Genomic DNA, 121,896 nt, shown 5'->3' with positions numbered 1-121,896 from the left:
GAAGATATAAATTGTGAAATTGAGCATTTCTTTGTTCAGTTTTCTCCAGTTAGCTCACAAGCTAACAGTTAGCCTTTTAGCTTAGCGTCTTCTTTTTTAGCTTAGCGTCTTCTTCATCACGTTTCTATTCACTTTCACCACCTGGTGATATGGCGATTTGATTGTATTCAATAGAACATTTACATTGCAGCATATTTAATAATATAAATAATAATAAAAAAAATCATCTTTGTGGTTAGGTTTAGGGGTAGTGATATGAAAAGATATAGGTGTAGGGTTGCTACAGGACTCCAAATAAACAACAAAAAAAGTGTGGGAATGTGCCTTCCAACTGTTGCAAGCTTTTCACAAGTGATTTGTAGTGGGCATGTCTTGTAGTAGTCTTGCAGGACGCAGACAGACCCTTCTCGAGATAAGCGCAGAGCATGCAGTTACACTCTCTAGTTACCTTTATAAATTAGTGTGAGGTGGGGAAATTTATCTAGTGAAAATGTTGTTTGTCTATTGAGCTTGGAATACTACTAGCCAATAGCAGGTGAGCCAACGTTTCAAACAAATAAAACAATATAGAATGTTATGACATGGAAACAGGAACCATACTCAACATTCAAAAACACATTAATGTTCAAAATTATTTTGTGAAATGTGTTTTTGAATAAGTGTGTTGCAGAAAGCATTAAATACACATAAAAAAATAGACCAAAATACATGTATTATTTATTTTTATTAATATTATTTTTTACTCCATGTTGGAAGACAAGGAAAATAAATACACCTTTTTGTTTCTTTCATTGAAAAACTATTTACACAGTAGAAAGCACAAGTATCATATAGAAGTGTGTACATGTGAGCATGAATATGTGTGCATACATATGTTTGTGTGTGTAAGAGACAAGTTGGACAGAAACTTTTTGGACATATCATTTCTCATGTTTTTTCAAATTCAAAATATTAATTGTTGTCTATATAATACCATTTTGCCCATTCCAAAAAGCAAATACTATGTATCCATGGTAAAACGAATCCTGGAATCGGCCCATTGATTGCGATATACTTATGTAGATGGTTTGAGGGAACTTTTGAGTGCTCCTTTTGTAAGTTAATGAGGAGCAGTCAAATGTATCACTGTGTGTATTATGTGTGTTAATCTTTTTTTTACATGTGTGTGTTTGACATGATGTCCAAACCAGACGTGATGCAATGCAATTGAAAAGCAATTTGTCTGAGCGCAAAACTCAACTGCTGCACAACGTGGCACAATTGCAGCCAATCAGAACATATTTGATGTCTAATATACTGTTATGAGAAGCTGGATTTTGGACAAATGGGAGTTCACAGTTGGCGGGGCTACCCAGCCCAATACCGTAGCAATAGAAACCAAGCAATCAACAAATTTCCTGTCATTTGTCGCTTTTCATGCTCATAGATGGTTAGGGCCAAAACTCTGATTAACATGGAAGAAAAACCTTTAATTTGTTGTCAATTTAATGCATCATGTCTGGTTAGGACATTGTGTGAGAGGCAGAGAATGAATGTATGTATGTGTGAGTGTGAGAGTTTGTGTGTGTATGACGGGTCTCTAGTGGCAGCCGCATGCTCTGACTACCATGTTGCGATATTTTTTCAGGATAACATTGGAACTGTCATCAAAATACAGGACAGAGATAGCGTGGAGTTGTGTAGGAGCACAGCATGGTTTTGGAACCGTCTCTGGGTTGATGAAGTGAACCTGAGGAAAATTTAAATGTAATAGTTTTTTCTTTACATGTATACACATGCAAAACAACACATACAAGACAAGTCATCATAAAAGTGCTTTCCTTTGTGTCATAATCCTATATATATTGTTATTATTTAAAAATGATAAAATGGCCTGGGTAGTTCAGCAAGTATTGACGCTGACTATTACCCCTGGAGTCACGAGTTTGAATCTAGGGCATGCTGAGTGACTCCAGGCAGGTCTCCTAAGCAACCAAATTGCCCCGGTTGCTAGGGAGTGTAGAGTCACATGGGGTAACCTCCTCGTGGTCGCTATAATGTGGTTCGCTCTTGGTGGGGCACGTGGTGAATTGTGAGTGGAGGCCGTGGAGAATAGCGGGAAGCCTCCACATGCGCTATGTCTCCACGGTAACGCGCTCAACAAGCCACGTGATAAGATGCATGGATGGATGGTCTCAGACACAGAGGCAACTGAGATTCATCCTCCACCACCCGGATTGAGGCGAGTCACTACGCCACCACGAGGACCTAGATCATATTGGGAATTGGGCATTCCAAATTGGGGAGAAAATATATTTTTTTAATACAAAATGATATATAGAAAGATATATCAAGAAAATATATGAATATATACATTTTAAATGATAATTTTCTAATTTACATTTATTTTGAATATATTAGTTGGGTTTCCTGATATTATGAAAATATGCAATTTTTAAAAGTAAATAAAAAAATACAGCACAAAATCAATTTAATAGTTGCAAGCCCATATCTAAAATGTATTTATGTATTTTGATAATGGAAATGTATTTATTTATTAATTTACATACAATGCATTTTGTAATATAAGAAATATTAAGACTATTCAATTTTAAATGTTCTCAACTCACCCACAATTGGCAGGTGTCAAAAATTATTTTATAATTTTTTTGCTTAGACATACAGTACACACATCAAGTATACATTCCAAAAGTGCTGACCGGCTTACCAGTGTCTGTACAATGGCATGGTTTGTTGCATTCATATAGGAATTAAGAGGAAAGGCACATTCTCCCATACAGTAATATGCAGCATAACCTTCAGGAGCTATAATCCAATCCTGAAAGATGGACGAAGCAAAAATCTGTTAGCTTGTCAAAACAGCCCAGCTGGAAATCAACATTAATTTTCAGTCATAAACCCTTAGCTAGATCTTTCCCAACCAGATGGTCTTCATTTTCATGATGCATTCTGCATGTCTGACCCATCTCACATATCACTCAGACTGTAAACAAAAAGATCACAATAAACCTCAATCCTATTCTGCACTCGTGTTAAAGTATGTGTAAAATGTTATGGTTCAGAAGGGAATTTGGGGAGAATATAAACCAGGGTCTCTGAGTCCTCGCCAGCTGTTCTGAGTGAGTGTTTATGTGCTGTGATCCAGTAGGAGAGACAGATATGCTGCAGGTGGCAAGACTATCCATGTGTAAACAGAAACTAGGCTCTCCTATCTCTGACTGACTGCTGTGGCTTGCACTCTGAGGTAATGCAGCCTAATGGACTGAACAACTAATTTGGATGAAGCTTGAGCTAGAAAGATTCATAAGATAGTTTTAGCCATAAACATGGTGAGAGATAGAGCGGAATGCTCTGAAAGAAGGATAAAGAGAGGAAGGAAAGAATGAGAGGGAACAGAGTTGAATAAGGTTTGAAGAAGAAAAGGAGAAGAAAATAACCCTGCAAGACAAACCATGTAATATCAGCTTAGAGTGGTAAAGCTGGTTTTTTAAACATGGTATTAGGTTTGTTTCGGGTCCAAGATGGTCTACAAGTTCTAACCAGTTTTACCAGGATGGTCTGGCATTTGAAACTATTTTCACCAACCTTCTGGGGGAAAAACAAACAAAAACAAAAAAACAAAGATGGTTGGCTAGTTATAGCTGGTTTAAGATTGTTCACGAGCCTGGCCAAGCTGGTGCTCAACTGGTTTTGGTGGGAAGGCTAACTAGTCCTCCTTTCTGACCAGCTTAAAGGTCAAACCCCTCTAAAACCAGTCAACTAATCATGCTGGGTGACCAGCATAAACCAGCCAATCAAATTATATGGTTTTAGTTGCTTCTGTAAGCAGGGCAGCTGGTAGTCCATCTGATCAACCATCAAGAGCAGCTAATGGCCACAAGGAGCTCTATGGTGGATCTTCTTCTACAGTCAATTTTCTCTTTCAATTCAACTACTGCCATGGTGGGGCAACAGTTTGAAGAGAATCTTGCTGAGCAAGTTACAGATTGTTAAACTGTTTACATGTGTATAGTAAGCTGCCTGAATAATAGCACGGTCTAATGGAACAGACGTTTGATGGTAACTCTATCTCCCCCTTGAATACTGAGGTTTGTTACATAGTAAAAGAGTGTTCAAAGTGACTGCGCTGTTGGTTTCTAATAGGCGTACCAATTTAAGCACATTATCCAACTGCCTCATGTGGTGGATTACTGTCTGCACTCCCAATGGTAGTGGTGCCATCGTAATGCTATAAAGTGGTCTGCTCAAATGTATCATATCGCCAACGGTCACTGTCGCTCGTGCAAACGAAAATTACCAAATCATAGAAAAATAAAGACTTCAGGCCACTTTATTTCTGCAGATGCAAGATCGTTAGAATGTACAATGAGATTGCACACTTACAATGCCTTAGCCATGCAGTCACGTCTTGTGTAGAGTATGCAGAGTAGGCCTGAAGGGGATAGTACATGAAGGAAAATGGGGAAACGACAGAAGAAGCAGACAAGTAAGGATGAGAAAGAATAGGTCTAAAGATGGAGATAAAGGTCAAGAGAAAAATGTCACACCTGCCATCCAAGGTCCCGAAAACTAACATACAACTCGTGTTTCTTACAGGCCTGCTTCTGATCAGCACTGTTGTTCTCTGTAAGGAGAGAAAGAAAGAGAATTGTTAATTAGCTAAAGAACTTATAATAAGTTATATCCTCTCAAATAATTATAACTACAGTTACAACACTTTATAAGATTTCCCCTATTCATAGTTATACTTTAATAATGCATTATAACAGAAGCAACATCCAATTTTAATGCAGCAGAAGTTAATATAGTTAATCAGAAGTTCACATACACTTTAGCTAAATACATTTCAACTTCACAATTCCTGACATTTAATCATAGAAACTTTCCCTGTATTAGGTCTGTTAGGATCACTACTTTAAGAATGTGAAATGTCAGAATATTTATTTCACCATATATTTATTTCATCTCATTCCAAATGGGTCAGAAGTGCACATACACTTTGTTAGTATTTGGTAGAATTGTCTTTAAATTGTTTAACTTGGGCTAAATGCTTTGGGTAGCCTTCCACAAGTTTCTTTTGTCCATTCCTCAAGACAAAACTGGTGTAACTGAGTCAGGTATGTAGGCCTCCTTGGTCGCACAACCTTTTTCAGTTCTGCCCACAAATTTTCTATCGGACTGAGGTCAGGGCTTTGTGATGGCCTCTCCAATACCTTGACTTTGTTGTCCTTTTGCCACAACTTTGGAGGTACGCTTGTGGTCATTGTCCATTTGGAAGACCCATTTGTGACCGAGCTTTAACTTCCTGGCTGAAGTCTAGAGATGTTGCTTCATATCCACATAATTGTCCTACTTCATGATGCCATCTATTTTGTAAAGTGCACCAGTCCCTCCTGAAGCAAAGCACCCCATGCTTCACGTTTGGGATGATGATCTTTGGCTTGCAAGCCTCACCCTTTTTCCTCAAAAACATAACGATGGTCATTATGGCCAAACAGTTCATTTTTTTGTTTCATCAGACTAGAGGACATTTCACCAAAAAGTAAGATCTTTGTCCCCATGTGCACTTGCAAATTGTAGTCTGGCTTTTTTATGGTGGTTTTGGAGCAGAGGCTTCTTCCTTCCTGAGCAGCCTTTCAGTTTATGTCGATATAGGGCTTGTTTTACTGTGGATATAGATACTTGCCAACCTGTTTCCTCGAGCATCTTCACTATATACATACTTGTCTACCTGTTTCCTCCAGCATCTTCAAAAGGTACTTTGCTGTTGTTCTGGAATTGATTTGCACTTTTCGCACTACATTCATCTCTAGGAGACAGAATGTATCTCCTTCCTGAGCTGTATGATGGCTGCATGGTCCCATGGTGATTATACTTGCATGCTATTTTTTGTATAGATGAACGTGGTACCTTCAGGCATTTGGAAATTGCTCCCAAGGATGAACCAGACTTGTGGTGGTCCACACATTTTTTTCTGGGGTCTTGGCTGATTTATTTGGATTTTCCCATTATGTCAAGCAAAGAGGCACTTAGTTTGAAATTAGGCCTTATAATACATCCACAGGTACACAGCTAATTGGCTAATTGCCTAAAGGCTGGACATAATTTTCTGGAATTTTCCAAGCTGCTGAAAGGCACAGTTAACTTAGTGTATGTAAAATTCTGACCCACTGGAATTGTGATATAGTCAATTAAAAGTGAAACAATCTTTGGAAAAGGTCATGAGGCATCAGTGTATTATTCCCTGTTAATTCAGAATCTGGGGACAGAGCTTCATCTTCTTGTTTGTATGTTTTTTGATTGGAATCAATACAAAAATGTTAATAACATAAAAAAGTTAAATAATCTGTCTGTAAACAATTGTTGGAAAAATTACTCTGGTCATGCACAAAGTAGATGTCCAAAACGACTTGGCAAAACTGTAGTTTGCAAATATGAAATCTGTGGATAGTTAAAAAAAATGTGTTTTAATGACTTCAACCTAAATGTATGTGAACTTCTGTCTTCAACCGTATAAGTGCTGTATAGTGTAAACAGTCAAAGGTTGTATGTCGGATCATATTATAAGTGCTCTTTGCCTGCTTTAAAGTTACAAAAGCAATACCTTCTTATAAACAGCCATAACATAAACTTGTCACATGCAATTCATCCGAAGTCAAACTTATATAATGGAAGTTATTTATAAAATAAGTTATTTATTAAAACAAGATGCACACACAATACATTTTATTGAATTGTGTCCATTATAGAATCAGTTTGAAAAGCTTGGCTATATGTGTGATCAAAATATATTTTTTATATATTATTTTAACCTTGTAACTTTACAAGTTATTTTTGTAAATAACGTCCTACGTGTATTTTTTGCAATATCTCAAAATGTACATTTAATGTGTGTTATTTAGTATTTTGTGCATGTGTAATGTATGTAACATCCAGCATGGTGTGAAATGTATTATAATCTTATGGATGTTTACAAGAATACATTGCTTTTGTCACTTTACTTAAAGCATACCTATTATATACTGTATATTACAAATATGTATAATACATTATATCTTCTGCAGATGATATTGAATGTTGCTTGTGTTGTAATGCATTATACTCTAAGGTATAACTATGAATAGGCAAGTATTATAATGTATTATAATTGTGGTTAACAATTATTTATGAGAAGTATATAACATATGTATAAGGTGTTTTATGAGATATTACTAATGCATTATAATGCCTTTAAAATGCATTATAAATATGGGCTTCATGTAAACTTTTACCGGGTAAGCCAAAATGTTTTAAATAAGTAACAGACCCAACAATAATTGGTACTTATTTTAGACTAATCAAAATGTTGTAGTTCAATCTGAGATATGTTCTGAGAGAGACATGGACGAATATAAGAAACAGGTCACTAAAGCTTCATACCAATGCAATTAATTGAATCAGCTTTATAAAATATCCATTTAATACTGTAATGACTTTACTGTGCAAATAAACCTGTAGAAAATTAGACAGAAATAGTAAAACACAAGAACATTTAATCTCATAAATGCTCCTTTGCCTTAACGTCAGAGTAACCCTTTAAGACATATTGAAAGCATCACTAATCAAAAATGTAAAGCTAGTAATTAATCAACACCATGGTTTAAATTAAAGTGTCTATTACCATTTGTTGCCATCACTGTATCATAGTGCCACCACTCTATTTAAATGCACAATTTTTTTTCTTTTTTATCCATTTCCTTTTTGTTATTCCTTCCCTTGAATTTATCTTTCTACTTCGGCCTTTAATTTTTCTGTATTCAATACATTTAAAACACGTGCACACACACCTGCAATGTTGTCTACGTGCAGGGCCTCCTGGCCCTTGGCGGTTTTCGAGCGGTTTGGATTGCGCTGCTTGCTGCCACCCTGTGCAGAGCGGATGCTGCGAATGTGAACCTCCGTAGCTTTGAAGAAGGCCACCATGAAGGGTTGTTTGCTCTGGGGGCCGCTTTGACCCACCAGCCCAGCCACCCATGGATTTGCATTCTGGCCTGCAGGAGGAGACAGAGAGACGAAGATTTCAGTAAGTTAACTGAGACACTGAGCATAAACTGCATGTGACAAACACAACAGACATTGTGCATTTATATTACATAAATGTATTTATGTGAAATACATTTACAAGAAGTGTCCAGAATTGATATCGTAAGATTAATTGATTTCTATTCTCTCTTAAAACTGAGAGAAAGTTAATGCATTTTGTTAATGCACAATGCTTGAAAGCTATATGGGTACCTTGATCAAAACTTTTTTATTCTGTGGATCAGACATTCTTTTTTGTGTGTTTCACAGAATCAGTTATTTTGACTTTCACACACACACACACACACACACACACACACACACACACACACACACACACACACACACACACACACACACACACACACACACACTTGTTTTTATATAATTCTGGGGACTCTCTATATACTTCCATGAATTTCATGGATACAGATCTAACGATAATTTATATCCCCTAAACCTAACCCTCACAGAAAACATTTAGCATTTTTACATTTTCAAAAAAATCATAATTTAGTGTGTTTAATAAGCCATTTCCCTCGTGGAGACCGCTGGCTGGGCCCCACAAGGTAGGTGATCTCAGGTTTTGCTATCCTTGTGGGGACGTTTGGTCCCCACAATGTAGTATAAACATGTACACACACACACAAAAAAAAACTAATTTAACAAGACAGTTTAAAAATTCAAATTTTATTTTCTCAGAGACTTATGGCCTAATACATTTTGTAATATACAGTGTAGATTATCCAGAGGTAAATGCACAAAACATTTGATACACTTTTGTTCATGACATTTCAGTGCAAAAACCATTGTAGCTAGCATATTGCGTTGCAGAGATCTTGCAAATCAGCGGTGCTAATTAATTATCAGTGCATTCCTAACTCTATGTGTCTATAAGGGTAAAATTAAATCTCTTAAAAATTAAGAGAATGTGTGTGTCCTCCCAGAATATACAATATCTGATGTTAATATTTTCAAATCTCTCTCACTTTCAAGAGCACTTTTTAGTTCCCTGCTTACTCAGAACATTCCTTCTCTTGCCTATTTTTCTTTCTCTGCACAATCCTTGTTCCTTTCACCTACTCACTTGAACAACTTTAATGTGTGTGTTCTTAAAAGAGGTAGGAATGCTATCTCTGTCTCCACAGTGAGGTGAAGCTGGGTTGCTGGTTGCCTACGGCGACAGGGCAAGCGTCCCGCAAGTGTGTCTCGACAAGCTTGCAGATCTCCACGAGCCCCATAATACACTGCATCTGTTTTCATCCTAACATTTAAAGACTGTAACATCCTGTACACACACACCTACTTACACTGCTCCAATGCAAAACACACTGCTGCAGCTGCTGGCAATAAACAAGTATGTGAGTGAAAGACATTGCACATTAAATTCTGCATGTTTTAGTATGGGTCATGATGGTCGACTAGTTGTTGTACAACAACCAACTAGGTAAAATGTTTTTATATTTTCTCTTTTTTAAAAACAAACAATTGTTTTGATAGTGTATTAATAAGTGTGCTGATAGAATGTTGTATAACTTAAGCTGTTAAAACTGTTTGCACAACAAACCATCTTGGAGACGTTGCTTCTTTTATGCGTGTCTCGTACCATGAGCGTTGCGTTTTTAAAATAGCCGTACTTTTAAGATTGTCTCTCGAAAGTCCCGTGTTCTGTTCCATTTCGTTGCATTCTGTCTGATTTTGAATGTTAGAACACGTCGTACTTCATACGAAATCGAAGAAAAAACGCATGTGACAATTTAGAACCAAATCTGTCATTTTTTCATTCATTTTGGTGGTTTGTAACAGCTCAACTGGGTGAACTTTTAGGAAAACTTCTTACCGGCTAAACACATTCTTACTGCCATTGGTCCATGTCATTGGTAGGTGTGATCTGAAGCTCCACCTACCTTGATGCTGACAACTAATTCTATTTACGTTGGTTAGTCAGTTAAGACCAGTCAACATTATCACAACGGCATGCAGAGTTAGCAAATTCTCTCTCCAGTGCCCATTTACTCATGGAGTGAAAGACATTCACACATCTGCCCAAAGTAAGATATGCCTATATCATCATGCTTTTGTCTTTAATCAGCAAATTTTTAATATGCTCTTCTTTGTAATAGTATCAGTATCATTATAAATTACAATAACATAGCGCATATTATGGCCACGTATAGCATGTAAGTACATTAACATCATGAATTCTGAATTCTAACAACACAAATTAAAAAAATTCTACTACAAATATATTACTATAAATCATCATTGAGTAGTTAAAACAGATTCTTTAACTGACCTCATGTGAATTCTACTACTAGATTGTGGCATAAAATCATTGATAACACATTTCAATGTCACATTAGTTTAGGTTTTACATGGAGCATCCTCATATTTAACCCACTATGGGACTAATTATGAAATCACAGCTGGAGAAAAAAATAAATAATTATGTTTTAAGTCTAAAATCATTTTCCAAAATGTGTTTTCTGCATATGACTTTTGATCCATTTTTTTGGGGAGCGGTCATTTATTGACTTTTTCCCATTAGAGTAAATGTTTTTTGACAAATTGACTGAAACGTGACACATTCAAATGCATTTTCTGTGTCTGAATTTAAATGGAAAATATGTCATGGCATTTCAAAACCTTTATGGACATTCCTTCTAAGAACTTTATTGCCATTCTATTTAAATCTTGAAGAACTTCACTGTTGCTCTTGATTTGTTCCCATCTTTTTATTGGCAATGTGTCAGCTATCTTGTCAATATGTGTGTTGGTCTGCCAGCACAACCGTGTTGTAGAAACCCCATAGATAAACATTTGGAAAACAGTCCCAATTAACTGTTCCATTTCTTTCTCTGTACAGTTTGGAGTTTAGTTCAGGGCTGTTTCTAGGTAAAGGTGAACTAGGTGGTCACCTAAGGTGTTCAAAACAAGTTTGTATACAGTCCCATGACAACACACACAGATATTTTATGTTGTTTGTATATATTTTAAATAGTATATACTGTATATATATATATATATATAATTTTTTCATTTAATTTGAGATTACCATGGCACCTTGACAGCATGTGCCCTATGCTACTGTCTCATTCACTTTCTTGTTGCCAAATGTTGAGTATTTGGCAAATAACTTTTAATTGTATTGTCTAAAGAGCATGTCATGTGAATGAACTAAACAAAAAAAAAAATTCTTAGCATAATTTATAAATGAATGACTATGTTCCATAGAGGGATACTTCTAAACTTCTAAACACCTCCCAAAGCAGTGTGGCTAGTGTCTGAATGTTCTCAAAAGATTTACCATTGCTTGTCTGTTTAGAGCTTCGCTTTACCCCTGAACAAATAAGAACTTCAAGCCATTATGTATACACCCCCTTACGAAACCCTACTGATTGGGGTAAGGTGAACCCAAAACCAGCCTTGTAGACCAATAATTTGGCAATGTCACTGCCTACGTCACACACGGAAGTGGTGGCAAAAAGGCTGGTGTGAACAGTAAACCAAACCTGTTGTTATCTGACCTAACAGTTCTCAAAAAGTGAACTGTTACCTTTAAATTGTCTGGTTATGCTAAATTCAATGTTGTGTTGCACTGTTTGCTGTCAAATTTGCAATGGCAAAAACTGAAGCCACTACTGGAAAACTGTTTATGGCAGACCTGTGGCAACAATGAAGAGTTTGCCGGAAAATTTGCCAGAACTCTCAATTTTTGTAAGGGTAGCTGTGCTACTAGCAATAATGTACAAAAACCTTCAGAAGCTAGATTTGAACCTGAAGGCAAATTTTATTCTGTATTATCTTTTAGTGATATTTGGAGATGCTAGATAGTGCTAGCTGGCTAATCTGTCAAATCGAACACAACAGTTTGCTAGCTTTCTGCCACCATTTACTGTGCATGCACTGCATTGTTTGAAAACAATGGGATTGGTCAATTACACAAGATTTCCCCAACAATTTAAGTATTCGTTCAGGAATGCCAGTTCACCGACTTGTCGATTTAAGTTCTACAGATATTCTTTAGGCTATGAATATCCAGACCAAGAGTAATCTTAGACTAAACTACATAGTTAATGGTGAATTATGTTGAATCTCTAGACTAAGCATAAATTCGTGTGACGTAGACATTAATTCCACATACCCAGTTTAAGAAAAATCGGTTCCTGCATTATCTTGTATTATAGTCTTTGATTCTCATTACATAAGTCATTACCTCCATTAGTGGTTGGCTAGGTTCATGTGTATACATATGACTGGTTCTTCCCCTTCCCAAATATATACATGTTTTTCTTTTAATGGCCTTTAAATGCTAGGAAATAAATTGCCCTTCAAAGAGACAGTAAACATTTACTGAATTTGAACTGCACTGAAATGAAGGACCCAAAACAAAGGAAATGGAAACATTTGTGTAGTCCTTCTGTGATGCAATACTATGTGGGCAAATTCCATTTGAAAGTGCGCCTCACTATGCCCTATTCACTCTGAAGGGCAGAGATTTTTAAATGAATACTCTGAAGGAAGCAGGGTCTCATTTGTGCTTGTTTAGAACTTCCTAAAAATACTGTACATCACTACAACCTTATTTTAATCAGAATGTAACCTGGATTGTGACATTTGGTAAAAACAATCAAACATACATGAAAATATGGAAATATGTAGTTAATATGTTTGCTGTCAGTCTTAGAGTGCATAAGAGCAAATTACCATTTTAAAATTCCAAGTAAGATCAGGATGCACTACCCAGGATCACAAGATTATAAGCAGAAAAATGACATTGCTTAAGTGACATTATGTATATGTACCCTTTGTTAGTGACCTTGGGGAAGGGTGCTAAGTGAAGGGATTCAGTTGCTCACTTTCGTATGGAACGACCCTATAAGTTCCTTTGCCGCAGTGCCATTCAACGGCACAAAATGGTATTTGGAATTCAATCAGCATGTGTTTCTGTATTTTCTGAGATGTGTCATCTGCTGTGTGTGTGTGTGTGTGTGTGTGTGTTTGTGTCCACTTACCGTCCAAACTTTCCAGAGCTAGCTGGAGGCCCAGATTCCTTCCTGGGTTCAAAACCCAGTGGTTACTTGTGGCTGTGATGTCAAACACCAGCCAACCCTCTTCTGCTGCCCAGATCACACGCGAGTCCAACAGGAACAGGTCTGAATCCCTGATGGAGAGTGAAGAATGGAGAGAGAGGATATTACCCTGCTGCATAGATCAGAATGGTAGAACACCAGTATATGTTGTGGTGATTGGAATGCTCTTGTGCTGGTGTTCCCACCAGGCTTCTTCACTAGCATAACCAACAAGACTACCTTGGTCAACTACCCTTTCCAAAAAGACCATATTGCTTAACAGGCTTCTTCAGTTTAGTTGTTGAAAGGCATGGTCATGACACAAACCCAGCTCTAAACTGCAAAATCCATCCATAAACCATCTTGGACCCATCAGAATTGTAATTCTGGTCTCATCTAATCATTTCAGCATGGAATAACATTGATTGGAATCTGTAAATGAGCCAAGACTTCAAATGTGTGAGTGTATCATTCCATGTGTAGACCTGTCCTGAACAATTTGCCAAACCACTGCTACCCCTGACATCAAGTCCCTCAGGGCATATTCACCTCTTCCTCCACAGAAAGTTCAAGGGCTGATGATAATCATAGGATGTTATCTTGCTCATGTCATTTATATCTCTAGGATCTGATTGATAAACTTTGTATTTTCCAACCAAACACTTTAATAAATATCTCTGGTACACTTTTGGAGTATCTGAGGTTAAGCCTTTGAAAGGTAGCTAACTGGTCCACTACTGTATGTATGCTAGCCAACACAACTACATGCTGCATATGTCTTGTGACTACATCAATAGACTCTGACAGATACCTAAATCGACATGAATATCCAACCAAGGAGATGAAGTTCATACAACCCAAGAGTTACATATACCTGAGAGAAAAACAAAAGTGCAATCTATAGAGGCCAGCTATGTAAGGATTTAATTACCTGAAAGCAAATAATGGTGTAGATATTACCAAAAACAAACTCATTATAATCACTCATCTTTGCAATTGTGTCAGTGTCATTATAAATGTCAATAACAAAGTGTAATCAGTTCATATTGTGACTGATATACCGTATAGCATGTTAGTGCATTAGCGTCATGAATTTAGAATGTAAACAAGACAAATTAAATATTTTTTACTTCATATATATATATGACTTTAAATCATCATCAAGTGGTTAAAACACCTCATGTGAACTTTACTAATAGAATAAGGCATGACGTAATTGATAACACATTTTTATATCATTAGTTATGGTTTTATATGTAGTCTTGTGTGTCCTAATATTTCAATGCTTCTCTAAACACCTCCCACAAATGTATGGTGGGTGTCTGAATGTTAGCCAACAGTATACCGGTGCTCGGCTGTTTAGAACTTAATTTTACCCCTGAACAAAGAACGAAGAAGACCTTCAAGAGACTCTGACAGATCTCATTGACGTGCATATCCAATCAGGGAGTTGAAGTTCATACAACCCAAGAGTTACAAAGACCATAGAGCAAAAGCAAGACCAAATGGAGTCTACCAAAACAAAAGTGCAATCAATGGAGGCAACTCTGTCTTTTGAAGAATGGCATGCCAAGAGATACTGAAAGAGGAGTTAATTTAGAATGAATCATTCACACTGACAGAATTGTTTATTTGCACAGTGTGTCTCTGTTGTTTTAGCACCCTATTCACTAAAGGAAGTATTGCCAGCAAATCAGACAATAGTGCAAAACACGGTTACAAACTTTTCACAGATCACAATTTACACAGAGCAATACCCCAGTTTGCAGGTTTTTCTGAGTGCTTAATTATGGAGGATGCAGCAGATTATTATGTTTTGGGATATTTTGCAAGGACTGTACTGTATTGCTCCACCACTCCGATTCAGACACCTGAGTCAACTTGCAAGGTCCAACTGAAAGTATGCTTGTACGTCATGTGCCCAGTAATAGAACACAACACTGGCCACCCACTTTCTCGGCTGTCTTGGTTCCGGAAGTATTTTTTTTCCTTTTATTTCTATTATAAAGATTTTATAAAATCCTTTATCCACTTAACTTTCTATTAATGTGCTTTGATACAGCACTTTGAGAACATCCAACTTCTTTTGCAATTACCTTTTGAGGCTTTCCCTCCTTGTGGAGGGTGTCAATGATGGTTTTCTGCACAACTGTCAGGTCAGCAGTCTTCCCCATGATTGTGAATTCAACTGAACCAGACTGAGAGACCATTTAAAGGCTCAGAAACCCTTTGCAGGTGTTTAGCTGATTAGAGTGTGACACTTTGAGCCTACAATACTGAACCTTGTCACAATATTCTAATTTTCTGAGATTCTGAATTTGGGGTTTTCATAAGCTGTAAGCCATAATCATCAAAATTATATCAAATAAAGGCTTGAAATATCTTACGTTGCTTGTAATGAGTCTATATAATATATTAGTTTCACCTTTTAAGTTGAATTACTGAAATTAATGAACTTTTGCACGATATTCTAATTTTTCGAGTTTCACCTGTAGTTAAAGGCCGTCTCTCTGAAGACCGCCCTCTTGACCATGCTCACTTCCATCAAGAGAGTCGGGGACCTGCAAGCGCTCTGTGTCAGCGAAGAGTGCCTAGATTTCGGTCCGGATAACTCTCACATGATCCTGAGACCCTGACCCCCAATGTGCCCAAGGTTACTGACAGCCGGCTGGGTGTATTGCTTGAGCATAGTGCCTTTCCCCTTCAAGGTAGGTGAAGCCGAGCGCTCTTTCTCCCATGGGTCGGACCTACCACAGAACCTTTCCCATATGATGTATCTGCCACTTTCATACCCTCCCCCCAAGAAGGGCAGGGCGTGGCCTCCGCGGGGTCTTTTCCCCCTCAAAGAACAGGAAATTAAAAGAAAGCCTTCTCTGGTGCATTTTATGAGCATTAAGGGACCCAGCCGAATTTAATTTTTAAGTGGAGAGAAAAACTTAGAGAATAGGGTTATGGGGAAGCACCCGATGTTTTGGGGCGTCTAGGGAGGCTCCGTGCAGCACAAATGCATCTGTTCTTATGCTCGTAGTATGTTGCCCAAACCTGCATAGGCAGTTCGCGTGACCATTCAGCCTTTGTGGCGTTTCCTATAGGGACCCCTAGTGTCACTATTCGACACAACATTGAAGTGAGTGACAGAAGGGGAACGTCTCAGTTACCGACATAACCTCTGTTCCCTGATGGAGGAAACGAGACGTTGTATCCCTCTTGCAACAGGCTGAACTGTACCGCTGTAATGTCCGTGACCTTGTCTAGGCTCCTCAGTGCAAAACCTCACTGAATCTGCATCCCGATCTCCCTTTTATACCCGTATGTCTGGGGGAGTGGCATACAAATTCAACTCGCCAATTCTCCAACTTCTCATTGGCCTTTTCTCAAAGATCTAATGGTGGATCGGGCTCCAAGAGTGACCCCTAGTGTCACTATTCGACACAACGTCTCGTTCCCTCCATCAGGGAACGGAGGTTACGTCAGTAACCGAGACATTTTCTGATGTCAAACAAACAATATACAAACTAGTTAATCCTCTTTAGGCTTCTCCCATTCCACCCATCAATCATTCACTCTGTTGGTAAAGTGGAAGGTCTAGGATTTTAGAACCTTCAATTCTTCCATGGAGAACTCAGAATCCCATGCTGCATTGCATATAAACAATTTAGTGGCGCACATAGGCGGCAAGCGCATTTGCAATCACATCTTATCTATCACAATCAGTCAATATAAACATCTAAAAACCACATTTAAATGTTTGATAATATATAATCTGACCTTCAGTGCACCAGCTGTGATATAATCTGTCCTACAGTACATCTGCTGTGAAGTGTAAGGTTAAGATTTTTTTATTATTATTACAGCACGCATTAAAGAGCTTATGCTGGGGGTCCGTCAGTACAGGAGAAACTCACGTGCAAAAAAGTTAAAGTTGTTGATCATAAGTTTACAAACAATGTATTTTCATTTTAATGCAAAAAATCAGACATTTACAAATATATAAGTAGTTTGAGAGTTTAATTAAATCGTGTTGTTTGCAATATGGAAGTGGGAGGACGCTGAAGAGCTTTTTGGTGCGCTTTGTTGACCCCAAATTCTGTAATTGCTGGATCTTTCTCTTCAGAACCACGGGTTGAGTTTTTCTTCACGAGAAATTCCAATATTAAACACGATTTCTAAAAAATAACTCTTCAACAGAAGCATATACAGTAGCATTGATTAACAACCCCAGAACTCATTGTAGGTCAGTCTTAATGGTTTATAAGATATCTTTAAAAATTACTTATTTTTTTTACAATATATGCTAGTGTAGCCTAATCCTAAAAGATGGGAAAATTAAGTTTTAGCAGATACAAAATTTACAGTCATTCTCTTCCAGTAAAATTGACCAAAAATGTTGGTGACTCATCTTGCACTTAGGTGCAAATTTATGTCCATAAATGCTCTGTAGAATTAAAAATCCCTCACCATAATACCAACTACCTCTTACTAGCAATAGCAAGTAGCAAATCGTGGTTCCCAGCTATATACACTGCAAAGAAATTGGAGAGAAAACACACCTAGACAGAAAGATGGAGAAGGTGACAGATAAAGTTAAGGAAAGAGAGAGTGAAATAAACTGAGAAATGGGAGAGAGAAAAAAGCGCTTTCTCCAGATGGTAAGGCCCTGTGGAGCAGTTTATTTCCTTAATTGACAATAATGACTTTATAAACGGCTGTTGATCTCACAGAGCTTCTGCCCTGCACTAAATCAAACAGGGGAATTTAGAGCAATGCAGAGAGAGAGTGTAAGAAATAAATGAAAGGGAATGAAAGACAGTATACAACAAAAGACTGGAAAGAAAAGCTGTATGGAGAAAAAGAGAGCAGTGTGACTGGAACTATATTAGCATAACTTTCATAGGTGCATTTACTAAACTTTGGCACTTCTTTTACACTAGCCACCTGCAATCCAGTTTAACCAGGATCTATTTGCACTGGTAATTAAGTCATGGAGCCTTTTCACATGTCGTGTTTGTGCCGTTACCTTAATTGCATAATTCTTTAGTGAATCAGGTGCTAAAACAACACAGTCTTTCACTATCTTAGAGTACAATTAATTCCTGCACAAAAAAAAGTTCAGGCGTTGAGTGTCTTATCCAAACACCTGTTCAGCTCAAGTCTAATCCAATCTCATTTATTCCTTTATTTCTCTTTTCTCTGTCTAATGGGAGCACAATGGGGTGTGTTGTTCCCCATAGACCTGTTGAGTCAACAGAGGCCTCAGGAGGGGTCACACAGCACATAGGAGGAGCTAGACGCGCTTGAACTCAATTCACAGCGTGGGTCACACAGATATTCTAGAAGGTTCTGAACATGTGGTGAAGGGAAGCCCTGTGGGTGCACAACTGATTCTTTGAGTGGGGAACCGCAGAGTCGGAATAGGAAACATGGTGGTGCAGCAGTGAAGTTTGCATTGGGATGGTTATATAGAGTGAGCACTGTGTGTGCGGCAGAGGGAAACAGAGGGAAAGGAAACACAAATCAAAAGTGTCCAGTGTTTCTGTACCAGAGGGGTTAAGAGTATTACAACCCCTAAGAGGAAAGGATTTTCCTTGAAAAGCAAGGAACAGGCAAGAAAATCCTGTTTCCTCCAAGGCCCACCACAAATTACAAGGTTATCTATGGAATAGGGAATATGCAGACTTTTCCCACATTTTCTGTGTTGATTTTGAGGCAAAATCTGTGGAATTTTGTTACATAGTTTTTTGTTACTAATCTCACATTAAAATCAGAAAGTGTGTGTCGAATTTTCTCTATCAAAGATCGGTCTGTACTGACCGAAATTCTAAGCAATGTCCCCAGTGGCCAAAACGGTAATTGTTGATGGGCACACGTAATTAACGTATGATCATGTTGTAAAATCAGGGTTCCCACACTTTGACAAATTAATTTCCAGAGCTTTGTCCATGAACTTTACCTTCTGATTTAATGGACAAGAATTTAAAAAAGTATTACATTTCAGACAAATACACCAATGGATCATTCAGACTGTTGTGAAACAGTTCAATCGATTCATTAATATTAACCGACTCAAATGACGCAAACAAATCAATTGTTGGTGTTGGCGCTATGGTTCTGTTCTGTGCAAACTCTCCGCCAATCCATGCAGCCATGCATGGAAAGAGCGTGGAGAGCAGTGAATCAAAATATATTTGGCTGGCATCAAAATTCAAGAGTGTTTACAAACAATTCTGATACTGTGTTGAGTTGCCACTTGATGTCCAATATAAAATCTGAAGAATCATAAATAAAAACCAGCTGAGAACCACTGTTTTAGATATCAACAACAGTTAGTAAAATTAGCCAAAACATTGAATAAGTGAACACATACGGAAAAGGGATTATGTAGATCTACATGTACATATATTCTTCTGCAAATCATTCTGCTGTTGCTGGTTTTGTGTTGGCTTGTGCATCATAAATACATAAAACAAATGAATATGAATGTTACGTCTATAACAATTCACTAATAAACTGAAATGAGTGCTGGTGTACCTGTCTGAATGTTCTTCCAACACCTGGTAGATACTGACGCGGAAGGTCTCGTTGTCAAAGCGTTCCGGAACAAAGTCCTTGTAGATCCGGAACTCTGCAGCCGTCACTGCCTCTCCCTCTGGAATCCTGGACAGGTCAAATCGGAATTCTCTGTGGTGGCGCCGCACAGGCAAAAACTCCTTATCATGTTCGACTGTGGATGAAAAACAATGACATATGCAAGCATCAGTTTTATATCAGAGATTCAAAACAGTAACAAAATGTTTCCATGGCGTGAAAGGTTAGCTTGACTTTGAAACTGTAAATCCAAATGTAACCATTTGCACTATTGCTGCCTGCAGGCAGGTCAAGCTGTTACTTCTGGTTTTTCATGCATGAACACAGAACACATTTCTAGACAGATGTTTGAAATCTCAAGAGCCACTGATTGAGACATAGTCCTGCAGACAGCTTTATGTGTCTCTTTTTCAGGCTATTTTCTCGCTCTTGTTTTCTTTCGCACTATTTCAATCTTTGCCTCTGTCATCTGGACACTGTGAGACAGAAGGCATATCTTGGGACTTGTGGAAAGATTCTAACATTGGACATGAAGTATTTAGCCAAGAAAGTTTAATTAAAGTCACCAAAAATGAAAACGCTGTCATAATTTACTCACTCATTTCGTTCCAAACCTGTATGATTTTCTTTGTCCATGGAACTCAAAAGGGGACATTCTGAGAAATGTTCATGCTGTTTTTTTTTTTCAAACTGTGAAATCATATATTGACCAGGAATTTTCACGCTTCAAAAAGTTGAAGAAAGCTCCATAAAAGCAGTCCATATGTCTTGTACATTATATTCCATGTCTTCTGAAGTTCACACAATAGTTTTGTGTAATGAACTAACTGACTAAATCTTCCCCACTGCCATTAATCTTACAGTTAAAATTATATATTTTGTTTAAACATTGGCCCCTAACAATTAGGGAATTAAGAAAAATATTTGTTGTACATAATTAAGGCTCTTCTAGCCACAATGTGATTATGTTTTTTAATATTATTGCCTAATTTTAATAGCTGGCCTTATTAGGCAAGGCAAGGCAAGGCAAGTTTATTTATATAGCACATTTCATACACAATGGTAATTCAAAGTGTTTTACATAGAAGAGATTAAACCCCTAGTCCCATGTGAGTGCCTAAGATTTTTGGCTTGATGTACCAGCAACATGATTCAGTCAATGAACTAGGCTACAATTGTAATACATTTTGGTGTACTATTTTGGATTCATGCTCCAAGTGCGAAGGGCCGTCTTCAGGTTCAAACCTTTTTTTAAATAAACCAAGCACAATGCAACTGCCTGTCAGCTAAAGCAAGTCAGGAACACTGTGTATTTGGTTGCATTTTATTTCTTGAATTCAATGTAATGGCGAGCTGGCCTCGGTAAGTGAAGAACTGAGAAGAACTGCCGCGGCTTGTGCCCCGACAATAAATGTAATACTTGCCGAATAAACACTAGAAAGCGCAAGCTGTAAAAAAAAAAATACAAAATGAAAGAGAATAAAATAAATAATAATACATGAACATTGAGGGCTGAGCCTGAAAAATCCTGAAAAAATCCTAAAGCTCCTAAGATTTTGTATCTTCACTGCTCAAAATCATGATGATGTCCTGCTAGGCTTATTCACATCCAATAAACATATATGTTTCACTTATGATTCCCCTGCAATTATTGGCTTGTTTTAATTATCATTAATAATAACAACAACAAAAAGAATGACCAGATAACAAAGTATATTTAGTTTTATACCATGGTCTGGGTGAATACTCGATTCTGATTGGCTGCAGGGTGTCCGTTAAAAAGTGATAGAGGACACATAGTAAAGTAGTTCTGGTGAAACTGCCTGTTTACCATTCGAAATTAATAAATAAATGCGCTGCCTACAACAGCTGTGAGTAACCATAGCAACAGGCAGTCAAAGTATCCGTTAACAATTTGCTCTATCAAAACAAACATCTAACGTTAGTTAGATATTACATAGCCTACTAATACAGCAATGAGCGACTTCGTTATTTCTTTTAACATTTATGGAGAATATGACAACTTTGACGACTGGGATGCTGCTGAAGAAAGAAAAAATTTAAATAAAACGGAGAAACGACACAAAGAGATAACACCGGGAGAATTGAATCAAATAGAAGATGAAAAAGATGAGATCAATGCGAAAAAAAATACGAAATGGGCAGTAAATACACTCAGAGACTTTATTGTTCAAAAAGAAATGGACTCCAGCTTTGAAAATTACACCGCTGCTGCTCTGAATGAGACCCTGCGGGAGTTTTACGCAGCTGTCCAGACAACCAAGGCAGGAGGAGAGTACAGCGTTTCAAGCCTAAGGAGCCTGAGAGCCGGTATCAACCGCCATATAAGGGAATTCAATATTATAACTGACACCAGATTCATGACCTGTACTAATGCTGTGTTTAAAGCAATAATTAAGCATTACAGAAAAAGCGGTAAAGATACCAGCGTTCACCATCCACGTATTTCTGAGTCTGATCTTGAAATCATAAAGAATTCACCTGTACTGTCTCCCGATACGCCCCTTGGCCTGGTCAGAAAAGTCTGGTTTGACATCCAGCTGTGTTTAGCTCGGCGTGGCAGGGAGGGCAACCGGGAGCTCTCCATGCAGTCTTTTAAAGTCCAGAGAGACGAGGATGGGGTTGAGTTTGTCACCCTGGCTTACAATCCGCACACCAAAAACCACAACGATCCGAATGACCCAGATAAGGAAAACTTCCGATGTTTTATGTTTGCCAGACCCGGGGATCCGCTGTGTCCGGTAAAAAGTTTCACGTCCTATGTGTCCAAATGTCCATCTGACGCAAAAGCTTTCTACCACCATCCGAAGCGCAACGTGACATCCGCTTCCGAAGTGTGGTACAGCCGGGAGCCGATGGGTATCCACTACCTCTGGAACATGATGAAAAAGATCAGCGAAGATGTATTTATAATTTATGTCAATATAAATGTATTATTAGGCCTAGTAGACCTGCTTTTATTATAATTATAACTATTATTATCATCATCGTATTATCATAGGTGGTGGGTCTTTCGAAGGTCTACACTAACCACAGCCTCCGAAGCACCGCTGTAGGTCGACTCTCCGATGCTGGACTGGAGAGCCGTCAAATAATGTCGGTGACAGGCCATCGATGCGAGAGCAGTCTGCGGGCTTACTGGGCTCCGTCAGTCCGTGAGAGACGAAGCTGGAGCGACGTACTGTCTGCATCAAGTGCCCATCATGGGCAGTACCCAGCTTTTGTGGATCCTCCTTCAAAGGCCCCTATGTCTGACTGGCCGACTTTTTCAAATTGCACTATAAATGGAAACGTTGAAATTAATTGTAAATAAAAAAGCTAGCATGTTGGCAAATGACCCTCTCTTTGATCTGATTAATGTATTGCCCTCTATAAGCGCAAATCGCGGGAGCGCAGAACTAATTGTTTTTTTTGTTTGATTGTTGTTTGATTAATTGTTTTATGTGTAATAAAAAAATAACTATGCCTACCTTTGTGTTTCATGAAAAAAAAAATGCATTTTTGAACCTGAAGGGTTCTACAAGCTGAGCGGACTATAAATATCTCCGGTTGCTAAATAAACCGTCAGGCAAGTTATTATTTGTAAAAACTAGATTTAGCCTAATTAAAATATAAACTAATGTTTTAAAAATGTTTTATTTGGCAAGTGACCATGGTATAAGCGGGTTAATGCCCTCCGAGGTGTCCATTGTCAGGTTTTAATGGCCTTCGGCGTAGGCAACCGTCCTCCGCTGCGCGTCGGCCGGTTCACACCTCGCCATCGTCCATTAAAACCTGACAATGGACACCTCGTCGGGCATTAACCCTTACATAGTTAGGTCTGTGCACAGCATCCCAATTCATAATCGTGCTAATATTCCTTTTGACATAAAAAATAACTGCCCGCCCACTGTACGCGGGGACAAAAGCGAGTTTGTGCTTCAATGGTTGTTGTATCCAGGTGTCCATTGCTTGATGAGATTGCAATAAACATGCAGCAGTCAGAAGTTTTTCTAAGAAATATTAATGTTCTTCATTAAAATGATTAGAATCTATTTACAAAAACAATCTGCCAACTTGTCTTGAACTCTGGTGAACTCTTATTCTATGGATGGGATTGAGGAAGAACAGATGACCATGATATTAACCAATCAATGGAAATATGGGTGTCAGGCCCACCCACATGTGCAAAAAATGTGGTTTATATGCATGAATTAAACTTGTTTTTGGCTATTTCTTTTTAAATAGGAAAACAAGTGGATACAATGTAAATTGTTGTGATGTAATAAAGAGAGATAACAGGAAATATGATAAATGAGCAGTTTATTGGTTATTTAGTTTTGAAGACAATTATCCGAAGGTACACAGACTCTGGATCAAGCTTTCAAGCCTCCAAAAGTATGCAAAAGCACCATGAAAGTTTCATAAAAGTGGTCTATACAAACTGTACAATTAACAAAAATTGATAAGCCCTGTCGAGGACTGAGCTCTCTCTCTCTCTCTCTCTCTCTCTCTCTCTCTCTCTCTCTCTCTCTCTCTCTCTCTCCCCCTCACTTTGTTTTGGCCCTTGTTCTGTGTTTTATCACAGTGAGAGTATGAGAGTGCTACACAGACACCCAGACAATAGAGGCCTTGTTGACTCTTCAGTCAGTACATCAGAGCCAGAGAAAGCAGCTGTAATCCTTGTACCAGTGAATCGTTTGAAGAGAAAGAACTGTGTAAATAGTTCTATCGCTCTCTTAGAGCACTTTTTGTTCCAGTGGTTCTCAACTGGTTTTGAATGTTTCAATTTCAGAATGCAGATTTTGCAATGGACATCAAGTAATGACCCAACACAGTAACAAAATTGTTTAGTGTTATTTAATGCTATTTAAGAAGGAAAGAAATTAAAATCAAACCATTTCAAATCAAATGTATTAATACCACGAATGGCATAGGCCCAAAAAAATTATGAATAGGATGAGTAGGATTTCACAAAATATTTAACAACAAATAAAATATGTGACATGATGTAGAGAGTATTCTGTGTGAAACTTGACATGGCATGTGTGAAAAACTCAAGCCAGAGTTCCACGTCATGGTCAATGAACTTGTGCCACCTTCTGCCCCGGATCCTCAGTGTGCTTCATGACATGTAATAGCCATGCCTCTGTCTGCTGCATGCCATGTCACAGCCACGCCTGAGCCTGCTCCATGCCATGTGACAGCCACTCATGAGCCTGCTCCATGCCATGTCACAGCTGTGCCTGAGTCTGCTCCATGCAATGTCACAGCCACAACTCAGTCTACTCCATACCAAGTCATAGCCACACCTGAGACTGCTCCATGCCATGTCACAGCCAAGCCTCACGTCATCGAAAAAATTTAAAAAAAGACTGTTGATGCTCGTAAGGAGTGGTGTACTGGTAAGGAATCAAAGAAAACTTGTATGCGGATGAGAAACAGCAACATTTTAAAAAGTCAGTGAAACATTAGGGAATCTCTTGGGAATTACAAGCAAGATAATGAAAAACTGGCCATGAATGTTTGAAAAAGCTGCAGGATTAAATGAGATTTGGGGAATTTGTTAAAGTAACGACTTCTAGATGTCACAGGAAATAAATGAGAGACACTCGATCAGCTATTTTTCCACGCTGTCTTTATGGTGACATCCGGTAGCCATGGTAACCTTATCTACATCATTCACTAATCAATGTTGGTTAGTTTTACAGATCAATGTCATTTCCACAAGCCCTTAAGCTCCTGGTATCCATGAACACTGGTTTTAGTTCACAAAATTTTTCCTCTGTATAAAGTTCCTTGACATCACGGTCATGTCTCAGGCTCATCTCTGGTCAACGAGCCAACGCCCAAGCTTGCCATGGTCAACGAGCCAACGTCCACGTCTGCTACGGCCAACGAACCAGCATTGCAAGCCTTGTCTGTTCCAGAGCCATCTCTCACTGGGCTATTTAAGTTGGAATTGGTTCCCGCCCTTATGCCCACCCTGAGTTCTCCTGATCAGCTGGTTCCCCCAAGCCACCGGCTCGGTCATTACCCTCTGAGATATCCCAGACATGGAGATCTTTTGAACCTCTGACTCTGCCTACACCTTCCGAGCCCTGGACTCCGCCTTGGCCTGTCGATCCCTCGACATCACCTTGACTCTATGTTCCCTCGGCTCCACCGTGGTCCTTCAGCCTGTCGCCTTTACCGGGGTCCCTCGTCCCTCCAGGTCTTCCTTGGTCTATCGTTCACCTGGCTCCGCCTTTGCTCTCCAATCCTCTGGCTACGCCTCATCTCTCTGATTCTTCAGCTCCACCAGATACCTCCATCCCTACGGCTCCGCCTTGGTCTTCAGCCCCATTGGCTCTGCCTCAGTCTTCCGATCCTCCAGCTCAGCCTTGCTCCTCTGATCCTCTGGCACCACCTTAGTCCTCCCTGCCTCCGGCTCCACCCTGGCCCTTTGAGTCATTGATTACTCTCCGGGTATTCAGTTCTCCATGGTTTCTTATGGCTCCACCCCCCATGGGCTCCACCCTGATCTCATGTTCCATGCCCTGTCTCACCAGGCCATGCCCCACACCTTGTTTCACCATAATTCCATGTCCTGCCACGTAACCACATCAAACCCCCCCAGCTCCCTCTTGAACTCTGTGTTTTTGTTTTGGGCCATGTTTGTTCCTGTTTCCTTGTCATATGATCTTGTCATGTGTTTCCCACGTTCTTGTGTCTTTTCCCCATTGGTTCATTGGGTTGTTAGTAGTCTTATTATCTTGTTTAGAGTTCTAAGTGTTCATTGGTTTTAATTGTCATGTGCTCTCCCTAGTCCAAGTATTTAACCCTCATGTTTGCCATTGTCCATTGTTGAGTATTGTTTGTGTAATGTTGGTTCCATCATCAAGTCAAGTCAAGTTTTGTTTCACTGTCAAGCCAAGTCACGTTAAGTCAATTTAGTCATGTCTAGTTCATGTTTATGTTTTGTTCACATTTAAAGATAGTGTTCGTGGATATCACTTTTGTAAATAAACTGCACTTGGGCACTTCATCATCATCTCTTTGTTTACCTTGTTGCAAGCCACCATTACAATTCTGTGAGGTTGGAACTTTCTAATGATTCAGAGCACTGATCAGTTTCTTCACCTTAAATAGTTGCATACAGACAAGTACTCATATTGGTGAATGTTCAATCTCCAGAATATTTTGCATTCGGAAATTAATATTTTCAGGACGATCCCAGACTGATGGCAACCCTACATGTCACACAACCTGTTCAGGTTGTCATCTACCTATTTTGATTAGCTTCTACCAAATGACAGAGGAATTTGCACCAGAATGCTGTACAGTAAACTGAGCATGTAGCCTTTGAACTCAACTACAATAGATGTGTTTTTGTCCTAATGTAATTACATGACAAGTAAGAGACAGCAAAGTGCTAAAGGAGACATCCAATCTAACGGTCATTATACAAAAATATTTGACAGCAGAATTCTACAATTGACCAATCAGAACCAAGTATTCAAGAAAGCCATGTAATACACCTGCTCATTTATATCCTAATGATATAGCACAATTATATGTTAGTTTATATATGTTTTATTTATTTGCATTTAGTAAAGTTTTGATCATTGCTGTCTATGACCCTACAGTATCATAAAAAGACCTGAAACCTATTTTTGAGAACTACTAGTGGGTGTGTTTCCTGCTCACCTTTAATTGTCGTCTGCTGCCTTCTGTCTTTCCATCCCTTCACTTTCCCTTTTCTCCTCCTCTACCTCCCTTAAGATCCTTTCATCATCTTGTCTTCCTTCTCTACCCACCCTTTGCCCTCTCTCTCTGTCCACCACTACCTTTCTTCATCCTCCTTTCATACTGTACATCTTTTAGAATGGCAGCGAACAGCACAAAGACCCTACTGTACAGTAGGGTGAAATAGACAGTTAGAGCTAGAGAGAGAGAGAGAGAGAGAGAGGGAGAAGGAGAGAGTGCATGGATCCAGTTACCCTGCAGTGACGATTAGCAGGGGCATTCCGTGTCTCATTGTCTTGTTCTTCTCAGAGGACTGGAATTGTTTACACACCGCTCTCTTTCAGAGCTGCCCTTCCATTGAACCCCCTGGGTGCCCCCTCACAGGGCAGACGTAACACTAGGGCCACCTGCGCCTGCTTGGCACAGAGTGACAGCTCTAACAGAGACACCCAGACATACAGTACTAACATCAACTACCTTCACAGTACAGCTTTTGTAAGAAGGATGGTTCTTTTTTATTATATAATAGCTGGTTTCAAAGCCTGATGAAAGCAAACTTTGTCGTAAATTCCACATAGGGTGTACAGAACCGAACTGACATGATTTATAGTGTGTGTGAGAGATGTCTTCTCCTGGTGTAAATCACACAGAGTTAGGCCTATGTCTCTTTGCTCATTTATACAGTATATTCCAATCTGTCTCTTTTAACTATAGTTGGTCTCCCCAGCTCTGCAGTTTCTGTGTAACTCTTGCATTACAGTCCAAAGAGAACTGAATCATATATGTTTATTATAACTAGATGAGGATTTGAAAATATAGTTTATAGGTCTGGGCAGATTTCCATCCACAGATGTGAATCCTTGCAATTGTCAGTTCAGTTATTATTAATAATCTGTATTAGTAACATTAAGTAAAAATGCCTACTTAAGTCTCAAGACCTTCATTTGCAAAAATCTTTTAAATAATTCAAAAATAACACAGAAATATCAGTAGTTTTATAAATGTTTTATTCGGCTACTGCCATTAATGTCTCAACACATACTGTAGCAAGTAATTCGTAATTCTCTGCAAACTTCAGTCAAGTTAGTGGGACCAACACATTCAGTTCTTTTTGAGTCGGACGGTCCTACATGCTGCGTATTTTAGCTGTGTGTCTTGCATCATCAACATGGAACTAAAGTTTGATTCAGTTCGATTTTGTGAACCAGCTCGGCTGATACTATTGCTGAGAATCACTACTAGAAAGAAAACGATGAGTCTCCTCATACAAAGCTGTAAAGGGATCAATGGAAAAGAGGAGGCGAGAACCAGCTTGACAATATAAATAATAGTTTTAATGATAAACTTAAAAGATAAACACACACATGACGGACATGTCCGTAAACTATCTCTCTCTCCTGCACGATCCTCTGCAGTCGACCTTTATCTCTGTCGGAGGCTTAATTAGCCTAATACGGGACCGGGTGTGTAGGATCACGACCCGGCCCCGCCCTCCGCCCTGCCACAAAAGCTTTCGTAGGTCTTTAGAAAATATGGAATATACCACGTGTCATATGGACTATATTATTCATATTTGTTGGACACAAGCATCTTGAACATTATGCCTAATTGTGTTCCAGGGAAGAAACAAAATCACAGACGTTTGAAACGACATGATGAGGGTTAGTGAATGATTACAGAATTGAGGGTGTGCTATCCCGGTGTGTACTTCATTTATACCTATCCCTGGAACAAATGGGTATACTGTCATAGGATAATATTTGTAACTATTAGTACTTTAATAGTTACTACAAAAGCATTTCTTTATTACTTGTTGATCATCACAATTTCGAAAGTAACGCTAGCTCCCTATGTCGTGAATCAGTATATCGTGAACATGAATTCGAGAACTAGCAAGGGTGTTGATCCACTGAACATTGGGACACTTATAACTCAATTACCTGCAACACGATAACGAGCTCACACATTCAGGAGCAGCTGTTATTAATCAGCACCATCGCTGTATAAATGACACTATCATTAACTTACTTTGAAGATATTCAAACGTACAGTGTAATAATGAAAGATAAATTACATTAAATAAAGAAATACAAATATAAAGTTGTATTTAAAAAAATACTTTTAACAACTGTAATATTTTAAAGATTGTGTCCATTTCGTACATCTCAACATCTCTTTTAAAGAGAAAATAAGGCCTTGACATCACATATTTACACTTGTGCTGGTCTTCTAAAGACATGACGGCTTGGACTTCAGAAGACATGACAAAGTTTCTGGTAAGGGAACATAGAGAGAACCAATGCTTCCTGGTTTTTATAGTGCATTGTGGGATTTTTAGGGTGTGAATGTTTCAGTGCCCAGGAACAATTTTGAGACTGAGCCCTTTAAATGGCCAACTCCCTGATTGAGACGTGCCCAGTGATATAAACATGGAGATGTGTGCAACATTGAAAGCCTTACGTCTAGTGCATTGTCATAGAGTAACACCGTTTCGCCACCAACAGTTTCGTCAACATGCTGACTGCTAAACCACAGCTCCAACAGGTGCATGTAGATTTACGCATATTTTCTAACCAATAAAAGAGCTCCCATAGGGTAATAATTTAAGTGTTCAAAAGAAACTTTAATTACATGGTAAAAGTTTTTCCCCCTCTTCCACTATGATTTCTTGCTTTTTTCTTTCCCTTTCTGAAGTCCTGACTTCATCTTGGAACTTTCTTTTAAATCTCCATTAAAAGTGAGACTACTACTCTTTCACAGTCTATCTCTCTCTCACAAGTTCTGTATCCCTCTTCTTGTTTCTATCTCTCAGTTTCTCTATTAGGGAAGATCAAACAGCCCAGTCTAAGTGCTTTTCCATTTCTGTACACATTTTAGAGGATGACGTGCACTAAGCTGTCATTGCCTCACCCTTACACCATTAAAACATACTACTAGGAATGTACTTAAAAGACTCCACAAGGCAATCACACATACTCATGGTCACTAAAGTACACCAGAGCAGAGACATCCGTAGGGACACGCATGCATGTGTACACAAAATACGACTGTAAAATTATTTGGACATTGAAGCAATAAGAATTATGTCATCAGAAAAGGTCTGGCATATTTGTTTTGCAAATACCACTTGGTTTGATATTTTTTATTTAATGCAATGACATTCAGACACTTTAAAGCGTGACCTGCAAGTGAACAAATACTTTTTGAGGTCACTGTGTTCATATATTTATATAGAAGAACCTGATATGAAAGAACCCATGAGAACTGGGATCTACTGTAGGTGAGAGGCAATTTGGCTGCATCTATAAAATTACACAATGTTCTGAATACTTTAAACAAATTATTCAAATGGCCACCTGTTCATCAATAGCACCAGTAGAGCGAGACCAGAGTGTTTGTATCTTTGTGTGTGTGTCATAGTTGAACCATTTAACAAGACTCTCTCAAAAAAAGTTCCTCGGATCTTTTGGCCTCATTGTCTAAGCACAAGTGAGGCCTCACAATAAAATAGGTCACAAACAAACACACATATCTACACAACACTATACATGACTACAAATACATTCAAGTGGCTACAGATCATTATGGCAAATCTACTTTAAGAAACATCTGCAAACGTGGACATGAATAATCACAGCTGTTGTTCTGTTTCACTTTGTAAGCAATAAATAACATCTCCAGGCTCATAGCAGCCTTATGATGACACAAGTAAGTGTGTGTCAGCCATCCATAAACCACTAGAAAGTCAAAATCTACAGTTTATTCCAAGCCTGTGGCCCAGCGCAGGTGTGCTCCAACTGGGGATCTACACAAGGCTGGCCGCCCCCTTCCTCCCAAAGCTCGGGCCATGGCAGGCTCTTCTCTCTGTCAGACCTTCCACATTAAAGAGGACATTATCAACTGTGCAGTGCAGCTGTGAAGCAGTATATTTCCATCCTTCTCTTCTTTCACAAATGTCCTTTGTCTCTACTTATAGTATTGCATTACTTTTTAAAGACCGCATGCAATGTTTAGATGAACATAATTGTATTTCCTGTGTGGACGTATTTCCATTTGAAACAGGTAGTTGGGCAGGACATATTGAAGGGCGTGTCCCTTTTTTAAAAATTGCCAATAGCCTAGTTTACTTTCAACATGATCACAAAGGAAGTCGGTATGTTGTTTCCAAAAGTTCAAGTAACCTAGCATCGGCCACTTTATGCCTACTCAATGACAATCACCATCTCATATCACACATTTGTGCATCCGGAAGCGTGTTGCGTCAGCAGCGTGGGAGAACCTAGTTTGGATCCTGTGTTGAAACTAGGAAGTAATCGCGTTCACATAATCATTGATGAGTGCATCTCAGAAGTTACATTTTTCACTCTAACATTAAATGTTTACTCCATTGATTGTTAGGTTTAGGTTTGGGGGTAAAGTTTATAAAGTATGTATTCCACTTAACCGTCTTACAGCCTGTATAGATTTGCTTCAAAACTCGCTTTTGGCACCCCTCTTTGGACATGTTACCAGGAAAATGGAGCTCACATGTCCACATGCACCCAACAACACGTATAGCTTTGGCCACTGCAGGTAGTGTTTCACATTTTGGTAAGCACAGACTGATTTTAGCTAAAGAAAAGTTAACCAACTGTTTCAGATCAGTCTGTTTACATCACAGCACGTTGGTTTTATGTGATAAAACCAATGCGCTTATGTGATAGTATAATTATTGAAGCATGTTATTGGATGAAAATTTGCATACACCACTGTGCAGGAGATGTCTTTAGTTCCCTATCTGTCACTCACTGGGAAAATGAAGTGACACTAGGAGCACTCTTGGGAGCCTGAGACATCTCTGATCTTTGATAAAAAGGTCAATGGGAATTGGCGAGTGGTATTTGCATGCCACTCCCCCGAGCATACGGATATAAAGGAGGGGTGTGCATACCTCTCACTCAGGTTTTTTGCTGATGAGCTGAGAGTAAGGTCCTGGCTGTTTCAGTGGGTAGTCCAGCATTGTGGCAGGAGTGATCCCCAATGATTTTTATTTGTTCAAAAGTGAATGTTTATTTTTCTGGGTGCTGACATGTTTGAAATTGGAGAAATTGTGGAGTTGAGAATGTCCACATGAGGGCCCAAGTAAAAAATTCTGAAATTCCCAGTTGAATTAAACCACCATAAGTGTGATCCACATTACTGCAGCCTGACTGCCCTCTTAAACAGGTAGAGACAACCTGTGTGACATATAAAGCAATTAAGCACAGTTTAGTGACAGGTATTTCTGACATCACTGATAGAACAGTGTAACAAAAAGTATATATATATATGGCACAGTACCAAAGGCACAAAACATTTTGGAAAATGTGTGTATACTTTGAAATCAGAATTTCTGTCTGTCCAAAAATAATTATAACTACTGATTAGACAGAAAACAAATCAGAATCAAAGCAATCAGCATCCACTCTGCCGTAACACTCAAATCTCGCGCACATTAAACATCCAAAAATTGCCACCACAAGAAGCGTTACAACAGCTTTGATGTCAGTGATGTTCAATGTCCTTTGCTCTCGAGCATCTTGTTATTGATTGCAAAATTAGTAACGTTTTGATGCATATTTCAGAATGAGATGTGAATGTCTTTAAGTAGAGGAAGATTTTCAACATTTAAAATATTTAGTTTGTCTGTTCCTCTCATGGACTTTGAAACATGCGTTTGAAATACTTTTATGGTGCTTTTTTTTGTCATGAATATCTTGTTTGATTGTTGCCTCAAACAAAACTCTGAAAATCCTTAAAAGATTAGACTCAACTCATTAGAGATTGAGATTTTACAAGTGCTGACCAGTTATGTAAGCAATAAGCATTAGACAATCAGTAATCGTGGACTTGGACTAATGGCCTCAAAGCTAATAGACTGAAAAACTTCTATATAGCAAAAACACCAAAAAGGTTGGTAACATCTCGTCTAGGCAAACTTTCAGGAAAATGTCTTACCGACAACTAAATACACTGCTATTTGTCTATGTCATCGTTAAGTGTGACCTGGAGCTCCACCTACTCTGAGGCCAGCAGCTAATTCCCATTCATGGCATTCAGTCAGTTAAGATCAGTCAACATGAACACATAAGTGTACAGTTATTAGTGATTTGGTGTAAATTTACCTACATCTATACAATTGTTCGCAAAGAGAAATTTTCCCAAGAACAAGACGTGCATTTTTTATTAGTCTACAAAAGGATCATTACACAATTTGAGAGTTTATGGCAAATTTTCCGCAAACCTGCTGCAAAATCACAACTGATTATTTTCACTTGCAAATTAGCTTTGCTAATTAACTTGTTGCTAAAGGTTTGCTGCAGATTCATCATTACCGGTGAAGAGCTGGACACTTCTGGAAAACATTTGCGGTGATTAACAAGCTAAGATTAGGGATTATTAAGTCTTGTGTGAAAATTAACTCTCAGTTTTTGTAAGGAGAATAAAGTGTATTCAAATACTCTTTAAGCAGGGCTGCAGTTTCTCTGTGAGTGTGCTGGGGCTTTCATGTGCTTTTTTGTGGGTTGGGTTAACTGGGTTTAGAACAGGTTAATAATAGTGGGTAAGAATAATCTTCCAAGTATAAGAAACTGGTTTGCTAAAGCTGTTTCTTGATGGTGACCAGAACAAAACCCATTGGAACAGTCACATCACTGTCTGTCTGCAGCCTCTCAAAAAGCACAAAGTCACTGTGCCTTTTACCATCCCTTGGTTTCAATCTTCTTCTCTTTCTCTATCTCTCTTCCTCTACATATATATGGCAGTAATTAGCAGTGGGTTTGGGTGCTGTTAAATCCAAGCGGGCACATTTATGACTTCCTCTGGGAGGAAACGAGTGGCCAACGGCGTGGTCGCCCTACCTGTTTAAAATAAGCATTACTAAGAGAAAGAGAGAGAAAGCGTTTATATAGGCAGCTAGGGAAACTCAACACACAACGGATCTTAACAGCTGCCCGTTTCCACCTCTTCACCCTGTATGCACTGTTCACTACTTTTCCTATGCATCCCAATACACACAAACACACACACACACACACACAGAGAGAGAGAGAGCCTCAGCGCTGTGTTTGTGTGAGAGGTAATGATCATAACCCCAGGCTGCTGAATCTGCTGCACACCTGGAGCTCTGTAGATTAAAAGCCTATGCTCCATACTTATAACATTTATGCGTTTCACACACTGTAAAAGTCCTGACATGTTCTGTAAAAGCAATACTTGTCTATATGGTGTTACTATTCTGTCATTGTAAATAATCTATCTATCTATCTATCTATCTATCTATCTATCTATCTATCTATCTATCTATCTATCTATCTATCTATCTATCTATCTATCTATCTATCTATCTATCTATCTATCTATCTGTCTGTCTGTCTGTCTGTCTGTCTAGCTAGCTGTGAAATTGTGTGCTTTAAAGATGGCCTTGTGCTATCTTTCTTTAAATAAATGCCACTTGGTTTGATATGTTTTTATCTTTTGCAGTGGCATCATACACTTTGAAATGTGGCTTAAGTATCGAAATACTTTTTGGAAATACAAAACGGTTCCTTATTAGATTTTCTTGTTTTGCAAATGTAATTTTCCTACAATGTGCTGTATTTAATTACTATATAAATTACGCTCTCCTTCCTCCACTGAACCACATCTATGCAACAAGACCAAAACCCACCAATTCATCATACACCATGTGTGTGTGTGTGTGAGTGTGTGTGTGTGTGTACAAACCCATTATGAGATGAATGTGACCTCTAATTGGAAACACACCACCGACTCATAGGCAAATGAAAACACACATTATTTATCCTGCATGTCTCATGTCTTTCTAAATCTTTTTGTCTTTTGCTTATGCACACACGTCCATTCACCTCATTGTTATTATTAAATTACTGTCGCTACATAATTTTTGCTCAACAAACTATAAGGCACATTTCCTGTCTATGTTTTTTCTTTTGTAATAAGCTATCCTAAAGGGCACATGCCCAATCCAGTAAATTTGCCAGCAGATCTCAGTCGCTCACATGTGTTGGCCACAGGAAAGAAGCACTGTAAATCTTGAGCATCTCACCAACTTTAACAATGTGCCACATCGATGCAGACCACAACTGCTGTGATTGGTCCGCTTCATAATGAGAGACTGTCAAAATGAAGAAATGTATCATAATCTATATTGTTAAAAGTTTGTAATTTTTCTTAACAATGGTACCAAACACTTGATCCTCTGTGTTTTAATGTTATTATTTATTAATAAATTGTTTTATGTAGTTATAAGCCTTAAAATTTGAGTATGCCAATGAAACAGGAAATCTTTAAAAAAAACAAAATCAGAGCTTAAAGGGTTAAGTTCAATTCAAGTTAAGCTCAATGAATAGCATTGTTTGGCATATTGATTACCACATTAAATAATTTAGACATCCCCCATTTATAAAAAAAAAAAACAAAAAAGGAATAAAAAATTATAGTTACATAAAGCAATAGTGCTTATGATTTAAAATACACACTGTTTTAAAAGTATAGCTACAAGACGTAAACATTATATGTGTTAATATTATTTTAGTGTGATTAAATAGCTTGCTAACCTTATAAAGATATATTCAAATATTGCAACTTTGTTGTAATGATGACGTGAAACCATAATCTGGTAAATGCCAGAATGCTGGTAAAGCCTTGATTTTATCACACTAAAATCATATAAATAACATGTATAATTTTTACATCTTGTGGGCTATACTTTTGAAACAGTTTGTATTTGAATGTATATGGTCTGGCCTCATTCACTTCCTGAACCAATAAAACTGACAAAATGCAGATATATACTTACAATGCAAGGTATATGTAACGTATAGTACTTATATGTAACAAATAAGATGTTAATGCAACAGCTATTAAGCCCTCTCTGACACACAGTATTTACATCAGCTTCAAAATCATGTTGACCTTTTCTTTCATTGCCCATATACTAAACTATGGGTGAGCTATTTCACATAATGCCCCTGCAGTTTTCTCATAACAAGGCATTGTGGGATATGAAGAGGCCGGAGCTTGGGCTTGTCAGTGTGACACATCTCAGTGGTTTGACACCTCTGAGGCAGGATGAGAGGAGAGGCCGCGGTGACACAACACATTAGTTCACATGTCTTTCAGCTGCCTTCACACCCCACCTGCTCAACCTGTGTTCTTCCTCTGCACAGCAGGACACCCAAAAAACTCTTTCTTTCTCAGCTTCCCTCCATCCTCTTATCTTCACACCCCTGTCCATCACAGTGTTTTACACTATCCACCTCTCACCCGTGCTCGTGGGTTACACCCCATGCTCCGGTTTTCCCTCTTCAGCTTTGTGTTCTTCTAATCATTGGAAACGTTATTGTTCATATACCTCTTCTTATCAATCAGAGCTTGAAAATGCCAAACACGCACTGGAAACGTGAAAGTGTTCCAAGAAGAAAGCTTGCTCAGAAGTTGTGCTTTCATTACTCAAGAAAAATTATGGATAAGATGGAGAGACTTTTACACCATGTTACAGTTTTTATTGGGGTTTGCTTTGATTACCTGGTTTTACTAGAGTGAGGGCAACCTCTGAGAAGCACACATCTGTGGGGAGAGCAACAAAATGGACAGATAGTGTTTTAAGCACACGGACAAGGTTGTTTGTAGTCTCTGATGCACCTTCTGCATCCCGACCGAGCTACCTATTTTTGATAGAATTCAGGAGAATGCAATATGTCTGCAGAAATATCGCTAATGTTGCCATGACCACACCAACACTCACACACAATTGGCAGACCTGAGTTTACGAATTTACACATGCACAACGTATATTTGTAAGTTATCATAATACACAGAAAATAAACAACGATTTGTGTGGCAACATGCAGTATTCACAGAAACCTCCTCACATTCACACACGCACATTACAGTCTGTTTTAATTGTACTGTTGCAATGTTGTTTATTTAGTTTAATTTGATCCAGAAACTCTAAGTGATTTAATTAAAGAATCCTGTTTAGCTCGAAGCCTGCCTGTGGTTTAAGCATTTCCTAAATAAAGCAATGTAACATTTGCCACATTCATTTTTTAGACTAATTTGACACACGTTTCAGGTCCTCGTAAACAACAGATGCTTGCAGTTATTGCTCAGCTTTAATAAGCTTTTCTTTGCTCATATGGGTCAATGAAATAACTTGGTTTTTTTCCAGATCTATACATTTTTCAAAAATGCATAAAAGAAAACGTATTCACACAAAACAACTTGAATCTATGATGAACACCTCTTCTTATTTCAATTTCTGAGTTCAAAGTCATTTTTATATTTTTTTCTGAAAGTCAAAAATGTAATGTGGTGTAACTGTACAGAGAGAATAAAAAAAATGCAAAGTCTCATTAAAAGCTTAAAATTCTTGAAAACAAAAAGAAAGAAATGTTGGTATGAGTAGTGCAGGATTAGCTAATCTGAATAATATATAGTTTCTTTTTTTAGTTCTTTAATGTGAAACAATTGTTTCATGTGGTGTGACCAACATGTAGAAAAAAGAAAAAAAAAAAATATATATATATATATATATATAAAACAGTGTGGCTCTTTAGAGTTTAGACTCTCAAGAACGAGTGTTGAGTTTAAATATAAAATATCTGATATTTGGGCATTTTTATGAAAAGGCACATTTTGTTCCAATCATGTGTTGTAACCCTGAAAAAAACTTGACTCCAAAATTCATGAAAAAAAACAAAAAACAAAAAACTTTAAAGTCATTAAAAAAATGGTAGAAAATTCTACACATATATTTAAAAAAAAAATTTGAAACAAATTGTACACAAGATTACATTTCTGTAAACTAAAAATGTTTTAAACTAGATTTATAAAAGATTTCACATTTTTACTCAGACAACCTCATTTGCCAATGACCCATGTACAAGTGCTGTTAATCATTAAGGTGTTCTGTGTACAAAAGAGTCCCTGTTTAAACCAAGGTGCGGATTACACTTTGACTTTCGGTGAGTCTCCTTTTTTCCCCCTTTGGGAAGGTTGAGAACTGCCAGACATGGTCCCAATGAAACTGATTTTGGAAATGAAGGCAGCAAAATATATTTATAAATATATTCAAATCATTATAAATTATAATACATTTTACAATGTCTCTATCTGTGCAGGAATTTCCCAAGACATTAAAGTCAGTAATCAAAAGTAAGAGATTGTAATATGAACTCAAATATTACTCACTGTCTCAAAAGTGTAAAGCTTAAACAATATGCATGTTTACATGATTTTAGTATGATAAAATCACTTACTAACCCTAAAATGACCATAAAAACTCCTCATTATCCTTAAGTTATGTCCCAAGAAACTTAAATATGGCAGTTATCAAACCGCTTATCAAGAAACCACAGCTACTACTAGACAACAGGGACTAAAAACAAAATGTTTTTCATTTCAGTTTGTTTGGAACTAAAATTGAAGTTCCGCAGCCTCCTTTCCAAATGGTAACCAGTTAGAACAAAATAAAAGAACAATGACAGTACTCTATGCTAAGGGGTGGGCAAAATACCAATTGCAGTATTTCCAGATCTCGCAAGAGAAACAAACAACATGTTCTAGAGAAACAAGCCCAAAATCAGCCACTTGCCTCACCAAAATAAGCGGAAATAAGCAATTACTTTTTTTCCTGTGTGGCGGATTTATCGGCATAGAATTCATAACAAGCAGTTAATTAACAGTTAAGTATAATTTTATTTACAGATCTGTTTCTGAGTCAAAACCCGGCAGCATCAAATCTGTATTAATGCATCATATCTAACAATAATTCAGTGAAGATAACTAAGAAATAAAATTTTTACCTCTAATAATGTTTTCCTTGAACCTGGATTAGCTGTACATGTATATGTAGTAATTATACATGGTTGATAAAAAGGTCTTCATTCACAGAATGTGACAACCACAATGGGAAATTAGGCAAAGAACTGTGTGATGACTTCCTTCAGGATCAAAGTGCACATTTCATTTTTCGGGCAACGTGAAGTTAAGTAGTTCCAAAAATTTACTGTGATAAACCCTTTGAACTTTAGTTTCATAAAAGAAAAAATATTGGAACAAAATTAACCGATATATAACCAGTTACCAGCATTTAGCAATCAGGAACAATTGAGAATAAATTTATTCTGGTTTTCGGTTACGTTCTGCTAAAAGTTTGTTCATTTTCGGTTTTCTTTTTTGTTTCTTGAACCGTTTTCAGTCCCTGCATGTGACAGCCGGTACTTCTTTCCTGTATGTGCAGACATGACGTAAGCCAGCAATTTTATGCCAAATTGAACCGAACAGCCCATTTTTATAGGCTTACCGTAGTGAATCGGGTTAAGGTAAGGACAATGTTTTGAACAATGATTATTTATGTACTCAGTCAATAATGTCAATTTGTTCATTTTTAACCAAATAATCTTTCATAGTGTAGTCGAAACTTCAAATGTCATGAAAAACTGGTTTGGAAACATTTTTTGTTGAGAAAATTGTCATTAATGCAAAATGTAGCATCACATGACATAATTTACACCAATTAGCCTGTGTCATGACAACAAGGTTTACATCCGTGATAACCAGTTTACTGTACTTGAAGCATTACTTGAACTGATGTGGATTGGTCTTAATGGCATACCTGCTCAGTTCCGATGCTGCAAACACATCTGCGTCAAAAAATCATATTGTTAGGGCTTTATAATTTGCCTTTTGTTTACACAAACATAAATAAGCCTTTCCCTGTTCTGTAGATGAAAACAGTTGGCTGAATGACATTCTCAGAATGTTCTACACTTTTTTCAAGACTATGAACTCAGCATTGGACAAATAGTTCTGATAGTTTACTTTCAGAAAACTAGCTTTTGAACATTTTAAAACTTACAAATGTAAATTTGCAGAGCTTCTTCAGAAAATGTAAATTGCATTATGACTTATTATTAATTAATTATTAAATTTAGATGACAATCAAGTTCAGTTGGTCATTAAAAGTTGCTGGACAAATATGTAGGACACAATACTGTTGTGATGGCGATGCTTTAGATTAGATGATTGTGTAAAATAGCACATTATGATATTGTATATCAGGAATGTGTCATGTAAAACTTGGTATTACATCACATGAATTTATCTTTAAAAGCTGTGCACACAGCACATAAACATCGATTGATGGTCCTTATACTGAGACTGATTGTTTCCCACACTACATGGTGCAGGTTGCCAGCTTGAACAGGGCCATGAAGATTTGCTTTCGGATCGGAACTGGTGGCAACCTGCGATAGGCGCAACATCAGGACCAATATTAACATTCCTATCAGAAGGGCAACTGTTCCCTTTTGATTGTAATTCCTCCTCTTCTGATTTAATTGTGAAATTAAAATGACAGTAAGCTGGCTAATTTCAATTAATTACAGTATATCAATACTCTCCCCATTTTACCAAAACTTTGGGAGGGGGGATAAGGACATCTGGGTGGCAAAAGGTACACAATTAGTGATATACACAATAATATTAATATTTGCGATAAACCAAAACTTGTGAAAAGTGTTTTTTAAGCATGACATCATCACGTACACCATTTTTATAGATAAAAATGAATTTGAATGGAAACAGGCAGAAGACGGCAAATTTCGCAAACTTTTTTTATGCATTTTAATTTTGCCGATAACAAAACAGTGTGAAAAGTGGATGGAAACTAGATTAATGTGACAAGGAAATTGACAACACAAGTCAGCTTTGTAATTACAGAAATGAATATAAACATGTATGTTAAAATGTTAACTATTTGTCAAGTATTGCCTGAAAGTCGCCCATTTTATTCTTGTTGTTATAACTGCACATAAATGATTTATAATGCATTTGTGAATTATTAAGCAGTCATTAATGAACCTGTAAAACAGTTGAAGGATGGGCAAGGAGGAGGCGAGAACCGGCTTGTCGACATAAATAATATTTTAATGTAAACTTAAACCAAAAGCACAAACGTAAACACATGACGGACATGCCCGTAATTCTCTCTCTCTCGAACCATCGTCACCGACCGCCTTTATCCCTCGTGCGCCTCATCAGGCCGATTGGGGACCGTGCGATATTCCGACCTGGCCCCGACCCCCTCCGCTCCACAGAACCCCTTTATAAACCCTTAACAAAGGGAACATTAATGTAAAGTGTTACAAGAAAGAAAGAAAGAAAGAAAGAAACCAACCAACCAACCAACCAACCAACCATCCTCCTGGGAGCTAATTTTAGCATAAAAGTACCAATCATGATCTCCAAGCCGTAGAAAAGTAACACTTTAGTTACTTTAGACATTTCAAGGCAAAGGGAACAATCCAAACTCAACAAGAGGAAACAAATTCTGTCAAAAACATCCTTTTCATTCTGTGCCAAGCAGGCCAATGGGGAAATTTTGTACTCCTAATAAGAGGTAATATGTCTATTTCTCTCACTCACACTTGTTTGCTATAACTTCCAAGACTTGTTCAACTGCATCAATCACATCAACAACCACTAAACATAAGTTATCTACAAAAGGAACTGACAAGTCTAGACCTAAAACCTACAGTTTTTAAGAAAAAAAAAGTGTCTGGAAAGTTGGCCAGTGTGTGTGTGTGTGTGTGTGCATTTGGACTTTGAGCAGATAATGTTCCTTGCACAGTTGCTTTGGACTGCAGATGCTCAGAAACATCTGTATTAACCTCTGGCAGTGTCCCAAAGGCAGCCTGCTGAGAGTAGGAATGCGAGGAAGGCCTTTACACAGTGCCAGAGAAAGAGAAGAAAGAGAGAAAGCAGAGGATGAAGGAATGAAACACAAGAGGCACAAATAAGAAAGGAACAAGAAGCCTGCTGAAAGCAAAGGAAAGGGACAGAAAATGTGTAGAAATGCTGTTTAATCTTGCAGCACTTAACAATGACAGCTGACAGGGGAAAATGTAGAGTACTGTGAGCCGTGGAGTACATTTCAAAAGTGTTATAGGTATCAAGAAAGTTGTACCTTGTGGTTAAAATTGTACTTATTTTACAACCAGTAAATTGTTTTCTTGGTTGTTGTTAGTGTCGTATAGGTCAAAGAACACACGGGTCAAAGGACAATGCCAACATAGTGTATGAAGTATGTTTAGGAATGTATTTATACTACACACCTGCATACCACAGAATATACCGCATCAATGGCTGAAAATGTCAATTTTTGCAGCTCTTGTGTCCAATTGATTTGCCATTAGTTCAAGCATTGCCACAACTTAAGCATTCTTTTTACAATTTAAAAAATATGAAAAACCCCCCATAAAAATATTAATAGTCCAACATGATTCTGTGGAAAAGTAGATTTTATTTTGTCCTGCATATAAATATCAGTGACAGTCTTAGTGATAGACACACATGCAAATATTGAACTAAATGTGAAAATGTAAGAGTAAAACATTAACTTTTTTCAAAAGACTGGAGCTGGTGAAAAAGTTTGGTTGACTTTTCTGTAGCTAAAATCAGTTTGTGCTTACCAAAATTAGAAACATTGCCCCCAGTGGCCAAAGTGGTAAGTGTTTTTGGGTGTACGTGCACATGTGAGCTCCATTTGCTGGGTGAAATGTCCACTGAGGGGCACCAAAAGCGAGTTTTAAAGCACCCAAACTCTAAACCTAAACCTAACCATCAGTGGAGTAAACCATTATTGTTTGTGGGGAAAATGCAACCTCCTGATCGTGCACATCACTGATTATGCAAACACGATTACTTCTTGGTTTCAATGCAGGATGCGAGCCCATGTCTCCCAAGCTGCTGACGCAACACTCTTCTGGTCATGCTACAGGGACAGGTAAACATGCTTGAGCCGATGCAAAATTGTCTGATGGGAGATGGCACTTTTCAGATCCGAAGGTACAACATGCCGACTTCCTGTGTGATCATATTGCATATAGCACATTTTTGTCCTTTTTGGGGTTCAATAGTGTGAATACCCTTCCATTTAAATTGTGTGGAATACAGCAACTTAGACATACTTTAAAATATCTCCTTCACAAAAGAAGAAAAATCAAACGGAACTGGAATGATATGAGTGTGAGTTAATCTTGAGATTATTTTAATTTTTGGGTGAACTAACCCCCCACACTCCACAATCCTGTTTGAAGGAGCCTAATTGCTTGAAAATAATAGTCACATTCACACATACAGCCTTTTCCAGAAAATGACCTACAATTTCCATTTTAGAGGTCATGTGTGAACATGACCCTGACAATTTTGCTCTGGCAATACGAGGTCAGGGCGCACTGACGTAAGAACGCTCTGGCAGATATGATGCAATTACTCTGCACCTTTTAGTATAGATAGTGAAACTAGAGTGTTTCTATTCATCAAAGCGAATGAAGAAATTTCCAGACAGTCGAAAGGAATAGTTAACAATTTCCCATGTATTCTCTGATGAACTCCTGTTCTTTGCGCAGACTTCTTGTTTAAAAAAAATAATGTTATATTACTGTTCTTTTCAGCCACAGATAGCATCTCCACCTTCGGATTCTAGCAACAGCCTTTTGTTCTCTGTAGTTCAACAGTCTCATATGAAGTCGTCGCATATGGTGTCGTTGAGTCTCGAGTAAGTGCATAAATGAAAACAGATGCCAAAAAAATGGAAAAAAAATAAATAAAAAGCAACATTACCGATCGCATACGTTCAGCTAAAAAAAATCATACCCTGCATCTTTTCAAACTAAAAGCCCACATTTCCGGTGCAGCCATGTCGAGGTCATTTGCAGCAAACAATGTCACGTAGTTTAAGGGCATTTGGTTTGAATGGTAGCGCAACAGAAAAAAGATGGAAAGTAGTTTCATGTGTGAACAGCGCCTTACCACACCCTTCATAATTTTAGCATGTTTCAGCACAATGTGTGGACTTTTCAGATGGTCTCTTACCCACCGTAGTGTTGGGCCACATGTATTCAGATATAAGACAAAGGCAGGCCTGCACCCAGTCGTAAAGCTTGACTGAGGCCTACACACACACAGTCATAAAATCTTACTGATAACAACCCTGCCAAAAGCAAACAAAGGGAGTCCAAAACAGAATACAAATCCGATGAAGCCTTGGTCACTTTACAAATATGTGTGAAATTCCAAAGTATCAAACTCTTATCTCCAATTGGATGAAGTGCACAACAGAACGCCCCTAAACTATGATGTCATCGGGAGTAGAAATACCTCTGAGTTCCTTCTGGGCATCGCTTCCAGCAACTTTGCGTGTCGTGCATAGACGCAGCTCATCGCTGCTCTCAGGTGTAGCCTTGTTGCATATGGAAGTATGACTTGAAATTGTGGCCATACAATCTCAATCTCGCTGGACGAGTTGAGATTACTCTGTGTTCCACCGATCACTCTAACGGAGCCAAAGGAAACTGCCAAGCAAGTGAAGAAAATATTTCTATTACCTCTTCATCTGAGTTCGCGGCCATATTCTCTGGCTGGAAACTTTGCGTGATGTACTCTCCACAAGATTCACTTCTGCCAATTTGTGTGAGTCACTCCTCACACACACACACAAACACATACACACACACACACACACACACACACACACACACACACACACACACACACACACACACACACACACACATGTTGGTCTACCTATCATTATGAGGACTTTCCATAGACATAATGATTTTTATACTGTACAAACTATATGTGACGGTGTTTATACTCACAGTGTATGTTCACTATGTAAATGAATGTTTCACTAATAATCCTTCCTTTCAGTTTTATTTGTTTACTTTATATAATTTTGTCTCGGAAGGCATTATAATTTTGTTTTGAAATGTATCTGTGTCACTTTGGAAAAAAAGTTTTATGATTAATTGTACTGGCGTCGTGACGTCATTTCTGTTCATCCCGTGCTGCGTCCTCAGTCTGCTTTGAGCGCACTGAGGAGAGGTAAGCAGTTAGGGGTGCTCTTTCAATATAAAGTGTGGCATCAAGTTGGATTGAGTACATAATATTCAATTATATTTCCGTAAAGAGTGTTATAATTGTGCATGGATGGACTGGGTTTAATAGTTTTATTTCCGAGTACAGCGGTTTGGGTGTATGTGTGTGCGTCGGTTAAATGCGGTGATTTTAGCCAATTAATTAATTGGTCTTTGATCTGTGCAGGTGATAAAATTGCATTAGCAACATTTTCATGCTGTACTCTGTTTATTCCATGCAGGTATGATTCATATTTGTTTTATCTTCCAATGTGTTAATTTTTTATCAATTTGTTTTGTCTCTAATTCATGATGGATTCAAACTAGCTACTGGAGGATAAACTGTTTAGATGAATGTTAGTTTCAATTTATTTTGCCTAAATATTGTTTGTAACTTGTTTTCATCCATCTTATTTTTGATTTGAATATTACTATCATTGTGATGTTTTCTGAGTCTGCTTTGAGCGCACTGAGGAGAGGTGATACAATCGCAGAAGCAACATTTTCATGCTGTACTCTTTTTATTTCATGCAGCGCCATCTATATGTTCCCCAAACAACAACAGCAAAAAGAAAAATAAACTCTCCCAATCAGCAGCAGTTCCAGTTGTCCTGTGTCTTCTCTCAATTGCATAACACAACGCAGATAGTGGTAAACAGTGGGCCGGTTACAGTGGTGCCGTGACCCGGATGAAGATCAGTTAGTCTTCCAGGATCTTCATCCAAGGATCAATGCCATTTGGTCGCCAGTGGATGCTGCACTTCAGTCAAGGTTTCAATGAACAGTAACACATACAAGTTCATTTTCGCCAAACTGGACATTTCACTACATAATACATGATTAGTGGTGTAATCTCATAACACATTGCTCAGGAAGTAGGACAGACTATAATTTCTGCTCAAAATGGGGTAGCGTGCGGGGAAACCAGCAATGCACAGATTCGATGTTTAGGTGCAGGTCAGTCATTCTCAGAGGCACCCTCACTTAATGTGACAGGAGTTAAACTAGTCATGCAGCCTGAAGCAAAAGAGCCCCCTGTTTTCCGAGGGGATGTAACAGATAAATTCAGTGTGCATGAGTGGGAGGATTTAATGGACACTTATCTGCAGAAAAGAGGCATACCAATGTTGGAGCACCATCATGAAATCCTTTCAAGGCTGATGGATAAAGCCAAAGACATTGATAGAATTACCCTTCGCAGTAACACTTCCCTAAGACCCTCTGAGAACCCCAAAGTGATATTTGATATATTGAAATAGAATTTTAGCGAGGACAGATATTCCTACATGCCTTTAGCCGATTTCTATGGCACAGTGGAGGCTTTAACTAGGCTTGGGCGACAGATGGATAATCCATGTCAGGAGGCAGCCATGATGTTTGTCAAACACTGCCCTGACCCAACTTTGTCAGCCATTTTCTGCTTGAAAGCACCAGATAAGATGGGAGCGAGTGAGGTACAAGAACATCTCAACAGATATCAGACTGAGCAAAAGGAACAGTTGGCGGTCAAATCCAAGCGTAACTTTGCTGTAAGAAACGCTACAGCTCATATGCAGTCACCTATGGAGGATGAGACTGCAACCAGTGTTTTTCCTGTGTGCCATCTGATAACACTAACGCAAGCACCCCATCTCATTCACAGAATGATAATTGCATGAAGACGCTCATTAGTCTTCTTGATTGTGCTCTTTCCCAGAATAATCAAGCAGAGATGAGGTGTCATCGGTCAAGCCAACCACCTATGAGAGCATGTAAAGTATGTCATTCCCCTGAGCATTCAACTTTAGCCAACACTGCCCGAAACATCCGTATGTGACGAGTCGGGGTGAGAATGTGTTGCAACACATTCTCACACCCCAACTCGTCACATACGGACGCTAGGGCAGGACCCCTTGGCGTCGCTTATTGACGCGCCGGGTGTACCTTTGGCGTCATTTTACCACGCGTCCGGTTTTGAAACATAAAAAACCAGTTGGAGGGCCATTGTAGCCTATTCCTTTTGATTTTTATTGATTTCAACGCTACACGCTCCGGTTCGCGGAGATACATAGAAGTCTATGGGACTACCCTGCGCGTCGAAAAATGACGCCAAAGGTATACCCGGCGTGTCAATATGTGACGACACTGCCCGAAACGGACGTATCTGACGAGTCGGTGTAAGAATGTGTTGCTTTAGCACATTGTCGATGACAACAACTTTGTCTTGCCTGTTTCCAACCTGGTCATATAAAGAGATTATGCAGATATCCAACCCAGCAATGGCAATCAGTTTGCACAGACATCTCAAGGTCCACCGACTTTAAAATAGTCGGCCGACACTTGGAGAGGGGACGTGTGGGTAGAGTGGAGCAAACTTGGAAAATGTAGATCTTAAGCTAGTTTATGAAAGTGCATGTGCACATGCTCCAGATGAAGTGAAACTGATTGCATAGAATATGCAAACCCTTGAAGTGTTTGATGATTTGTTTTATGCACCTGTCTGTGTGAACGACAAATACCAGATGATGGGAATGATGGATTCGGGAGCTATGGCATGTACTTTCAGTGAAGCAGTAGTGAGTAGAATGCTGCGTGAAGATGTGTTGTCGAAGCCCACGCCATTGTCACAGGAAATAATGTTAATTGGATGTGGAGGTAAAGCAACCAAGCCAAAATGCATGTATGTAGTTGAACTGAAAGTGTATAGTGAGAGATGTTTAGTGCCTTTTCTAGTTGTGCCAGAACTAAGGGATGACTTAATCATTGGTACCAACGTGATTAAGTTCTTTATGCACCTAATGAAGATCATTGGTGATTATTGGAGAAACTTGTCTAACAGTGTTTTGGAGCCATCTTCATCATGCGAACAATTCTTGGATATCATGGCAAATACTTGCCGTTGGGGAGGTGGAGATCCACCAGAAAAGGTTGGGACTGTTAAGCTTCAGCAGTCAGTCATTCTAATGGCCAAACAAGAGCACCTTGTCCTGGGAAGGCTGCCGAGTAATACCCCTATGTCACCAGGCAGCACTGTAATTGTGGAGGAACTTCTTCCATATACATGCCACGGGACATCATCATCGGTCGTGTTATTAAACCATTGTGGGGAGATCGTTGGATCCCTTTAAAAGCTACCAACATTTCAGATAAACCGGTAACCCTCAAAAGGAACTGTAAGCTGGCAGATGTGTACCCACGTCTGGCTGTGGAGGATTTTGAGCTGTTGAAGGGTTTCAGTCATATCCAAGTTCCCACATCCGAGAATTCTTGTTAACTTGGTGCCACAGCTGATCTTAAATAGAGACTAAAGGCCGTAGGCCTCAGTGACATTGACATTGACATTGATGCATGTTCTGTCAAGGATACAGCAAAAGAAAAGATTGTCCAACTGCGTGAGAATTATTATATATTTTCCAAACATGCTTTGGATTGTGGGGAGGTCAGAGGTTTCGTCCATCGCATCCGCTTGACAGACGAGCGTCCATTCCGACTGCCATACCGTCGAGTACCACCCGCACACTATCAAAAATTACAGCAAGTTCTCTCAGAAATGGTAGAGCAAGGAATAATTCGGAAATCAGTGAGCAAGTATGCTTCGCCTTTAGTTCTTGTATGGAAGAAAGACGGTGGTTTGAGGATTTGTACGGACTTTAGATGGCTGAATGCCAGGACCATTAAGGATGTGCACCCACACCCAGAACAGTCTGACTGTCTGGTTACCTTGGGTGGAAACACTCTCTTCAGTACTATGGATTTAACATCAGGCTTTTATAACATCCCTATGGCTGAAGAAGATAAAAAGTACACAGCATTTGCTACTCCAGTAGGACTGCATCAGATGACAGAAAAGTGTCATCTGATGCAGACAAGTTTTTAGGCCACATCATTGATGGAAGTGGTGTTTCTGTTGATCCTTCAAAGGTCGAAGCCATAGCCAAGCTGTCAAAAGCTGACCTCATGGAAGATGAGTGTACGCCATCTGTAAGGAGGATTAAGTCTGTTCTGGGAATGATCCTCTATTACCAGCACTTCATCCCAAATTGCTCCTCCATAGCTAAACCGCTCTTCTCCCTAACAGCTGGACATAAAAGAATGGCAAAGGTCAGAACTGAGGCTAAGGCAGGCACATAAAGAAAGCTCAAGCCGACAGACTGGACTTCAGAGTGTGATGATGCCCTTTCTAGCCTGAAAGAGATCCTACTTCATAGTGTGGTCTTGGCACATCCTCAGTTCTCCCTTCCATTAATCTTGTCAATTGATGCTTCTCTAGATGGACTCGGGGCTGTGTTATAGCAAATACCAGCAGGTGAGGAGAAAGCCCGTCCCATTGCGTTCGCGAGCAAGTCCCTAAGTAAATCTCAGAGGAGATATCCGGCACACAAGCTCGAGTTTTAGCTTTAAAGTGGAGCGTGTGTGAGAAATTCAGTCATTGGCTGAAGGGTCATACGTACACTGTATGGACAGACAGTAATCCCGCTCACTTATATACTAACTAAGGCTAAACTTGATGCTTGTGAACAGCGTTGGGTGTCTAAGATTGCTGCCTACACCTTTGATCTTAGACATATTGCTGGAAGGAAGAACACTGTAGCTGATGCTTTGAGTCGCAATCCTTTCGTGAAAACAGTCAGTCATAGGTGTCAATGAAGATGGGATTCAAGACACTTTCCATTTACAAGTGAACAGTCTTCATGTATCGCTTCAGTCAAACTCTGCAGTGTCCTGTGATCAGACAGCAGTTGGAACTTATTTGAACCTCCATAATCAGTGGGAGACTGTAACTGAGCTAAGGGCTATGCAGGCAATTCAGTTGATTCAGAATGCAGCAATGCCTGGATATTACATAATTTCAGCAATCCCCCTTGAGGAGATCAGACAGGGCCAAGAGTCAGATACAGCAATTTCAAAAATGTGAGTCAGAAGACGTGACCATCAAGGTGAGAGAGGGCTAGAATGGATGTCAGGGCTCTAGTTCTTCTTAAGCAATGGGATCGGCTGAAGATTCAAGATGGAGTAGTCTATCGTGTCACTAAAGATCCTCTTAGCAATCACAAGAGGTTTCAACTTGTACTTCCTTCTAGTCTCAAGACTAAAGCCTTAATAGGATTACACGATCTTGCTGGACATTAGGGACAGTCAATAACTCTCCAGCTAACTCGACAATGCTTTTTCTGGCCTAGAATGGAGCGGGACATAAGGGACTATGTCAAGTGTTGTCAGAGATGAATATATATTACATATATATTCTATCCCCTAAACCTAACCCTCACAGAATATTTTCTGCATTTTTTAATTTTCAATAAAACATTGTTTAATATGTTTTTTTAAGCTATTTAAATTATGGGGACACTAGAAATGTCCCCATAAACCACATTTATAGCATAATACCCTTGTAATTACCAGTTTATAGCCTAAAATATTGTCCTTGTAAACCACATAAACATGCCCACACACACCTTCCTCTCATGTGTTATAGGCTTATTTTGGTTACCATTTATAATCATGTCACTGTTTAGATTGCAGTTGAAATTTAAAAGTTTATTGACTGTATTGTATTGATTATTAATTGATATTACTGCATCAATAAACTTAGTATATATTTCAAAGAGAAGTGTTTTGGTTTGGTTTGCATACACCTGTGTCAAGGGCTGGCAGGGCATGTCAGTGCTCGGATTCAAGCCTTCATTGTTTCCTTTTGAATGTCAATGTTCTCTGAATTTTCAAACCAAGAGAACAATCTAATATTGAGAATCAATGTTCTATTTATTTTAATAATTGATAATTATTTGATTTAAATATCTGCTAATAACCAAACCCGCTCCTGAACATAGCGCACAACAGTAGGCAAAATTTCAAACAAATAACAAGGTTCAATTAACAATCTTGAACAATTTTGACATGATACCATCAGACAAGCTTCAATATTGGAGGATCCCAAATTTTATTAAACAATCCCGTATTTAAACAACCCTAATCAATACTCTAAACCTTAAACCTAAATGTAACCGATAGTGTAATAAAAAGCAAATTACACTTATAGCTCATGTGTTGACTTTCCTGCTGAAAAGACTTGTATTGCTGATATTTTCAGGTTATGTTGTGTGATAAGTGCTGGTCCCCCAGCAAGGGATGTTGGCATGCTAGTGACCTGGCAGGCTTTTACTGTAAACTTGCTTAACCAACTTCATAAGTAAGACCATGCTGGTCAGCCAGCTTCCACAACTTGGTTTTGTTGGTGAAAAGAATGGCTATGCTGGTCAACCAGCTAAATCAGCATTAACCAGCATAAACCAGCTTAAACCAGCAAGGGAATTGCATGCTGATTAAACTGGTCTTTAAAGCAGAGACGCATGTTCTTCTGGACTCATATCCTGGTCCTTTTACAAATTCAGCTACTGCAAATTTTAATCGCACACGAACAAACTTGTAAATGTAGTTGGTTATTGTGGAATGTGGGGGCATGGTCATGTGTCTATCTGTGGGAGAGTAAAAGTGGTAAGGCTCGTCACTGGCCTGTGGAATGGTCTGTTGGAGCTGTAGAGAAGCAGGCACTTCCATGTTCGATGTCCGGTGTCCTGAGGCACTCTTCAAAATTATCTCCCGAGTGGGGATTCCAAGGAAAATTCTCACTGACCAAGGCACAACATATATGTCATATACACTACGCAAACTATACAAATTATTAAGCATTAAATCGATTCGCACCAGCATTTATCCCCAACAAACCGACGGGTTGGTCGAACGATTTAATAAGACCTTGAAAAACATGATTTTTAAGTTCGTACACTAAGATGCTAAAAATTTGGGATAAGTGGCTTGAACCCCTGTTGTTTGCATTACGAGAGGTCCCGCAAGCCTCCACAGGGGTTACCCCATTCGAGCTAATGTATGGGCATCGGCTGCACAGCGTGTTCAACATCAAACAGGAAGCTTGGGAGGAAGGACCTTCAAATATTTAATTTTAGAATTAATATTAAATTTTGGTAATTATTGACTTGCCCTCATGTCCGTTACAAACCTGTATGACTGACTTTCTTCTTCAGAACACATAGCATATTTAAAGAATGTATCAATCAGTAATTTTCATTGAGTACCCGTTGATTGTCCCTGTGTCCAAATATCCATACTTCTTTACTATATAGTATGCCAAAAACAGTATGTCAGTGGATTGGTATGTCCGAATCCTCTGTATGCATAAAACAATAGAAAAGTCGAATAGCAAAAACCAAATTCAATACGTTCTTGACCTTAGAGAAAACGCCACACTTTGGGGCAGTTAACACAGAAGCGTTTGCTCCAAGCACAAGATTCAATGACAACTGTACTACAGGGCCACTCGACTATGCAAATTCACACAGGGAGATAAAGTGCTTGTATTGCTGCCAACTTCGAGCTCCAAATTACTCGCCAAGTGGCAAGGTCCCTTTGAAATCACATGACAAGTTGGAGATCTCGATTATGAGGTTATGGGAGGGGCACATCAAATCTACCACCTCAACCTCCTCAAACCATGGAGGGAGGTGGTGCCAGTAGCCTTGGTGGCTGTAGTTCCGGAGAGGGTGGAGCTCCAGCCGGAGGTGACTCCTAAACCAAACTCATTCGCCCCGGTTCACCTCTCACTGTCACAGCTTACAGACATTGCCAGGTTGCTAGCTGAATTCGCGGATGTGTTTTCACCCCTTGCCGGTAACACGAAACTTGTAAAGCACCATATTGAGACCACCCCGAGGGTGGTGATTATAGCTGCCCCTATCATCTTCCTGAACACAAGAAAAAGATTTTACAGGATGAATTAGAGGCAATGCTTGAAATGGGCGTAATACAAGAGTCACACAGTGATTGAGCCAGCCTGGTAGTTCTGGTACCGAAGAGTGACGGCTCGGTCCTGTTCTGTGTTGCCCACCGGAAAGTGACCATGTTGTCCAATGCTAGTTGGCTGTGGCTCAATTTTACTTGACGCTGGACTTAAGAAATGGTTATTGGCAGATCTCTTTAACACCAATATCCACAGAAAAAACAGCTTTTTCGACACAGTTCGGATTGCACCATTTCATGACGCTCCCGTTCGGTTTGTTCGGAGCCCCAGCTACATTTCAGCGCCTCATGTACAAGATCCTGTACAAGAGCTGTATATCTAGATGATATTATAATTTATAGTAATGACTGGCAGTGGCATATGCAACATCTGAAGGCTGTCCTGAGAGTGCTGAGACAGGTGGGACTCGAAGAAGTGCGCAATTGGGTGGGTGGAAGTTTGGTATAGGGGGTTCCACTCGGGTCACGGGCAGGTGCATCCACAGGTTAATAAAACTGCAGTGATCGCAGCTTGTCCAATGCCCAAGACCAAAAAGTAAGGCAGTTTTTGGGGCTGGCTGGCTACTAACGGAGGTTAGTTCCTAGTGTTTCTGATGTCACCAGCCCGCTGACTGATCTTACTAAATAGAGGGCTCCCGATCCGGTCCAGTTGACAAGAGTCTTGTCAACAGGCTTTCCATAAGGTAAAGTCTGCACTTTGTGTTGGGCTGCTTTTACATGCTCCTGACTTTTCTCTCACCTTTATTTTGCAGACGAATGTATCTGAAAGGGTGCTGGGGGCGTGCTCTCATAAGAGGTGAGAGGGGAGGAACGATACTGTTTATTAGTCATAAGCACTCCTTCAGGGAGACAAAGTACAGTACCATAGCGAAGGAGTTTTTTGCACTTAAGTGGGCTGCTCTTACCCTCCGCTTCTACCTGCTGGTGCAGGCCTTCACCCTCTTTTCCGATCAAGCTCCTCTGCAATGGCTCCACTGCATGAAGGCTACTGACGCATGAATCACCTGTTGGTATCTGGCTCTTCAGCCCTTTAAATTCGAGGTGATCCACAGACCAGGGGCACAGACGGTTGTGGCTGACTTCCTCTCCAGAAATGGTGGGGGAGTGGGCAGGCCGGATGTTGCCCCGGCCTGAGTCGTTGGTGGAGGTGTGTGGCATGGGGCGGTGTGGTCACGTGTCTGTCTGTGGGAGAGGAAAAGTTGGAAGGGTCAACTGGGTTGTGATGACTCTAACACCTGTCTCTCATCATAGTGATGGTGGAGGGAGACCTGATTAGCCATACCAGAGCATCAGAGGTGGGGATAGAGTGGCCGAAGGAAGTGGTGTGTGCGTATCTGGAAGCGCTATATTATATATAAGCATTTATATTTGAGTTGGCTACTGAGAGCCTATATTTGTTTATGTGTGTGTGTGCGATAAAGACACACCTCAACTGTTCACTGTCTCCTGACGCCTCCATCACCCACGAACTTAGATTTATCACAGTTATGTAATGCAAACATTAACATTCGCCCCGGTCCACCTCTCACTGTCACAGCTTACAGACATTGCCAGGTTGCAAGCTGGAAGTGGTGTGTGCGTATCTGGAAGCACTATATTATATATAAGCATTTATATTTGAGTTGGCTACTGAGAGCCTATATTTGTTTATGTGTTAGTGTGCGATAAAGACACACCTCAACTGTTCACTGTCTCCTGACGCCTCCATCACCCACGAACTTAGATTTATCACAGTTATGTAATGCAAACATTAACATTAACATGTATCATCTTTCAAGTCATGCACTACAGTAAAAGCTTTTAGATGTCAGAAGATAACAATGTGTTAGGAACAGGGAGAAAAGTATGAGTTTTTGATAGTCTGGACAGCAAAAAAACACAAGAAATCAGATTTTTTCCTAATCTAATTCAAACCACATTGGGAGGTGGTTTCAAGTGCAATTGAAATCAAAATTTTCAGATGCGTCTCAGTCCGGATGCTCAGTATTTCGGATTTCAAATGGTCTTTTGTGTCACTCTTAATGTGACACACAACAATGACGTAAAAAATCGTTGACTGCAGCACGGAACATCACAATATTTACCAGACTCCGGAGGAGTTCTGCACCACGACTGGACAAGGCACTTATTTGGAGAGTGAGATGACGCACCTCCATTTTTCACAAATCTGTTTTGAAAGCATCGTCATGTGGGGTGCATCGTCATTACCAAAGCAACCCATGCAGATAGGTTGGTTATGTCTGAATGCGCATATCTAATTTGATCACTTGCAATTATTAGTGCAGAGTCTGCCTGAAAAGGTATGATTTGTGAATAAATCTGATTTGCATGCAGTCTAAACATAGCCTATGTGATGTAGTTAAACAGGCAAAGCACTAACGTACACATATTCTTTTCATAGATGTACATGTCTTTCGTCGAAATTATTAATTTAAGACATTTTTCATGACAGGGATTTTTAATAGTCCACGCCAAATGATTAATACAACTTTATTCTTCCAAGACTAAAACATACTGTGTAAAACACAGCAAACCATTGGTATGATGTATTCACTTGTGAATGTGCATTGTGAGCCAGACGCCTTTTAACACATTGCTAATCCTAACAAATTACATATTACCTCATAATTCCCCCACAAAGCGTTGCAATACCTGGCCTAACTTATGGTATAAAAGCTTACAAACTGATTGCCAGCAATTAGCTTGAGTCTCCCAAGAGGTCTGGGTGCATGCATACGTCTTAATATTAAATTTCGGTAATTATTGACTCGCCCTCATGTCTGTTCCAAACCTGTATGACTTTCTTTCTTCTTCAGAACACATAGCATATTTAAAGAATGTATCAATCAGTAATTTTCATTGAGTACCCTGTGTCCAAATATCTTCATACTTCTCTACTATATAGTATGCCAAAAACAGTATGTCAATGGAGTGTTATGTCCGAATCCTCAGTATTCATAAAACAGTATGTAAGTAATACCCAATTTACCTACTATTTCTGGCGAGATTGTGAAATGCAGATTGACTGGACACTTTACTATCCGATAATACCTCGGGATCTCTTCTCAACTGTAAAAGCCCAGGTATACTTCACTTTGCACGTTCCGTTCCATCTTGTGCGCACAGCTTTGAAAGTATACCTTACGTGGATGAGCATGAATGGATGCGTTCGACACATGCCCAGTACAATTGCTTTGTTATGCGCTAACAGACGTTAGAGGGCAGCATCAAGTTATGTTACAGGACAACTGCTCTGAAAGAAGATGAAAAACTGAAGGTCAACCATTAGAGGAAGCAAGAACAACAACAACAAAACGCTGGAGAAGGATATGTTCTTCGACAGCTCAACTGCGTGTATTGCCACCTAGTGGACTCTTCTATCCCAACAGTCAAACTTGCACATGCACATTTGACCACAAATTGTCTGTGCGGTCAGAAACATCTGGCTGCACGCAGACTCTGTTTGCGGACACTCCTGATGACAAAAATTCTGTCACGCAGACTGTGTGCTTTGGGCTTAAGTGCCAATTTTAGCTACCAAGAAAGTTTTTCATTGTGCTTAAATTGCCCTTCTTTACCAACACCAGAGTAGACTTTTTTCACAATTGTTTTTACTATGTCATATATTTAGGTCACAGGACAATGCCCACATGTTCAGATGAAGTATGTCCAGAATGATTTCATACTACATACCTGCACACCTAAAGAACATAATTTTCAGAGGCTCAGGAGGTGGACTGCGGTAGGCGGAGGCTCAAGGGGCAGAGCCACAGGAGTCTCAGGGAATGTAGTCCCAGGAGCCGGAGCCCTCTCAGAGGACAGATCTGTGGAGGACACAGAGGGTGGTGCTGCTGGACACTGAATAGACTGGTAGATTGTGTATTGTAGGTTTTAGCAACTGGACTGAGCAAGGGGCTGACTCAGGGAACTGGATAGACTTGTCGACAGCCTCAGTGAACTGGACAGACTCGTCGATAACCTCAGGGATTTGGATAGACTCATCAACAGCATCAGGGAGCTGGACAAGCTCAGAGAACTGGACAGACTCGTCGACAGCCTCCATGGTCGGTAGTGCTGGCAGTAACTGAGGAACGGCCTCCGTGGTCGTGAGCACAGGCAGTGACAGGGGAACAATCTCTGTGGCCATAAGCAATGGAAGTGACAGGGGAATGGCCTCCATGGTTGTGAGCTCAGGCAGTGACAGGGGAACGACCTCTGTGGCAGTGAGCACTGGCAGTGACAGGGGAATGACCTCCATGGCCGTGGGCACTGGCAGAGATAGGGGAATGACCTCCGTGGTCATGAGCATAGGCATTGACAGGGGAACAACCTCCATGGCCACTGGCAGCAACTTGGGAGCAGAAGTCCTTCTCCTCCTTTGAAAAACCTTTGACCACAAAATCAAAGTCTTGTGGTGTAACCAACATATAGGTAGCCATTCTGCTGTCAAGTGACAAAAAATAAAATGAGAGGAGCCCTTTAGACCCTCAAAGATGTGTGTGAAGTAAAACTAAATCACTAAAAGTCAATATTTTGAAATTTTTATGAAAAGGCACGTTTTGTTTAGATCGAGTACTGTAACAATGAGAAAACTATTGATATTCTTGACTCAAAAATTCACGGCATTTGTAAAAAATATTTTCTACATTGAAAAATATATTTGAATTTGTTTTTCATTAATTACGTTTCGTACAATATAACGTGCAAGGAAAGTATTTAAAAACATTTTACTTGATGGTTACACTACATGACATTTTAAAGTAATTTAAATACTGTTCCGGGTTCAATACAAGTTAAGTTCAATCGACAGCATTTGAAGCATAATACTGACCACAAACATTTATTTCGACGCATCCCAACTTTTCTTTAAAAAAAAGCAAAAATCTGGGTTTAAATGAGGCACTTAGAGTGAATTCAGTAAGTATTCAGACCCCTTCATTGTTTCACTTTTTGTTATGTTGCTGCCTTATGCTAAAATGCTTTAAATTATTATTATTATTTTCACATCATTCTACACTCCATACCCCATAATGACAAAGCAAAAAACAGATTTTTGATAAATGTGTAAATTTATATAAAAAACTGAAATATCACATTGTTATAAGTACACAGACCCTTAGCTATGTCACTTGAAATTTAGGATCATCTTTGATATGTTTCTACACTTTGTTTGGAGTCCACCTGTGGCATATTCAATTGATTTGACATGAAAGGCACACATCTGTCTATATAAGTTCTCACAGCTGACGATGCATATCAGAGCAAAAATCAAGCCATGAGTTCAAAGAAACTGCCTGCAGAGCTCAGAGACAGGATTGTGTCGAGGCACAGAAAGGCTACAAACAATGTCATCCAATCAAAGGGAAAAGGGTTAGAGATGTGACCAAGAACCCAATGGTCACTCTGGTTGATCACCAGAGATCATGTGTGGAGATAGAAGAAAAGAGCAGAAGGACAACCATGACTGTAATACTCCACCGATCTGGGCTAGACAGAAGCCTCTCCTCAGTGCAAGACACACAAAAAATAAGCACCTTAAGGACTGTAAGAAACAAGATTCTCTGGTCTGATGAAATTAACATTGAACAGTTTGGCCTCAATTCCAAGCCTCATGTCTGTAGGAAACCAGGCACCACTCACCACCTGAGAAATACCATCCCAACGGTAAAGCATGGTGGTGGTAGCATCATGCTGTGGGGGTGTTTTTCAGTGGCAGGGACTTGGGGACTGGTCAGGGTTGAAGGAAAGCTGAAGGCAACAAAATACAGAGATATCCTTAATATAAACATGTTCCAGAGTGCTTAGGACCTCAGACTGGGCCGAAGGTTCCCCTTCCAACAGCACAATGACCCTAAGCACACAGCCAAGACAACGTAAGTGTGACTTAGGGACAACTCTGCGAATGTTCTTGAGTGGCCCAGCCATAGCCCGGACTTGGACCCAGTTGAACATCTCTGGAGAGACCTGAAAATGGTTGTCCACTGACAGTCCCCATCCAACCTGTCAGAGCTTGAGAGGATCTGCAGAGAAGAATGACAGAAAATCCCCATATCCAGATATTCAAAGCTTGTCGCATCATACCCAAAAAGACTTTAGTAGTTGCCAAAGGTGCTTCAACTAAATACTGAGTTAAGGGTCTGAATACTTATTTCAATGTGATATTTCTGTTTTATTCTTTTTAATAAATTGAAAATGAAATGTAATAAAGTTATCAAAAATCTGGTGTTTGCTTTGTCGTTATGGTGTATCGAGTGCTGATTGATGTGAAAAAATATATTTTTAAGCATTTTAGCATACGGCTGCATCAGAGCAAAATCTGAAAAAATTAAGGAGTCTGAATACTTTCTGAATTTACTGTACAATGGAAGTAAATTGGGCCAATCCATGAATGATAAAATACTCACTATTTAAAAAGTTTAGCCAGATGATGTAAACAATATGTGTGCTATCATGACTTAAGTGTGAGAAAATCCTTTTCTGTGTAAATTTATTGTCAATTTTACAACTTTGTTGCTATGACGTTGCAGAGATTAGAGACTCTGTATCGAGTCATTTTAATAGATAGACTTAAGACTTGACTCCGGACTCGACCTGAAATTATTTCAGACTTGACTTGACTAAACAAAAAAACTTGTGAATGTTTAGAGTCGAGTCTTTTAACCTTAACTACTGATATCTTAAAGGAAGAATTTGTGTTTTATTTGTATGGTTTTATTACATCTGAGCTGGGCTTGACATTATCACCCATATATATAGGCAGGTAAAAAATTGGCAGAGGCGAGTAACTCTGTCACCATACTAGCCACTTTGGCAGGTGGCCACAGCCGAACCCACAGCTGAAGCAAATTTAATTGTATTCATCATGCATTCAGCGCCTTATAAGCACTAAATATACCTCTCATAAATTGCATGCGCATCTGTGAATGAAAATGAACGCAAATGAAGCGTCCTTTCGTGCGAACCGCCACAGCGAACGTCAGCGTGATCCAGATATAAGGCTGCCAGAGCTCTGGAACAGTCACAGTGCAGAGCAAATCTTGTGTGTTTCTGTCGAACTTCAATCGATATTGTGGCAGCCAGCGGAGACCACAAAACGAATGTGACCCATTTGAATTCTACTGAGAATCTTCTATTTGTGGATGTCGAATCTCATAAACTGATGAGACATGCATCAGCATTGATTACAAGGTTTTTTAAAATACACATCCATTCTAAAATGTTTTAACAGGAGTAACATTAACTGGTAACTGGTATAGATGCATAATAAATAGATTAGGACAAATCTATAACTTAATTATTATTGAAAAAAATTATTCTGTCATCATTCACTCACCTTTATCTTGATCGAAACTCGAAAGTTTTCCTCGTTTATTCTGGTGAGTGTTTATATTCCTCCTCACACGAGAGTGAATGCAACTCTGCAACAGCTGGCTGATCAGATCACAGACATGTAACAACAATACCTCGACTTATTATTATTATCAGCTATTTTAACAAAGACAACCTCACCTGTGACTGCCAAAATACAGACAGCACATTGCATGCCCCACCAGAGATAGAAGTACATTGGATCATTGCTACACAACAATAAAGGATGCATATCACTTTGTCCCTATAGCAGCTGTGGGACTCTCTGATCCCTGTCTTGTTCATATCTTTCCAACCTACAAGTAGAAACTAAAATCAGCTAAACCTGCAGAAAAGACTATAAATAGATGGACCAATGAAGCAGAGCTGGAACTACAAACTTGCTTTGACTGCAATGATTGGAGTGTATTTGAGGCTGCAGACACCAATCTGGAGGAGCTCACAGATACTGTGACATCATAGATCAGTTTATGTGAGGATATGTGCATTCCTAATAGGACGTATTTAACACACAACATTGACAAACCATGGTTTACAGCAAATCTCAGGCAGCTTTGTCAGGCCAAAGAGGTTTCTTACAGAAGTGGGGATAAAATCTTGTACAATCGGGCCAGGCCAGCCCAGGAACACACTGAATAAGGAAATCAAAGTGGCTAAAAGAAGTGTTTGCATCAGTGTGGAGAGGCCTGAAAGACTTCACTAACTTCAAGACACCAGGGCCCAGATTGTATTTCACTCACTTGTCTAAAATCCTGTGCTGACCAGCTGGCCCCCATCTTCACACAGATCTTCAACAGATCACTGGAGCAGTGTGAATTTCCCTACTACTTCAAACATTCCACCATCATTCCTGTCCCAAAGAAACCCCAAATCACAGGACTTAATAAATACAGACCCATCACTCTGATGTCTGTGTTCATGAAGTCATTTCAGAGACTGGTGTTGGCCCACCTGAAGGACATCACTGGACCCTTTCTAGATCCCCTTCAATTTGCTTATCGAGCACAATTTTCTGTGTAAGATGCAGTCAACATGGGATTGCATCATATCCTGCAACATCTGGACAGACCAGGGACATATGCAAGGATCCTTTTTGTGAACTTCAGTTCAGCTTTCAACACCATCATCCCAGCTATTATCTGGACTAAATTACACCAACTCTCTGTTCCCTTGTCTGTCTGTCAGTGGATTACCAGCTTTATGACAGACAGGCAGCAGCTAGTGAGACAGGGGAAATTCACCTCCAGCACATGTATGATCAGCACTGGTGTCCCCCAGGGATGTGTGCTCTCCCCACTACTCCTCTCGCTGTGTACCAATGACTGCACAACCAAGGGCCCCTCTGTCAAGCTCCTTAAGTTTGCACGATGATGATGAGTCTGTATACAGATGGGAGGTTGAATGGCTGGCTCACTGGTGCAGTCAAAACAACCTGGAGCTGAACAAACTCAAAACAGTGGAGATGGTAGTGGACCATTCTAAACAGCACTGTGGCAGCAGTTGAGTCATTCAGGTTCCTGGGCACTATTTTACATAGCCCTATCATCTAACAGGACCTGAAGTGGGAGAACCACATTGACTTTTGCTGACCTTCACTGGCTGAGGAAGTTCAACCTGCCACAGGCACTGCTGATGCAGTTCTACTCAGCAGTCATTGAGTCTGTCCTCTGCACATCAATAACTGTCTGGTTTGGTTTAGCTATGAAATCAGACATCTGAAGACAACAAAGGACAGTTCGGACTGCTGAAAGGATTATTGGTTGCCCCCTGCTTTGAACGGTTGCCTTCTGGCAGGTGCTACAGATTATTGAGCACCAGATCCATCAGGCACAGGAACAGTTTTTTCCCTCAGGCTATCCATCTCATGAACAGTTAAAACTGCCCTATTGAGCAATAAGTATGTGCAATACACAGCTTAGATTTGTATTTGTACATACGTATATAAAGTATATATATATATATATATTTTTGTCTTATTTTGTATTTATGTATGTACTTATATGTTTTATTCACTTTTTTAATTATTATTATCTCTGTCTTGTTGCTGTATTGTTTGTGCACTGGAAGCTTCTGTCACCAAGACAAATTCCTTGTATGTGTAAGCATACTTGTCAATAAAGTTAATTCTGATTCTGCCTCTGATTCAGAATTTTATCTAAATTAGCCTTAGCACAGTAGTGTCAAGCCATCCATGGTCTGACATGTGGTTATGGCCTTATTACAAATACATTTGTTATGAAAGAACAATGGTAAACTTTCATGAAGGCAAGTACAATTTAGAATGGTTAAAGGGGTTAAAATCTGGACTTCCAAGGACAAATGGACATATCATTGACAACGTTTCCTCTTGTTCTGTCCTACTCCAGTTAACAGGTCATGTTCGTCTTCAGATATTCTAAAGGTGACTTAAATCATTAGGCCTGTGTCCTGCTGAACTCATATAATTCTTGTTCAAATAAAATGTCCAAACAAATGCATGCAGTTACATCTCCAGTTACCTTTATCACTTTTTGTGGGGCAGGGGTTTTGGCTAGTAAAAATGCTGAGTGGCTAGTGATTTCAGAATACCACAAACCGCCGGTGAGCCAAAAAGTCGCCGGTGAGCCAAAAAGTAATATTGCATTGCGTGTGTGCTCATTCAAATCCTTGTTGAACTAACCATGAGAAAAACTGCAGCACCTTTGTTAAAAAAAATAAAAAATAAAAAACAGTACAGGTTAAGGTATTTAAGTCTAAGATTACTTCTAACTAAAAAAAATCATAAAATAAAATGTAATAAATAAAATAAAATTTAACAAGTTCAGATAGATTCCTATTAGTATCAGATTTTCCAAAGATCATACATTGTGACTATATAATGTAATTTTTTTAAATATAATTTTTAAGTAGAGCATTTTATTTTTATTTTTTTAAGCGTGAAAGAGGTAACGTTTAGTGACTTGAGACTCGACTCGGACTTGTGACAAAAGACTTCAGACTTGACTCAGACTTCAGATGAAAGACTTGAGAACATCTCTGTGACTATGTAATGTCAAAAAACCTAAAATCCTAAAGCAACTGTTTTAATGATGATCTTTACAGCTCAAATAATACATGAGTTTTAATAGAAGAATTAATGTTTGTGATTTTATAAAAGTACAAGATTCACGTTTCTGGTTTTAAACCCTCCAAAATTTGGCTCCATTCACTTCAATTGTAAGTGTCTAACTGTATCTTCAATTATTACTTTTTCAGAGAAAAGGAGGGACGAATCTAAACAAATTATGTTGTTTGAGCTCAACTTGTATTCTTGTATAATATTCCTTTATACTTTGTAAAACCAACATGGATACAAAGATTGCATTTCTATAAACTTGTGGAAAGTTATTTAACTCGATATTTTAATTTGTGTCACTTTGGAAAACATTATTTGTCAATGACCCTTAGATTTCTGTCTGTTCTTCACTCTAGCATATGGCTTTAGAGAACTACTGCACACAACTTTATATTTTGGTAGATAACTCATTTTATGTTCCAGGAAAAACAAATAAACTAAACAAAAAAAACACATGACATGAGGGTAAGATGACAGTGTTTTATTTTTGGGTGATCTATCCTTTAATTCCTTTAGTGATTTTTGTTTGTTCCTTCTGTCTGTTTCCTGTTCACATCTGCTAAGTATAAATGGCTAAACAAGTGAATGCATTCAACTTTATTCACAGTGTTCTGATCTGTAGCTCATGATGCCAGGAGCTGTGTTTGATTTTACGATGACATTCCTCCAGAGACTGTGGAAAAACCAGCTGATGTAACTGTGACCTATTACAAGAGCAGGAATCAATTAGAGGCTTAAATTCTATGACCCCCCCAACACAAGTGTGGTACTTAGGTCTCTCTCTCCCTCTCTCTCTTTATCTGAGATTCCACTCGCATACTCGCCAGAGGATTGCATGAGAGTGAGCTGTGACTAACGCTCTCAATAACGCATTAGTGAGGTTGAGAGACGGAAAACAGACCCATAAAAAGTTGATAGGGTAATGACGTCTCTTTCTTGTTGCAGGTAGCAGACAGGTCATTTCCTCACTCGACGGGACTCGGGTCGGACGATGTGTGGAAAGTGTTTGGCCGCGGGTGAGCTAACGGGGGTCAGGTCAGGTCAAACTCATTTCAACCCACTCCATCTTATTCTAAGACAGCTGGAAGTCTGAGCACTAACAGAGAGAGGCAGTGTAATGAGTTATGGATGAGTCTCATTAGATCATCAAGACTATTTCCTGTCTGAGAAATTTTGTTTTTGACTGACTAAACTGTTAAAATAATTTTGAAATACTATAGGCAAAAGCAACATTGAGCTGCCAACCAAGACAACAAGACTTCATAGAAGTGCTCCCGAAGCGAAGTGTGTTCCAAAACCATGATGAAAAACAGATTAAACCAGCCTTAAACCAGTTTGGTGGTCATAGTTGGTCTCCTAGCTTGGTCTAGTTTTGCTGGGGGGTTTTTCGGACAAGCTGAACACTAGGTAGACCAGACTAGATTTGCCAGGCTTTGAGACCCACAAATCCAGTTTAAGGCAGTTTATTTTTTATTTTTTTACAGCAAGGAAGATAGGAAGCATAATTGTGCTGTCTACTAAGATAGCATACATTCTTTTGGCCAAAATCTAATTCAGCAATGAATGTATCCTTCATGAAGGATAGGACCATTAATTGGTCATAAAATGTGATCTCATCTTCATCAAAGTCACAAGTATAGACAAACACAATATACTTAAAATACCAACTCACAAACAAGTATACTCTGTAAAGTCTTTATTGAACACATCCCATTAAATATTAACAGTGCTGTGAAAAAGTGAACCCTTGGATTTAATAACTGGTCGACCTTTTGCATCAATATCCTCAAACAAGCGTTTTATTAAAGAAGATGTGCATAAACAATGGTGGAAACACATTTGCTCAGCTATATTCTTAGGATGTCTGTTGTGAATGGCTCTCTTGTACCATTCCATGGCATCTCTAATGTCTGGACCCTGATTGGGCAACTCCAAAAGGTTTTTTTTTAACCAGTTCTGTAGTGGATTTACTTAAATGTTTAAGGTCATTGTCCTGCTACATCGCCTAGCCTTTTCTGAGCTACAGCTGGTGCACAGCCACCCTGATATTATCCTGTAGGATATATTGATAAAGTTGACAATTAATTTTTCCCTCAATGATGGCAAGCAGTCCAGGCCCCGAAGCAGTATAGCAGCCCCAAATCACGATGATCCGTCCACCGTACTTCACCATTTGGATAATGTTTTTATGTTGGTATGCAGTGCCCTTTTTACATCATATATAGTGCTGCATGATCTTCCCAAACAATTCAACCTTAGTTTCCTCAATCCACAAAAGTGTTGTGGAGTGTCAAGGTGGTCTTTGGAAAACTTCAGGTATATAGCAATGTTATTGTTGGAAAGCAGTGGCTTTCTTCGTGGAGTCCTGCCATGGACACCATGCCTGTTTAATGATTTCCATATAGTAGACATATGAACAGAAATGTTAACCAGTACCAATGATGCCTTTAAGTCTTTAGCTGTCACTGTAGGATTCTTACCTCACTGAGCATTCTGTGGTGTGCCCTTTGAGTAATCTTGGCTGGAAGGCCACTTCTAGGGAGAGAAGCCACCAGGGCTGGACTGGTAATCTGGCATACCGGGCATTTTCCCGTGGGCCGAAGCACTTTGTGGCCAATCAGAGGCGGACTAGCCATCGGGAGAAACATGCGGGCCAGTTGGTCGGCCGCAAAACATGCCGAATGGACCACAAAACGGCGCCACGATATGCAGAAAAGGACTGCGAACACCCCCCAGACCCCCACCCCACTCAACAACATTTGGGCCAGTTGCCATGTAAACTCCCGGGCCAACTTCTCTTCCCAGCCCAGCCCTGGTAGCCACAGTACTAAATTGTCTCCATTTATAGATAATTTGTCTAACTGTGGACAGATGAATATCTTATCTATTCGAGGTAACTTTGTAACCAATTCTGACGTTATGCAAAGCAACAATTATTAATCATAGGTCTTCTGAGATCTCTTTTTTGCTAGGCATGGTTAACATACTTTTTCCAACCTACACTGTGAATCTTTTAATTATGTATTCAGTATGTACAAGAACAATACAATAATTTGCGTGTTATTATTTAAAACAGATTGTGTCTGTTCAATATTGTAACTTAGATGAAGGTCAAACCAGTTTTAAAGACAAATTTCCAGTGTTGGGGAAGCTACTCTGAAACTGTAGTTTGACAAGCTACAAGCTACTCGTTAGTTAAAGTAGTTAAACTACAGACAAGCTACCCTTTTGGAAAAGTAGTTAGCTACACTACAAGTTACTATCAAAAAGTAGCTAGCTACATTGAAACTACTTTTGCTTGTTTTGAACAACGTCTATTATAAATAACTGAATAAGTGTCTGAGGAATGTTTTAAGTAAAATATTTAGTTTTATAGTATAAAGGAGAAAAAAATAGAAAGAAAAACACATTTTAAATGCCATACTTTAAAAATTAGTATTATACAAGACAGAAATATATAAGCCTACTAATAATACAACTGCGTACATAACATATACAACAACATGCATGCAACAACATAAAAGGAATGTTTCCTTTTTATATTAATTTTCATTTTACACTAAGGTAGCTAAATGATAACACTTGTCTTAATTTCTCCACTTGAAAGGATTAAACACTTGAGATTTTATTTTGGCGGAAAACTGTGACGAGACCTTTACGTTTCTATTACATTAAAAATGCTTTTATATTACAAATCGAGTGAAATGCTGTAATTATCTGCCTGCCCACACAAATGTTGGAAGTTATGTGAACGTTAAACAGCGTAACTGGTATTTGAAAAAGCACGTTAAACTCACTCACATGCAGTGATGGAGCTCGCAGAATTTACTGTGAAAGAAGAACGTGAATCACAAGCTGCTTGTGAGCACAGTTCGGTTTGCTCTGAAACCAGTCACAACAAATCTATACAGCAATTTAATTAGATCAAAGCCTTTGTCGATGCGATAAACAAACAAAGATTACATTTTTTGTTCAACTGACAAGATGGCGCAAACGTTAGTGGTCTTTTAGGTTCATTACCAAACTGGCGTACAGATCATTGTGGGTCATTGTAATTAAATCAGAAATAGAAATTTGATGTAACATAGAGAGCAATAAAGCAGGATAATTAATACATTTAAAATGGCCATTACTCACCTGTATGTGTGTCCTTAAATTTGTGCTTGAGGTCTTCGACGTAGACAGCGTTTTAAACTTTGGTTTGCAAAGATTGCATACAAAAGTGTAACCTTTACCTGTCGTTTCTTTGAGAGACATGAACTTGGACAAATAAGGTCATGTGTAATTAACGTTAGTTGTTTCTCCATCCTCCAAATCTGCCGCCACGTCTTGCTCCATCATGGATCATATGGGTGTATGTGTGTCAAACCACTTCTGTACATCAGTGAATCGTTAGCCGCAAGATGAATGATTAAACAACAGGTGGCAGTAATGGCAAAAAATTTGTTTGTAATCTAAAAAGAAGAAGAATATCCTTGCATCGCGCTGATTCGCGCAGGCTCGACAGAACGCAATGTAGCTTTTGCTCGCGCGACACCGCTACTTGCTGCACAAAGTAGTTAGCTACTGGAAAAGCTACACTGTTTAAAAAGCAACTGAGCTACTGCCAAGCTACTGAAAAATGTAGTTAAGTTAGTAGCGTCACTATGTTAAGTCTGAATAATGAGGCTGACGAAGAGATGCGGATCCAAACGCAGTTAGAGTTTATTTGATAACAAAACACTAAATGAACAAAAGAACAACCCACGATGGGGAAAAGAAAACATAAACTAGATAAGGTAATCACGGTAGAGACAAACAGGGAACAAGGGAGAGACGCAAACATCAGGCAAACATCAAACGACGATCGATAAAGACTTGAACAAAGACACGGGGTATAAATACACAAACATGGGAAAAGGGGCCAATGAAAGAACAGAACTCAAACAAGATAACAAGGTGATTAACAGAAACCAAAGGCAAATTAACAGGGGCAGGTGTAAACAATGAACAGTGAACACTGAACGCTAACAAGGACTATGGAGTTACATAAGGGACTAAAGTGAAAACTAAGAAATGCAAAAGTGACAACAAATGGTAAACAAAAAGGGCAACAGAGAAACAAGACAGGGTAATCGTTACATAGCCCCCCTTTAAAGATCGGATTCCAGACAATCCTAAAAAACACACAACAAAAGACAAAAGTCCATAAGAACAACATGAGGGCACCAGGGGCAAACAGACAGTACAAGTGGGCACATAGGTAGACAGGCAGACCAGGGGGGAACACTGGGCAGGCAGGAAATCCGGGGGTAGACAAGCAGACCAGGGGGGGCACAAGAACAAGGAGGCAGTCCAAGGGGCACAGAGGGCAGGCAGGAGGGGCCACGAGGGGAAATGAGACAGTCCACGGGGGCGCAAAGGGAGATGCGACAGTCCACGGGGGGCACAAAGGGAGATGAGACAGTCCACGGGGGCACAAGGGACAACCAGGCAGTCCATGGGGGCACAAAGGGACAGGTTTGGGAGGCCGGGGTGGTATCGACCGGGTGGGGACAGGTTTCAGTGGTCTGGGAGCTGGCCACAGGGCAAGGACAGGTTTGGGGGACCAGGGAGGAGGCCAATGGACAGGGACTGGGTCAGGAGGCCTGGGGGAAGGCCTCAGGACGGGAACAGGGTCAGGAGGCCTGGGTGGAGGCCACCGGATAGGGACTGGGTCAGGGGGCCTGGGAAGAGGCCACGGGACTGAGGCTGGCAGAGCCGTGTGAGGCGGAGCCAAGGAGGACTTCGGAGGCGGAGCCAAAGGAGGCTTAGGCAGGGCCATGGCAGACTCAGGTGGTAAGGCCTTGGGCAGGTCAGGAGGCGGAACAGTGTTGGGCGGAGCCAAGGGAGGCGATGGTGTAGAAGGCTCAAAAGGCGGAGCCACTGGAGGTGGAGCCGAAGGTGGCGAGGGCGAAGAAAGCTCTGAAGAAGGAGCCAATGGAGGCTTCGGAGGCGGAGCCGGGAGAGGCTCGGGAGGCTCAGGAGGTGGAGCTGAAAGAGGCTCAGGAGGCGGAGCCGAGGTAGGCGGCAACGTGGGAGGCTCTAGGAGCGGAGACCAGGAAGACTCTGGAGTCTCTGGGGGTAGAGATGTAGGAGGCTCTGAGGGTGGAGTCACCAAAGGCTTGAGTGGCTTGAGAGGCGGTGCCGGAGGAGGCTCGGGAGGCGGAGCCATAGGAGGCTCTGAGGGCGGAGCCGTCGAAGGCTTGAGTGGCTCGAGCGGCGGTGCCGTAGGAGGCTCGGGAGGCGGTGCCATCGAAGGCTTGAGTGGCTCGAGAGGCGAAGCCGGAGGAGTCTCGGGAGGCGGAGCCATAGGAGGCTCGGGAGACTCTGAGGGCGGAGCCGTCGAAGGCTTGAGTGGCTCGAGAGGCGGAGCCGTAGGAGGCTCAAGAGGCTCTGGGGGCGCAGCCGTCAAAGGCTTGAGTGGCTCGAGAGGCGGAGCCGTAGGAGGCTCAAGAGGCTCTGGGGGCGGAGCCGTCAAAGGCTTGAGTGGATCGAGAGGCGGAGCAATCGGAGGCTCTGGAGGCGGAGCCGTAGGAGGCCCCGTAGGCGGAGTTGCAGGAGGCTCTGGAGGCGGAGCCGCAGAAGGCTCGGGAGGCGGAGCCGTAGGAGGCTCTGGAGGAGGCTCAGAGGCAGAGCCGTGGATGGCTCGAGAGGCTTGAAGGGTGGGGCCCTGGGAAGCTCGAGGGGCTTGAGAGGCGGAGCCCTGGAAGCCTCGAGAGGCTTGAGAGGCGGAGCCCTGGAAGGCTCGAGAGGCGGAGCCCTGGAAGGCTCGAGAGGCTTGAGGGGCGGAGCCCTGGAAGGCTTGAGGGGCAGAGCCATGGTAGGCTCGAGAGGCGGAGCCCTGGAAGGCTCGAGAGGCTTGAGGGGCAGAGCCCTGGGAGGCTCGAGAGGCTTGAGAGGCGGAGCCCTGGGAGGCTCGAGAGGCTTGAGAGGCGGAGCCCTGGGAGGCTCGAGAGGCTTGAGAGGCGGAGCCCTGGAAGGCTCGAGAGGCTTGAGGGGCGGAGCCCTGGGAGGCTCGAGAGGCTTGATAGGCGGAGCCCTGGGAGGCTCGAGAGGCGAAGCCCTGGAAGGCTCGAGAGGCTTGAGGGGCGGAGTCCTGGAGGGCTCGAGAGGCTTGAGGGGCGGAGCCCTGGGAGGCTCGAGAGGCTTGAGGGGTGGAGCCCTGGGAGGCTCGAGAGGCGGAGCCCTGGAAGGCTCGAGAGGCTTAAGAGGTGGAGCTCTGGGAAGCTCGGAGGGCGGAGCTCTGGAAAGCTCGGGAGGCTTGAGAGACGGAGCCCTGGAAGACTCGAGAGACTTGAGAGGCGGAGCCCTAGGAGGCTCGAGAGGCTTGAGAGGCGGAGCCCTGGGAGGTTCGAGAGGCTTGAGAGGTGGGGCTCTGGGAAGCTCGGAGGGCGGAGCTCTGGAAAGCTCGGGAGGCTTGAGAGACGGAGCCCTGGAAGACTCGAGAGACTTGAGAGGCGGAGCTCTGGAAAGCTCGGGAGGCGGAGCTCTAGAAAGCTCGGGAGGCGGAGCTCTGGAAAGCTCGGGAGGCTTGAGAGACGGAGCCCTGGAAGACTCGAGAGACTTGAGAGGCGGAGCCCTGGAAGGCTCGAGAGGCTTGAGAGGCGAGCTCTGGAAGCTCGAGGCGGAGCTCTGGAAAGCTCGGGAGGCGGAGCTCTGGAAAGCTCGGGAGGCGGAGCTCTGGAAAGCTCGAAACTCGGAAGGCGGAGCTCTGGAAAGCTCGGAAACTCGGAAGGCGGAGCTCTGGAAAGCTCGGAAACTTCGGATGGCTGAGCTCTGGAAAGCTCGGAAACTCGGATGGCTGAGCTCTGGAAAGCTCGGGAAACTCGGATGGCTGAGCTCTGGAAAGCTCGGGAAACTCGGATGGCTGAGCTCTGGAATGCTCGGGAAACTCGGATGGCTGAGCTCTGGAAAGCTCGGGAAACTCGGATGGCTGAGCTCTGGAAAGCTCGGGAGGGGGAGCCCTAGAAGGCTCGAGAGGTGCTGGCTCTAGGATGGGCACGACCACTTGCGTTGGCTCTTGGACGGTCATGGCTACTGGCACTGGCTCTTGGACGGTCATGGCTTCTGGCACTGGCTCTTGGACGGTCATGGCTTCTGGCACTGGCTCTTGGACGGTCATGGCTACTGGCACAGGCTCAGGGACGGTCATGGCTACTGGCACTGGCTCAGGGACGGTCGATGGCTACTGGCACTGGCTCAGGGACGGTCGAGGCTACAGGCGCTGGCTCAGGGACGGTCGAGGCTACAGGCGCTGGCTCAGGGACGGTCGAGGCTACAGGCGCTGGCTCAGGGACAGTCGAGGCTACAGGCGCTGGCTCAGGGACAGTCGAGGCTACAGGCACTGGCTCATTGACGTTTGAGGCTAACGGCACTGGCTCATTGACGTTTGAGGCTAACGGCACTGGCTCATTGACGTTTGAGGCTACAGGCACTGGCTCGGGGATGGTCGAGGGCTCAGGCTCGCTCACGGTGACATGCGTGGGCTTTAGCTCGCTCACCGTGACATGCGTGGGCTCTGGCTCGCAGACCGGGGCTGGCGCGGGCCGGGAGGCGGAAGCCCGTCTTCTCTCCCTCCTCCGGGCAGACGCAGTGGGCCGCGCTGGCTCATGGAAGGCGACTGGCGTGGGGACGGGCTCGCTGACAGGTGGGGCTGGTGCGACAGGAAGCGCCAAGGACGATTGGGGAGTCACCACAGTGGGAGGAGAGGTGGAATCCTCCTCGGCGAAGACCACGGTGTAGGGTGAGCCGCAGACCAGTAAGGTCGCCTCCAGGAAGTCGTGGAGAGTCCAACCAAGCGTTGCCGGCGGCAAACGCTCCCTGAGCCAACCGTGTAAGGTGTCCCTGAAGAAGACCACCAGGGCTGAGTCCGAGAAGTCTGTGAACTTCGCCAGCGCGAGGAAGTCTCTGATGTGGTCTTCAACAGGGCGGCCCTCTTGTTTGAGGTTGAGCAACCGGCAACCTGCTGGATCCATAGTGATCGACCGTTCTGTTAAGTCTGAATAATGAGGCTGACGAAGAGATGCGGATCCAAACGCAGTTAGAGTTTATTTGATAACAAAACACTAAATGAACAAAAGAACAACCCACGATGGGGAAAAGAAAACATAAACTAGATAAGGTAATCACGGTAGAGACAAACAGGGAACAAGGGAGAGACGCAAACGTCAGGCAAACATCAAACGACGATCGATAAAGACTTGAACAAAGACACGGGGTATAAATACACAAACATGGGAAAAGGGGCCAATGAAAGAACAGAACTCAAACAAGATAACAAGGTGATTAACAGAAACCAAAGGCAAATTAACAGGGGGAGGTGTAAACAATGAACAGTGAACACGAACGCTAACAAGGACTATGGAGTTACATAAGGGACTAAAGTGAAAACTAAGAAATGCAAAAGTGACAACAAATGGTAAACAAAAGGGCAACAGAGAAACAAGACAGGGTAATCGTTACACACTACTTGTAGTTAACCACTCCCCAACACTGCAAATTTCTATATACATGCAGGTAATTCCAAAGGGTTCACGTACTATTTCTTGCCACTGTTACTGAATTGAATTACATATGTAGATACATTGTTAACCTTACCCCAAACCCTAAACCTAACCCTAATCTAAACCCTACCCCTACCTCAACCTCAGAAGCAGCAAATTTGAATCTTGTGAGAATTTTGCAAAACATTATAGTTACACAATAAATACATTTTATTGTATTAATGTTAATCTGTCTTTATAATATAGTTAAATCTTACCAGTCTGATTTGATGTTCGCTGATGTTAGTGAAAATGTACTTCGGAGGGTAGCACTCACAAAAATCATTTTAATTTAAAAGGGTTTTTATATGTGTGATAACACAACATTTGAGCAATTGGACTTTCTACTCCAAATCTTATCAAAACTGAGAAATAGCACTTGTGACAACGAGTAATTATAATTAAATATAATTATTTTGCTCAATAATTATGTGTGCTGTGTATTTCTATAATTATTATTGCATCGTGCCTTTATAGTATTGTGCCATCGTGAGGTGCTTCCAAATCAATTAGCAAGCTGTCTTAGATATATGCACTGGCCAATAAGACAACTCACAAGGTTTTGGTACAGATCTCAATACTTGACATTCTAAATACTGTATTTTTGCTATAAAGTGTTGATCTTCTATTGACCATGACATACAAAAAATGAAGTGTGCTCTGCACATGCATACACTCATGAAATGGGGGCTAGAATATGGACTTTTGTCTTTCTGCCATTTCTCCTAAAATATGCAGGAAAACCAATAAAAAAGAATAAAATAGCAATGACTACACAGCAGGCCCCTCTTTGACTATGTCCTATATTTCCAATCAGAACCCCTTCTCCTCCTTATATCCTTTCCCACCCATTTCCTGCACAATCTCGGCCCTTCGATGCCGTCATTCCCCTGGACTTCTGCTGCTCAGCTTCGACATAAAGTGAAAAGAGAGACAGTGTAAGAGATAATATTTTGTTGGTCAGAATTATAGTTCTCCCTTTTGACATGCATGTATATGTCCTGACACGCTTGGATTGGAGACCTCACTCAAAAGGACATTTTGGCTTCAAAAGAATAAGCTGCAAAGTAGTGTGACAGACTCAATTAAAGACCTTATTGATATATTTTCTGCTTTCCAGGAATGTGTGACACTGATTGCCAGACTGCAAAAATCCTTACTAGTATATATATATACCAGTACATCACACATAAGCAATTCAAAAAAGATGGCTTCAAAAGACTTGGAATATAGAGTTGGGACTCTTTTGAACTTTTTGTTCTTTTTGGCAATTTGGCATAGACGTGGTCAGCATTCACTTTAATTTTGTGAGCCTGGACACGACACAATGCTATCTTATTGCTTCAGAAGACTTGGAATATAGTGCATGAGTCATTTGGACTATTTATATGGTGTTTTTTGCCCCTTTTTGGAGCTTTAGAAACCCTATTCTCCATTCCCCAAAACTTTTCTTTTTACAGATTGGATAGAAAGTCATAAGGGTTTGGAAAGACATCAAGGTGAGTAAATGATGACAGAATTTTCATTTTTGGGGGAACTATCCCTTTAAAATGATCGTATTAGATGACTGTGTAGCATACTCTTTTCCGAAGGAATCCTACCCCGGCATTTCACACACTGAAAAGCATGTATTGGCTCCCTGGTGTGTTCACACGCCCTCCGCAGCATTGTCTTGTGTTGCGTGAGGCATGTTGCATTTACATTTTACATACATGCCTTAAGTCATTTACACATCTGGGCTTTTTACTAAGGTGACTCAGAGACAAAATGTCCTGTGCCCCTTTACAACGACTGATACAACGATTGACAGAACATTACTCAAAAACCTTTAAGTCACAGTCCTTAAAAAAAGCTGGCTCTATAAAACTCTGAAAGCTACCCAAGTACAAAGTCTTTGCCTCCAGTGTTACTACAAACAGTTTTAGTGAGTGACACCTGCATGCTGGAACTAAAATGCACTTCATTGGATACACAAAAAGATAAATAGTCTTGGAGTAGTAAGACACCCATATGTCTGTCTTGAATTGGGCCTCCGGCTCATGAAACTTTTGCAGAAAAAAAAATAAAGGGTCCAGCCATGACTAACAAAACTTCTTTAGAGCCTGTCATTCACCAGATCTCCCTACCATGCTTTAGAGGGGTATCTGTGAAATCAGACCCACAACTATTGTCATAATATTTAAGAAGGGGCCAATGCCACCCAGCTTTAGAAGGAAAGAGTACAAATAAACAAAATGGAAGGCGAAAAATCTATACATTCTCAACAACATACATGAAAAGCAAGTCAGCTGCTCTAAAAACATTGGCTGTGTTTGAAGGTGTATGAAGGTACAATGCTTAAAAGATTAGCTGAAGAAGCAGACTTAAAAGACAAGTTGGCCCATGCTGGTTAGTGCTGGTTTGTTTCTGGTCTAACAGGTGGATGAGAAAAGCCATGATGTTCACCAGCAAAAAATGTAGCTGTTGCACAATTAAACACATATACAACCATCTTGAAGCAGAACTAGACCTGTGAGGCTGGGGCGGAGGAGGGTTTCAGAGAAAGAAAATTCGTAGCATTCTGCAGTGAAACCAGCTTATATGCAAACAACTGAGGCAATTTAAATGTTAGGCAAACTTAAAATATGCATGTTGACTGGCTGACAGGTAACATGTCAACAGACCTATCAGCTTGTGCTCTGTGTCTATGGACGATGCAAGCCGATTTGTGCTTAGATTAAATGTAATCTAAACACAAACACAATATGTGAAGTAGAATTATCCATTATTTTAGTGGATTACCTGTATTAAAGGAGCTTCAGGTGTCCGTGCTTGTCATCTTTGTTGATATCAGATGCACTAAATAAGATCCCTCTCGTGATTGTTTATGTATCCACTTTTTTAAACTTCAGATCTGCAAATTTTAAACTCTTGTTTTAGTGCTGTGGTTGACTGACAAGTGAGGGGTGGGGCTTCACTGCTCCTAGGACGCATACAGGACGGATTAGCATTTACACCTCAAATGTGGTCGCATGCATTTTCAACCACATTCATATGTTTTGTTTTGTTTTTATCTGTTCACAAAACATTTTAGACCCTGTTTAGACCTGTATTTAGGGCTGACCACATGTGATCGGATCACCCGAAACGCATCTTAATACGTGAAAACGGGGTCTAAAGCTCACTTCAATCTTTTACAGATCATTAGATGTACAGTAGAAGTTACATTATAGAGCCATGGAAGCCTGTTTGAAGAAAGTTTCCTTAGGAGCTACCTTTATAGAAAATGCTGCCTGTTTAGTCAGTTTAGTTTAGTCTTTGTATCAAAGCGAAAAAATCTGATTATTTCGAAAGCAATTTGCAAGTAAATTATTGATTCCAACCCATATTTTAAAGAGAACAAAACTGTCACTTATAAGGAACTTGTTGTGAAATGGAAACAGAAGTTGTAGCCACTGGTGAAACCTGTGGTTCTTTTATTAAATGTTATAAATTACCACTGTTTAGTCCAGTTATGAGTGAATTATTCAGTAACATGACTTGTTGAGGCAAAGTAATATTTCTTTTTTATATGCATCAAGGTATTTATTTGGTAAATGTATCTCCACCATTGTTTATGCACGTCTTCTTACTTAATAAAACATTTATCCAGTTTTTATGTTTTTATGCATATTTCTAGACATTTTATAAGCATCTTGGTATTTCCATCCAGCATTTTCTATGTGATATTGCAAAATTAGTAATAAAAATACAAGGATTGAAAGTGGTTAGCAAGGCAGAAAAACAGCTGCCTTAGGGTCCCTTGTCTTTCAAGGATCATTATTGTGACTTTCTCAAACTCTCTTTTTCCGTAAATGGCACCGGGTAAATCCTTATATTTCTGAAAGATTAAATAAGACTGATATAATCACGAGTTTCAGACACTGAACTCACAAAGCTTCTATTCACCCACCTTGAGCATACCTTAGCCAACGGCTGCATCACGGAAAACAGGGTTTGTTTTAACCAAGCTGTGAAATGGATAATCCCATATAAGGACACATTTGCAGGATGCATCCAATCAATGCATGTTATCTTTCTTTTCCTTTCAGAAAGATGCCTAAAAAAGTATTTGACCGAAACGTTGCTATTTACAAGGTTACCATGGGCATGGAAAACCTGGAACAATGAGGGAATTTCAAAATGGTGCTTTCCAGTGGGAAAAGTCATACAGTATATCACTAAAATCTTTACAAATTAGTGTAAATTTCTATAGTTAACAGAATAATTTTTTCAGTTATGCTCTAAAATATGTATTTAAGATATTGCTAGATATTGCGTGCGCATGTGTGTGTGTGTGTGTGTGTGTGTGTGTGTGTGTGTGTGTGTGTGTGAGCGTATATTTATCACTTTGTGGGGACCAAATGTCCCCATAAGGATAGTAAAACCCGAAATGTTTGACCTTGTGGGGACATTTTGTCAGTCCCCATGAGGAAAACAGCTTATAAATCATACTAAATTATGTTTTTTGAAAATGTAAAAATGCAGAATGTTTTCTGTGAGGGTTAGGTTTAGGGGTAGGGTTAGGTTTAGGGATAGAATATAACGTTTGTACAGTATAAAAACCATTATGTCTATGGAAAGTCCCCATAAAACATGGAAACACAACGTGAGTGTGTGTGTGTGTGTGTGTGTGTGTGTGTGTGTGTGTGTGTGTGTTTGTGTGTGTGTGTGAACGTCAGTTATTCTTTAATGTCAGTTATTTTCAAAGAATCAGTGGTAAGATTTCTAAATTGGTCTGAATGATTTATTAACAAATTACCAGCCTGATTTTTTAAAATCCTTATCCGGTAATCACAAACAACCAGAATGGTCAAGGTAAAGGAAAAGTCATGGTAATTTAAATCATATTTCAGTAAACATTGAGTTTTTATACTTTATTGGAGTCACATATGGTTTGTGTGAACTCATTTGTTTTCTAGTGTTTTCCTTTTAGCTTATGTGAAACATCTTTGTTATGATTGACTGTCAGGTTTATGGATCACAGATTCAGTGAAAAACCAAAACAGTCATATCGTATGGCATTCACACCATTTTCTCTGAGCCTGATGCAATATAACAACTATGTAACCATTGTGAAAATGAATTGAATATGTACATATATCTGCACATTCTTTCTGTAGTATGCCAAAGGGAAAAATCTCTGTTGACATTGTATTTAATATAAAAGGTGCGCTGTGGCAGTTTCAGCGGAGGGGGTTTGGTTGAATAGTGTGCTATGACAGGTTGTTTGCTTTAAAGCTGGTGTCTCTCCTCAGGAAAAGAGAAAAAGCTAAGCAGAAAGAGAGAGAGGCCCTTGATTCTGCAAGCCTCTGTGGTCAAATCCATCTGTGTCGGTGCATGTCCAAAATAGGCACAATACAGCAGTCCTCTGGATAATTACACATTGCAGAATAAGAAACACCGTCACCTCCCACCCTGTAGTCATACACTCACACTCACACACACACACACACACACACACACACACACACACACACACACACACACACACACATCAGTTTTTGAAACTCTGGAAGCTCATAAAATGAAAACTGTATTCAATCCTACTGTTGTTTTAATGCCGTCAACATTGGATGCACCATGAACATAAATAACATAAATCCAGGGCTGCAACTACCATAGATATTGATAAAAACAGAGGGGACATTTTTCCAACCCACTCTGGGTATCTGGTTACATACTTGCAAAATTGTATTAAACATAATCACCAAACTAAAAACTGGGGTTTATAAACAGTGTAACCACATTTTAACTCTTATCTAACATGACTTTTATACCTTAAAAATAATTCAGATAATCGCTGAACCATTGTATCCAACTGTGGACCCATTAAACCAATAAACAATGACACACATCACACCCTTAACAACATAACTGCTCTTATCAAGCAATAAATCACACCTTGCATGGCAGTGTTGTACTTGCGTGCAGATGATGACGATTTAATGAGGAAACTAAGAGACTCATTGATAAGACAAGCCAGGTGCTTATAAAACATTCAGCCAAGAAAAGTTAGGCAATGTCAACAATGTTACTTTAGGTGGGGTTGGTGAAGGGGTTTGAGGTGGAGGTTAAGGTGGATGACAAATAGCAACATGAATGGTAACATAGGGAGCGTTCACACAGGACGTTCGTCTGCATTTCTTTTTTTTTAATTGTTGTTCTAAGTACACATACATCATACGGACATTTTATAGGACTGCCGTCATGCTGTTTGGTTGACGATAACGATTTGCCCTAGTGCAATGTATATTAAGAATGCATGTGTCTCAAGACTTACTTTTAAAAGTTTAAATTGTTTTTAACTTGACACAGCATCTGAAAAACAGATGCTGAAAAATCCATGAGACGCCACTACGCAGTGGTTCTTAAGCAGGGGGTCGGGGCCAGCTAGGGGGCCTCAGGAAACTTCCAACCTCTGCAAGATGACTCAGAATTATTACAAAATTTGAGCTGTCAAAGTTAACGCATTAACACATGCAAATCATTTTTAATAAAAGCAATTAAAAGTTTCATTTTTCTTAATCACGATAAATGCATTTACCATTAATAAAGCATAAACCCGCATATACACTTGTCAGAGCAGGGTTTCTGTAAGGTTCAATGTATTTAACACAGAAGCACGTCAAGTCTTAACTATCACGAAAATGGAGAAAGAGATGTTTGCAAACGCTTTTCATGAGGATTTCAAAGCAATGCTCAACGCTGGTGTTGATGCCCTTAATCAAATCATGAACGCGAAAGTGGATAGCCACAGTGCCAGCTGATTAACATTGAGAAGGATGAAATGTAAGAGATTTAATGCCCATTGCAATGAATATGCAACCAATCAGTGTACTAGTTCTTTCTATTAGTCAAACTCCCACATAGACTTAGTGAAATTTTTAATGTTACTTGAATTGGGGATATTTTAGTGCATTTCTATCTTCATATTGTTGAAGGCTTTGATTGAAAAATAAAAAAAACATAATTGTAAAATATAGTTTTATTTTCTTTCATAACAAGGAAATAAGTGCATTATGAAGGGAAAATAAATATATATATATAGAGAGAGAGAAAAATGTTGGCTTTTTCAAAATCTTGATTAATCGCGATAAATATGAAATATTCTGTGAAACAACAGGGGTGGTGCATGAACTGAACATTTGACTGAATGTCTATGGACAAGCACATCTGTGAGGGCTAAAATGCATTTAATTATTTATTTATTTGATTTGGATTTTTTTACATTTTCATTTGGGCAGTTTTCTGAAAACTGGGGAAAAAAACAAATTGCAATTAGTCCACATTTGACAAACACTTTTATCGAAATTGACATACATTGCATTCAAGATATACATTTTATCAGTTTGTGCGTTCTCTGGAAATCAAACCTGCTATCTTGCCATTGCTAGCTCCAGGCTCTAACAGTTGAGTAGGAACCTGTACATCACATGTGAGCGGGCCGATTTACTAACATATAACAAGTTCAAAGAACCTATCAACTTGTGCCATGCAGAGTTTCATGACTGAACTTCGAGTAATTTATATTAAAATAATCTAAATTAATTTTGGGATGCTAAAAACCACCAAAAACCTATAGAATCACTAAATGCATTGTGATTAGTTATTTTACCTATTCACTCTCCTAAATTCCAGGGTGAGGAGGCCCTCAAATATTTTCTTGGACAGTGCGGAATTTGAAGTAAAAAAGATTGATAACCTCTAGTCTAGCACATGTTAATAAAGGAAAAAATAAATAAATTATTTGCAGACTGACTCAAAATGCTTTCGATGTGAACGGCTCCTAAGGAGACCCATGCTTTCGGTTCTGTTCTGTTGCCCTGTTACAAAAAGTTACAACAGTTAATGTTATTGCCAATGTTGGGTGTAATTGGATTATAAAGTAATATGTTACTGTAATCTGATTACTTTTAGGCACAAAAAGTAGTGTAATGCATTATATTTTAAATTCTTGTTATCGGATAACAGTGACTGACTTTCAGTTAAAGTAATTTGTTTTAAGTACATTACTTGGGTTACAAATATTTCTAAGAAATATAATTTATGTGTAATACATTTAAAATGTGAATTAATATGTTCATATGTACGTCTCTTTGCTTTTCTGCAAAAGCTGAAGGTTGTGCGACAATGAACGAAGAGAAAAAATACATTATTTTTACATTTGTTGAGTGGAAAAACGTGCTTTAGAAAGTAACTTAAAAGTAGAGTAATTAACAATGTGATTACTTTTTCAACGAAGTTATCAGTAGAGTAATCTCAATGTAATTTTAGTTGTCGTTAGTAGTTAGCCATTTGTAGTGGATTACATTTTAGTAATTTACTCAACAATCTTTTTACAATAAAAAAGGACAGATTATGAAACGCTCTTGCACTGTTTGATTATTGATTATTATGCATATTAAGTTATTTTACAATTAATTTTGTCAGAAACTATGATAAGTGTATCTTAGCCATCAATGTAATACATTATATATTTACAAAAAAGACTCTGAAAGGTTCTTAAACTCTTTGAAAAAGATCCCATTTTAATGCATTCATGCAAATTAAATATTTAAATATTAATGTATTATGTTTTTACAGTGGCATCAATAACAATAATTATTTAACCATATAATTTTGGCAGAAATTATGGTAAATTTTGTAAGGAACGCTCGGACTGGCTGTCCTGTGTGAACGGTCCCATACACTTCTCTTCACTAGACAGCTGAGCAAACGAGTCATGAGACGTACTTTGTACTTAACAAAACACTTGTGCCTCTGTCAGCTGATATCACTGCAGAGGGTAAAATAACTGAAGATAAAGAGACCGTTGAGCTCCCTGACAGCAAACCCCAAACACCTGAACATTAGCGGAGGACACAGCTGGCCCTGAGACAGCAGACGCTTGGGAATGCGACAGCGCTTTATTATCATGCCCAAAAACACACAATGAAAATATAGGTTTGTGTTCACCGGCATTACGGGCTTAGAAATCACGCCAAGGTTATGACTTTGCGCAGATAAGTGGTCTAATAAAATCAAACAAACAATGAGTAGAGAACTATGCAAGATATTTGGCCCAGGAGCAAATCATATATCTAGGGGGGGAAAAAATCCCCATTCTTTGGCCTGTTATTATTCACTCAGCCCTGTTATTATCTAATTTCTGTGGCAGGTCTTTCCTGTAAATGCCAAAACAAGAAGAGTCAAAGAGGAGCCATCTTATTAAATGGTTTAAAGGTCAACAAGTTTTCATTTCCTATTATATTATTATTTTAAAGTGCTTTATTTCAATCCCTTATCAAAAAGAAAACAGATTCCCATCATGATATTCCACTTTTAAGAAGGACTCATGACTGTCAGTGCGCGCTCGCCGGGTGGTGCGCGGGGAACTTACCTAGATTAACGAAACTCATGACCATGTCCGCGTCGTTCAAGAAGTTGTTGTCCTGAAGAGTCGCGATTGGCGGTCCCTGAGTGGTGAAAACGGGTTTGTATGGGTACGAGAATCCCTCCTCGTCTCCCTCAGTAGACATGGCATTGTACAGATCCAGCATGAACATCGGCGCGGCGTTATGCTTGCCGTGGAGGTGCGGCCGCGGCCGGTGCGGTAACCCGAGGATTGACAGGATCTCCCGCTGCATCTCCCGGCGCTCTTGACTCTTTAAGCGCCGGTGGATGAAACTAGAGTGGACCTCGTTGTCCAAAGTAAAGTTCGTAAAGACCGTGTCCGCCAGGACGCAGTATCCCCATACGAGCAGCAAAACAAGAGCGCTCAAATCCAGCAACGAAACCATGATATCACTTTTGCGCACAGAGTCTCAGATAAATAAATGAGCCAATCCAAATAAATGGTGATTGAAACGTTATCGCTGGTACTACTTGATATTTTGTTCCCACATTTCGGCCACTCGAGAACAATTTCCCTTTAAAATTGACAAGCGCATTAAATTACACACTTATAACCGGTTGCGTCTTCCAATGCGTTTTTCTGGAGCGCGCAACCTGCAGAGACGCACTGAGAGCCCGACGCGTGTTCTGAGTACAGATGGCAAACTTGAGGAGGCGCTCTGCACAGGGAGGAGCAAAGTGTTCCGCGAACAAAGCTCTTAACGGAGTGGGAGGTATGAGAACGGAGGCGAGTGATAACTTCGAGGGCGTCGGGTTATCTCTGAGTCTGCAGATGCTTGTCTCTGAGCAGTAATGATGGGTGGAGGCTGTTTACGCACCTCATGGATGCCCGTTTTTAGAAATGCACCTGCGGCAACAATATGTTGCTCTGACGCGCGTCTCGCTGTGTACAAACGATATCAACATGTCAAGGAGAGTGAATTATACTGTTGTTATTAGCTGTAGTGCTGGAGAACTTACTTGAGGGCACAGATTACAATCAGAATTTCCAAAAATCAAGGAGAGAACATGAGTTACACAGACACATGTCTATGACAGCTTGGTCTTATTCTACAGATGGTAACAGATCTTGTAAAACATCTTGACTGGTGTCATCCAGAGGAAAACGTTTTTTTTAGATGTTGCTCTTAGCCTACTTAATGATGCTCTCAGTTACATACTTTATTAATCTTGGTTAATGTTCATTTTATACAGTAGTTATACTTTTGTTATAAAAAGTATATGTAACATTAGTTCTCTGAACTAACATGAATTAACAATGAACAATTGTATTTTATTAACTAGCATTAAGAAGCTTAAGGCATACTGTATAACAAATTCAAATTTTAATTGTAAGTTCAAGATAGCGAATGCATTGACTAATGTTAACGAATGGGACCTTATGGTAAAGTGTTGCCAACTTCTTTAGCTATAAAGACTTCTAAAATCTAAAGTGTTGTTAAAAGATTTTTCACACTCTTACTTTTTTATTTTATTTTTTGTCTGCTAACAATGTCCAAGGTTATAAGCTTACATGCATCACAGAAGATTTATGTAATTTTTTTCACAGTGTAATTTCTAGCACTTCCCAAATTCTGTATTGTGTTTAATAGAATTATGCAGTGGGAATGTCGGTGATGAAAATTACATTTGCAACTTTATTGATGAAAAAATAAAACATGGCCGACTCCTTTATCATTGAGATATGATAGATGAGGGTAAGAAACAGATCAATATTTATGAATATCCTTTTTTTCCATTTTCTCTTACACATTCTTTCACACTTTCAAAGTGAAAGTGGAGATTGATATAGGGCTGGGCGATATGGCCAAAATTGTTATCACGATAATCCTTTTCATATTGTTTGATATCGATATTTATCACAATATACATTTACACATTGCACTTTCTTTTTTTTATTTCAAATTTGACGGAAGAAATGTAGAAAAAATTAATTCTAAACAGTCAAAATAGTCTCTACAAAACTGCACAGGGGGTCCAGAGATGGCCAAAGCAGTGGGGTCTGAGGGATCTTTTACCAATTTCAATGTCTTTTACCTTTTATCAATTGAAAATAAATGTTAAAAGATCATCTGTTTGTTCTGAAGCATAGTGACAGCAGTCCAGTATTTGTTGGAATATTTTTACATTAAACTGAAATATTTTTTATATTTATTTAGATTCAGATACCCAAGTATGGGGCATATAAACACTTGTGACTGTGGAATGATGCTGAATGTGGGTTCAGGGGTGTCCCGAGAGAAAATTTAGAAAACGTTTTTAAAAAAATGTAAAATACATTTGTATATCATATATCATCATTAAAGTGAGAGACTAGTCCACCAACTAGTAATTTTAGTCTTTCCTTATCCATTCCAGACATCTAATTAATTTTCACAAAATTAGAACTGAAATTGATTTGTTTATTCGATTTGTTTATTATTAAAGGCTCGTAACATGCTGATTAATAAAGATACATTTAGAAGGGAAAAACGTTATAATCTAAAAGGTGCTTTGAAACCATGTTAACTCATGCGGCACTTCATGTCTACATACATGCAGGGAAAAGAGGCAATGCGTGCGGAGCGGGACAGGGCAGAAATGATGCATGTTTGTTGCTAGAGAATAATATTCAAGATTACAGCGCAGAAAGATCAGAGCTGTTGTCCACATCACTGTTGTTCTGCCGCGCTCTTCACTAGAGATGATGAGAGAGCGCAACCGTTGTAAAGAAGTCTTGCGGTATGAATGGAATCAATCCGGTGTCCGACGTAACCTAATTGTTAGCAAGGCAGCTAGCATTAGCAAGTTCATCCAGTCTGACCCTTTGTTACCACTGGCGCATTGTGAGCGAAGCTGAGAGCGTTTTCAATTAATTCCTATGAAATCTGAGTGTCATGCTCGCAAGGTGGATTGTAGGATTGGCAGCGTGGAGCAAGCTTGCTCCTAGCGCTGTGAGCGCCTTTGAGCGGATTTCGTCCACCCCAGTGGAAACGCAGCCTGAGAAATCCGAACTGCTTGTGTTTTAGCGACACCCAGTAAATATAGAAAATTACTCAAAAGCTTATTGTGGATTTTATTTATCGTGATATATATCTATATCGTTTTATCACCCAGCCCTAGATTGATAGTAAAAAAAGGACTTAAATATTGACCAGTTTCTTACCCACACCAATTCTTCTGAAGACATGGATCAAACCACTGGAGTCTTATGGATTATGTTTATGCTGATTGAATGTGCATTTTGGGTTTTCAAAGTTCTGGTCATCATTAATTTGCGTCGTAAGAACCAAGAGAAATTAAATATTCTTCAAATAAAAATATTTGATTGTGTTCTGCAGAAGAAAGAAAGTCATACACATCTGGGATGCATGAGTGTGAGTGATGGGAGAATTTTTATTGTTGGGTGAACTATCCCTTTAAGAAACACCCATATGTTGGATGTCTTCTAAAATTTGTTAGGAGGAATAAAACTGAAACAAGAGAGATGAGTTAGAGTAGGGTAGGGTAGGGTAGGGTAGGGTAGAATAGTACAGTATAGGATAGCATAGGTTAGGATAGGATAGGATAGGATAGGATAGGATAGGGTAGGGTAGGGTAGGGTAGGGTAGGGTAGGGTAGGGTAGGGTAGGATAGGATAGGGTAGGGTAGAATAGTATAGTATAGGATAGCATAGGGTAGGATAGGATAGGATAGGATAGGATAGGATAGGATAGGATAGGGTAGGGTAGGATAGGGTAGGGTAGGATAGTTCAAATAGTTTTTGGAATAATTTGATGAAAAATATTTTGAGTTCATATTCAAATCTGTTGACTTTTGACTTTTTGACAATCTGAGCACAGTTTGTGACACTGCTGAGATTTCTTCTGAATCTCTAGATGAGACATGTGAGATTACTAGTGTCTTTATATCAGGAGGAAAACTCTGAGAAGGGAAAGTCTTCATTTGCTTTCGATTTAATTTAATTGCTATGTAAGAGAGACAATTCAGATAGAAATCTGTTGTGATTTTTTCTTTCCTTTGGGAATGCAAATGAATGAATACAATAGCCAGATGTAGAGATTCAGATGGTGGACAGCTGTTTTGTGAGGCTAATCCCACCTTCCACTTATGGCTCAGCACCTCTTAAACACTCCAGTTTAATGTGACTATTCTAAAGCTCACCTGAGCTCTTGATTTGTCCTTGCCACATATAACCTCCAGACAATCTGTACAGTTAATAGCTATGTGTAAAAAGACATTGTTTTTCCATAATACAGATGTGTTATTTCAGGTAAACAGCTTTGCCTAGAGCACAGGTGTCAGGTATACTCATTAATGTAGATTGAACTCCAGGGGAACGGGCCAGTCCCAGATGTGAAACAGCAGCTCCAGTGCTACAGCTGTTTTGATTTAGAATTTGGAATGATGAATAGAGAGGAAGCCACTCTTTGCTTTGTGCCCCTTATTGTGATCATTTCTCATTAAGGAATGTCCTCATTCATTTGATTTGCAAGGACAATAAACTGTGGTTAATCCATCCGGTCAACAGTGTGTTCGCATGTGCTGGATATCTGTTTATGACTCAGTCTGTGTGAAATGCTTTTTAGTAGTAGTCTGTACCATGTAAACACTGTTTTCCGGTCTCCTACGATAGGATCAGTGAATGGCTGCAGGTGTTTACATTGATTGGGGACTTAAAAGGGAGAAACATGGTTTCAGTTAAAACTGACCCTGTATGTGGGAGCCAGGGCCCCTCAGTCCCCCTCTCAGCCCAACAGAGGGCTGTCATTCTGGGGCAGGACAATAGGAACAGACCCCCCTTTGTTCCAGCTCTGGTAGCCCTTGTAACCGGCACAGTAAACAGCGGGCACTGACTGATCCGCCAATCTGGATAGCCATAACTAAGAAGCTTTTGACCAGGGGAAGTTAAGCAGAACAGCTCCCTGAGATCTCCCAGTGACTCTTTTTATAGCACAACCCCCCCACCCCTCCCCCTCTCTCTCTCTCTTACCCTAACTTACCCTGTTGTAAACAAACTTTTATTAGTAGGGAAATAACACAAAAGCCAGGCATTTACACAAAGTAGACGGAAAAAGCTCTAAACAATACGTGAATATTTATGCATGGATTTTAACAAAAGCTATGTGAGGTGTAGTGGAAATAAATGTGTACCCCTTTAGCCTCTCATGTAGTGTGCAGTAGGCTACAATACTTTGAGTTGACTTAATGATTTTAAATTCAGTCACAAATCTCTACATTCTGCAAGCTGATAGGTCTTTTAGACATGTAATCATTGAGCCAGTCAACTTGCTTGCTCTGTCTTTGTTTAACATTTCAATTACTCAGATGTTTGCACATAAGCCAGTTTTACTGCAGCACACTACAGGAGTTTTTTCTCTGAAACCTTCCTCCTCCCAAGCACCATGGTCTAAATTTGCGTCAAGGGGATTGGACGTAGTAGATCTATTCACCAAGGCCAAACCTTCCGATTTGTCATAAACATTATAACTAGTGCTGTCAGACAATTAAAATTTTAAATCGCAATTAATCACATAATTTTTGTAGTTAATTGTGATTAATAGCAGATTTTTAAAAGTGCTGAAATTTTACACTATAAAGCTCTGGAAAAAAATTAAGAGACCACTGCAAAATTATCAGTTCTCTGGATTTACTATATGTATTTGTTTGAGTAAAATTAAACTTTTATTTTATTCTATAAAGTACTAACAACATTTCTCCCAAATTCCAAATAAATATATTGTTGTTTAGAGCATTTATTTGCAGAAAATGACAACTGGTCAAAATAACAAAAAACTATGCAAGTTTTTCAGACCTTTGAATAAATAATACACTACTAATGTTGTAACTTAGGAAATCAATATTTGGTGCAATAACCCTGATTTTCAATCACAGCTTTCATGTGTCTTGGCATGCTCTCTACCTGACTTTCACATTGCTGTTGTGTGACTTTATGCCACTCCTGGCACAAAAATTCAAGCAGATCAGCTTTGTTTGATGGCTTGTGGCCATCCATCTTCCTCTTGATTGCACTCCAGAGGTTTTCATGGTGTTCAGGTCTGGAGATTGGGCTGGCCATGAGAGGGTCTTGATCTGGTGGTCCTCCATCCACACCTTGATTGACCTGGCTGTGTGGCATGGAGCATTTTCCTGCTGGAAAAACCAATCCTCAGAGTTGGGGAACATTGTCAGAGCAGAAGAAAGAATGTTTTCTTCCAGGATAACCTTATACATGACTTGATTCATGTATCCATCACAAAGTTGAATTTGCACAATTCCAGCCTTGCTGAAGCACCCGCAGATCATCACCGATCCTCCACCTGGTTGTCTGATGGTTAGACGGAGAGCTGTCGAGGCCTTAAAGCCACAGTGTTCCGCATCTACTGTGAAAGTATGTGGAGGATCGGTGATGATCTGGGGGTGCTTCAGCCAGGATGGAATCAGCAAGGCTGGATGGATGGCCACAAGCCATCAAACAAAGCTGAGCTGCTTGAATTTATGCACTAGGAGTGGTATAAAGTCACCCAACAGCAATGTGAAAGACTGTTAGAGAGCATGCCAAGATGCATGAAAGCTGTGATTGAAAATCAAGGTTGTTCCACCAACTATTGATTTCTGAACTCTAAGTTAAAATCATTAGTATTGTGTTGTTAATTTTATTTTTTTCTCATTTTATTTATTTTTTTTGGTGGTAGGAGAAATGAGCAAGTGCACACAGAACATTACAGTGAGACACTGAATATAAAAAGAAGGAAAGAGTATAAATAGACATACAAATAAAAAAATTGTCATATAACATAGAATGACATATGTACATGTGCAAGTGGTAACATATGTGCAAGCTAGGGGTATGTACAGTTATTGAATTAAATGAGAGTGAATATGAAATATTTATACATTATTGCACTATGGGAGTCCTAAAGGCAGGTTAATTGTTCATGTGGTAAATGGTCTGAGGGTAAAAACTGTTCTTGTGCCTGGTTGTCCTGGCGCTGAGTGCTCTGTAGCACCAGCCAGAGGGCAACAGTTCAAAAAGGGAGTGGCTAGGGTTTGTGGGGTCCAGACTGATTCTACCAGCATGTTTCCTCACTCTAGAGACATACAGGACTTGGAGGGTGGGCAGGGGGGCACCAATAATCCTCTCAGCAGTCCTGACTGTCCGTAGTAGTTTCCTTCTGTCTGATTTGGTGGCTCAACCATACCAGACAGTTATAGATGTACACAGGACAGACTCATTGATGGCTGAGAAGAACTGAGTCAGCAGCTCCAGTGGCAGGTTGAACTTCCTCAGCTAGCGAAGTATGTACAACCTCTGCTGAGCCTTCTTCACAATGGAGTCTATGTGGGTGTCCCACTTCAGGTCCTGTAAGATGGTAGAGCCCAGGAACCTGAATGACTCCACTGCTGCCACCGTGCTGTTCAGGATGGTGAGGGGGTAGTGCAGGGGGATTTCTCCTGAAGTCCACTATAATTTCCAAAGTTTTAAGCATGTTCAGCTAAAGATTGTAGTGACTGCATCAGACAGCCAGCTGTTCAACCTCCCATCTGTATGCAGACTTGTCACCATCGTGGTTAGGCCAATGACCTTTGCATTGTAGTCATTCATGTACAGGGAGAAGAACAGTGGAGAGAGAACGCATCCCTGAGGAGCACCAGTGACAGATTGTGGTTGGCATGGAGAGCTGGGTCAGTTTGGTTGAGAGAAGATCAGGCATGATGGTATTGAAGACTGAATTGAAGTCCACAAATAGGATCCTTGCATAAGTTCTATGTTGACAGCACCATCCCATTTGCTCGGCATGCAAACTGACGGGGGTCTAGCAGCGGTCCTGTGATGTCCTTCAGGTAGGCCAAAACCAGTCTCTTACATTAATTCCTGACCACAGATGTGAGGACAACAGGTCTGTAGTCATTAAGTCCCACAATGTCTGGGCTAGAAGCTTTTCTAGTTTTTTTTTTCCGGAAGACCCGGCACACATCCTCCTCACAGATCGTTAGTGTAGGTTGATTAGCAGGAGGGGGAGGAGGGGGTTCTGGTGGTTTTGGTGTGTGTGTGAAGTAAAGATCAGAATGCAGGAGGGGTGTGAGACTGGGCTTTTCAAAGCTGCAGTAAAACACATTCAGTTCATCAGCTGTTTGATGATTTTCTACAGAGCGAGGGAGAAGCATATTATACTTGGTAATGCTTTTCAGGGCTTTCCACACAGATACAGGATCGTTGGCTAAAAACTTTTAAACTTTTCAAAGTAGCTTCTTTTAGCCATTCTGATTTCCTAAATCAGTGTGTTTCTGGCCCAGTTGTACAAGATTTTATCCCCACTTCTGTATGCATTCTCTTTGAGTTTTCCTGTATACCATGGTTTATCATTATTTAATTTAAAAAATGTCCTAGTAGGGATGCACATATCCTCAAAGAAACAGATATATGTTACCTTATCTTTGAGCTCATCCAGGTCTGTGGCTGCAGCTTCAAAAACACTACAATCAGTGCAGTCAAAGCAGGCTTGTAGTTCCAGCTCTGCTTCATTAGTCCATCTCTTTACAGTCCTTACTACAGGCTGACTTTAATTTATGCTTGTAGGTTGGGAGAAGATGAACCATATAGTGATCAGAGTCCCAAAACTGCTCGAGGGACAGAGCGATATGCCTCCTTTATTGTTGTGTAGCAGTGGTCCAGTCTCAAATGTCCTCAGCTGACAGCTTCATTGAATTCAACCGGCTCAACACAAGTTTCATATTCAACAGCAAAGAGAAGACTCAGGGGTGCAGGCCTTATGGGAAGAATTGTAAAGAAAACGTCACTTTTGAAACAGAAAAAAAAAAAAAGAAATGGTTAGAATGGGCAAAGAAACTCAGACATTGGACAACAGATAATTGGAAAAGAGTGTTATGGATCTTGACTCCATTGAGCTTTTGTGGGATCAGCTAGACTGTAAGGTGCGTGAGAAGTGTCCAACAAGTGCTACAGGAAGTGTGGGGTGAAATTTCAATTTCTGGACAAACTGACAGCTAGAATGCCAAGGATCTGCAAATCTGTCATTGCTGCACATGGAGGATTCTTTGTTGAGAACTCTTTGAAGTATTTTAAGATACTAGTGATTTTTCATGTTATTAATGTCCTGACTATACATTGTGATCAGTTTAATGCCACTTTGGTGAATAAAAGTTCCAATATATTTCTATAAGATCAAAATCTGTACATTATTCCAAACTTTTGGCTGGCAGTTTATGCACAGAAAGAGAGGGGCACATATACAATAGAGTTATTACATACAGCTAGATCATTTTTTCTGTCATGTTTAGAATAGCAACTTCTACTATGGATAGGATCAATAATTTTTCACGAAAAGAGTGGTTGTGAAATAGCTTATGAACCTATACTGCATGTTACAAAAAATAAATGCTTCTTAGTGAAAGATAGTAGCTTAAATGCTCCATGCTTTCTTTTCTCTCTCTAAGAGCATTACTGAAGTCTTTACAACATCCCAGACAAGCACATATTGAATGTGAATCCAATGTTTCACAATGTGGTATTATTGATATAGATATGGTCTTCTCTCAAAAGTTATTTTATCTAATTCTGTGTGTTACAATGTGAATATTCATGCTGAATGAGAATATTCAAGCTAGATTTATCTGAATGTCTGAATGTATAAAATTATTTACTTATATATAAATTTATATAATTATTTACTTTAATTATTTAGCAGTTCTATGGACTTCCAATGCAGCCTCCTGCTTTGCTCATGATGATCTTCACACATCCAGCATTGCCATCAGTAGTACCACAACAGCAGGTACTTCCATCACATCAACACCTCATAAAGAGAAAGAGGCCACACCACTCCCTAGTGGCATCACCACAACAACAGAAGGCAGTCAGATCTCTTTAATAATATCAGGGGATGGGCATTCAGAAGGGTCCCACTTTTTCTTTGTGTTCTCACTTTTTTGTGTGCCTAGGTGTCATGTGTATGTTGTTGATTCATGTTTTTCATGTCTTTTATTTTGAAAAGTTTAGTTCCCGTTTCATGTCATGTGATTTCATATTTCCCTCCAGGTTCATGTGTCTTGTTTTCATTGGTTTACTGTTTGTTTATCTTCTTATCAGTTCTGTCTGTATTCTGTCTGTTCATTGGTTCCTTCGTCATTGTTTTACCTCTTGTCCATGTATTTAACCCCTCATGTTTACCATTGACCTTGGTCAGGTGTTGTGTTTGGTAACGTTGTCATGCTTTGTCAAATCAAGTTTATGTTTCACGTTTATAGTTAGGGTTTTTGAATCTCACTTTTGTTAAATGAACAAAACTTGTCCCTAGGATCACTTCTGATGATTAGTACACTGAGCCACGCATTGTCGGAAATGCATCAAATCTTTATAAGACATCCATCTAGTGCATGTTTACGGACATTGAAAATTTAAAAATAGCACAGTTGGGCGTAAAATATATTTACATTGTTTTAATTCAATTACATACTTCACAATGCTTTAGGGCAGTGTTTCCCAACCGTTTTTCTGCAATGGTACACTTTTTATGACTAAAACATTATATGGCACACCACTATCCCACATAGGCTAACCTTCTTTTCAAGAACTTGTCCATGTTTTCTGTCTGTCTTAGTAGTTTGTTTACTTGTAATGTTTGAAATTTGGCTATGCAAAAACAACAACAACAAAAAGACAAGTCACATACAGTGCTTGACGGACAGGGTCGTAAAAATTCCGTCACAATCTATTATTACCCGTAATTTTGATGTTCATATTTTAATGATAAGACATTTAATATGTTTTATTTTCGTTCACATTTGAATTTTTTATCATGAATTTACAAGACGAGCATACAGCAGATTATGCATTTATTTATTTATGAAGAGAACAGATGAACAACAGACACTACACGAAGCAGATGAATACATCCAGTGTAGTGACAGCGGAGACCACTAAAACACAACATTATTACGCAATATTACAAAAAACAAATAAGATTAAAATATGAACAAAACATGTCTGCTTCGACTTAAACTAGGTGCATAAACAAGCGCTTCAAGGGAGACTGATGCTGAGGCACTGTCATTAGATTTTGCGTCTTTGTCTCGGACAGACGACTTCTCGTGGCACTTTTAATTTATATTAAAATATTGATATTCTGGAGGCTGAACTCAGCGTCAAGCGTCGCATTGCAATCCACATGAAAAGAGTTGCAGAAAGCGTCACAGAGGGGCGATTTTAAGATTTTGCCACGTAAAAAAGTGGGAGGTGTGCACAATAAACATTGAAAACATGTATTTGGAAGAGAGGAAATAGCTTGCAATTGCTTTGGTTGCAGAACGTAATAAAAGGACTCGTTTATTTATTGGTCGAAGTGTTTTCATGGTGAATTTAAATTAGTTCAATAACTGGGGACTCTGATATAAGGTAATATTTAATTAAAAGAAATGATGGGACATTCAATGTCTTTTCACAAATTTGGATAGTTTTTAAATATATCTTGTTCTCAAAGACATTATTGGTGAAGCAAAAACGTGAGTGAAAAACACTTTGGTGTGACGTCACTTCATAGACTTCAATGTATTCTGCAGCGCTGACACGAGTCATGTGAAAGACACTTAACGCGTATAACTATCACTCACTTTTACAAATTAATTGTTGCTCTTCACATTCACAAAAGTGACCGATTATGCTTTCAAAACGGCAAATTTCTCAGAAAGGTGAGGAGTTTGGTTCCCTGAAATATATATATATTTTTTTCATGCATTTATTTATTTTGTGGAAATTGATCATTTTCCACAGCACACATGGCAATCTTTCATTGCACACTAGTGTGCCGCGGCACGGTGGTTGGGAAACACTGATTTAGGGGAATGTTTTTTATTTATTTTTTTATTAAAAAGTTTGTAATGTTGTGAATCACCTTGGAGTTGATTGGTTTTGTTCATGGCTTAGAACTCTTTTATGAAGAATTATTTGAAATCCATATGGAAAAAAGAATGAATGGAAAAACACAGCTGAAAAAGTGGGCGGTTGCCCTGGTCCTGCCGTTGTGCATGTAAATAAAGTAGGACCCACATATATAGAGATATATTAGGTGGCCTTAACTACTATGTACTCAGGGTGGGGAGGGTTACTTTTGAACTGTACTTTTGATCCCCTACAGATTACATAATACATGTAATTTGTAAAATGTAATTTGTAACGTATCCCATTATACGTTACAAGGTCAGTAACGCATTCTAAATAATTTGGATTACTTCTTCAACACTGGTAGATATTTTCACTTGTTTTGACTATAAAAACTCTGCCAGTACAGTAAGACAAAATACACATGTTAAAAATATATTCTCTGAATAACCTAAATGTCTTATGCAGTGTTTCTAAAACAAGATAAATCAAATTGATGCAAACATTATTATCAAGAATATGATTTTTGCCCTTATATCAAAGGTCTTACTAGAAAAAAAGAAGTTATGATCTAACGTGAATTTTCTTGATAAAGAAATATGCCAATAAAAACAAATGACAATAAAATGCATAGTAATCTCTTCAGTAATCAAAATACTTTTTGAATGAATCTGTATTCTAATTACCAATTATTTAAATTGTAACTGGAGTGGAATACAGTTACTTATGTTTAGTATTTTAAATATGTATTCCTGTTACTTGTATTTCATTACTACACAGTTTGATTCAATGTACTTTTTATGTATTCATTATGTACAAACATGTTGTTGCGTTATAATCACATTTAAATTACTTGCATTTAATTACATTTATAGTTACACTGTTAACTTTCCCCCTACCCAACCCTTACCCCAAAACCTTACTCTAACCCCTAATCCTAACCCTACCCTTACTCCTAAATCAACCTCAGTAGCAGCAAATGTGGGCATTTTGCAGAACAACATGTAGTTACACAGTAAATACATAGTTGTGTATGAATGTAAAGTTAGTACATTGTAGTTAAGGCCACCTAATATAAAGTGTGACCATAAAGTAAGAAAATACACTTAGTGTGTGTGTGTATATATATATATATATATATATATATATATATATATATATATATATATATATATATATAAATCTCTGGAAAAACTAAGTTTCTAAATATCAAAATCTATTTTGTTTTAAGGATTTTAAGATATTTTTGCAGAAAAACTATATTTCAATTCTCATTAAGAATACGATTTATGCAGTACATCTTTGCTCTAATATCAAATGTCTTACTAGAGACAAAAGGTTATGCTCCAAGGTGAATTTTCATTGAATTCATTATAAAATATATTCGCACCTGGCAATAGATAAATGTAACGGCAAGAAATAGCATTTTAGCTTAGCATTAAGCTAAATATCTGCATGACAATTTACACAAGGTTAACTATTTTTACTGCTCCAAACTTCAAAACCCGCAGAGTGAACACAAAGACATCCTTCTCTGATCGTATGTGGATTTTGTTTATAGAATGAGGCAGAAAATAAATTATTTGTATCTTTCAGTATGTTGTTAAAGGCTACATTGGTTAGCATTTCTTGTAAAAATACCCTAACCGCATAAAAATCATTGACAATGCACGTGATCGTGTATTTATTGGATTTCTGTTTTATCTGTCAAAGTGTTTCAAACATTATTTTGATAAAGTGTAGAAACATCACGTGGCTCCTCTCTTAAGCTTCTAAGTGAAAGTTCCTCAATGACATCATATCCACTTTTTCACTCACAACATGAATGTGAGTGAAATGAATCATAAGAATGTGTTTCACTGCTGTTCAAACACTCCTCTGATTAAGTCATTTATATGGATACAACTGAATAGTTGGAATAGACGATTTAAATTGCAACAGTAGTGGATTACCATTACTAATATTTTGTATATTCAATATATATCATTGTATACCATTATTCCCAACCCTGTGGACAGACAATTGAAGACTGTAGCTCGACTATGCAAAAACTTTATATAGCTTGAAAATAACTGTGAATGAAAACTGAGTGTGACCAGTGTAGTCTAATTAACGAATGTATGGTTCTTATGAGTCGGTTATTTTAACAAACCTGTCAAAAAGATTTTGGTTATTGGTTTGAATTATTAAAATTAATTTAACTGGCTTACCCGCTGCAAAAACTGAATTCTGTTGGAAACACATATAACCACTGTATATATAAAGTGATATATACTGTATAACTACCCTTCTTTACTTGTTCTCCATTGTCTCCTAAACCTGTCTGCTTAGTCACAAACATCCAGGCTCCTGCAGGTTGGAGCATGACACTGAAATCAAAAGATGTGCTAATTCCAGTCTGAATTAACTGACAAGTACTCTTCAGTTTACACTCTTCCACAACTTCTCAGACTGAAAAGCTTTCAAAAGCTTCTCTCCATTTTTTTCTATTTTCTCTCTCTCTCTCTCTCTCTCTGTTTGACTCTGGCACCAAGAGCTGGAGACATGGGTCAGAGTAATATTTATTTCGTATGCTGTCTGGTTCAAGGCGGGGGGCGGCCTTTTGAAGGCAGCGGGATGGGAAACAGTGGGGTCGGACTTGTGAAGGATACAGCAAAACTCTTTCTGGGTAAGCTGACCCTAAAACGAAGCTGTGAATATTTGGGGAGGGTCGAATAGGGCATGGAGGATGAGGTGCTCGTTCCTCCACACGTTTCATCCTGTCTAGATTTTCGGGACGCCCTGGGTGTGTGCACCCTGCATCACGGCAGGCTGTTAAAATACTGCCAGTCAGGTGGGGCTGAGCGATAGCAAAGCTGACACTGCAAAAGGCTGCACGAACATATGAGACACAGCTGTGGGGGAAAAAAGAAAAATCTACTTTAGATTTCTGTCCATGGTTTCTTATAGGCAAAGAGTGTAGCATTGCATTTCTGCCGTGTGTTACATATGCAAGATGGCCACTCAAGCAGCTGTTTGAAAGCTTTGAGAGATTCTTGTTTCCTCTCATATGTTTGTATGATTTAGCAATTTCTCTCATAACTTATTTGACAGTTAATACAAAACAATTAGTACTTTGTGCACTCGCTCTTTGACAAAGCCTTACATGTGTATCCAGCATGTACTTTCTTGCCAACTTTAAAACATTGCCTCAGTTTTTAAAACATTGTTGACACCTTAAATAACTGATTGTTTGTGTTGTACCATATTTAAAGTGTGTTGGATAAAAGTGTTAGCTAAATGAATACATTTAAATGTAAGAAAGCCCCTCATATAACAATTATTCAATATATAATGATTATACATATTTATATCTATGTTTATATTTATTTTTATTAAATTTTTTTTAATGCTTACAAAACTTTTACATCTAGAGCCAAGAGGTATAACAACAAAAAGGAAAATAAATAAATAAATAAACACTTTAATAAAAATATCAAATTGTTTATATATTTCAATACATTTACAGCTTTCTTGTTCTTAAGTATTAAAACTAATGGTTTATAACCACCATACTTACATTTATGAATACTAAACTTTGCCAACAAAAGCAGAACATTAATCAAATAATATTCCTTATGAAGAGACATGTCATAGCTAAAAAAAAATAATAAAACATTTTCAAAACAAAGTTGAAAGCTGGGAATAATATGATCTCTAACAATCTTGCAGAAATCAGACCAAAAACAAGTCGAGTAAGGACAACTCCAAAATAAATGACATTTTTTTTCCTCCTGCAGACCACAAAATGTACAGAATATATTGACATCACGATTAAATCTCTCTACAAGAAAATAATTTGTGAGGTAGTACTTATAAATAAGTTTGAAGGAAATGTCTTAGATTTTATTCGTGATTAAATATTTATGGGGTAATTTCCAAATTTTGCACCATCTCAATCCAGCGTCAGACATGCTTGTGTAGTGACTCGGGTGCATTGCATTATAAACATAAATTGTTTAGGTCACTGTTTCAAGTTAAATATAGTTTAATACTCAATCTTTAAACACATCTTGAGATCCCCTAGTTCGCATTTGCGCTCCTTCCTACAGAAGAACATTCATGTGGACGTCATTTTGATATGTATCACATCCTTAAACATTGTTGCAGCACAGGTACACCCCTTCATGGCAATGGTATTCCCTAATGGCATTATTAGGACCACTGTGTTTTTAAAAATAGTTCATTGAGAGTGACGTCATTGCATTTTTACCCAATTGTGTGCAAAAATGTCTTACCTCTTAGCAGTCTAACAAGTCTAACAAATGTATGAGTCAAGAAAGAGATTTAAAATGCAAGTCTAAAATCACAGCTGATATTACTTCTTGCTCTGTGCTTTATTGTATACTACACATTTTGGTAAATGTATTAGGTCATCTGAGTACTCTATAAAGAAAAATATTTTCTGCATAAATACAAAGCATAGTATGGTAGTATACTATTCTGAACATAACCAAAGTGCAATTCTCATCACTAATGAAAAAGACCTTCTACATCCTTTATCTCTTCACTCTGTGAGGTTGAGCAGAACTGTTTATTACTGCCACTGCCAATCAGTCACTTCCCCCTTAGGGATGCTTCTCTGTGTCCCATTAACAGGCTAAGAGCAAGCAACATTTGGCAAAGGGCAGATGTGAAAGAGATGAAGCAGTGGTGGGGTATGTGCCAAATGAGAAGTAGAGAGGGGAGAGTGGAAGAGCAGAGGGATCTCTGTTTTCTATTTGTGGGGATTAGACTGACAGGTCTGTATTTGGTTTCAGAGGGGCCTCTGGCTTCAGCTAATCCTCATCACCTGCAGAAGGATGCCCCCCTCCCTTCCTAAAGTCTCGAACACCCCCTTCAGTGCAGCCTTGTAACCCTCCTCTTCAGCCCAACAATGCAAACACTCACCCTGGAACACAAGCATCACACTACATACCACTTCAACTTCACCCCAGATAATGGAAGATAGTCTCTCCCTCTTTGTAACCTTGCACAATCTATTAGAGTTGGCTGTGAGGTGTTGCTGTGTTGGTTTTGGAGAGATAGCAATTATCTGCAGATTAAGTTGGAGTGTTGCGGAAACTGCTTGTCAATGTCACTCAAGAAAAGAGTAGAAGATGCCCAGATGCCTAGTGAGGAGCCAGATGTAGATTTGGGTCAGGTCAGGGACAAGGACCTCTGTCTCCCTTAGTCTCACAATTTTTTCGCACATTGTCAACAAGGTCGGATTTCTCTCTTGATGATGTAATTAACATAAAATTCCAGTACTTGCTTCAAAAATAGAACATTCTGCTGCAAGCTGGAGAATTCCTACATTGCCTAACAACATCAGTACATGAAACAACAACTTAATTAAAGGAATACTTCACCCCAAAAGAAAATAATAACTGTCATAATTTACTCACCCTCATATCGTTCAAGAACTCTATTACTTTTTATGGTGAATTTTTGCTAAATTTACCAGCCACTTTATTACACATAATGAAAGTGAATGGGACTCGGTCTGTCAAGCTCCAAAAATTGACAAATAAAGCACCATATATATTCGCCCCGCTCCGAACGGGACTTGAACTGGCATTTCCGGCATGGGAGGCGGGTGCTCTAACAAGGAGGCTAAAGGCTACAGCTTCTAGCATTAGTCGCTAGGTTTACACACAGCACAGCTATCTACCAGCTGGCTCCCGTAACATATATACCACAAAAGTAGTCCATATTCCATGACTATATTCCCAGTTCTCAGAATCCATACAATAGCTCATTATGAGGAACAGACAAGTTATTATGCTTTTCAGAGCTTTGTTGGAAGGGATTATTATCAGTAATCAGTGTAATAGCGCACAAGTCATATGGACTGCTTTTATGATATTTTTATGATGTCTTTTTATATATTTTGAAGCTTGACAGACCCAGTCCAAATTCACTTTCAGGCCACATCCACACTAATACATTTTTGTTTTTAAAAAGGCATTCATTTTGCTGTGCTTACAGTTCTCATCTTCACTAGAACAGTGTTTCCCGAAAAGCACTGAGCATTTTTAACACTGTGTCTCATTCACCCATTCACCAATGATGGCAGAGCTGCCATGCAAGGCACTAGCCTGCCATTGGGAACAACTTGGGGTTAAGTGTCTTGCCCAAGGACACATCAGCATGTAGAGCTGTGTGGGCCAGGAATCGAACCAACAACCCTGCGATTAATGGACAACCCGCTCTACCACCTGAGCCACAGACAATGCTGTCCAAAAAATTTAAACACGGCAGCTTCAAAATTCTCCTTTGTGGTATTACCATGTGTAATTTATGTTGTAGGACAAAATGTCCAAGTATCTATAAGTAAAGTTTACCAAAGTCTCAGACCTCAGTTTTCCAATAAATCCAAAACTGATATTATTTAAACCCAGAAAGAAAATCCACAGGGAACACGTGGCTCAAAAATGCTAATTCTCTTCCAGGTTTTTCAACCCTCATACCGCATAATATGGAAAACAATGTTATGAAACTGATAACTGAGTTTCCAAATGAAAACAGATTAGTGTGGATGTGGCTTCTCAATATGGAAAAGAGTGCAAGATGTTCTTTAAAGAAATATTTTTTGTGTTCCACTGTAAATAGAAAGTCATACGGATTTTGAACAAAATGAGGGTGAGTAAATGAGCCTCAAAGTCTAGCATGCCTTTATCTGGAGATAGTTTTGTGAAAGTGTGAGGTTTACTGTTGGGCAGATGTTTGAGGCCTTTGCCTGCTGCTGCCCCGTGGTGTTGTCAGGGATGCTGGAATTTTGGGGGCTATGGTGTCTGAGGGGTCTTCAAGAGGAATGCGGCCGGAGGAGTAAGTTAAACTAGAGATTAAATGTAATTTCTGTTCATTTGTTTCTGTCTTTGCGAATTACAGTTATAAGAATAGTATTTCAATATTATTTTTTATATTATTTCAATCATGTTTAAAAATGTTTTAAATCTAATGCAATCCTTTCAGTAGGCTGAGCCTACACTAAGTAGATTTTAGTTAATTTAAACCCATAATTTTTATATACTGCCATTCATGAAAATAGAATGAATATTAGCCTATTTGGTAATAATCAGCCTATTACAAATGTATTGACTAGCAAAGTTTTTTTATTCCAATTATTCCATTAACATTTCCTTTTTTTATTTTAATTATATTTTTTTTATTTAATTTTAAGTCTATAATTTGTACATAATTATTATTAAAAACATTTCAAATTATTGATTGATTGAAGCGATCATGAGCTGGATGATTGAGAATGTTTACATGTATAAGATAAAATCGTGCACACAGCTGTAATTTTTCGTGTTTTCCACTTAGCAACAATCAATAAAACAAAACTACAGTGAGTTCAGAAACATTTGTACAGTTTCGACTAAGACTGACATAAGTTGCACATTTATTTAAATGGCTGAACAGTTCACTGAAGTAGATGATTTATGAGAGACGCTGTGCACGAGTCTGGAAACTCCTGTCAAAACATCTGGAGCATGTCAGCAGGTGACAGCAGGAACAGAAATATTATGTTTTGTGTCTATTGTCTTTGTTCATCTGTTTAGAAGTTCTAATTTAATATCACTTCTCCCCCATGTACAGACTTTATTCAGTTGTGTGTCTAAAGATGAGGCACCTGTGCTGCGTGTTATCTATCTATCTATCTATCTATCTATCTATCTATCTATCTATCTATCTATCTATCTATCTATCTATCTATCTATCTATCTATCTATCTATCATCAGTCTTTCTTTTCTATATATATATATATCTATCTATCTGTCTATCTATCTGTCTGTCTGTCTGTCTGTCTGTCTGTCTATCTATCTATCTATCTATCTATCTATCTATCATCAGTTTTTCTTTTCTATCTATCTATCTATCTATCTATCTATCTATCTATCTATCTATCTATCTATCTATCTATCTATCTATCTCAGTCTTTCTTTTCTATCTATCTATCTGTCTATCTATCTATCTATCTATCTATCTATCTATCTATCTGTCTGTCTGTCTGTCTATCTATCTGTCTCTCTGTCTGTCTGTCTGTCATCAGTCTTTCTTTTCTATCTATCTATCTATCTATCTATCTATCTAGCTATCTATCTATCTATCTATCTATCTGTCTCTCTGTCATCAGTCTTTCTTTTCTATCTATCTATCTATCTATCTATCTATCTATCTATCTATCTATCTATCTATCTATCTATCTATCTATCTATCTATCATCAGTTTTTCTTTTCTATCTATCTATCTATCTATCTATCTATCTATCTATCTATCTATCTATCTATCTATCTATCTATCTATCTATCTATCTATCTATCTATCTATCTATCTATCTCAGTCGTTCTTTTCTATCTGTCTATCTATCTATCTATCTATCTATCTATCTATCTATCTATCTATCTATCTATCTATCTATCTATCTATCTATCTATCTATCTATCTGTCTGTCTGTCTGTCTGTCTGTCTGTCTATCTATCTGTCTCTCTGTCTGTCTGTCTTTTATCAGTCTTTCTTTTCTATCTATCTATCTATCTATCTATCTATCTATCTATCTATCTATCTATCTATCTATCTATCTATCTATCTATCTATCTATCTATCTATCTATCTATCTAGCTCTCTCTCTCTCTCTCTCTCATACACATAGACACACTTCAAATCCTGTTCTCTGAAAAGGTTTTTTATTTGCACACTGTGTAATGGCTCATGTGTAGAACAAAGAAAACTGTCTGCTTAGATCTACATCAAAACTCCCTTAGGCTTCAAGCACGTTTCAACGGGGCCCCTCTGTGAATTAACTCCAAGATGGCTCTCGGCTTATTGCTGTAATAAATGTATCCCTAGTGCAAGCAATATGACTGATACTTCCAATAGCAGATTTAATCATGAAAACCTCATTTAAAAGAATAATTTCTTCCTTCACATAGTAATTGAAATAAATCCTCACTGTGCTTGTTTAGATTTCCCAGTGCAACATTTGGTTATAATCACCTTAAGATCAAAATATTTTCAATAAAACATTTCAGCCCTACACCAAGACATTAAGTTACTCCTGAAGTCATCTTTACTATCGTACATATATTTCAGGGCATGTTGTGACCTAACACATATGAGCCCACACGTAAAAAATTGAGAGTTGAGGGAAAATAAGGAAATAATAGCAAAAACTGTTGATATTATTCTTAGATTCCATATGCATCTGTAACGGCTCTCCGATGTGACTGCCCTTCATCAGCCAGCAAGTTTGGTAAAAATCACCCTGGGTTACACGCTTATAGTACATCTGAACATTTTACAGCTCATACATTAGTGATAAAGTAGATTCAGATATCACATCTACATCCGGAATTACAAATTATTTTATATATATATATGTTTACACAGTTCAGGTTATATTTGAGTTTGCTAAAGCAAGTAACATTATATCTATTGCTCATACTTAGAGTTAAATATTTTTGGTGCACTCAGTAATTTTTGTCTTTGTGTCATCTTGGACTTACACTGACACCTAGTGGTTTGGATGCTGCATCATTTAAAATCAATAGTTTTCAATTTCAGATAACATTGTAGAAATGTAATATTCACAGTCAGTCATGATTACTTTAATCAATGAGTGAAAGTGTTAAATAACAGGATGGTTACTGAGATTATGCGAGTAGTATTCTAGCCTACAAAGGCAAAAGACCTTAACTCGCTAGAGTGTGGAACTGAGAAAAATTACTTTAAAGCTTTTAGTTGTCCAGCCAAATGTATAGGACACTGGAAATCTGGCAATTAGGTGTTTTAGTAATTAAATGTATTTACATAAAAAAATGTTGAGCTCAAACTTGACTTTTGACCCCTATTTTGCTCAGCCTTTTTATTGTCTTCAAAACGTGAGTAGTCACACCAAAGCAAAAGGCAGTAACTTCCACATTATCAATATTTGAATATTGATCACCATTTAAAAAATCATTATAGTAACACCTGAATAAAATATAGTGATCATTACATTTATTTTTGATGATTGACAATTACTTAAAGCCATGTACGTATTGCTATCCTGTGCTTTGGTTGTATTCTGATGGCATTTTTAATACATTAGACATGACACATACCTCCATAGCGGTAAAGAATATCTTCAATTGGTGTGCAGCAAAACTAACAGGTTGACTGCAGATATGTGACACTGAATTGTATGAATAAATACAAGATAAGCATATTTCTAATGGGTAAACATAACAATTTAATTAACAATGGAATGCAAAGATTTAACATATGTACAAATTTAATTTAAATTTAATCAAATGCATGGGATTGGAATAAGAGATTATAAATCATAAACAAGTAAGTGAACTTGGAATCCTGTTAATTTCTTGTTGTTTCATGGTGTTCTTTCTCGTCATCCATGTTTCTCGTCAACATTGCTCACAGGCAGTGAACACCAGAAAGCCCTCCTGTTTGGGGACATAAACGGACATAGATTTTTGATGATGTCCTTCTTCTTTGCTTGTTCAGTCCCCTGGTCATGTGGTCTCAGGAGAGAGGGTATGTTCAGCTCGAGATTAGCCCAGAGGAAGTTCAACTCGGTAAAGTGAGCATCTGCATGGGTTTGTTTGAAGAACAGGCTCCTGGAGCCACGTCACAGCTGAATCACTGACATCTTGCCCAAATTTGGTGCCTTTTTGGTCTTAACAATGGAGTGGCCATCCTTCCAATTCAGCACATTAGCACATTAGTGCTTCATTTCAAGCACTTCCAACTTCCTGGAATTTGAGCTTGACACAACACACAAAATCCTCAAAGTCAAACACAACTCATCCAGGACGATTTCTCATCTCCTGCGCGACACCATGGTGAAATTTGTCAGCACTCATGAAAGTGTGTCCCGTCTCAAAGTATTTTAGAGTGATATCCTCCATAGAGGTGGTATCACCATTAACAAGGCAGACCAGGGAGGATAGCAGGCACCAATTCTTGTTTTGGGCTGAACAGTTGTCCACCCAGAAGATGCTGTGGCATATTTCCCTTTCTTTCTCTAGTGCAGTCACATAGGCCATGGTGATCTCTGCTGCACTTCGCCCTGCCATTCTCTCATTCCAGACCACAGAGATGGGTTTTATATTTTTCTTCTTGCCTACAGAGGCAAAGGTCTCACGGAATGCCACAATTGTGAAGATTCATGTTTTCTAACCAGGCATACGAGGCAAAATGCTAAAATTTTTGAACGTCCACACTCCTCACTGATGTGTCCTTTTTCCAGTCATTCTCCGCATCAGTCTGGTATGTCAGCTCTACACGGCAGACTCCTTATGCCCATGCCACCTCTGGCACTGCAAGCAGTCCATGACATGGCCATCCCCATCATGGTCATTTTTCATGTGCTGATCCTGCAGTAGGCACTCCTCACATTCCTCCTCTCCGAGCTTTGCAAAGCTGATGTGCTCATGCTTCACAGCTTTGTGATAGCTTTCATAGGAGCAGCTGTTGCCTTTTTCCAAATAATCAGCATACATGAGCTTGATGTTAATGTCACGAGGGAGGTAGCGACGATGTGGGGCATGCTTCCTTCGATAGTGGCTGACTGATGTGTGGAAGGATTCAATATGGACATATACAGGCTACATGTCCAGTTTGTTGGACGGTGTATCTCTTCCTCTTTGGTCTCTTGGAATCACCTCATTTCCTATCTCCTTCCCCATCACAGAGAGGTCCAGGCTGTAATTCACCAGGTGGTACACCAAAGTGGCCAAAAAGAAAGTTTTACAGATCTGCTGTGGAACCTGATCTTCATTCTTTAGCCTGTAAACAAGGGACCTGCCACGCCGACTTGTTTTTCCATCCACACACAATTTTGCTGTTGGTAGCTGGCTGACACTGTGCAACATGAATGCATGTCTGTCTGTGTATTCCATGTCCCAGTACCTGTTCCAGATCTCCTTACGCATCTTCTCACTAAATTTGTCTGTTTCTGGCCACACAGATCTCTCATTGGTGGGGCTTTGGATGGAGTGAGGGTGGGCTCTTGTGCTGGTAGTAGAGCTGTGGCTGGAGTGAAGGTGGTCTCTACAATTTGAGCATTCCAAAACAAAATTGTTGCACAATTCAATATTGAAGCTCAGGTGTGTAACCGCTTGACAGACACAGGTTCACAATTACTACTATTCCCGTGTCTTTTTAGAATAAGTAAAATGTCGAACAGTCTTTCTGAATACTGTGAATGTTTCCTTGGTGTCCTACATCAGGTACATAAAGCTAAATATGACTTTTCCTGCTGAGTTCATTGGTACAAGTACTCAGGTCCCTACTGTTGCTTTGGTTGTTCCAAACCCAAAGTCGCATACGCCACCCTTGATTCTGATAGGGACCAAAACTTTAGACACTCTCAATAAGGAACACTTGAAAGTGAGCCCCCCAACTTTTCAGCCATCTTCATTCGGCTACAGGGTTGTCCTGAAAATCCTTGGACTTTGACATAGATGTGGCACAACTGGCATTCTTGGCAATATCAGACTGAGGGGCAGGATGCCTGAAGTTATGGCTGCGGGCAAAACCATTGTCCTAAAAGGTTCTGACAGTGTGCCTGGTATCCCACCTGATAAGTGGATAGAAATGGAACACCCGTCTGTAACTTCCTTAACTAGAGGAGTCCTTGTGAATAATTGTCTACTAACACTTCCTTCTAAGCTGTCTAGCCATCGTCCTGTAGTTCTCACAAAAGAGACTGAACATGGTATAACCATTCCTCATTGCAGAAATCCATGCATTGGAGTCAGTGCTTTCACCTGACAATGTCACATCAAAAGACCTAAATACACCAGTCAACGAGACAAAGTTCACATTGAATTTCTGTGAGTCTCCACTATCTCAAGACTGGAAAGATCAAATTACCAGGAAACTCAATGAGATGCCAGAGGTCTTTGCTCAACATGATCTGGATATTGGACACATGCAGAACGTGAAACATTGCATCAAAATACATGATGATACCCCATTTAAACACAGAGCCAGACCAATACACCCAAATAACATTGGACCAGTTCATAAACATCTTCAGGAACTTCTTATGAGTGGAGTAATAAATGAGTCAGATTCCCCCTTTTCATCACCAATATTGGTGCTGAGGAAGAAGAACGGTTATGCACGACTCTGTATAGACTAGAGAAAGCTGAATTTTCAAACAATGAAGGATGCATATGCCTTGCCTAACCTTGAAGAAACCTTTTCAGCTTTAAATGGCTCAAAGTGGTTTTCTGTTCTTGACTTAAAATCTGGCTATTACCAAATCAAGGTCGAAGAATCGGACAAGGCAAAAACTGCCTTTGTTTTTCCAACAGGGTTTTGAGAATTCAACCGAATGCCTCAGGGGGTAACCAATGGGCCAAGCACATTCCAAAGGCTAATGGAAAAGTGTATGAAGACATTAATCTAAAGGAAGTGCTTGAGTTTCTCCAAAACTCTAGAGGAGCATTACACAACGATTGCTACATGTTCTCACTAAAGGAGTATGGGTTAAAACTCTCACCAGAGAAGTGTCAGTTGGGGCTCATTGTGTCAGAGCATGGAGTGGAAATGGATCCTGAAAAAATGTAGGCTATAAAACCTGGCCATGTCCAAAGAACCTTAAGGAGTTAAGGTAATTTAAAATACTGTAGGATTATCAAGGATTATTCACAAATAGTAAGGCCACTGAATTACCTAGCCTCTGGATATGCACTGCAGAGAGGAGGTAACAAGAAAAAGAGGGTCAATACTACAATCCCAAAGAGCCTTTTGGAGGTTGATGGACACTTCTTTGTCAGCAAGCATTCGAACCCTCATTAATAGGCTAACGAAGGCTCCTATCTTTGGTTTTGCTAACCACAATCTTCATTATATCATTCATACATATGCCAGTACCACAGGACTGGGAGCTGCATTGTATCAGGAGCAGGATGGGAAAATGCATGTTATTGCATTTGCTAGCAGAGGCTTATCACGTAGTGATTCCCGTTATCCAGCCCATAAACTTGAGATTATTGACCTTAAATGGGCAGTAACTGAGAAGTTTCATGATTATCTTTATGGCATATATTTTATTGTCATAACAGTTATTAATCCTTTGATTTATCTCCTGACTACAGCTAAGCTAGATGGTACTACCTACAGGTGGCTTGCTGCTCTAAATTCGTGCTCGTTAAAACTGCAATATAGGGCTGGTAAGCAAAATGTAAGTTGACAAGGCGACCACAAGAGGAGTTGATGGAAGACCATTAGTCATTAAAAGAGCACAAGACAGTCCAAAATGTGTACAGTACCATATGGCAGGTGCTGAGAGGTTCTGTAATACTGATGATGTAGTCAGAGCATCTGTGAGAAGCATTTCGTTCAGCAGGTGGAAAACGACATACCAGGTGTTACCTTGGTTGAGTCCCTTGCTCTCAATCCAAATATGGTGCCAGATTGTTATGAGCAAGAAAAGAGCTTCAGTGGATTACCTTCTGTACACCACTTTTTCAAGGAAGATTTAGTTGAATCAGGTTCATAGTGACCAGGATCCAGACTTCAATTCACATACCATCATGGAACTTTGTTCCGTAGCTGGAATTCAGAAAATTCAAACAACAATTTACCATCCTTGGGGAAACCCTGTCGAACATTTCAACAGAACTTAGTTGAATATTCTGGGGACATTGGAGGACAAAGACAAAAGCCATTGGAAGGATTTTGTCAAGCCATTGGTCCATGTGCACTAAGCATGAAGTCACAGGCTTTTCTCCATATGAGTTGATGTTTGGGCACCAACCCCGGTTTACAGTTGATCTTGTTTTCAGATTGCCTGATAAAGATAATTCACAGATATTTATTTCATTTTCAATATGTTCAACATTTTAAGTCTCATTTGAAAGAGAGTTATGAAGTTGCTTCGCGAAATGCACAAAAGGTTGCAGAAAGGAACAAAAATATGTTTGACAAACGTTATCAACTCTTCCTTGGAAGTAGGACACCATGTTCTAGTAAGAAACTTTCGTATTCGTGGGAAACACAAGCTAGCAGATAGATGGGAGCTTGAAGTTTATGTAGTTGTGAAACTATCAGACAACTTACCAGTTTACAATGTCCGTCCAGAGACAAAGGATGGTCCGATTCATACTCTCCATAGAGATCTTTTACTTCCCTCTGGGTTCAGATCCTGTTGTGAAAATCACAACCCCAAGGCCCAGGACTCCTAAATCCTGGTGTACAAGATCATGATGATCTAAACTCAGATTCAGAGGCAGAAGATGAATTTTCTGATCCAATATTTGGAAAACATCCGGTCTTGGAAACAAGATTTACCACTGTTCATGATATCATTAAGCAAAATGACCTTAAGGAGAATCCTCCCAATACTGAGTCTAATGATTCATCTTTATTGGATGTTGAACTCTTGACGGTGCAAAATGATAAATTACCAGTTAACGCTCTCAAGAATTACTACCCTATTAGTGATGCAGCAGAACACTTACCTGACGATGCTCAAATGAAATGCCTGCCTCATGTCCCAGAAGGTCAAGGAGTGAGCAATCCTGAATTAACTCCGGTTGACAATGGAGTAACTTACTGGATAATGGAAGTAATGTTGAAGGTGAATGTGTTGAGAATAATCAGATGACAGAAATGAAAGACGAAAATGTTTCTCAATTCGTTGAGCTATCAGTACAGACTGCAGAGGTCAGAGGAGAGAGTGAATGGGAGAAATGATAGCTGAAAGCCCAACATGCAGATGGAAAATAGTGAATATAACTACGAGAATAGTCCTTAAAACTCTTCAAACAGATGAGAGAGCAGACCGTCCAGTAGGATCATATATAACTTTGTACTTACGACAGTCGATGGGTTTATCACATCTATGTGTAACCGAATGGTGGATATTGGGGAGTTCATTTCTCAGTGTATACTGAGTTACATTGAAATGAGAGCGTTTAAAATTTATCTTTGTAAAAACAGAATGTGACAGGGCGGGACAGAGAGAGAGAGAGTTACAGGCAGCTGTCCGACACCTTGGTGTTTTTGTCTTTTTGGTTTGTTCCTCGTTAAAATATTATTTATATTGTCGAGCCGGTTCTCGCCTCCTCCTTTCCATTAATACCTTTACACAGAAGTTTATTTAGTTTTATTATATTTATATGTACATTGAATTTTGAAGTTGATGCTGTAAAAATTAATTATTGTGATCACAGTTGTTCGCATGCAGCATGATTGAGTCTCATGGATATCACTGTGAGTTACACGTGCCTGAGAAGATTACATGTGCCTGAAAAGATTACATAGGCCTGAAAAGGAAAGATATATTTAATAATATTATTTGACATTGTAAAAAAAAATACTTTGTATGTGTTTTACTTACCAGAATGAAGAGGCCTCAACCACAGAGTAAAGGACAGTATTTTTTTTCAAAGTCAAAGGAATTCCTTCACAAAGTATAAATCTTGAATACAGATACTGAACAGAGTGGAAAAGATCTGACATCAGTATTTGAACCCTTCTGAAACTTAAAGTCTGCGTGTAATCAAAATTGACCCTATTTACTTTGTTAGCACTCATTACTAGTCTTGTGGTGAGCAATTCATCCGTGCAAGTTAATCCACTGAAAAAAATTGTTTGCCTTCATAATCAATCAAAATCTGAAAATTATCTTTGCCTCTGGAATTACATTTCTTCTCTGATTATTTAAGTTTGACGGCTTGGGCAAAACATCCTTTAACCGCCCTTTAACCACTCCCCTCCAACCACCAGTCTGCTTTGAGATTTGACAGCGAGTAAAAAATATGTGTAACAACAGAGATGGCAAGGAGGTGCATTTTAGGTTGTGGCTCTCCCAAAACCCTTTTCACAATCCCCCAAATACCCGGGTTGCAGGCCGATGGCTTGATTTAATACATTTCGAAGAAGGAGGGATATCAGAGAGGTCACAGTTGTGTTCGAGGCATTTCACCCACGAATGCTTCAAAAATTGGTCAGAACACGAAATGGGGTTTGGGAAATATCTGTCCTTAACAAATATGGCTGTCCCATCAGTGTACACCGTTGGTACCTCACAAAGTTTGAAATATATGCTGCATTAGTTCCCAGCTATATATTTAGACATAGTTTTAGGCTACTGTTCTAAGCAATGGACCTTATTTAAAAACTTGCCAAAACACAGTAATTAAACACCGGTTAATTTAATAAAGGTTACAACAGTAATAGCAAATAACAATTTGTTTAGAAACATTTGCGTTATCATTGGGAGACATCGAGATCTTGCTCCTGAGCCTCCAGGTCCAGATGACCGTTAGAACTCTCAGCAGGTAATAGCTCAAACATATAAGGTCTGATTCCCGCAATAATATGAACCTCTGTGTGTTCCTGCTCCTCGTCCTCCTCCGCCTGCTGCAAACAACTTCTTCCCCATAAAAAGCGATTGCTGTGTCATGTGGCAAGTAGTCCTCCACAACTGATTGGAAACTTGCATTCAGTAGTGATGGGTCATTCATTTTGAAAGAATCTTTTATATGACTCAGAAGAACGAGTAGTCTCAGAGAGTGATTTGTTCATTTTGTGCACGTGCATAGCGCAACCTCCGTTTGCATCTCGAGTCTTCACGTGACAGCCATATACATGCTCACACATATGCATTGCTCACACAGGAAACAGAAATGATTAGTTCATCCCTCGAGTCTTCTGGTCCAAGTCGTTCGTTCTTTTGTCACATCATGTGACAAAAGAATGAACGACTTGGTCAAGAAAATTAAATTCAGAGGTGAACTATTAATTTCTGTTTCTCATAATTTATCCTTGGCTGCATTATCAATTGTTCCTTATTGCGACTATAATCAAAGCTTGTGTAAGTGACGTGTTGGGGAGATTTGACTATTGAAAATGTAACATTTTTATTTAATTCTGCTCAAATAAACTAAATGAATAAAATGACTTGAATAAAGATTTGTTCATTTTGCTGAACGAGACTCAAAGATCAAAGTCAGAAATATTATCTTATCTTCCCATCAGTTCTGCCTCCATTTCTTTATGGAACACCTACTTTACTAGATCCAATCCCCGCCCTCTATTTTTTCTCATTCGATATTCCGTTTTGCTTGGAAATACGTCACGATACTGAAGTAAAGTCGGTCGCAACTTCCATTATATGCAGACTTTAACTTCAATCCTTTTGATATTTATCTTTGAATTGATTCTGATTACCTGTGTTACCTAAAACAGATTGATATTAAATTTGGTTTGGTTTAAGCTGAACAAAATACTATTATGCATTGTTCTTATATTTTGAGGGTATATTTATAGTAATATTCGTACATTGTCAATGTTGTTCAAACTGTTGTTTTATTTAATTTTATTTCTGAGATACTATCTAAAAGAACAAGGCCTAATAACAAAAAGGAAAAGTTCAGTAATAGTCCTTTATATTTACCCTAATACCGTCTCCTGCCATATCTCAGAAATTGCCACCACTTCTCTTCCTGAACCTGGATGTCTTCTGATCTGATTTTGTTTTCTGATCCAAAATTGAGAGTAACACAACCCACTACACAAGTCTTGTGCTGTTTAGCATAGCCATTAGTGTGACCACGGAGGCCTCTGTTATTTCTTACACTGTCATTATCAATGACTCCAACTCACTCTGTGCATGTGTAATGCCTTACTTTGTTCTCAAGCAAATTAAAATGTCCCATAGGATAACTGCAAGGGTATGGTGGTGGTGATTGCAGATTTAGTCTCTCTCTCTCTCTCTCTCTCTCTCTCTCTCTCTCTCTCTCTCTCTCTCTCTCTCTCTCTCTCTCTCTCTCTCTCTTTCCCCCCAGGCATCAAAATTATGTGCATCTGCAAGTATGGCTCAGTGGTAAGTCTTGTTTCCTGCTATTTCTGTGCAATTTCCAGTGAGGCCTGTGCAAAGTCTTGCAATGTGGCGACATGTAATTATTTTTCTCTCTTTGTGGCAAGAAAAAAAGAGAGGAAGCATTCATTCATGAACTTAAAATTTACCCTGTGGAAAAAGTAAAGTGTTTTTACATGTGTGAGTGTCACATCTGCAGAGTATGTGGCAAAATTTTAACTCACATAAATATCCAGAATCCTGCAGGATCTTGATCAGTATTTTTGTCCTTGTCTCTTACTGCATTAGAAATTAAGACTTGAATATATCTTAAATTATGTTTATTTTTCTAACCCTAATGACAAATTATTTATTTCTACTTTTGAGCAGAAATCCAACAAAATTCTATGAGGTTTATACTGATGAGTTTAAAAAAAATGTAATGTCAATAATGTAAAAAAATAAACTTAAGAATATATATATATATATATATATATTATTGTAAAGGGGGTTAAAGGGAAAGGAGGAGGCGAAAACCGGCTTGAGAATATAAATAATATTTTAATACGAAACTTTCTCTCTCTCTCTCTGTCCCACTGCAGTCTCCAGTCGGCCCTTATCCCTCTCTGAGGCTTGTTTAGCCTGATTAGGGGATGGGTGTGCGGAATTACGACACACTGCCCTGCCACATTCCTCCCTCGTTCTCTCAGGCCGGGGAGCCCCCGGCATGACGTACAACCCCCCTCTTACCCTGGGGAGGGGCGTGCTTCCTGCCGCATCTGCCAGCAGGTGATCCCCGTCTACCTGGATGAGGGAGGGGACAAGGGGAGGGAAACCCCCAAAAAAATTGGCACCTACACACCATAACGCCGATCGTGCCAAATTAACAAAACATTTTTTAAATAGTTGGAAAGGCCAACACGGACGGGCAGTGGGAGAGAGATAGAGGAGAGAGAGAGAGAGAGAGAGAAACACTTACTCGCCGTTTCTCTGACATGCCGTAGCTTGGTCTCCGGCCACTCCTCCACCTTCTAGCGGACGACAGCTGCACCTCACCGGGTGGATCGGAGGCAGTCCTCCGGCTCCTGTCGGACGGAATGCCCCGCCGCATTTTGGTGGACAGTAGGGGTCTCCCCTGCCCCTGGCAGCGGTAACTACTCCAGGCGGTTGGTTGGGAGTCCATCCTCCCCTTGCAGTCAGCAACTGTTCCTCCTCTTCCAGGCGCCTGGGCTCCTCCGTCCTCTGGCGGATGGCAGCGGCTGCTCCTTTCGGGTTGATGGTAGCGGCGAGAACTCCACTACAGCGCATCCCTCCTCCTTCCCGGGTTTCGTCACCAGTGTAAAGGGATTAATGGGAAAGGAGTAGGCAAAAACTGGCTTGAGAAGTTAAATCATATTTTAATATGAAACTTAAACAAAAAGACAAACACACAAAGGTGTCAGACAGCTGTCCGTAAATCTCTCTCTCTGTCCCACTGCAGTCTCCAGTCGGCCTTTATCCCTTTCAGAGGCTTGATTAGCATGATTAGGGGCCGGGTGTGCAGAATCACGACCCAGCCACGACCTCTGCCCTGCCACAATTATTTTACATAATGTTCCTTACAATTTATCTCTTATTTAAGGATGTTGAGATTTTTCTAGAAAACAATTTTTTTGGCGGCGTGACAGGTGTTTCTTTGCATCATAATAAGTACCATGCCTGATTTTCTTTTTTCCAAAACATTCAGCAAATTAAAACATAAATACAGTGGTAACTAGAGCTTATATATATATATATATATACTTAAACCAGTCACACTTATTCGCTCAACCATATTTAAAATTTTCTAATACTGAATTGCTTTATTAAATCATGGCGGACTCATTTAATTTTATGTCATAAAAGTCATGTGTTTGACTGTAAAGCTTTATGAACTCTAACTGTCATTTGTCCTCAGTCACTGGCCTACAGTCTGTCTGTCCCCAGTGTGCTGTGGTTGGGCCTCCTGCCTTCAGACATCCAGAGGTTTGGGAAAGTCAACTCATTACTCTGCTCTGTGGTTTGTGATTGAGAATGGGCTTGCTTTGGTTTCCATTTTCTGTTTAGTTTTTTTGGGTTTTTGTTGCTGTTTTTTATTTCCTTCCTCTTGAAAGCTATTTTGAAGTGAATTTGTTAACTGTCTTTGCTCTTTTCGGGAGTATAGAGTAAACTACAGTAGAAAATAACATTTAATTGGAATTGTTTGCGCCATCTGTCATGGTCCTGTCACTCTGTCAGTCTGGGTTTTTGCCTGATAGGACAGTGGCATCATCGTTCCTTGTCTGTCTTTGTGTGAGTGCATGTTTTGGTTGTGTTTCATTCCTGCTGTGCGCTCTTCGGTCTGTCTTGTTTCATGTCGGGAGTATGTTGTCTGGATCCTGACTTCCTGTCTAATTCAGTTTCGATCTGTGTTGGGAACTGGACACTCATGCTCGATGTCTGTCTGATATTAATGTGGTGTGCTTATATCATCTTGTCAGCATTCACTCGCATCAATAGTTTGTCTGCCTCTCGCGAACACCGGTGTCGCACTCACGTTGCACACCGGGTCACCTGGTGTCTTCATGTTGTGAGGTCTGAGGTTCGGTTACTTCGGTCTAAGATGTCGGGTGTGTGTGTGGCCGAACTCTCGCACAGGTGTCCTGTCTTGATTTTGTCACCTGTTGTGTGTATCCCGTGGTGTTACGGGATGGTTACTTGGTGTCCCCATGATGTATTCTCAGGTTTTGTTTAGTGTGAGAATCTGTGGTATCGCTTTGCCGTTGCTATGCATTCTCTCATCTTGTTTGTCGGTTGGCATGGGTATATATTGCCTTGTTGTTATGGTGATGTGTGCTCATGTCATTCGGGTGTTTTGTTGTCTTGTGAGATGTGGCTTTGTTTTGTTTCTGTATCGCAGCATGTCTCTCTCTGTCTTACGTCATGCCCCGCCTCCTTGTTTGCCCATTATTAATTTATTAGTCACACCTGCCCTGTCTTGTTAACCTGTTGATTTCTCTCCCTATTTTAGTCTCCTTGTGTTTGCTGTCCAGTGCCAGTTCGTCTTGTTTCCAGTCTGGTTTGTTCTCCCTTGTTGGTCCTGCCAGTCGGCCTTGTTATTCTTTCCCTGTTTCCAGTCGGTCCTGTTCCCTGTTTCCCCTGCCCAGCATGGATTATTTGCTTTGTGTTTTTCCCCTTTGGAGTAGTTTGTTTATTTTTCCTCCTTTTGATGTATTAAATAAATTCCCTTTTATTTTTCAACTGCCTCTGCCCCTGCCTCTGAATTGAGTTACAAAACGAACTGGCCAGCAAAGTTTTTTTTTTTTTCTCAAACTGGCAGAGCACTTCAGGAGACTATGCAGGATATGGCAGGAGGACAAGTCAATGTGGGGGTATGCCCTTGAGTTTTTATCATTGTCCTCGGGTCTGGGTTACGATCAGACCTACCTAATCGATCTCTTTTGGGCAGCTCTTGGGTCCCAGATCGGGATGAGGATGGAGCTTTTCTTGAGGCAGTCAGGCAGGCAATGAAATGGGAGGAGTTAGTTTCATCCTGTGCCTTGAAGGACTTCCATTACACATCCAAACCCTCATCCTCGGGTGCCCTCATCCTCGGGTTAGAGCTCCTGCTCCCCAGTTGGTGACAGCGCCCATGCCTACCACGGTCATCGAGCCTGCACACATACCTGCCATGGTCAAAGAGCCAGTTCTTGAATCCTCATACATCCCAGAGCCAGCGCCTGAAGCCACGTCCATCCCAGAGCCAGCATCCTCGGTCACGAAGGCCATTCCCACGGCAGTGCTCCCCAGTCGCTGCCAACACTCCCAGCCATGGAGGCCATTCCCCAATCGCTGCCAGTGCTCCCGGCCATGGAGGCTGTTCCCCCGTCACTGCCAGTGCCCACGACCACAGATGCTGTTTCCTCTGTCACTGTCTGTGCTCACAGCCACTGATACTGTTCCCTGTCCCTGCCAGTGTTCGTGTACCAACGAGGTTGTTCCCCTGTCACTGCCAGTGCTCACGACCACTGAGACTGTTCCCTGTTCCTGTCATTGTTCACGTACCAACGAGGTTGTTCCCCTGTCACTGCCAGTGCTCACGACCACTGAGACTGTTCCCAGTCCCTGTCAGTGTTCACTTACCAACGAGGTTGTTCCCCTGTCACTGCCAGTGCTCACGACCACTGAGACTGTTCCCTGTCCCTGCCAGTGTTCACGTACCAAGTAGACTGTTCCGCTGCCACTATCAGCATCCACAGAGACAGAGGCCGTGTCCCTGCTGCTGTTACAGTGTTTATTTACAGTTTGTGTTTGTGTCTGTCACAGGTACAGGGGTGCCAGAGGAAGCTCTTATTCAATTTTCTCAGACAGATGAGAGGAAGATCAACAGCTTTAGGAACAGAACCTGCATCACCTGCCAACCTGCTTGGGAGAGAGAGGTGTTTTTATTCAGTTACTGTAATCTCAATTGATGATTGGTGTGGTGCTTAGAACAAAAACATGCTTGAAGTTTTACAATATAACAAAGGCAATATGAAAAGAACAGAAGAGGTTATCATACTCTCCGTGTATACATTTTCCTGACACATATAGAATAAATGTGACGAGAATTGTTCTGAAAGCGTAATAGATAGGTAGAATAAAAGTAAAAGAGAAATACAGTCAGACAGTTGTTTAGTGTGCAGGTCCCAAAAATATGGTCAATGCTGTCTATGAGCTTTTGTGCATGTTTGTGTAATATTTCAGATAGAACCAATACAGAGACAGAAAGAAAGAAAGCAGAGATACTGTCCCTGGCATCAATAGCCCCTTATTTCCTCACTAGAGTGAGGAAATGCTTCCATCTACTGGAATAAAATCTACACTGCATTTTAAGTGCAAAAACTATTATTCATCACTTTTGTTTTGTTTTAATTTATTGAAAACAGTGTGGATATATCTAATGTTATAGTGTGTTCTTACTGAATATTGTCACTGTAGATAGTGAGTTATTATGAATTTTAATATCCTTTAAAGAATTTGATAGATTTTAAAAAAGTATATTGATAGTTCACTCAAAAAAAAAAAATTGAATTTAGAAGAAATCTTCTGTAGGTCTATACAATGCAATTGAATGGTGATCAGATTTTGTAGTTCCAAAAATCACAAAAAGGAAACATTAAAGTAATCCATATTACTCCAGTGGTTAAATCTATAGTGGGTGAGAAACATAAAAATGTACGTTCTTTTTTTACTCTAAATCTCCACTTTAACTTTCACTCTTATATCTTAAAGTCAGATGTGGAGCCTATTTAGTTTCACTTTCACAACTGAAAGTGAAAGTTAAAGTGGAGATTTGGAGTAAAAAAGGATATAAATATAGTTTTGTTTCTCACCCACACCTATTATATCATCTCTGAATATATGGATTTACACAATGGAGTCTTATGTATTTCTTTTATGTTTCTGTATTTTTGAGCTACAAAGGTCTGGTCACCATTCACTTGCATTGAATGGACATACAGAGCTGAAATGTTCTTCTTAAAATATTTGTTTGAGTTCTGCTGAAGAAATCAATTAAGCATCACATCCAGGATGTAAGTTAAACTATAAATTGTCTGATTGGCACCTAGTATATCCATCTATACAGTTTGTAGTGGGTAAATTAAACACCACAATACCTATTCTGGTCCTTTGTTGTATAACATGTGACCCCCTCTGATAAGGCATTGAATGTTATCTAGCTATCAAGAATATCAACTAGCTAGCAAGGTAAGTTAAAATTGACAACTCACAGACTGTAACTGCAATGGTGCCCTGAGTGGTCTTTCCACCAACAGTGGGACGATGTCCCAGCACACCGTCTATGATCTCGAAGCATGGAAAGTTCTTCCTTTGGGCACCGCTTTCTCCATTGTGCATCTTGATGGATTGTACTGTGTCTGCAATTCTTTACATTTTTCCTGTACCATTGTGTGCTGGATGCACAACTTGGCAAGTCTGGCGACAATGTACTTAATCACATCTTCATTTCTGCAGAAGCTTTCGATCTGACTTTGCACTTTTTCATCAGCCCAAATATTCAGAAGAGCCCTGGGTTCATCTACTGACCAGTAACATCTACAGTCCATTGATCAGTTGAGGGAAGCTGGTTGCTACAAATGAAAAATTGGGAAGTGAATGAGTTTCGTGATACTGACCCTCTGACCTGACTCAGCGAAACTCTGCCTTTGACATTGACCCTGCCTCAATCCCCACTTGGGATTTCCCATATTGCAAGTAGGTATAGCTGCAGGCTGGAGACCTTCAAATGGGGCCGTAATATCCTAATTTTCTATCCTCTACCCCTAAACGTAACCCTCACACAATGTTTTTTATTTATTTCATGTAGCCATTTTTCTCATGGGGATTGTTGGTTGGTCTCTACAATAAAGTTGATTTCACGTTTTACTACAGTTGTTGTGATATTTAGTACCCACAGTGTTGGCACACAAAAGTATATAATCTCTTAAATTGCATATAGTAATGTAGTATATTATATAACAATATAATATAATAATATCTGCAGATTGCCTTAGTTATAATAATAATATTGTCATATTAACATAATACATTTTTGAAATATTTTGTTATGGGCAGATGTATCCTATAACAGTGGTATGTACAGCTGACAAAAAGATCTTTATGTACCAGCTGGAAAACAAACTATCAGAGGCATCTTCAGCATCAACAGGTGTCCCTAATAATCCTTTAGGTGAGTGTATATATATATATATATATATATATATATATATATATATATATATATATATATATATAATTAAATAAATAAATCAAGAGATTACTCTAGCTGTAACATTTCTATCATAAAACAGTGGGAAAATATCCAAGCTGGAGTATTACTCTTTTCTAATAATGTGTAGTTTATTATGATTAAATAAGATTTGTATAGTGACTTATTTATTTGGCATGATCTACATAGACATTGACTCCAAAACTGTACTAAAATAATACAGGTGAAACTCGAAAAATTAGAATATCGTGCAAAAGTTCATTAATTTCAGTAATTCAACTTAAAAGGTGAAACTAATATATTATATAGACTCATTACAAGCAAAGTAAGATATTTCAAGCCTTTATTTGATATAATTTTGATGATTATGGCTTACAGCTTATGAAAACCCCAAATTCAGAATCTCAGAAAATTAGAATATTACATGAAATCAATAAAAAAAAGGATTTTAAATACAGAAATGTCGGCCCTCTGAAAAGTATAATCATGCATATGTACTCAGTACTTGGTTTGGGCCCCTTTTGCATTAATTACTGCCTCAATGCGGCGTGGCATGGATGCTATCAGCCTGTGGCACTGCTGAGGTGTTATGGAAGACCAAGATGCTTCAATAGCGGCCTTCAGCTCTTCTGCATTGTTTGGTCTCATGTCTCTCATCTTTCTCTTGGCAATGCCCCATAGATTCTCTATGGGGTTCAGGTCAGGCGAGTTTGCTGGCCAATCAAGCACAGTAATACCATGGTCATTGAACCAGGTTTTGGTACTTTTGGCAGTGTGGGCAGGTGCCAAGTCCTGCTGGAAAATGAAGTCAGCATCTCCATAAAGCTTGTCTGCTGAAGGAAGCATGAAGTGCTCTAAAATGTCCCAGTAGACGGCTGCGTTGACTCTGGACTTAATAAAGCACAGTGGACCAACACCAGCCGATGACATGGCTCCCCAAACCAACACAGACTGTGGAAACTTCACACTGGACTTCAAGCATCTTGGATTGTGTGCCTCTCCATTCTTCCTCCAGACTCTGGGACCTTGGTTTCCAAATGAGATGCAAAATTTGCTCTCATCAGAAAAGAGGACTTTGGACCACTGAGCAACAGACCAGTTCTTATTTTCTTTAGCCCAGGTAAGACGTTTGACATTTGAAGCCCATGCCCAGGACCCGTCTGTGTGTGGTGGCTCTTGATGCAGTAACTCCAGCCTCAGTCCACTCCTTGTGAAGCTCCCCACACATTTGAATGGCCTTTTCCTGACAATCCTCTCCAGGCTACGGTCATCCCTGCTGCTTGTGCACCTTTTTCTTCCACACTTTTCCCTTCCACTTAACTTTCTATTAATGTGCTTTGATACAGCACTTTGAGAACATCCAACTTCTTTTGCAATTACCTTTTGAGGCTTTCCCTCCTTGTGGATGGTGTCAATGATGGTTTTCTGCACAACTGTCAGGTCAGCAGTCTTCCCCATGATTGTGAATTCAACTGAACCAGACTGAGAGACCATTTAAAGGCTCAGGAACCCTTTGCAGGTGTTTAGCTGATTAGAGTGTGACACTTTGAGCCTACAATACTGAACCTTTTCACAATATTCTAATTTTCTGAGATTCTGAATTTGGGGTTTTCATAAGCTGTAAGCCATAATCATCAAAATTATATCAAATAAAGGCTTGAAATATCTTACTTTGCTTGTAATGAGTCTATATAATATATTAGTTTCACCTTTTAAGTTGAATTACTGAAATTAATGAACTTTTGCACGATATTCTAATTTT

General features: G+C 39.5%; 1 protein-coding gene across 1 annotated transcript; it reads right to left on the bottom strand.

Moving 5' to 3' along the window:
- Nucleotides 1–721: 721 nt before the first annotated feature.
- Nucleotides 722–83,294, bottom strand: LOC127619193 (bone morphogenetic protein 7-like). The gene is made up of 7 exons (XM_052091997.1): nt 82,632–83,294; nt 19,662–19,854; nt 13,077–13,225; nt 7,827–8,030; nt 4,548–4,624; nt 2,708–2,818; nt 722–1,729 (listed from the first exon to the last, which is right to left on the bottom strand). Exons 1-7 carry the CDS (start codon nt 83,029–83,031, stop codon nt 1,580–1,582), a joined length of 1,284 nt encoding a protein of 427 aa, XP_051947957.1. The 5' UTR covers nt 83,032–83,294; the 3' UTR covers nt 722–1,579.
- Nucleotides 83,295–121,896: the final 38,602 nt, after the last annotated feature.

This window comes from Xyrauchen texanus, chromosome 25, assembly GCF_025860055.1.
Source record: "Xyrauchen texanus isolate HMW12.3.18 chromosome 25, RBS_HiC_50CHRs, whole genome shotgun sequence".
NCBI classification, from domain to species: domain Eukaryota; kingdom Metazoa; phylum Chordata; class Actinopteri; order Cypriniformes; family Catostomidae; genus Xyrauchen; species Xyrauchen texanus.
Note: the sequence above shows the minus strand (reverse complement) of the source record. Positions and strands in the feature narration are given on the sequence as shown.

What these genes read in the sequence shown, in the direction of transcription:
- LOC127619193 (XM_052091997.1), bottom strand. Translation starts at nt 83,031, where the DNA reads ATGGTTTCGTTGCTGGATTTGAGCGCTCTTGTTTTGCTGCTCGTATGG. An exon ending in GCACGTAGACAACATTGCAG is followed by an intron (nt 4,625 to 7,826) that starts GTGTGTGTGCAC and finishes CTCTCCTTACAG; the next exon opens with AGAACAACAGTGCTGATCAG. An exon ending in ATGCCATTGTACAGACACTG is followed by an intron (nt 1,730 to 2,707) that starts GTAAGCCGGTCA and finishes AATTTTCCTCAG; the next exon opens with GTTCACTTCATCAACCCAGA.